Here is a 140,830-nt window from a genome sequence, read left to right on the forward strand (position 1 = left end):
GGGGTCCAGGGTACTTTTGGAAATGTCTGCTTCCTTATATCCCTGAGGACTTTGCGGTGGGGGGTGGTCATTGTTAAAGGTCCTCCCCCACAGCACAGACGCCATGCATTCAGTACTGGGCGCCCAGTTCTGTGGAACTCCCTCCCACATGAGATCAGTCAGGAAACCCCACTCCCTGTTGAACCTGCAATTCTCGATTCTTTTTCTTTCAACGGGCATTTTAAAAAGTTTTCTGATTTTGTGATTAACTATTTTATTTCTATCTATCGTAATGTTACTGTACCTTGCTTGGAAACTGCGACTGTGTACACACCTATCGTTTGTTAAGAGGACTGGGAACTGTACTTTGAAGGGCTAAACAGGGTTCTAGGTGGGCGGAGGAGTGCTTTAAATGCATGGTGTGTTTGTCAGGCTGTTGAGCCGTATTATTCACTTATTTATTCTCATTTATATCCCATCCTTTCTCCCAAAGGAGCCCAAGGCAATGATAAACGGCTGAAAGAAATATAATTCGCATCCAGTCTTATTTTGGGGCAGCAATTCTGTGTAAAACATCTCCTATTGAAATGATCTGGAAAACTTGAAAGTTTCCTTGCTATATTTTATGGCATCTCAAGTCAGTCCCATAAAAAAAAAAATATCGCCCAACTGTTATGTATTCAGTGGTCTGTGTTTGCCTGAGCTTGAGTCTGGGCTAAAGATTCTGAGCTCCTGTGTTCTGATTCGATACATGATACCCAATCACAGAACAGTTCAGGAATTGGGCCTCTGCCATTGGCCCTTAAACTCTGAGTCATGATTCGCAGCTTGGAAGTTTAGACAGCCAATCACGTTGGGAGTGGGAGTGGCCCAGGCCTTCAGAAATATATATAAGCAGTTGCTTTGCCCCTGTTGTCCAGTTCTGTTAATTTGATAAAGGTTATTGCTGTCATCACTGCGCCTTGCCTTGTGACAACCCACCTACACTTCACCAACCATGGCTTTTGGCTTCCCCGCTGCATCCTTTCCTTATGAGACAACACAACTCTTTTGGGTGTTTTTGAAGACATCTTTATTCATCTTTAAACGGAAGCATGTGGCTGATTTCTCTCCCTGTCCCTCTAGGCTCCAAAATCCCTCCTCTCAGTATGGATGGTCCCTCACATGCTCCATGATGGTCTTCAGAGCCAGCCAGGTCTCTTGCGCTGTCGGGATGATCTGGCTGGCGGGCAAGAGGAATCCGTACCGGCCGGTGTCTCTGAGTTCGAGACCAAAGGAGTATTTGATGCCTTGGTCGTAAGTCCAGTCGATGCTGCCTCCACTGGCTTGATCTGGGAGGAAGGAAAATGCTCAGGATGGAACTCTGGTTCTGCACACATTATATGCATTGAAAGCACATTTTGCCCTCTAGATTTTCTGGGTATTGTAGTTTGCTAAGGTTGCTGGGAATTATAACTATTTGAGGAGTAAACTACAGCACCCAGAATTCTTTGAGAAGGCAGAGGGCCTTCTCAGTAGTGGCGCCTACCCTGTGGAACGCCCTCCCACCAGATGTCAAGGAAATAAACAACTATCTGACTTTTAGAAGACATCTGAAGGCAGCCCTGTTTGGGGAAGGTTTTTAATGTTTGATGTTTTATTGTGATTTTAATATTCTGTTGGAAGCCACCTAGAGTGGCTGGGGTAAAGGTAAAGGTAAAGGGGCACCTGACCATCAGGTCCAGTCGTGTCCGACTCTGGGGTTGCGGTGCTCATCTCGCTCTATAGGCCGAGGGAGCCAGCGTTTGTCTGCAGACAGCTTCCGGGTCATGTGGCCAGCAGGACAAAGTTGCTTCTGGTGAACCAGAGCAGCACACGGAAACGCTGTTTACCTTCCCACCGGAGCGGTCCCTATTTATCTACTTGCACTCTGATGTGCTTTCGAACTGCTAGGTGGGCAGGAGCTGGGACCAAGCAATGGGAGCTCACCCCATTGCAGGGATTCGAACCGCCGACCTGATCAGCAAGCCCTAGACTCTGTGGTTTAACCTACAGTGTCACCTGGGTCCCAGAGTGGCTGGGGAGGACCAGCCAGATGGGTGGGGTATAAGTAATAAATTATTATTAGTAGTAGTAGTAGTTCAATTTATACACCGCATTCTATCAAAAGATCTCAGGGCGGTGTACAACATTAGAAACACATTGCAAAACATCAGTGATAAAAACATATAAAAACACAGACAAAAGCATACTGACAGACAGCCGAATAGTAAATTAGTAGATTATTTAATAGCCATAAAATAAAGGCAAAGGACCCCTGACAGTTAAGTCCAGTAGTGGACAACTCTGGGGTTGCGGCGCTCATCTCGCTTTACTAGCCCAAGGGAGTCGACATTTGTCCGCAGACAGTTTTTCCGGGTCATGTGGCCAGCATGACTAAGCCACTTCTAGCGAAACTAGAGCAGTGCATCTAAATGCCATTTACCTTCCCGCCGGAGTGGTACCTATTTACCTACTTGCGCTTTGACGTGCTTTCGAATTGCTAGGTTGGCAGGAGCTGGGACCGAGCAACAGGAGCTCACCCCGTCACGGGGATTCGAACCGCCAACCTTCCGATCGGCAAGCCCTAGGCTCAGTGGTTTAGACCACAGCGCCACCCGCGTCCCTTTTAAGAGCCATAGGCCTGGGTAAAGAGGAATGGTTTTGCCTGGCGTCTAAAGACATGTAATGATGGTCCCAGGTAAGCCTATCTGGGAAGAGCATTCCACAATTGGGGAGCCACCACGCAAAAGGCCCCGTTCTCGTGTGGCCTCCTCTGAAATTCTCTGGGAGGGGGAGCATGGAAGATGTTCCCCCTCCCAGATGGCAAATGCACAGTCTGGGTCAGTTCATATGAGGCGATCCTTAAGGTATCAAGATCCTGGGGCTTTATAGGTCAACACCAGCACTTTCAAATAATGTGCTTCAAAAGTGCTTTAAACACAGAGTGCCTACTGAGCCTAAACCAGCTTTATGGGTTGTAACCAGCTGAAGTTTTCGCGTTCAACTTTTTAAAAAAAATGTATGAAAAATAATGGTATTAAATATAATGGTATTAAATATAATTAATGGTATTAAATTTAATGGTATTAAATATAATTAAATTTACCTTGTCAATTTCTGATAATTTACAAGGGATAAATTCCAATGACATCATTGTTGGGGAAGGGTAATATTTGTCGTTTTTAAAATAATATTTTTATTACGTTTTCAACTTTTACAAATTCTTTTAAAATACAATCAGAACAAATCTCTCATGTTCTTTCATTCCCTTATAAAGTTGCTACGTTACTTATCTTTTATCCATTATAGACGTGAACTCTAAATGATCAAACTACAAATTCTCAACTGTTGCTATACTTCAAAATCCTGCATACATTTTAACATAACCGTAAGGTGTTTTCTTTTTTCCAAATACAGTCATACCTCGGTTTAAGTATGCTTCGGTTTGAGTACTTTCAGTTTAAGTACTCAAGAAGGATCCTGACAAGCTGGAACGTGTCCAGAAGAGGGCAACCAAAATGGTCAAAGGCCTGGAAACGATGCCTTATGAGGAACGGCTTAGGGAGCTGGGTATGTTTAGCCTGGAGAAGAGAAGGTTAAGGGGTGATATGATAGCCATGTTCAAATATATAAAAGGATGTCATATAGAGGAGGGTGAAAGGTTGTTTTCTGCTGCTCCAGAGAAGCGGACACGGAGCAATGGATTCAAACTACAAGAAAGAAGATTCCACCTAAACATTAGGAAGAACTTCCTGACAGTAAGAGCTGTTCGACAGTGGAATTTGCTGCCAAGAAGTGTGGTGGAGTCTCCTTCTTTGGAGGTCTTTAAGCAGAGGCTTGACAGACATATGTCAAGAATGCTTTGATGGTGTTTCCTGCTTGGCAGGGGGTTGGACTGGATAGCCCTTGTGGTCTCTTCTAACTCTATGATTCTATGATTCTAAGTACTCCGCGGACCCGTCTGCAACGGATTAATCCACTTTCCATTACTTTCAGTGGGAAAGTTTGCTTCAGGTTAAGTACAGACTTCCGGAAACCAATTGTGTACTTAAACCGAGGTACCACTGTATTCCACAAAGTATTTTAATTTTTTTTTATATAAATAATTTTTATTAGATTTTCCAATTAAACAACATCAAATCACATTGAAATTATTCCCAATTACACTTTATATTACAAATCCAAATTAATTATACAATTCCTATTAAAGGAAACATTCCAATTATGCCTAATTATACTGAATTTTTCATACTCCCCATGCCTCAGATTCCAGAGCTTCCTACTAATCACTACTGCCATTTGCTTTTAATAATTTCTTCCTTATTCAGCCTCTGATGTAAACCTTCACATATTGTCCCAAAATAATACAGTCCTTTCCTAACAGTCTTTGTTGACATCCTTCAATCTTCTCCAAGCCTCTGAGTTGACAAAGTATTCAATATTTGTCGTGTTAAGATGTCAAATAATATTGCTGAGCATGTAAGCAGAGTATTGTGCGACCGAAAAACTGAAATATTTATCTGAGCTGGTAACGCAACTGCAAAAAAGCAAGGTGGGTGTGACCTCTGTGGCTCCACCCTCTTTTGCCTCTGGTCCCTCCCACCACCGAAAGGTGGCCCTCGAGCTGAAAAGCCGCCCCCATCGTGAGCTGAGGAAGACCTCTGATGACCACAATATCAGGCATATATACTCACAGATAATGTTGCAAATGGGGCCAACTTTATATACGGTGCCGTAGAGAGAAGCAAGCGCATCGGCAGCCTTTTTTCCTAGCGTATCCTAGAAGGAAACCAATAGTCAATCGAGGGAAATCACAAAACAACCTTTGGATCCCTGGAGCGTCTCCTACCAAAGGATGGAGAAAACAAAGCTAGAGGTGTGATTGGTTGGGTTTATTCTGTTCATCGCTTGATGGTAAAACAACAACAACAACAACAACAACAACAACAACAACAACAACAACAACAACAACAACAACAACCTTGCAGCAGTTTGCCAAAGATAAAAACAGGAAAATTGAGAAAGATTTACAGCTCTGCTTAACATACAAAAGTAAGAAAGAATGGGAAAAGCTTATAATTCATTTAGAAGACCACTGTAAGCAGATGAAAACATTAGCAGGGTTTTAATCTCACTTGTAATGTAAGAAAGAGTATGAGCAATATGGATTGGTATAAAATATAGATGCTGAAATAAAATGTGGTTGAAAATGTTGACCATCGGACCCATGGAGGGGATGCGGGGGGGGGGTCTCAAGATTCAGAGTAATATATGGATGTATCTTTGGTTTGGTTATAAATTTATATTTGTAAAATCAAATAAAAGCGATTTCGGGGGGAAAACAAAACAAAAAGTGCAAAGGTAATGTGCTAAAAGAGTTTAAAATCACCTTGACTTTCTACAGATCTATGACAGATTCCTTTGTTAATTGCTTAGAAACGATGGTATTAGCCGGGTAAGTAAAGTATTAAAACGAATGGATTCTTAAAACAAAGAATACGATAAATAAATTGGGACCTAAGAGGAGTCTGGCTGTGCTTATCTCTGAGCTGCGGTTACTGATGAAGGGGTCAGACTGAGTCCAGAATCTTGTTCTCACTGTGGCCAACCAAATACCTATGGAAACCCACAAGCAGGACATGAGTGCAAGGGCAAGACTCTTCTCTGTGGGAATGTTCAGGGTGGCAAGAGAGGATATATTGTTTATTAATATCCTTCCTAACTTGCGCTAGCAAGTTTCTTTACTTAGCAGAGTTTACATTCCCCTTTTTACATGCACAGCAGATAGCTGGTTGCAGGCTCGTGTGAGCCTCTCACTATTATGCAATTGAATCTGTCTCAGATTGAATTGTACGTTCCTGGTAAGTTCGCTTGAATCCCTCTCAAAAGAATAAAGACGCCACAATCTTATTCAAAGTCAACAAGAGACGTTTACTTATATCACAGCACAGTGTGATCCCTGAAGGCAGACTTAGTTACAAATATGTACATGTGGATCTACCCCATATGTTTAGGGAGGCTTTTAATGTTTAATAGTTGCAGGTAGGTAGCCGTGTTGGTCTGAGTCGAAACAAAATAAAAAAAATTCCTTCAGTAGCACCTTAAAGACCAGCTAAGTTTTTATTTTGGTATGAGCTTTTGTGTGCATGCACACTTCTTCAGATACACTGAAACAGAAGCAGTCAGACCCTTATGTATATTCAGAGGGTGGGGGAATGGGTGATGGGCTGATAGGAGTGGTAAACCTGTTGATGACTGTTAATGACTGTTAATGACTGTTAACACTTCAATCTCCCAGGACATTCTGTACAAGATCTCAAAGCAGCTGTTTTATTACAGAAAAATTTCAGAAACAGACTGGAAAGAGAAGTTGCTGAATTGGAACTCATTAGCAAGCTTAAAACCATGGAGCCACCTGGAATGAACAAAGACATAGGATTCTTATCTCATTATACATGATCAAGCTTTCCTTAGCACCTCAGCTCTTGCTCCCCCCCCCCACAAGACCAATTGCAGTCATTAATAGTCGTTAACAGTCATCAACAGGTTTACCACTCCTATCAGCCCATCATCACCCATTCCCATCACCCCCACCCCCACACTCTGAATATACATAAGGGTCTGACTGCTTCTGTTTCAGTGTATCTGAAGAAGCGTGCATGCACACGAAAGCTCATACCAAAATAAAAACTTAGTTGGTCTTTAAGGTGCTACTGAAGGAATGTTTAATAGATTATTTTATTTCATTTTTCTGTTGGAAGCCGCCCAGAGTGGCTGGGGAAACCCAGCCAGATGGGCGGGGTATAAATAATAAATTATTATTATTATTATTATTATTATTATTATTATTATTATTATTATTATATGGGGGAATGATTGGGGGAATGATCCCAGTGCTTCTGCTAGCTGAACAGCTAGCAGGGCAGTCCTAGCTAAAAAGCTGATCAAACGAAGAAGGAAGTCAAAAAAGAGGGAGAGGTGCTGCGTGACTCGTCCTTTTGCTACCTGGACAGGTTAGGTCACACCCAGTGGCAGGAGCAGTTTAGCCTGTACGGAGTCTGCATGTGCGGCATCCCGTACGGAGTGTACATGCGTGGCAGCCCGTACGGTCCCCCGTATGGACGCCGAGAGAGAGAGGCAGCCAGTACGGACTGCGGGCGGGCTTCGGCTGCTCTACAGCTGGGGGAGGCAGGGGCCATCTTGTCAACCCCCCTGAGTGGCACCTGGGGCGGATCGCCCCCTCCGCCCCCCACTTCGTACGCCCCAGGTCATGCCCACCTTCTATCACATGCAAAAGGAGGGATGCTCCAGCCAGGAGGAACAGGAAGTTTCGACTGGCTGGACCAAACATTCCCTCGCATGTCTTCTCTAGCATTACAAGGAATGTTGTACTTGACTGCCTCTCATGGATCATGCCCCACATTCCCGACCTGTGATTCGCAGCAACGGGCATCCAGGGGCACAATTGCCTCCACCAGCGGAAGCACAACACTGCTGTTATGAGAATTTTAAGGTCTAAGATATAAAATAAATGTTCATAAACGCACCAGGCAAACAAATAAATACATAAATTATAAACCACATGCCTAAAACAGTACAGGAAAACCCTCCTAAAGCCATTTTGACTCTTTCAGTGACCTCAGATATTCCTCTGCAGTTTGGATGGAAATGGGAATAGCCGCCCCATTGTCTCTGTGCTCACAAATCCTGCCTTAAGGGCACATGTGGGTGGGCCTGTGACCTGGACTCAGGAGTCAAATATTTATCATCACAAAAGAATGGCCAGGCTCTCCAGCTAAACCCATCAACAGGAATCCTACCGGACAAGATTCTGCTGTAGACAGCCCATTCTGTGATCTACGTATGATGTTGGGTGGTGGTAGTCTTGAGCTACAGGGTGGCTATTTCAAAAGCATATACAGTGGTGCCTCGCAAGACGAATTTAATTCGTTCCGCGTTTCAATTCGTTTTGCGAAAAATTCGTCTTGCGATTCGCGGTTTCCCATAGGAATGCATTGAAATTTCTTCTTTTTTGCCCATAGGAACGCATTAATTAAATTTCAATGCATTCCTATGGGAAACCACGATTCGCAAGATGAATTTTTTCGCAAAATGAATTCGTCTTGCGAGTCACCATCAGATCGCAAGACACATTCGTCTTGTGAAAAATTCGTCTTGCAGGGCATTCGTCTTGCGAGGTACCACTGTATAAGGGCTTGCACACCATTGTCCTGGGTTCCTCTCCTCTCTCCCTGCGTTGGGTGAGCAGGGGACCCTGTTGCAAGTTTAATAAAGATCAGGCTTACTACCTGCAGTATTCTCTGGTTGACCTCTGTTATTTTCTCTTACTGATAGAGAACCTACATAAGGACTCTATACGGGCTATTGGGTACCCCATAAGGGAAAAGGAGCAGTTTTTTCTTAGAACACTGCCATTGCAGCTGGCAGCGTTATCCTCCGTGATTTTCACCTAATTCTTTTTTTTAAAAGCCATCCGAGTCAGTGGCTGTCCTGTGGCAGGGAGTTCCACCTCTGTCTCTGGCTACTAGAGTCATAATTTTTGCCGCTGTCATCAAAGCACCAGCCAGCAGGGGCGTCTCTGCTAGGACAGTCAAGTCCAGGCGGGGGCCTTACCAGTTCTTCGTAATCCTTGATGGCCGTGGTGCAATTGTAGCCGTAGGGGAACATCAGGAGTTGGGAGTAGCTGTGGATGCTGATGAAAGCCTTGAGGTTTCCATGGTTCTTCACGAAATCCACGACGGACCTCACTTCCACCTCGGAGTTGGCGCTGGGGCCGTGGTAGGAGTCGGAGCAGGGGTTGCTGCTGGCTCCAGGTCCTGCCAAGGTGGGAAACCCAAAGAACAAGGTCAAAACGAAAGCTCACCACGAGGCTGGGATTGCAGGGATAGTCCCAGATTTACAAAAAAACCTGTCCCGGTTTCTGATTTGATCCCGGAATGTCCCACTTTTCCTTAGGTAAAGGTAAAGGGACCCCTAACATTAGGTCCAGTCGCAGACGACTCTGGGGTTGCGGTGCTCATCTCGCATTATTGCCCAAGGAAGCCGGCATACAGCTTCCAGGTCACGTGGCCAGCATGACAAAGCCGCTTCTGGCAAACCAGAGCAGCACACGGAAACGCCGTTTACCTTCCCATTGTATTTATTTATCTACTTGCACTTTGATGTGCTTTCGAACTGCTAGGTGGGCAGGAGTTGGGACCGAGCAACGGGAGCTCATCCCATTGCGGGGATTCGAACCACCAACCTTCCGATCGGCAAACCCTAGGCTCTGTGGTTTAGACCACAGCGCCACCCGCGTTCCTTAGGATGTCCCTATTTTCATCGGAGAAATGTTGAAAGGTATGGAGTTATGTGACCTCTGAGCCAAAGAGATAAGTTACTAACTATACAACTTTTGGTGGACATCTGAAGGCAACTGTGTGTGCAGATATGGAAGTTGTTTAATGTTTAATGTTTTATTGTGATTTTATACATGTTGCAAGCCACCCAGAGGGGCAACCCAGTCAGATGAGCGGGGTATAAACAATAAAAATATGGTGATGGTTATGGAATAAGACAGGCATCCCCAAACTGCGGCCCTCCAGATGTTTTGGCCTACAACTCCATGATCCCTAGCTAACAGGACCAGTGGTCAGGGAAGATGGGAATTGTAGTCCAAAACATCTGGAGGGCCGAAGCTTGGGGATGCCTGGAATAAGACGTCCCTATTTTCATCGGAGAAATGTTGGAGGGTATGGGCTGCACTTAAAGCCTCTTCTTGCTCCCATGACAGCTGCCAATGGCCTAGAGATTAGGGCAGAAAGCGACAATTTTAATATGTTTTATATGTACTGTAAGCTGCCCAGAGTGGCTGGGGAAACCCAGCCAGGTGGGGTCTAAATAATAAAATTGCTATTAGTAGTATTAAGGAGGACTAGAAGCTTGGCACTACTGTGGAAAAGGGCTGGGAGCTAAACTGATGGTCTCATAGAGGATAGATAAGCACAGAATCCCTTGGGAATTTTGAAAGGTATTTGCACGTCAGACAGACACCGTCTTCGTGGTCTATTGAAGACTATTTCAATAAACCTTTTAGGAGATATTTCTTTCTGTTTGTATCGGATTAGAAATTGTTTTTAATCTTTGTATGTGGGATTTGTCCTTATTTGTTTTTATAGAGAGATTTTTGCAGCTATTATTATTAACATTTTATTTTTAAACCGTTGGTGTTTTGCCCCGTGCAGTGGCTTCAAGATATTTGATTCATAAATGGAATCAGTTGAAGAAAGCATCACCCCCTGTCTCACGAGCCCAAGATTATTTCCTTCTGCCTACCTCCAAAGCCTGCGTCCCAGTTCCTGTTTGGATCAGCCCCCAAACATAAGCTGCCAGGAATCTTGGAGCGGGTCTTCCTCCACATACGATTCTGAAAGTCAGAAAGAAGAATGGCGCCGTTGGGAAAAAAACAGGAAGAAACCCTCCACAAAATTCACCAGGAGAGCAGTGAGAAAAGTGGATAAGGGACGGCAATGGCTGAATTAAGCTTCCCAGTTTGAATGAGAGGAGAGGATGGTAGGTTTTCAAGGACTCACTTTGGCTTGAGAGAAGACATATCCATCCGGATTCGCAACAGGCATCAGAAAAACATCCATCGCGTTTAACAGGGAAGTTATTGACGGATCGTTCCCATAGTCACTGGCAATCTGGAGAGAGCAGAAGAGGTCACAGGGCTATTTTTGACTCAGCCCGTATATGATTATTATTTGTTAAATTTGTATACTGCCCTTCATTCACACAGATCTCAGGGCAGTTCAGAACATAAAAACCACAATAGAAAACCCACAAAATACCTAGTGAAAAATAAGAACAACAAACCAATAATCACCCCCTCCCACAACACATTTAAAAGGACATCAGATGTCGTTCAGCCCAAGGCCTGGGTGAAGAGGAACGTTTTACCCATCTGCATAAAGATGTATAATGAAGGTGCCAGGTGAACCTCCCTGGGGAGAGCATTCCACAAATGGAGCCACCACAGAAAAGGCCCTGTTTTCGTGTTGCTGCCCTCTGTATATCTCATGGGAGGAGGCACACAAAGTAGGGCCTCAGATAATGACCAGTTCTGTCAGTTCATATGGAGAGCGGTGGTCCTGGAGATACTGTGGCCCTGAAACATTTAAGCCTTTATAGTATGTGCACATACTCCTGTTTACTCTGCACGCAGCACACTCTCCCGGCTGGTGTGGGAAGTGACGCAGACACAGAGTTAGCCACAATCCATATTTATCCTGTCTCTATTGTGTTGTATCTAACCCAAGGGATAGCTCACTCGGTAGAGCATAAGACTCTTAATCTCAGCATCATGAGTTCGAATCCCAAGGGTGAAGGATCCCTGCATAGCAGGGGGCTGGACTAGATGACCCTTGGGTTCCCTTCCAACTTTGCAATTCTTTCATTCTTAGGAAGTGCTTAGATGCGCTTCCCTCCAAACCAGCTTTGAGAAGAGAAAAAACAGTCATGCTGTGTTTTTAGCTGGGAATCTTCTGCACCGACAGATGGCCGGCTTGAGTCAGACCTGAGTTTTGGTGGAACTCCAGGCCAAAAGGGCTGAAGTGGAGCCTCCTTTCAGGAAACAGTTGCAGCCCTTAGGCGAAAAGGGATTAGCCATAGTTCAGTCGGAAAGAACAAGCCAACCTTCTTCACAGTCCAAAGGGCAGTCGCTTGGGTGACCCACTCTCGAGCGTGGATGCCGGCATCGATCCAGATCGCAGGGCGGCTCCTTCCTCCGGTGCTGAACTATTGAACGGAAAGGGATGTTTAAGGGATGTTTACTTGCTGAATCTGCTCCCTGACTTTCCCCCAAAATGTGTGCAGGGCGGCTAACAAGAGACAAATGCAACCATCGAAACAGCTAGCTGGGGGGGGGGGAAGAGAATTGCACCAATTGCAGTTAGCCAATGATGTAGTTAAAAGGTAAAGGAACCCCTGACCGTTAGGTCCAGTCGTGGACGACTCTGGGGTTGCAGCGCTCATCTCACTTTATTGGCCGAGGGAGCCGGCGTACAGCTTCCGGGTCATGTGGCCAGCATGACTAAGCCGCTTCTGGTGAACCAGAACAGCTGCACACGGAAACTCCGTTTACCTTCCCGCTGGAGCGGTACCTATTTATCTACTTGCACTTGATGTGCTTTCAAACTGCTAGGTGGGCAGGAGCAGGGACTGAGCAACGGGAGCTCACCCAGTCGTGGGGATTCGAACTGCCAACCTTCTGATCAACAAACCCTAGGCTCTGTGGTTTAACCCACAGCACCACCCGCATCCCCAATGATGTAGTACAGGCATCCCCAAACTGCGGCCCTCCAGGTGTTTTGGCCTACAACTCCCATGATCCCTAGCTAACAGGACCAGTGGTTGGGGAAGATGGGAATTGTAGTCCAAAACATCTGGAGGGCCGAAGTTTGGGGATGCCTGATGTAGTAGTTAACATGAAATTGACGTGTTTCATCCCTCCTGTCAAAATATCGGAAGATATACAGCAGCCAACCTCAGACCTTGGGAGGCAGTATTCGCGCACAGCCCGCCCCCCCCAGGCGTTTCAATGCGCAGACATGAAGCGTACCTTAAGGACGAAGAGGGGTCGTTTTTCATAAGACTCCCCAATCTGATGTTTGCTCACAAGCTGGGGGTATTCTGCCGCAATATCATCCATAGCCCTGTAAATCTAAAATACAACATCGTTGTGTGTTTTATACCGCCGTTGGAGAAAGGAATGTGTGTGTGTGTGTGTGTGTGTGAGAGAGAGAGAGAGAGAGAGAGAGAGAGAATGTTGTATCTGGGGGAAAGTGTTGGGTGTAAAGCAACAGCACTTGCAGTAAGTATTTTGCCTGTGTTATCTTTCCTGCTGCATGGAACAACGCATGACCGAGACCTTGAATCTGTAAGTAAAGCATGTTTAACTTACTTAGCAGTGTGTGGTCTGTTCCTTGCAAAAGAGGGGAGTGTTGTAACGGGGTAAGAAAGGTCTAACAAACTATATTCCTAACGCTACACCGCTGTGCAACTTTTATGAGTTTAAGAGGGCAACCAAAATGGTCAAAGGCCTGGAAACGATGCCTTATGAGGAACGGCTTACGGGGCTGGGTATGTTTAGCCTGGAGAAGAGAAGGTTAAGGCGTGATATGATAGCCATGTTCAAATATATGAAAGGGTGTCATATGGAGGAGGGAGAAAGATTGTTTTCTGCTGCTCCAGAGAAGCGAACACGGAGCAATGGATTCAAACTACAAGAAAGAAGATTCCACCTAAACATTAGGAAGAACTTCCTGACAGTAAGAGCTGTTCGGCAGTGGAATTTGCTGCCAAGGAGTGTGGTGGAGCCTCCTTCTCTGGAGGTCTTTAAGCAGAGGCTTGACAGGCATATGTCAAGAATGCTTTGATGGTGTTTCCTGCTTGGCAGGGGGTTGGACTGGATGGCCCTTGTGGTCTCTTCCAACTCTATGATTCTATGATTCTACAAAAGTGGCGGGTTAGAGGAGGTGAGCAAATCCTTATCCCGCTTACGGATTCCAAGGGGTGATATGCGGCATAGTTGAAACTGTCGCTGCCACGGTCCCTCCGCTCGTTGAGGTTCATCTCTCGGGCTTCTTCATCCACAATAGCCTAGGGCAAGAACACCTGTCAGGATGGGGAAATCCTTTGTGCGTGTGTTTTCTCTCCCAATAATAATAATAATAATAATAATAATTTATTATTTATACCCCGCCCATCTGGCTAGGTTTCCCCAGCCACTCTGGGCGGCGTCCAACAAAATATTGAAATACAATGGTCTTTTAAACATTAAAAGCTTCCCTAAACATAACCTCATGCCCCACCCAAAATGAAATCTAATATGATTTATTTTTTCAGAAAGTTACAGGATGCAGCGCTCCATGCTGCAACATTACTGCTGCTACTAATTTATTCTTATTTATTAATGGTGCCCAGCCTTGGACATATTACAGCTTTGGACTTCAAAGAGTCTCCAGTTTGGGAGGGATTTTAAAAACTCGGAAGCAGCCCACCCCTCTTTGCTGTATAAAGTATATGGCACTACTTCTCATGAAATATAATGCTGCTAAGGTCAGCTAAGGTCAAATCCACACCATACTTTAAAGCAGGGGTCCCCAAACTACGGCCCCCGGGCCGGATGCGGCCCAATCGGCCTTCCAATCCGGCCCGCGACGACCCCCGCCGCCCGCTGCCGCCGCCCGCTCCCACGGCGCGCGGCGCAGCGGCGATCTGAAAAATCGGCAAAAAATCGCCGAAAATCCTTTGTGCGCATGCGTACGGGCCTCTCCCGACCCGGAAGAGGTCATTTCTGGTGCACTTCCGGGTCGGGGGAGGCCCATACGCATGCGCACAAGCGATTTTCGCCGATTTTTTTCCCGCCCGTGTGCGTGTGCGCATGCGCACGGGCGCGCACTCCCCCGCCCTCCGGCCCGCTGCGCGCGCACTCCCCTGCAGTCCGGCCCACCGCGCGGTCGGCGCGGCGGGCACCGGCCCGCCGCTCGGTAAGTCTGGGGACCCCTGCTTTAAAGCATTCCTAACAGACTTGATAGACATAAGGCTTCACGGTACATTCCCGCCCCCCCCCCCAACCTCTTTTTTTCCTTTTTCTACCTGGACATCCTCAATCAGGACAGAGTACTTGATTTGATGGGACTCCAGGAAGGCTTTGACATCTTGCAGGCAGGCAAAGGGGACTTGGACATCCGCCGGGCGACCAGGATATGAAGGAAAATGCCAGAAATCGAGCTAACAAGCAAGACAAGCAAAAAAAAAAAAGTGAGTTAATGAATTGTCGAAAGAAATGGCATAGGCTCCAATGCCCCTAAAAATGCCGGGACTGTCGCAAAACCTTGAAGCCATCACAGCTTCTCACGGCCACGGAGAGCCCCAAATTCCCATCTTTGTTGAGGTACACTAGCCAGAAATGGCTTAGAATCATAGAATCACAGAGTTGGAAGAGACCACAAGGGCCATCCAGTCCAACCCCCTGCCAAGCAGGAAACACCATCAAAGCATTCCTGACAGATGGCTGTCAAGCCTCCGCTTAAAGACCTCCAAAGAAGGAGGAGGCTTAATGATGGGGAAGCATGGGGGGGGGGGTTGCCTCCTTTGTCGCTACTCCTGGGAGACGGAGAAGGCAGTCAAGTCGAACACAACATGGGAGGGCCATTTGGACCTGCAGGGACTGTGTACCTGCTGATTTCAGATACAGTGCATAGCTGCCAAGTCTCCCGTATTCCCCGGGAAACCCCCGTTTTTCCAGCTGTTCCCAGCCCAAAAAAACGGATTTTTTTGTTTTTCCCCGGTTTATTCTGGCGCGGCGGCCATTTTGGAACTGGGCGGAGCATGCTCAGAAGCGACTTTTGATGCTGCTTTGCCCAGTTCCAAAATGGCTGCAGCGCGACTTCTGGTGCGACGGCCATTTTGGAACAGGGCAGAGCAGCATCGAAAGTAGCTTCTGAGCATGCTCCGCCCAGTTCCAAAATGGCGGCAACGCTACTTCCGGCCTGCTACTTCCGGTCCAGTCCCTTATTTCTCAGGCCGGAACTTGGCAGCTATGTACAGTGGTACCTCGACTTACGAATTTAATCTGTTCCGAATGGACCTTCGTAAGTCGAAAAATTCGTAAGTCGAAGCCAATGGGGGGATTTTAAAAAATCGTAAGTCGAAAAAATCCTATCTAAACCGCATCCAAAATGGCGGATGGAACTCTGTTCATAGCTCGAAACATTCATAGGTCGAGTCATTCGTAAGTCGAGGTACCACTGTATAATTAGGACTCTGAGCAGGAACCGGGTGATCGCTACTTCCATACGCACATCCCTAATTACAGCCTCTCTCTTTGTGTGGAGTTTGTGAATGCCTTGCAGAGGCAGCCTAAGCTTGAAAATTAAGTATAATAAGCAAAAGAAGAAACAGACACTCCTCTGAGGAAGTCACTGCAATTATAGGTGTTATTAGTTGTGAATTTTTAAGGAACTGCAGTTATGCAAAGCGTAGCCTGGGCTTCTGAGCTGAGTTTCCAGGGTGTTCTTTGTCCAGAGGCTCTGTCAGTCTCCAAGCAAGATGACACCCCCAACCATTCACATTCAGGATGGATAATTAGCCAACACCCCCAAGAGGAAAAACCACACACCTGGAGAGGTTCCATAGCTTCAAGCTGCTTCAGGAGGCGGACTTGTTCATCATTGCTTGGCTCCAGCCGGAGAACTTGATCACTAAAAGATTTTAAAAATAGTACTTAGCTCAGCTCTTTGTTGCGCTGCGCTGCACTGCACTGCACTTTTATCGAAGGTAGATTTACCGCACAGGGAAGCCAACGCGACCTTGATGTGAACCTACCAAGTCCGATATTCTCAAAACACGACCTGGACCAAAATGCAGGTCTCCCCCAAAATTTGCTGTTCTCTGAATTTTGTGGTGCTGTTCCCTGACCAGGCAATATGTACAAAAATGTCTGTGTGCCTGTGCTATCGTTCTAGAAAATGAGGTGCCGGAACTCAGCATGAACGCCTCCCTTGAGAGAGCCAGTGTGGTGCAGTGGTTAAGAGTGGTAGACTCGTAATCTGGGGGACCGGGTTCGTTAGCCGCTTTGAGACTCCTTCGGGTAGTGATAAAGCGGGATATCAAATCCAAACTCTTCTTCTTCTTCGTGTTCTCTTATAATGACAATGGCACCCACCTAAGAGGTGCCGGAACTGAGTTCCGGTGAGTTTTGGCTTTAAAAAAAGCCCAGGCGTGTGGTGTACTGAAAAATGTGCGTGGTAGAGAAAATCACACAGACAAACGCATTATATTAAGGAACCTTCGTCTAAACGTGTTGTGTTTTGGGAGAAATGCACGGCAATATGGTGACCGATTTCCATGAGTCCTTCTCAAAAAAAACAGTCACCAACTTGCAAACTGGAATGCTTTCTTTGGTGCTTTTCAAGCAGACAGAGCAGGAGATCCAGAGAGAGAGAGAGAGGGGGGGGACTAGCACTCCTACAGGTGTGCATAACCCCTGTGCCACATTTACAAAGGTCCGTATAGTTAAAGCTATGGTTTTCCCAGTAGTGATGTATGGAAGTGAGAGCTGGACCATAAAGAAGGCTGATCGCCGAAGAATGGATGCTTTTGAATTATGGTGCTGGAGGAGACTCTTGAGAGTCCCATGGACTGCAAGAAGATCAAACCTATCCATTCTGAAGGAAATCAGCCCTGAGTGCTCACTGGAAGGACAGATCCTGAAGCTGAGGCTCCAATACTTTGGCCACCTCACGAGAAGAGAAGACTCCCTGGAGAAGACCCTGATGTTGGGAAAGATGGAGGGCACAAGGAGAAGGGGACGACAGAGGATAAGATGGTTGGACAGTGTTCTCGAAGCTACGGACATGAGTTTGACCAAACTGCGGGAGGCAGTGCAAGACAGGAGTGCCTGGCGTGCTCTGGTCCATGGGGTCACGAAGAGTGGGACACGACTAAACGACTAAACAACAACAAAACTGGTACTCTCCTCTTTACAGCATGAGCTGGGGGTGGGGCGAATCTCCCACACCGCTGTTCGACAATAAATCTGGTTATGCCTGATCTTTGGTGTAAGACTCCTTTTTCTCACAGAGAAACTCGAATCTCTCTGGGGAAGATCCCTGGGTCATTTTTGTCCAACACCCATGTCTGAACTATGGTGGAACCCAGGGAGACAAAATTGTCTACCACCTCAAGTGTGTGTCAGGAGCAATGCCTCGATGCCTCCCACATGTGGTTTTGGGTATCACACAGCAGCACAGAACTCCAAACAAAGGTGCAGGGCCGTCTTACCCATAGGGATGTGGGGCACCCAGGCGCCGGGCTCTCAGGGGCACCAGTTCGAGAGTCCGGGGCCTGAGAGTTGAGTCCAGGGAAGAGCCCGCCCGTTGGTCAGAGTGCCACTCTTTTGCTGCGGGCGGCTCTGCGCCGCGGGTTCAGGGGCGACTGATCCAGCAAGACGCTGAGGCAGCAGGCCAGCTTCGCCCTCCTGCATGCCTGGCACTGGGCAACCTGAGGAGGGGGTGCCGGGCGGATCTTTGCACCCGGGTGCCACATATGCTTAAGACAGCCCTGCAAAAATGCTCTCTCCCAAGAAGAAGAAGAGAAGAGTTTGGATTTGATATCCCGCTTTATCACTACTGGAAGAAGTCTCAAAGCGGCTAACATTCTCCTTTCCCTTCCTCCCCCACAACAACCACTCTGTGAGGTGAGTGGGGCTGAGAGACTTCAGAGAAGTGTGACTAGCCCAAGGTCACCCAGCAGCTGCATGTGGAGGAGCGGAGACGCGAACCCAGTTCCCCAGATTATGAGTCTACCGCTCTTAACCACTACACCACACCAAGCCCACATTCCCAGCATGTTTGCACTCCTGTCTCAGGGACGTGTACGCTGGCTTGGTCACATTAACAGAATGGAGGATGGCAGGATCCCCAAGGATGTCCTCTGGCGTCAGGCACCAGACAAACGTGACATGAAGGCTGGCAGTACCAACTGTGCCGTGTGGAAATCCCTTGCAGGTGGCCACTGTGCCCAGAGACAGTGACTCCATAGCAGTGACCAGAGGAGGAGGAATGACCGCTGGGAGGAGTGCAGAGAGAAGTAACGCCCTGGTGCATCTGCGACAGCACAATCGGATGCCTTCATCTGCCCCGGCTGCAACTAAACATGTCTCTCCTGCATCCTGCAGCCACAGCAGGCGCTGCAACCAGGGGCAGAGGAAGGGGGTGCCGTGGATATGGGCCGCCCCGGGTGTCACCACTGAAGGGGGTGACAAAATGCTGGGCGGCACTCACTGCGGCGCCTGCAGCGCGCCCGAGCCACACATCTCTCCTGGGAGAGACGTGGTTGCTTAGGCGTGCTGCAGGCTCCACGCTGCCCAAATGGTCCGCCCACTGCCTCCCTCTCCCAGCTGTAGGGAGGAGGCAGGCAGACTCCGGAGGCCCTGCGGTGTGCCCTGTCCTCTCCCGGCCCCTGTGGGTGGCTCGCCCCGCCCCAGGCACCCAAGCGGCTTCCTCCGCTGCTGGCTGCAACCTTCCATCAGCTCGACCTCACCCCCAAAGGCCCACTCCTCCAATGTGTCCCAAGACAGACAGATGCCAACAATTCACAACTTATGTCTGAATTGTAATATGGAAAGAGTTGATCTCCGTTATGGCATTGAGCTGTTGTTGTTTTTCGGGGAGGGTGTGTGTGCCCGGTTCGGATTGCCCAACTAGAGTTGATTCCGAGCTTTCATACAACAAACCTGCGCCCCCTCCACTTTTTGCAGCAAGGTGAGTGTCACAGGCGCAATAGCGGCTACTCTAGAGTAAAGACTCCTCACGACGTTGCCTTTTCATGCTTTTATTCAGTGCAAACTATTTACAGTGCAGAGTCAGCACTATGTACATGTTGTCAGTCTTGGTCAGAACCTCCGAATGGAGATTCCCGTGTTTTCCTCCAACAAAGTAGCCTGGGAACATTGAATCTCCGCCCCCGGCGCTTTTTGCGCAATTCCGGGGTCGGCGGGAGCGGTCTTCTGGTCGCGCTTTCCCTGCTTCCCATTTCCTCTCCTGAGCGGAGCAGTGGCTCTGCTACCCTACCTGAGCTGTGCCTTCTACTTCCTGATTCCCCGCTAGAGACATCCCCCTCCCCGCTCACACTGGCGCTGGGAGATGAGCTTGTGCTCAGGATGGGAGGAGGCTGTCTGTAGCTGCTCTCCCTCACAGTGAGTGTTGGGGAAATGCCCCGGAAAGTGTGAGATGACATTTGCTAAGTCATCCCTGTAAACGAATCAGGACGGATGCTTGCTGAACCTAGAAGCAATCTTCCCGAGGGCATAGGAAGGTATTTTGAGGTTGCCCCAAACACAAACATATTCTAAGTAGCAGCTTACCCCAATCTCCAGATCAGCTACAAAACTGCCAGCAGGGGAAGCCTGAGCCCCGGAGTCTGCTGGTATTGCAGTGTTTGAAAAGCACATACCCTCCAACATTCCTCTGATGAAAACTGGGAGGCATATCTTTTGGTGCTGACCAAGTCAGCTGGCTTGCATGGAAGAGTGTGACCAAAAGGTGTGTGTCCCCACTTGCAAGCACCAGAGCCAACGCTGGCTCATCCCAGGACATCGCAGGATCAAATCAGAAGCTGGGATGGCTTCTGTGATTCCAGGAATTTCGGAGGATACGAAAGCAGCAAAGAGAGCGTTCCAGAAACAGTGGGGTCCAAAGGAGAACTCACCCAGCAAATGTTTGCAGTCCCTGGGAAGCCCCAACAAGGGCCGCAAGAAGCAGAAACAGCCTCATGTTTGGAAAGTTGTTCAGAAGCGGAGGAACGACGCTTCGGCGAGGCTGTATTTAAGCTGCGTGTGCTGCCCAAGCCTTTCCAAAGAGGTTGCATGTGTTTAAATTCCCATGTCACGTCTGAAAGGTTCAAGGCACCTAGGCAGATAAGGGAGTGAGTATCTTTTCCCTTGGAAAGTCTTGCTTGCCTTGATGTAATGATATAATTAATGGGTGGACCTTGATCAGCAAGGCTGGGGCGCAGGAGGCAGGAGCCCTCGGGGCACGGTAGTAAACAGCAAAATTGCAGAAGTGTCCAAGCGACTGGATGTGGCCCGGGTATTCCAGAGTCAGCCTATTTAGAGGAAGCCAACTGGGTCAGAGTGCTGGTGTAGCTAACCCAGGCGTGGGCAATCTTTGGCCATCCAAACGTTCCTGAACTACAATGGCCATCATCCCTAGCCACTGGTCATTACTGCTGCAGCTGATGGGAGTTGTAGTTCTGCAACCTCTGGAGGGCCAAAGGTTCCCAGAATGTCCCGCTTCTCCTTAGGACGTCCCTATTTTCACCGGAGGAATGTTGGCGGGTGTGGAGTTATCTGAAGCCGTCTGGAGGCAATCCTGTATAGGGAAGGCTTTTTAAAAAATAATGTTTAATGTTTTAATTATGTTTTTACATATGTTGGAAGCTGCCCAGAGTGGCTGGGGCAACCCAGTAAGAGGTGTGGGGTATAAATAGTAAAATTACCTTTACGGAATGGGACGTCCCTATTTTCATTGGAGAAATGTTGGAGGGTAGGGGTAAGGCTAAATTGGAGGAGGAGGGGGGTTGGCAGCACAATAGCTATGTTCTACATCAGGCATCCCCAAACTTGGCCTTCCAGATGTTTTGGGACTACAGTTCCCATCATCCCTGACCACTGGTCCTGTTAGCTAGGGATGATGGGAGTTGTAGTCCCAAAACATCTGGAGAGCCAAGTTTGGGGATGCCTGTTCTACGTCCACGTCCAGGGGTGATATGCCTTTAAATACCACTTGCTGAGGAGAAAAGTTGTTTTTTTTAAAAAATGATTTTTTCCCCCAGGGAAGTATTTATCGTGCTTTTAATATTTTGTTGGGAGCCGCCCAGAATGGTTGGAGCAGCCCAGTCAGATGAGGCACATATTATTATTGTTATTGTTATTATCATCATTATAATATCCCACGAAGAATTTCAAAACATGCTGGCCGCGCCCATGCAGGGTCGCACATAAGCAACTCCCACTTCACGGGACTGCAGTCTGCAAGTGCTCTTAAATTTATTAGGACTAAAAATAGATTAATTGCATTCAAAAACAAGGTGTCAGGGAATGGTCTGAATCAGAGGATTGGGAAATGCATTCTCAGGCAGATCAGCTCTTCTCTGAAGAGGACCAGGGGAGGGGGAAGATTCTCTCCCCCCCCCTCCAGTTTTGAGCAGTTTCAGGAGCAGAGAGAGACACAGACACTGAGCAGCTTCAACAGGAGTTGCCTAGTTACGAGATAATGGAAAGAGAAACAGAAGGGAGGGAACAGCCAGCGGAGACGGCACTGGAGAGTTTAGGAGACCCTTGCTCCCCAAGAACTAGGAGGTCCGTCCATATTAGACAACAACGAATGCAGAGAGGAGGAGGAACTTCCTGTTGGTGCCCAGGATGTGGCTGGGGGCGGATTTAGAGTAGCCAACTGCCCTCCTTGTGGAGAAATGTGGATTTTTGCTTGCAACCAGATGACTGACTCATAGAGTTGGAAGAGACCACAAGGGCCATCCAGTCCAACCCCCTGCCAAGCAGGAAACACCATCAAAGCATTCTTGACATATGCCTGTCAAGCCTCTGCTTAAAGACCTCCAAAGAAGGAGACTCCACCACACTTCTTGGCAGCAAATTCCACTGTCGAACAGCTCTTACTGTCAGGAAGTTCTTCCTAATGTTTAGGTGGAATCTTCTTTCTTGTAGTTTGAATCCATTACTCCGTGTCCGCTTCTCTGGAGCAGCAGAAAACAACCTTTCACCCTCCTCTATATGACATCATTTTATATATTTGAACATGGCTATCATATCACCCCTTAACCTTCTCTTCTCCAGGCTAAACATACCCAGCTCCCTAAGCCGTTCCTCATAAGGCATTGTTTCCAGGCCTTTGACCATTTTGGTTGCCCTCCTCTGGACACGTTCCAGCTTGTCAGTATCCTTCTTGAACTGTGGTGCCCAGAACTGGACACAGTACTCCAGGTGAGGTCTGACCAGAGCAGAATACAGTGGTACTATTACTTCCCTTGATCTAGATGCTATACTCCTATTGATGCAGCCCAGAATTGCATTGGCTTTTTAAGCTGCTGCATCACACTGTTGACTCATGTCAAGTTTGTGGTCTACCAGGACTCCTAGATCCTTTTCACATGTACTGCTCTCAAGCCAGGTGTCTCCCATCCTGTATTTGTGCCTTTCATTTTTATTTTGCCCAAGTGTAGTACTGAATTAAGAAAGGACTATGAAATAGAAACTGCTCGTTAATTCTTGTCTGTGAAGTTACCAAAGGGAGGGGAGGACTCTCCATGCCCGACAAAATGCGGCTTCTTCCCGATGGCATCATTCAGTCAGGCAAACGGTGTTTCCACAAGCTGGCCGCCTTCCCAGCATGTTGCAAAGAGGAGGATGCTATGTGGTATATATAGGAGCTTTATTGACATGAGTCAGCCCTCAGTCACCTCTCAGAGGTGCGAGCCACCCACCCCACCCTCCTTGCCCAGGCAAACAACCCTTGAAGGAAGCGCGGGCGAAAGCGGGTTGCGTGTGGACATTGTCGCCCTTCCCCGGAAGGGACTCTCCTCGGGATCAGTTGTGCTTCCCTGGAGAACACCATTCTGGGTCAAAGAAGTGCTGGGCCAGCCACTCTCTCGTCCTCTTGGCTTTGCAGCGGGGACACGCTTCCTCTGGCATCCAGGGGACACGCCTGGGGCTCCTCTCCCTCACCACCATCTTCCTCCCTCTCGCACTGGAGGCGCTGCCGTCGGTGTCAGCCGTCTGGCTGCCTTTCCACGAGGACACCTGCGACTCCGAGGAGACCACAGAGTCGCTGTCGCAGAAGCTTTGCTGGCTGACCTTGGAGAGGCGCTCCTTCGTCTCCTTCCTGGGAGGAGGAGAACTGGGGGACGCCTCGTCCTCGGCGGTGTCTCTTTCACACTCTCCCGCAAACAGCTTCCTTAGGCACCCCAGGATACCGCACCCACTGTCTTGACACCTGTCGGTGGGGTCCTGGCAACCTAGCAGGAATCAGGGGAGAGATAGGGATGAGGGAGTTATTTTTGCAGTGGAGAAATAGCAACGCTGCCATCCACTTTAACCTTAGGTCCATAGCTGCCAAGTTCCGGCCTGAGAAATAAGGGCCTGGACCGGAAGTAGCAGACCGGAAGTAGCGCTGCCGCCATTTTGGAACTGGGCGGAGCATGCTCAGAAGCTACTTTTGATGCTGCTCTGCCCTGTTCCAAAATGGCCGCCACACCAGAAGTCACGCTGCAGCCATTTTGGAACTGGGAAAAGCAGCATCAAAAGTCGCTTCTGAGCATTCTACGCCCAGTTCCAAAATGGCCGCCGCGCCAGAATAAACCGGGGGAAACAAAAAAATCTGTTTTTTCGGCTGGGGACAGCCGGAAAAACGGGGGTTTCCCGGGGAATACGGGAGACTTGGCAGCTATGCTTAGGTCAGTGGTTCTCAAAGAGCATCACGACCATGCTGTCATACCCTCCAACATATCTCCAGTGAAAAGAGGGACACCCCAGAGGGGGACCTTCCAAGATCAAATCAGAAACCGGGACAGCTTCTGTAATTCTGGGAAATCGGAACACTTAATAATAATAATAATAATAATAATAATAATAATAATAATAATTTATTTATACCCCGCCCATATGGGCGGCTTCCAACAAAATATTAAAACACAGCAGTCCATCAAGCATTAAAAGCTTCCGTAAACAGGGCTGCCTTCAGATGTCTTCTAAAAGTCTGGTAGTAGTTGTTCTCTTTGACATCTGGTGGGAGGGCGTTCCACAGGGCAGGTGCCACTACCAAGAAGGCCCTCTGCCTAGTTCCCTGTAACTTGGCTTCTTGCAGCGAGGAAACCTTGGAAGGTCTGTGCTGGTGTTAAGTGGGGGGGGGGGCAATTCCCGGGTGAGAGACTACTCAACAGCCCAGCTCGTCGGGGTGAAAGTCCCCCGTGGGTCCATGCGGGCAGTTAAAGAAGGAAGCTCCAGCCAAGTCATTTGGAGCAAAACAGCGGTCAGTAGACCATGATCTTTATTGTTGCGTAATAGGTCCCCACAGGAGTAAGAACCCCGAGCATGGGGCGATATCCTTTTTTAAAACTCCCCTCTTTCCCCCAGAAGACACTTTGAGAGGCATCATTGCCACATCATCACTACATCACTAGCATGTCACAATTGGGGAGGGGTATACAAGGGACAAGTAGATAAATAGGGACCGCTCCGGCGGGAAGGTAAACGGCGTTTCCGTGCGCTGCTCTGGTTCGCCAGAAGCAGCTTTGTCATGCTGTCCACATGACCCGGAAGCTGTCTGCGGACAAACGCCGGCTCCCTCGGCCTATAGAGCGAGATGAGCAACCCCAGAGTTGGACACGACTGGACCTGATGGTCAGGGGGCCCTTTACCTTTATGCAAGGGACACGAGTCTAAACCACTGAGCCTAGGGCTTGCCGATCGGGAGGTCAGCAGTTCGAATCCCCATGACAGGGTGAGCTCCCGTTGTTTGGTCCCAGCTCCTGCCCACCTAGCAGTTCGAAAGCAGGACAAAGTGCAAGTAGATAAAGAGGTACCACTCCAGCGGGAAGGTAAATGGCGTTTCCGTGTGCTGCTTTGGTTTCGCCAGAAGCGGCTTAGTCATGCTAGCCACATGACCTGGAAAAACTGTCTGCGGACAAACACCGGCTCCCTCGACCAATAAAGCGAGATGAGTGCCGCAACCCTAGAGTCGTTTGCGACTGGACTTAACTGTCAGGGGTCCTTTACCTTTTACTTTTTATACAAGGGTTACACAAGTTCAACATGAGGTCACTTTATCAGACACCTTTCCCATCACCTCTTAAGTCCCCATCACCGGAAGAACAATAAAACGCTTGACATATCCTTGCCCTCAGGACTTGTATGGAGATGGGCTTTCAGAACACCTGACTTGCTCAACTGCCTCTGCTCTAAAAGGTAAAGGTAAAGGGGCCCCTGACCATCACGTCCAGTCGTGTCTGACTCTGGGGTTGCGGCGCTCATCTCGCTCTATAGGCCGAGGGAGCCAGCGTTTGTCCGCAGACAGCTTCCGGGTCATGTGGCCAGCATGACTAAGCCGCTTCTGGCAAACCAGAGCAGCACACGGAAACGCCGTTTACCTTCCCGCTATAGCGGTCCCTATTTATCTACTTGCACTTTGATGTGCTTTCGAACTGCTAGGTGGGCAGGAGCTGGGACCAAGCAATGGGAGCTCACCCCATTGCAGGGATTCGAACCGCCGACCTTCTGATCAGCAAGCCCTAGGCTCAGTGGTTTAACCACAGCGCCACCTGACTTGCTCAACTGCCTCTGCTCTACGGATGTCTATTGTTGGGGTGGGGTGCCATGTATTTGCTCTCACATTTGGGGAATTATGGCGGGATGCCCTGTTCCTGCTTCCTGCGTGACTTCCTGCTTCTTGGTTCATGGAGGGAGGTGGAGCCCAAACTCACCTTTCTTTAAGGGTTAAAATGGCATTGGAATGAGGAGAGTCATTTAAATCTACCAAGTTATAAAGCTAGGTATCTTCCCTGAGCTGTCAAGTCGAAAGGATACATCCAGGCATAATATTTGTAACATTGTAACAACTTTAAAGATGTAACACACACACACACCCCTTCCCAAATTGTCATTTCTGTAACACTGGTATGGCAGGAGAGGATGGCAAGCAATATTCAAGGACCAGTAAAGAAACATTTACAGTGGAACCTCGATTTATGAACACCCCGGTTTACGACTTTTTGGTTTACGAACGCCGCGGACCCATCTGGAACGGATTAATTCACTTTCCATTACAGTGGAACCTCGGTTTATGAACACCTCGGTTTATGAATTTTCAGTTTATGAACGCCGCGGACCCATCTGGAATGGATTAATTTACTTTCCATTACTTTCAATGGGAAAGTTCGCTTCAGTTTATGAACAGACTTCCGGAACCAATTACGCCCATGCTTCGGGTTAAGTACGCTTCAGGTTGAGTACTCCGCGGACCCGTCTGGAACGGATTAATCCACTTTCCATTACTTTCAATGGGAAAGTTCGCTTCAGTTTATGATCGCTTCAGTTTATGAACAGACTTCCGGAACCAATTGTGTTCATAAACCGAGGTACCACTGTATATATTTCAGTGTAGTATAGTACAGTTTAGTATCTATCTATCTATCTATCTATCTATCTATCTATCTATCTATCTATCTATCTATCATCTATATCTAATTTGCAGAATATGGATAGGCATCTTTTCTAAGTGAGAGCAAGGTCATCAAGTGATCACGAGGGAGATCCTAATTGTGTTTTCCAATGTATTTCTTATCAATTAAAAATCTCGTGTGGCGCGAGCAAATTTTTGTTCGGAAGGTGCAGCCTGGAGAAAAAAGTTTGAGAAACGCTGCCTTAGCTGATTAACGGTGTTAGGCTGCTGGCAATTCATCCACGGATCACATTTGCGTAAGTTTTTGTAAGGGGGGGGGGAAGAGAATCTGAAGGAAGAAGCACGTTTTCAGAACTCCTCTGAGCCCACCTCTTTGCTCCGCCCACTTTTCCTTCTGGCCCTGCCCATCGCTGGCATGTGGCATTCGGAAGCTTGCCCAGAAGAGAATGCGGCCCTCAGGCTGGAAGGGAAAAGGTTCCCAACCCCTGTTTTAGTAATTCAGGACCAATAGGCCAGCGGAGTAAAAACGGTCGGGTTCCAGCTTGACGGCAGCAGGCCAGCGGCTGGAGGTCAGGGCTGGAAATTGGGCTGGAAAGACAGGAAGCAGCAGCAATGAAATGGGCACCGGCAGTGAACTGCCTAGCTCCTAAGCCTTTCTCTGCCAGAAGCGGAAGCAGGAGGGAGTGAGCACAGAAAAATTATCAAACATTAGGAAGAACTTCCTGACAGTAAGAGCTGTTCGGCAGTGGAATTTGCTACCAAGGAGTGTGGTGGAGTCTCCTTCTTTGGAGGTCTTTAAGCAGAGGCTTGACAGGCATATGTCAAGAATGCTTTGATGGTGTTTCCTGCTCGGCAGGGGGTTGGACTGGATGGCCCTTGTGGTCTCTTCCAACTCTACGATTCTATGATTCTATGATTCTAATAAAGCTTCGACCAGGAGGGAAAAATCTGCACTAATCTATTGAAAATATAATCTGTCCCCCACCTAATAACAGTTAATGAATCATCTGTTTAATTAGGGTTGCCATACATACGGAATTTCCAGAATATCTGGCAGCAGTGTCTGGGCGCAGATTAAGGGGAAGTGATCTACTCATTGGATTGACAGAAGTTGTTGAACTTTTTATGGGGAGGATCGACCAGGATCGACCAGGGATATCGCGATCGACCGGTTGGACATCCCTGCCCTAAAATACAGTAACTCAAAAACGTCAAACAACATTGGCCTAAACTAAATAAAAAAAATCTAGAATTTTGGCAAAAAAAATTAAAAACAAATGGAACAGCTTTGCCAAAAAAAGTTCAACAACTTTTCTGTCTGGATATGGCAACGGTAGTTTAATCCAATCTAATCCATCTATTAAATAGATCACTGTTTTGTACTTAATCCCTTGCCTATTATAAAGTCACTGGGTGAGCGACACTCTCTCAGCCATTGCCTCACAATTTGATATATTCTTGTTTAGTATATTTCTTAAAATTTACACACCATTTGATGGTAAAAAAACAACAACCCTCAAAGCAGTTTACAAAAGAACAAAGCAATAATGGGTTAAAAGAATTATTTTGAACATTCAAAATAGGATTCTGTGATTCCAGTTGTCTCCCCCAAAGCAAACAACACATTATTTTAAAACTTCCAGTTACTCCTTGACTTTTGCTTAATAATAAATGCTCCTCTCTTTTTTTGCAGCAAATGAATACAATTTTACCTTTTGTATATCTAACCTTCTTGCATGGCTGTATTCCACCACCGCATTTCGGGACAATCTGTTCTCGGAAAATATGGGAAAGAATTCCATTTAGAACCCAATGCATATGATTCATAATTCCTGAGCTGGTGCTAAATTCACATGCACACTAACCCATTTGTAGCACAAATATGCTGCTTTTCTTAACCTGGAACCGTTCGTGCTTGTCCTCAAAGTGCTGCTTTCAGTCTAGAGTCATTCCAGATCCTACCATTCCCAAAGGATTAGGCTTTACCACCCCCTTACCTAGCCCCCTCACAGCTTGCTTCCAATCCCAAATCCCTTTTAAAGGAAGGTGGCAGGTGCTTCAGGAAGCGGTTTGGCATCGTCCTGGAGTTGTAACAAACAAGGTTGCTTAAGGTCGCTGCAAACGGCAGCTTTGTGAAGGGAAAGGTACCATTGTCCATTCCCAGCAACCTTTGGGATAAGGCATCTCCCATTCTTCAGCCCGGTCACTGAGGTCCAGCTCTGAGGGTCTTCTGCTAGTTCCCTCACTGTGAGAAGTGAAGTTACAGGGGACCAGGCAGAGGGCCTTCTTGGTAGTGGCACCAGATGTCAAGGAGATAAAGAAGGCAGCTCTGTATCGGGAGGGTTTTAATGTTTGGCATTTTTATATGTGCTGGAAGCCAGCCAGAGTGGCTGGGGAAACCCAGCCAGATGTGCGGGGTGTAAAAAATAAAATTATGATGATTATGATTATGTGCTTTATATGTGCAATGAATAGATGCTTTGAATGTTCAGTTTCATACGCTGGCTCTTATGGGATCTGCTCTCCGTATGTGTTGGTAAGTGTGTGTATTTCGGCATTATGTTTCCATTGTTCGTGCCAGCCTCCGCCAACCTGAGGCCCTCCAGGTATTTTGGGGTACAGCTCCAAGCAGACTCAGCCAGCACATGTGGTGTTTTTTTATCATTAGCTGGTTTGGAATCTGTTGAAGCTGTTTTTTTAAAAAAAGGAAAGCAAAATTACGCACAGTGTCCACATTGCGCATAAGGCAGAGTGGGGACCCAAGGGCCACATTCCTTCTGAAGGGCCACATCCTGGTTGTGGGCAGAGCCGGGCGATGGGGGGGGGGCAAAGCAGGCAGAGCAATGGCTGAGAATTTTTCCTTTCTACCCTGGCCTCCGTTTCAACCACACAAACATCAGAGGCTTCCAGTCATTCTCTGTGCAGGCAAGCAAAAGGCACAATCACACTTTAAGGCTGCGTTTCTGCTGAGTGGGAGGGGAGTCCCAAAGGGCAGATGGAGAGATGTGGAGGGCCGCATGCCATCCCCAGGCCTGAAATCCCCCACCATAGTATGTGGAACTCACTGCTACAAGATGTGGTGACCGCCACTGGCTTGGACGGCTTTAAAATGGGATTACACATATCAATAATGGAGGATAGTTCTGTCAATGGTTCCTAAATTATGCCAGCCAGGTGGCTGAATCCTGACAAGTACTGTTCTTGGGGGACAGGGGGCGGGCTGGTGTGGAGGACTCCCTGGTCCTGAATGGGGTAACTGTGCCCCTGAAGGACCAGGTGCGCAGCCTGGGAGTCATTTTGGACTCACAGCTGTCCATGGAGGCGCAGGTCAACTCTGTGTCCAGGGCAGCTGTTTATCAGCTCCATCTGGTACGCAGACTGAGACCCTACCTGCCCAAGGACTGTCTCATCAGAGTGGTGCATGCTCTAGTTATCTCTCGCTTGGACTACTGCAATGTGCTCTACGTGGGGCTACCTTTGAAGGTGACCCGGAAACTACAACTAATCCAGAATGCGGCAGCTAGACTGGGGACTGGGAGCGGCCGTCGAGACCACATAACACCGGTCTTGAAAGACCTACATTGGCTCCCAGTACGTTTCTGAGCACAATTCAAAGTGTTGGTGCTGACCTTTAAAGCCCTAAACGGCCTCAGCCCAGTATACCCGAAGGAGCGTCTCCACACCCATCGTTCTGCCCAGACACTGAGGTCCAGCTCTGAGGGCCTTCTGGTGGTTCCCTCACTGCGAGAAGCAAAGCTACAGGAAACCAGGCAGAGGGCCTTCTCGGTGGTGGCACCCGCCCTGTGGAACGCCCTCCCATCAGATGTCAAAGAGATAAATAACTACCTGACATTTAGAAGACATCAGGGAAGTTTATAATGTGTGACATTTTAATGTATTTTAAATTTTTGTTGGAAGCCGCCCAGAGTGGCTGGGGAAACCCAGCCAGATGGGCGGGGTACAAATAAATTATTATTATTATTATTATTATTATTATTATTATTATTATTATTATTTCCAGACCAAACGCTGCCACCAAAGTGCAGCTCAGGATCCTGGTTGCAGGGCAGCAACAATTCGAGCGCCGGTGGTGACGAGACACCCTTCTAGACATCCAGCTGGCCACTGTTGGAAGCCAAATGCTCGACAAGACAGCACTTTGGGCTCCCCTTCTGTCCTCCGACTGCACGCAAGAGGAATACGGCTAATAAAAGACGATTACCCAGTCTGCACCGATATAGATGATCCTTATAGCAGCCACAGCCAGGCAGTAATAAAGCAGGATCTCTCCCAGACCCCAGCAGATGTCGTCTTCCTCCGGCACCTCCTCGTCGCACTCGAATTCCTCCAGGGAGCCGGTTTCCACGGGGTCTCTTGTACGTGAATAAATCCACCACAGAAAGGGGAAAGGGAATGCCATGGACCATGGGCAGGACAAAATGTCAGGTGGGGGAGTGAGGAGGCTGAAGAGGCAGCAGCAACAACAACAGCATGGTACCCTGGCAACTGATTGTTGACAAGACAGAACCTTTTTCTCGCATCATTCTCAGAACCGTGGCAATAGGAAATGGAAGAAGGATGTGCCCACTAGGGTGATGACTTTTTCATTTTTCTCCCTCTCAAAAATTATTTCCTGTAGCACAAATGGATGAGCTTTTGCCTATTAATGACTAAAATGAGATATATTCCATTGAAATATTTTTTTTAAAAAGGTTACAGACAAACCGTTTTTAATTTTTTTGTATGCCGTTTTACCATTTCGTAAAATTGTATTCACAATTCTATATATATTTCGTATCAAATTTGGACACAACGCCACATTCCACAATGGGGAGTGTTCTTAGTAACATAGGGTATACAAATGTCACACCTGCGCAAGGTAAAAGCCCCTTTTTGGGACCTCAAAACTCAGCCAGCAGACCCTGCCGGGCATGCTAGGAAAAGAAGCTACAGGAGAGGTAGCAAAGCATCGTCCTCTAGCGGCGTCTATACTGTTACTGCAGCTAAAAAAAAAGCTTCCTTCTGTGTTTGATGACCCTATATAATGTTGTATATATGTGACTCTAAAGCTTGGGTTCAATTTTATATCTGCTTACAGTGACTTCAAAAATGGTCAAAAAACTGATAAATAATTTTTTTTAAATCATTTTGTGCGTGAGGTGTTTTTTTTTAAATCAAATCTCTTTGAAAGTAAGATTTTATCTAATCTTTAATGAAAGCTCATCAAATTATGATACAGGGAAATGAGGTTGTAAAAAAAGTCATCACCCACTGCCCACTGCCCAGAGCAACTCTCACCCTGTAGAACGCCCTCCCATCAGATGTCAAAGAGATAAATAACTACCTGACATTTAGAAGACATCCGAAGGCATCAGGGAAGTTTTTAATGTGTGACATTTTAATGTATTTTAATTTTTTGTTGGAAGCCACCCAGAGTGGCTGGGGAAACCCAGCCAGATGGGCGGGGTACAAAAATAAATTGCTGTAGACCCTTCGCATCCTGGTCATCACTTGTTTGATTTACTCCCATCCGGACGTCGGTACAGGACTCTATATACAAAAATGTCTAGGCACAGGAATAGCTTTTTTCTTTGTGCCATCAAATTGTTGAATCTGTAGTTGTGGGCGTTTTTTTTTCTTTACATTGCAATGTAGTCGAAGCGAAATTCCAAGTATGGTTGATACTTGGCCAATAAATTATTCTATTCTATTCTATTCTAAACAGCTGTACAAGCCTTTGGGAGGTAGAGACACAAGAGGGCATCAGAGGAATCATAGAATCATAGAATCATAGAGTTGGAAGAGACCACAAGGGCCATCCAGTCCAACCCCCTGCTGAGCAGGAAACACCATCAAAGCATTGTTGACAGATGGCTGTCAAGCCTCCGCTTAAAGACCTCCAAAGAAGGAGACTCCACCACACTCCTTGGCAGCAAATTCCACTGCCGAACAGCTCTTACTGTCAGGAAGTTCTTCCTAATCTTTAGGTGGAATCGTCTTTCTTGTAGTTTGAATCCATTGCTCCGTCTCCGCTTCTCTGGAGCAGCAGAAAACAATCTTTCACCCTCATCCATATGACATCCTTTAATATATTTGAACATGGCTATCATATCACCCCTTAACCTTCTCTTCTCCAGGCATATCCAGCTCCCTAAACCGTTCCTCATAAGGCATCGTTTCCAGGCCTTTGACCATTTTGGTTGCCCTCTTCTGGACACGTTCCAGCTTGTCAGTATCCTTCTTGAACTGCGGTGCCCAGAACTGGACACAGTACTCCAGGTGAGGTCTGAGCAGAGCAGAATACAGTGGTACTATTACTTCCCTTGATCTACAATAGATGCTATGCTCCTATAGCAGGGAAGGAAAGAGGGGCAGAGGCCAGTGTTGCATGCGGCACTCCTGACCTTCATTCAAGGCACCTCAGGGTGCACCCCAGTTTGCCATGCCACACTGGTTGAAAACCATCAAGCTACAGGAAAAGAAAAACTTGTTGCCACCAGGCTCCCACCTGAAATCACTCAAAGGCCATGCTTTTTGGGGGGGGGGGGTACGCATACCCCTAAACATTTTGTGAATCTATGTTTGGCCTCATTGAGGAATTTCAATATGAGTAGGAAAATGAAGAGTACTGTACCCCTAAACATTTTTAAGGGGGGCGGGAAACACTGTTCAAAGGTTACAGGTAGGTAGCCGTGCTGGTCTGACGCACTTCAGTGTATCTGAAGTGTGCATCTTCACTTCTTCAGTGTATCTGAAGAAGTGTGCATGCACACGAAAGCTCATACCTATGACAAGCTTAGTTGGTCTCAAAGGTGCTACTGGAAGGATTTTTTATTTTGTTTTGACTGTTCAAAGGTATCCGTGATCTCCAGAACACCCTAGACCAGTGGTTCTCCAAGGGAGAGGATGGCAAGTGTGGAGCGAAGATTCGAGGACAATCAAAAGAAACCTTTAAACATTTCAGTGTAGCATGGTATAGTACTGTATCAAAACATTTTTATTTTTATTTTCAGAATAGGGATAGGTATCTTTTCAAAAGGACAGCAAGAGCATCGAGTGATACTGAGTTGGTATACATACTTAAGGCACATATGTAAGAGGCATGTTTATAATCATATTTTGGGAATGCCCCGTGTTCTAATCGAGCTGCCTTGTTTTATACTCTCTGAATGTCCCATATTATAAAGTACAGAAGTTGTGTTCTGTGTTGCACTGTTTCTGTTTGTTTCCCAATGTTTTTCGGAACACTAAGATGACGAAAAGTGCTTCATTGTTTTTAATGATTCTTTCAGTTGTTCCCATTTTTTTCCTGTAAGCCGCTTGGGTCCTTATAGGGGTATAAATATGTGATAATAATACAGGTATAATGCGTCATCTGTTTCTCCCGCCAAAACTTGAAAGGGACCGGCCGGCTTAATAGCGGGAGGGGAGGGGCCACGTTGTGACGAGAATTGGGATGCGACCCAATCGGAGCCGAGCGCGAGAGCAACCACCAACCGTCGCCTTCACCTTTCCGTCACCCCGGCGACAGCTCCCGCCTCTGCCGTCTTCTCCCACCTCCAATTGGTGCGAGCCAATCCCCTTCTTCTCGTCAGAGGGTTGTTTTTTTGAAAAAGGAGCCCGCCTCGCTGCGCATGCGCGCTTTAAAAAAAGAAGCAGCGCGAGGAGCCGCCGGGGTGAGTGAAGACGAGCGCGGGGAAACTGAGGTAGGCGAGGCGGTTGGTCTGCCTTTGAATTGGGGGTGGGGGGGGTGAGTGGGGCGCATGCGCTGCCTGGGGCCCCGTCCCCACTTTACTGTTGGGCCCCAGAGGCGGGGACGGTTAACCCTGTGGCCCTAGAGGCTGCCGGACTTCAACTCACATGAGCCTCAGCAAGCACAGCCAGTCGCCAGGCATGATGGGAGTTGTAGTCCAGCAGCGCCTGAAGGGCCTCAGGCTGCCCCTGCTATAGAGGGAGCGCGTGGGGCGCCCCATTTCTCGCTGTGGGGCAAAGCAGCCGCTGCCCGGGTCACAGCCGGTATCAGGATCACTCCCTGGCACCTCCTTGTAGCTGGACCAGGAAGTGTGGGCCCTGCTCGCCCCCTGGCATTATGAGGCAGTTTGGGCTAATAAGGCTTAGGCCATAGCTGCCAAGTTTTCACTTTTCTTGCGAGGAAGCCTATTCAGCATAAGTGAAAATCCCTGTAAAAAAGGGATAACTTGGCAGCTATGGCTTAAGCTGCCTGAGGGACCGTGCTCCCCTCATGGGAACCTGCCCAGGGGAGGCCCCGGTCTCAAATCCGCCACCCTCCCAGGCACATTCAGTGGGGACGCGGAACAGGGCCTTCTCGGTGGTAGCTTCTCCCAGGCAACTGTGGAACTCCCTGCCAAGAGAAGCCAGCCTGGCTCCCTCCATATTGTCCCTCCGCTGGCAGGTGGAGGAGATCTTCCTGTTCCAACGTTCTTTTGGGAACCGACTGTTTTAACGAGGGGGCTGGCTGCATTGTATTTTTATTGTAATTATTTGAATCATGGAATTCTAGAGTTGGAAGGGACCCCGGGGGTCATCTAGTCCAACCCCCTGCAATGCAGGAATAGGCAGCTGTCCCATATGAGGACTGAACTTGCAACCTTGATGCTATCAGCACCATGCTGTAACCAACTCAGCTATGTTTTAATAGAACTTGTGTATGTGTTTAATTGTATTTTAATTATTGACACCCCCCATGTTTTTAGCTGTTCTTATCTGTAAATTTCTTTGAGGGGGGGAGGCAGAGTATAAATAACTATATAATGATCACAATAATAATAGTTAAGAGTGCATGATTTGCATGGAACTGTGCCCCAAGATTCCAGTTGAAAGCATCTTTCTGTCTTTTAAAACTCTTCTAGTTTTAAATTGCTTGTATATTTTACTGTTCCATGGTGTTTCAATGCTTTTTCCCTTCTGTAAAGCAACTAATAATAATAATAATAATAATACTTAATGTGTTCATTAGCTGCCCAATAACTTAATGTTGTTGTTGTTGTTTATTAAATTTGCATACCACCCTTCTTCTAAAGATCACACAGCGGTGTGGTGTTCAACAGAAACAAAATTTAATCCATGAATGCGTTTCTGTATTATTATTAATAATAATAATAATTTATTTATACCCTGCCCATCTGGCTGGGTTCCCCCAGCCACTCTGGGCGGCTTCCAACAAAATATTAAAATACAGAAATCCATCAAACATTAAAAGCTTCCCTAAACAGGGCTGCCTTGAGATGCCTTCTAAAGGTCTGGTAATTGTTGTTCTCTTTGACCTCTGGTGGGAGGGCATTCCACAGGGTGGGCGCCACTACCGAGAAGGCCCTCTGCCTGGTTCCCTGTAACTTGGCTTCTCGTAGCGAGGGAACCGCCAGAAGGCCCTCGGAGCTGGACCTCAGTGTCTGGGCAGAACGATGGGGGGTGGAGACGCTCCTTCAGGTATACTGGACTGAGGCCGTTTGTGGCATTAAGACAATTGGGATAAGACAAAGGGACAAAATTAACACTGGGTGCAGAGCAGAGACCCTTGTAATGTTGGTGGAAAAATTGCTTTGCAGCTATGAGGCCCAAAGGAAAGTCACTGGTGGGCTAAGGCCCTTTTAAGTCCCTGGCGACAAACATTTGAGGTGCACCTATAATGCTTGCTTATTGTGAAAAGGAGCTTCAGATGTAGTTCAGTGTGTTCCCTTTACTACCGTACTTATTTATACATACAGCGTCATCAGTCCGTCTGCAAGTGTAATAGCTGTGATTTCTGCATTGTGATGCAGCAGCTAAAAAAGCCAATGCAATTCTGGGCTGCATCAATAGGAGTATAGCATCTAGATCTAGGGAAGTAATAGTACCACTGTATTCTGCTCTGGTCAGACCTCACCTGGAGTACTGTGTCCAGTTCTGGGCACCACAGTTCAAGAAGGATACTGACAAGCTGGAACGTGTCCAGAGGAGGGCAACCAAAATGGCCAAAGGCCTGGAATCTATGCCTTGTGAGGAACGGCTTAGGGAGCTGGGTATGTTTAGCCTGGAGAAGAGAAGGTTAAGGGGTGATATGATAGCCATGTTGAAATATATGAAAGGATGTCATATGGAGGAGGGAGAAAGGTTGTTTTCTGCTGCTCCAGAGAAGCAGACACGGAGCAATGGATTCAAACTACAAGAAAGAAGATTCCACCTTAGGAAGAACTTCCTGACAGTAAGAGCTATTCGGCAGTGGAATTTGCTGCCAAGGAGTGTGGTGGAGTCTTCTTTGGAGGTCTTTAAGCAGAGGTTTGACAGGCATATGTCAAGAATGCTTTGATGGTGTTTCCTGCTTGGCAGGGGGTTGGACTGGATGGCCCTTGTGGTCTCTTCCAACTCTATGATTTTATGATTCATTGCAAGGGGTTGGAGTAAATGACCTTTGGAGGTCCTTTCCAACTCCACAATTCTATGAAAGGAATTTCTGCTTGTATGGTGGGACTTCCCCTTCCTCTCCCAGCAGCCCCTATGTCCCCCCCCATCTGCTGTAGAAGGCTGAGAGACCATCTTGAGAAGATTTCGAGGGAAGGGGGGGGACATCTGGTCGCATAGCATTGGGTATTGCCTGGAGTAAACAGGAGAAGGTGCACTTGAATTAGCACTGGAAGATAAATTTCTTTGAACATTTAAGTAAATGTTCTCATATAACTAACTGTTCTCCTGTTCTTTCCAGACAATGAAGGGGGAACAAGGTCCCGCTGCTTCCCTCATTGACAGAACCATCGAGATGAGGAAAGAAACTGAAGCAAAGAAAGTGGTCTTGGCATGGGGGCTTCTGAACTTGTCCATGGCTGGCATGATTTATACTGAAATGTAAGAGAGGCCAACACCCCAACTTCATTTTGCATCTTCACTGATGGTGTCTTGTGGCCCATAGTCATCACTGAGCTGAACGTTCACCGCTTCTTCCATGAATTCATTGTTCATCATCCCATGAATTCATCGAGGATTTCACATCACTTTCTCTTGGTGGCGGCAGCAGCCATACAGGGGGTGGCTGCTGTATTTGGCTGTTTTGAAAAGGACGGAGAGAATGTTCGTGGAAGTGCTTTCTGATGCTCTAAAATGCTATTAAATTTCAAAGGGGTTATAAATGAGTAAATGTGTCTGCTCTTGCTTTGGCAGATGACTGTTGGGTGGAAGACACAAATCTCTCATTGCCCAGATTTGGAGGAGAGAATTTGGGGTGTCACTGTGAGCTGCTGGAAATCCAGCTGTAAAGTTCATCCTGGGGGGAAATTGTTGTCTCTCCATTGTATCTTCATCATGGGAAGTTGGACACTGCAGGGACAAATTGAGCTATTAATTGTGAATCACTGAAAAGTAGTTGATGTTTCTATGCTGTGGGGCTATGAATAACCTTTGTCTCCCTCTCACCCCCCCCCCTGCCCCCAGGTCTGGAAAACTAATCAGTTCCTATTATAACATTTCATGCTGGGTACTATGGTATGTTGGTAAGTATTTTGAAACTCCAGAACAATTTAGAAGTTGGTTGAATGGACTGGGGATGTCTCTGCATTTATGCCTTTAGGGCAGGGGTAGGCAGCCTAAGGCCCATGGGCCCCAAGCGGTCCACGGGGGTCGTTTAACCGGCCCTGGAGCCGCCCCCGAACCGAGCTGCCCGCTCGACGAGTCCCCACACGCTGCACTAAACCAGGGCGGGGCGGGGCCTCGCTTCCGCAGCGCCAGAAATCGCATCTGCGCAGACGGTAGAAATCGTGGGCATGGGCGCAATCCGGCCCACGGAAGGATCTCTGCTGGAGTGAACCAGCTCAGGTGAGGTAAACCTCACTGACCCCTGCTTTAGGGAGAGAAAAAGGAAGTGAGGATATGATCCTCTGGGTTTCGTTTTTTTCATAGAATTGTAGAGTTTGAAGGGTCCCCCAAGGGTCATCTAGCCCAACCCTCGACAGTGTTGTCATCACAGCTAAAGAATCTCTGGCAGGTGGCCATTCAACCTTTGTTTGAAAGCCTCGTAAGGAAGGAGAGTCCCCCACCTTCCGAAGAAGTCCGTTTTTCTTAATGTTTGCCGAGATCTTTCTTGTAATTTGAGTCCACTGGTTCTTTTTTGATTGTGCAAATATTTTGATAATCCCGATTACCTGATGAAACCAGCATCTTTCGTATGATAAAATCAATGAGTGGCTGGATGTGTAAATTGTGACCAGTCTCATGCCGTTCACAAACTCTTATTGTAATATTCTGTTTTGTTCTAGAACTTGCATTTGCATCTTTGTTCAGCCTTAATGCCTTATTTGACTTCTGGAGGTATTTTAAATATACTATGGCCCCAACCAGCATGGTTATGAGTCCTGGACAGCAGACCCTCCTGGGGTTGCAGAATGCAGGTAGGAATAGAGAGTAATAATACTGTAATAATCTGCAATTCAAGTAACTCATTCAAAACATTTGGAGCACCCATGCAAATACTGACACAGTGGAAGTGGTGTGCAGTTGATATTTTCAATGGGGAAAGGCATGTATTTCCCAGATCATCTTGCTGATGAGGGCAAGTGGAAGGCAGTAGGGTGGGAATACCTGATCTTACATGTGGCTGTGCTTGGGGTGCCGCCAGCAGCTGATTGTCGCCTGCCAAGCTTTCTCTGCAACGCACACCACGAAGAGCAGAAAATTTAAAAAGCAAATAAAATGGCAGAGTTCCTTGACATACATACGATCCTGTAGGATGTGCAGAAACTTTCTTTTCTTTTTTATTAGGTTTTATAAATAAGAATAATGTTATACAAATAAATATACCAAGTTTTCTCATGTTATTTGTATATCACAAAAATAGCAGAATAAATGTGGAAAAAATATACAACATATATTTCATTATTAATGGTGAGTTTGTAAGTTCTTGGTTTATGAATTGGTTAAAACAATTAGGAAGAAGAAGAAGAAAGGGAAGAGGGGGAGTGGTGAGTGGGGTGGGGTGGTTATGCTTCTATTATTCTACTTAGTGTGTGTGAGGGGTTGTCAGTGTTACTTGTATGGGTTCTCTTAGTATTCACTTCTTGTATTTCCTTGGTGGTGAGAGAGGTTGGGTGTGGTTTAGGGTGTGGTTGGTTGGCTGTAGTGACAATTGTATTTGTGTGTGAGTGTGTATTTTTGGTTACAGGTTAATATTTTTGAATCAGGTTAGCCAGATTGATTTGTATGCTGTTGGGGGATTCTTGTTGTTGTCCTGTTGGGCTGTGTAAGTGATAAAGGTGCAGAAACTTTCTAAAGCTTAAAAATACTGTATATATATATTTTAAAAAATTAAATTTCAGCTGTCCAGACTACGCCACCCCGTGAGCTGATGCCAAAGAAAACTCCTCCTTCGACGCCTTCTCCTCCCATCCAGGGGCAGAGTGTGCTGAGCTACAGCCCTTCCCGCTCACCTAGTGCCAGCCCAAAATTTGCCTCCAGCTGCATGTCTGGCTACAGCCCTCAGCTCCAGGCTCTGTCGGGCAGCAGCTCTGGTTCTTACAGTGCTGCTATGAGCTACTCCTCAGGCAGCTGCTACAGTAAGGTACAGAGCTTTCTCATTATTCTTTTCTCCTATAATACTCTTGTTCTTGTTTAGTCGTGTCCGACTCTTCGTGACCCCATGGACCAGAGCACACCAGGCACTCCTGTCTTCTACTGCCTCCCGCAGTATGGTCAGACTCATGTTGGTGGCTTCAAGAACACTGTCCAACCTTCTCATCCTCTGTCGTGCCCTTCTCCTTGTGCCCTCCATCTTTCCCAACATCAGGGCCTTTTCCAGGGAGGTGGCCAAAGTATTTGAGCCTCAACTTCAGGATCTGTCCTTCCAGTGAGCACTCAGGGCTGATTTCCTTCAGAATGAATCATAGAATCATAGAGTTGGAAGAGACCACAAGGGCCGTCCAGTCCAACCCCCTGCCAAGCAGGAAACACCACCAAAGCATTCTTGACATATGCCTGTCAAGAATGAATAGGTTTGATCTTCTTGCAGTCCATGGGACTCTCAAGAGTCTCCTCCAGCACCATAATTCAAAAGCATCAATCCTTTGGTGATCAGCCTTCTTTATGGTCCAGCTCTCACTTCCATACATCACTACTGGGGAAACCATAGCTTTACCTATATGGACCTTTGTCAGCAAGGTAATGTCTCTGCTTTTTAAGATGTTGTCTAGGTTTGTCATTGCTTTTCTCCCAAGAAGCAGGCGTCTTTTAATTTCGTGACTGCTGTCACCATCTGCAGTGATCATGTAGCCCAAGAAAGTAAAATCTCTCACTGCCTCCATTTCTTCCCCTTCTGTTTGCCAGGAGGTGATGGGACCAGTGACCATGATCTTGTTTTTTTTTTTTTTGAGGTTGAGCTCCAGACCATATACATTCATGTTTCAATTATTTTGCTGCATTTATATTTTTCCTCTAAGCAGCTCAAGGTGAAGAGCATGGCTCTCCCCACACCTCATTTAAATCCTCACAACAAGCAGGCAAGCGCGGAGCTTGTCTGAGGCCCGGGGCGGGAGTCTTGTTTTGGCTGTTAAGCTGGGAGGCACTGAGCATTCTTGGCATGATAGTGTAAGTCCAGCAGGCCCCTGGTGGGGGCCCCCATCTTGGCTCAGCCCCCCGTGACCCAGGGCAAGTGTACCTAGCTGCCCCGTCCCCTGCATGGGCCTGACAACAACCCTGTAAGGTGGCTTAAAGTGAGAAGCAGCGACTGGCCTAAGGTCACCCAGTGTGTTTCATGGCTGAGTGGGGATTTGAACTCTGGTCTCTTCCAGGTCCTAGGTCAGCACTAACCACTACACCACACTGTCTCTCCCCATGTTACAGTTGTGGATAAGGCGGCTGAGGCTGGAAGTGTGGGTGTGTTCACTGATGAGGTCTGTGTTTAGGACTTGCACCTCCTCCCCTTGACCGCTTCCCTGCTCCAACACGGCTTTGATTTCAACTGATATGAACTTATTCTGTTGCAATGCAGAGGTGGCATCCTTTCCAGATTTCCCCCCTTTTGTACCCCATTCTCTTTTGGCCAAGTGCCAGAGGCATAAACAAAAGTTAGTGGGTTGTTGTTGTTTTTTTTAAAAAAAATCTTTGCAGCTCTCTGATGGAAAATAAATGGGGAGAGACCACTCATCCACTTGTTGGGATTCCCAGTACAGTCTCTACTCCACTTGGTTTTGCCTAGGTCCCCCCTTTTAGCCCTTCTCCAAGCACTTCACCATACCCCACCAGCATCGGCCCATTGGATAGCAGTGGAATGAGGTCGCGGTATCGTTCTTCGCCAACTGTATACAATTCCCCTACTGGCAAGGAAGACTATATGACGGACCTCAGGTCTCTGGACAACTTCCTTCGAAGCGAGGAGGAGAAGCAGCACAGAGTTCAGCTGGGTAAGCAATTCTGTTCCACGTAAATAATGTCTTCCTCCCCACCTGATGGAGTATTCGCATGTGCCCAAAGCCAGCCAGTTTCCACAATTTATTTTGCATGCTTGTGGTTGGATAATTACAGGGAGCACACGGGTGGCACTGTGTTCTAAACCACGGAGCCTCTTGGGCTTGCCGATCAGAAGGTCGGCGGTTCGAATCCCTGCGACAGGGTGAGCTCCCGTTGCTCTGTCCCAGCTCCTGCCAACCTAGCAGTTCAAAAGCACGCCAGTGCAAGTAGATAAATAGGTACTGCTGCAGTGGGAAGGTAAAAACGGCATTTCCGTGCGCTCTGGTTTCTGTCATGGTGCCCCATTGCTCCATAAGTGGTTTAGTCATGCTGGCCACATGACCCGGAAAGCTGTCTGTCTGTGGACAAACGGCGGCTCCCTCGGCCTGAAAGTGAGATGAGCGCCGCAACCCCATAGTCGCCTTGGACTGGACTTAACCGTCCAGGGGTCCTTTACCTTTACCTTTTACAGGGAGCACAGATTCCAGTTCTCCTTCTAGCAGCCCAACCTTTTGGAACTACAGCCGGTCCATGGCAGACTATGCCCAGATGCTCAGGAAATTCCAGTACCAACCTGCCTGCAGGTCCCAAGCCCCTTCGGCCCACAAAGATGAAGCTGAGTTGAGTTCCAAGCAGGTCGCTGAAGAGGTAAATGGAAAATTGGCATCGGGGGGGGGGGCAGTAGGGGATTGCTTCCTTCTGAATGGCGTCTCCAGAGCATCAGTCTTCAACCTTTTCACATCCAGACCCACATTTAATCCAAACATGCGTTTGGGGACCTCCCCCCATATATTTTTATGGTGGTAGTGCTACTCACCGTAGTTCAGGTCCCAACCCACCAGCTGAACACCAGTGCTCTAGAGCCATTACACTTTAGTGGCAAATCACTACAAGTGCATGTACTTAATAGTGAAACCCCACTGGGACTGGAAGACTGAATTCAGAGTAAAATTGCATTGGAGCGTGCATTTGGGAGGAGGAATAGTTGTTTACTATTAGATTCTAATGGATTATTGATACTGCTTTGTTTGATACGAGTTGTTTATTTTAAAGCTATTGTGACTTTTTTGTATTTGATCTGATTGTTATTATTGTTTGATGATTTATTTTGTTTGTAAATGGGCAGGGTAGATAAAATAAAAAAGTTTATAGGACCTGCGACTTTATAACTTGCTTACTATGTTTCAAGAAGATAGGAGGATTTAAATAATAATCATACAATGTCTGGACTGAGTTAACATACTGAGACCATCTTGTTTTCTCTTTCAGGTTTGGGCAAGAGTGTCTATGAGTAGGCAACTGCTGGATCACATGGACTCCTGGACTGCTAAATTCAGAAATGTGAGTTCTGCTGCTGGCCTTTGAAATCAAACGGGTGGCTTCTTGTTTGATTTGGGGGTAAATAGTCAAGTTAAGCTAAGCAGGGATGGCTGGCAGATTGCTCTGTGGGACAAACTGAAATTGCTTGAAAGCCCAAGACGCAGTTCAACTTACCTTTCTTTCTTTCTTTCTTTCTGCCACTTAGTGGATCAATGAAACAATTTTAGTGCCCCTCGTTCAGGAGATTGAGTCTGTGAGCACTCAGATGCGGAGAATGGGGTGTCCAGAGTTGCAAATTGGAGGTACGTTGACTTGCATAAAGCTTGTGGTCACCTGTTGAAGGTGAAATAGGGAAAATAGCCCAGTATTTTTACTTCTCGGTAATATCTGGGAACACCCTTTTGGATGTCATATTTGTTTATATTTAGAGGCAGAGTCGGGTCAGGTTGTTGTGATCTACTAGGACACTGTACAGCTAAATTTGCATGTTTGTGGGTAGCAGAACATTAACCTTGTAGATTAAGTAAAAGGAAGTTAGCAGCCCTTATCCCGACTTATCTTAGAACTTTGGGGGCTTTTCCTGTCTGGTGGGCTTATGGGCTTTTGTTTTTGCAGATGCCAGTATCAGCAGTCTGAAGCAAGCAGCCCTGGTTAAAGCTCCACTTATTCCCACACTGAACACAATAGTGCAGTACCTGGACCTTACACCAAACCAGGAATATTTGGTTGAAAGGATCAAAGGTAAAGAGTCAAGGTGTCGGTGTGCATTTTGGGGCTTTTTTTACGCTAGGTATAAAACAGAAGTTGAAGGGAACAGCCCTCTTTTAGAACTGCCTCTTTCAATCATTGAATGGTACTGAAGCTCCAGGAATGGAATCTCTTTTGTTAAACCTTCCTCCAGTTCTGCCCCCGAATAACGTACTGTACAATTCTGCCAACCCACAGAGCTTTCTCAAGGAGGCTGCATGAGCTCTTTCCGGTGGAATCGGGGCGGAGATTTCAAAGCACGGAAATGGGATACTGATTTGCCCACAGACTCCGCAGTAAGTCTTGTGTGTTGTCTGCTCTGAATATGTTCCATTAAGGTTCCGTGGCTCAGCAACAGCGGTAAGAATTAGATGGGAGCATAGATTGCAGTACAGTACTCAGAAGCAGGGGGTAATATCTCGCTCATTTTACCCATTTAGTCCTCTTGTGCTTAAACGAGGTTACATGAAACATACCACATTTGTACGAACCTTTCTGTTTGGATCTGAGCTGATTGCTAAGTTGCCTGTACAGTGGTACCTCGGTTTATGAACACAATTGGTTCTAGAAGTCTGTTCATAAACTGAAGCGTTCATAAACTGAAGCGAACTTTCCCATTGAAAGTAATGGAAAGTGGATTAATCCGTTCCAGACGGTCCGCGGAGTAACCGTTCATAAACTGAAGCGAACTTTTCCATTGAAAGTAATGGAAAGTGGATTAATCCGTTCCAGACGGGTCCGCGAAGTACTTAAACTGAAGCGTTCATAAACTGAAGCATGGGTGTAATTGGTTCTGGAAGTCTGTTCATAAACTGAAGCGTTCATAAACTGAAACGAACTTTCCCATTAAAAGTAATGGAAAATGAATTAATCCGTTCCAGATGGGTCCGCGGCGTTCATAAACTGAAAATTCATAAACCGAGGTGTTCATAAACCGAGGTTCCACTGTATTGGACTGACCTTGAAAATTTTAAACTAGTTCGACACTTTCTAGAAACACTAGAATAAAATCGATTCAAAGTGACACAAACACAGTAAGTTGTTAGCAGACATTAAGGAGTTTGTTTGGTTCTGTCCCAGCTTGGTTGAATGTGGATTGCATTTCGCTCCACCTCCTTTAGTGCATCCCAGCAAGCTCTGAGAGAGAGAGAGAGAGAGAGAGACAGAGAGACAGAGAGACAGAGAGAGAGAGGGGCACTTAATTGCTTAGTATACTTTTGCTGCTATTTAAGTATTTGCTAGTAGTAAGGGTCATATTCATGTCACTCTTTGTTCAGTTGCCTGGGAACAGGGTTTTGTTTTGTATTAAGAAGAAGAGTGAATTTATGGCTTATTCTGGGGATAGTTTCTTGCCAATGATTTCTTTCTCTTTCTTCAGATTATCATGCACGTGTTCTGCACATACCTTGACTCCAGGCTCCCACCTCACCCAAAATATCCCGATGGCAAAACATTTACCTCCCAACATTTCATCCAAATGCCCGATAAGCCAGGTAATGGGGCTCTTCTAGCATTTTATGAACTGGGTGGGGTGGTGTTTTACCCTCACTCGTTGGTGATGGTTGACCGTGAGAGCAGAGGAAGCTCCACACAAGCCAAGCAGGGAAGCCTCCGTGTACATGAAGCTCTGTATGCATATTGGAGCCTCATAAAAACTTTTGAGGATGCCTTTAGATACATCCAGCAGTATCCCACAAGCTGTGGGTTGAGTCGCATTATCTTACTTTATATAAACAAACACACAAGGTTGTATCCAGTGGTGATGCTCAGCTGACAGTAAGGCCTCCATCAGTGGACTGGGGAGAGAAGGAATTTCCAGCCATTCTTCCCCCCACCCTCCCTGCAGCCCCGCCCCCATCTGCTCCTGAGGTTTTGCAGAGTTGTTTCGGGGGGGGGGGGGGGCGAAGGGGAAATGGCTGGATATTGTTTCCCTCCCTGTACCACTTGTCATCAGCCAAATAACTCCGTTTATCAAGGCAAAATATGAACTTGTTGTTCACAGACGTCTCCAACGAGAACTTGTTTTGCATCTACCAGAGTAGCGTCAACCCTCCCCACTATGAACTTATTTACCAGCGGCAAGTCTACAGTCTACCAAAGGTAGGGATGCAGCAACTCACCGTTGATGCCTCCAGGACTGTGGAGCAGCAGCACAGAAGAATTTGGGTGGCGTTCCAAAACTGCTAGGGAGGCGTCCAGTGGGTGGGGATATGAGCCGTCTGCTGTACAGGATATTTCCGTGGCATTGGTCTCCACGCACCTGTTGAGCCGTCGCCTGTCTTCCTCACAGCATGGTGTGATGAACCTGGGGCTGGGAGAAGGGAGCAAAGTTCTGGTCGTCTCCATTAACGAGGCTTTGCCAGTCACCCTTCATTATAAATGACAATACCTGCAACAAAATGTTGTGGTATGGAGTAACTGCTGTTCCGGATTCCCTTTGCTAAGTTACTACATGACATTTCCCGCTCCCCTCCTGAATTTTCTGTTTCCCCTAATTGTCAACCAGCATTCTGCGGTCCCCGAGTTTGCTTAGTTGTAATTGGTCTGCTTTCAGCTTTTTGGCGTTTCGGAGGCAGTTTTCCCCTGAAGATTTTTTGGTTACTTCTGCAGCCCTCGGGGCTTCCCTGAGGGAACCTGCTGACCCCTCCCTCTTGGGTGTGGATGGTGCAGCCTCAACTGCATAAGGGTCTGCATTCCTGGGAATGAGCTCACATTTAATGTATAGGATACTTAGGAAGCTTCAGGAGGGAAAAAAAACAGTCCACGCTTCAGCTGTCCAAAAGTATAGCTGCTTTTGGGTCTGGGAGATTCTCGGGATGCTGTATTGTGCACTAGATTCTCAGTTGACCCAACCAGGTGTGTGCATAGTGGTCTTACAGAGGTGCAAGCAATATACTGAGGGCGACAGCCCCTCATACTTAGTCTAAGTCTTTGTCACGTGACTCCCCCTCCTGTTCACTCAGACCCCTTTTGCCTTTCAATTTAGGGCAGAAACAACTTGTTCCACACCTTGCTAATGTTCCTGTACATCATAAAGACGAAAGAATCTGGGATGCTTGGGTAGGTATGGCATTCTGCGTATTCCTGAACCCAAGACTGGGCTGGGAATGTCCACTGAATAACTTCCTCTTGGTCAGTGTGGACAATACCAAGATAGATGGACCCAATAGTCTGGCAGCAATGGCATACGGGCAGCTTCCTCTGTCCCTAAACAAGGAGAAGTGATCTGCTCCCTTCCCAGAAGAGAGCTTATCACATCACATTGAGGGGGGGGGAGTGGTAGAAGAGAACAGATACTAGCCAATAGGGTGTGGAGGGATGGCAGGTGGAAATATTTAGCAAGAAGGACTGAAAATGAGCTCCAGTGGTCCCCATTTATTATTATTATTGCCGGTGTGCGCATGTAATAATAATAATAATAATAATAATAATAATTATTATTATTATTATTATTTATACCCCGCCCATCTGGCCGGGTCTCCCCAGCCACTCAGGGCGGCTTCCAACAGAAGAATAAAACACAATAATCTATTAAACATTAAAAGCCTCCCTAAACAGGGCCGCCTTCAGATGTCTTCTAAAAGTCTGGTAGTTGTTTTCCTCTTTGACATCTGTTGGGAGGGCGTTCCACAGGGCAGGCGCCACCACCGAGAAGGCCCTCTGCCTAGTTCCCTGCAACTTGGCTTCTCGCATCGAGGGAACCGCCAGAAGGCCCTCGGTGCTGGACCTCAGTGTCCGGGCAGAATGATGGAGGTGGAGACGCTCCTCCAGGTATACTGGACCAAGGCCATTTAGGGGTATTGGGGTGGAGGCTTGACGAACAAAACTCCCTAATGAGGGACTTAGGCTGTGGCCACATGTGGAAGTAGGAGAATGAAGCCCAGTTAATCAAATAAGCACGGACATTAGAATTGGCTTCCGTGTATCAATAGCAATATTTCTATAGAGAGTCCTGAATGTGGTTATTGGAGGGATTTAACCCTGCTCCTGACGCACCAACTTCAAATGGGACTTTTAACATTTTAAATTTCCTATTTAATTATGAATGGTATAACCTACATATCTTGATATGAAATGCATCAACTATTTTTGCAGGCGGGTCAATCTTGGCTTATCTGGTGTGAACGTTCTGTGGATTTTTGGAGACTAGCTGCCAGTCCCTGTCGCTGGACATGTGGGGATAAACACACCGGCTTGTTTTGGGAAGAGAACTCGGCAGCTTGCTGAACTTACTGCCTTGAACGCATGGTTTGGATATATAAAGCAAGACTTTGGTTTTTTAAAAAACTGTATTTGAGATAATAACGAAAAACTTTCAGCATCAAAACCAAATGGTTTCTGTGAATGACTTCACTTGAGGATCACAGTGGGAAAGTTACGTCGTTTCTAGATGGACTGAATTACCTTTTTGGATATCATTCTATTGAATGCGACTGCTGCTTTTAGATGATAACAGGAGGGCTGTTTGCCACACTCCATCTGCCTCTGGAGATTCATATAAGCATGGCACCAAGTTGATAATGCATTGCTGAATTGGGTCCAAACTATTCAAGTGAGGCTGTGCATTCTTGGAGGCTGCTTCCATTTTGCCACGTCAGAAAAAAGGTCACCTCAATGTATCTTCAGTACCAGGCCCCAAACCACAGAAATACAACAAACCAGGTTTCTTTTGAGTCTTGGTTACAAAGGCATGTGCCTTTCATCTCTAGCACACGGGTGACTTTGTATGATCTATGTTGCCTTTTTCTTTCTTTTTTGAAGTGACAGCACTCCAGCTCCTCTACCAACAGCACAAAACAGCAGGCGAATTTCATTTTGACCGTGCAGCCTTTTCTCAGGGCCCTTGGGAGATGTAGTATTTTGGGTTGAGGGGTTCAAATTTCATGTTCCTACGGAACGGTGCGAAGTGAGCTGCATCTAAAGCAGGCATCCCCAAACTGCGGCCCTCCAGATGTTTTGGCCTACAACTCCCATGATCCCTAGCTAACAGGACCAGTGGTCGGGGAAGATGGGAATTGTAGTCCAAAACATCTGGAGGGCCGAAGTTTGGGGATGCCTGATCTAAAGCGTGGGGGTTTCCAATAGTTCATGGCATGGAGGGTTGTGCTCCTGCCTTTCTTTCCCAACGCAATCCGATAAGCAGAGAGCTACAAGAGTGGAACATCACACTGCCATTCCAGCAAAACTGCCCCATGAGTCCTATTGCCAAATAAACCAGTACAGTGGTACCTCTACTTTTGAGCACCTCTGGTTATGTATCTTTCGGGATACACATTTTTCCGGGTTTCGCCACGTGCGCATGTGCAGAACAGGCACCTCCAGTTGCAAAAACATTGGGATCCGACCGGAGCTCTGGAACGGATCCTGTCCGCAACCGGAGGTACCACTGTAGTTTATTTTTCCTCCTAGGTTAAGACTGTGTGGTGGGCGGGAGAAGGATTGGCATGGATTGGACGTCGCAGGTCTTTGTATAATCTGGTATATATATATATATGTATTTTAATGAACTAATTCTGCTTCCAGTCACATCACTGGCGCCTTTCCAGTCTGCAAACACCTTGGCTGATGGTTTTGGAAAGGAAGTAGTGGCTGGAACAATGGTTGCACCTTTTTAAAATTAGGCTTCCCCTGCGAAAAGCTTCCCAACCTTAGCATGTACATATCGGTGACCAAGCATTTGACAAACAAAGCTATTTCGGAAAACTGCACCCTCTTTTAAAGAATAGGGTGTTCCAAAACAAACCCTCTCGGCATAAAATATAATTCATTTGCCTTGCAACCATAGCATGCAGGACAATTTGTAGGTCCAATTTAATTAATTTACCACTAGAAGTCTGCAGCCCTGCATCTCTTAATTCAGTTCTGTGAAGCCCTAACCCTCAACATATCGACAGATCTTGTTGTGACCCAGAGCAGCATATTTTGTAAGCAAAGTTTCCTTTGTTGCCTTGACAAAGTGTGTTTGTACTGGATTTTGCAGGAGTGAACAGGCTGGTGAGATGACGGGGTGACTTCTTCCGCTTCCATAGCCACTGGTCTTAAGACCTATTGCTGTGACAGCAGCTTGTGTGTTACATCTAATCCTAGTCATGCTTTCCTCAGGGAGCCGAGACCTTTCTTGACACCTGTCTTGGTGCTGCCATTAAAACGTCTGTTTCGATTTGTCTCTGTGTGACTCTTTTCTGGGTCCTTTCTCTTCCCTCTTTTTTGCCTGTCCTCTCACATCACAAAACCTGTGGTCCTTTGGATACCGTTGTACTACAATTCCCATCATCACACTGACCGCTGGCAGTGCTGGCCAGAGCAGATGGCAGCTGCCTCCCAGGAATCCCATTCCTACCTTACACCTTTAGCTTCTAAGGCAGCCATTCTATTTAAGGCATCAAGAGAATCCTTTCGCAGCCTTCAGCTAGCTAGCTATCAGTCTCCCATAGTTCTGTCTTTCTGCATAATTCCGTGTTACTAAGCAGTTTATGTCTATTGCACAACCATTAAAAACGCAAGAGCCCTGTGGGATCAAAGGCTCATCTAGCTGGTGGTCATCACTGCCTCTTTTGGGAATAGATTCGGATAGGTAGCTGTCAGGGTTTGTTGCGACTACTCTTGAGTAACAACCGTCCACATGCTTGTCTTTCAGACATTTTTATTGGTGCACATTATTTACAGTGTAACGGATTGCTCATTTCATGTCTACCCGCTCGAGTCAGATTCCTGCACTAAACTCTTCCGCGTTTTCGACCAGCGTAAAAGCCTCGGAACTGAGAAGCGCCTCCCTTTCCTTCTCTTTCGCAGTTCCGGCGTCGGAGGTACTGGTCTTCTGTCTGCCCTACTCCTGTCCACTCTTTCCGCCTGTCTGTCTTCCTGCCTATGGAGCAGGGGCTTCTCCGTTTCCTGGCCCACCCCTTCAGACCCCTCGCTCTCATGACTGCTTGGAGACGGGCTGCTTCTGATGGGGGGGGGGTTCTCTGTAATCCCTCCCCCTTACAGTAGCTGTGTTGGTCTGATGCTGTCGAAATATATTAAAAAATTAAAAAAAATCTCCAGTAGCACCTTAGAGACCAACTAAGTTTGTTCTTGCTATAAGCTTTCGTGTGCTACTGGACAATTTTTTTTATTTTCTTGTGGGAATATACTCCTGATGCCTACGCAAAGTGGCTAGATGCAGGGTTGACGGGACAACTATCTGCTCTGTTTTACTGTACTCTGAGAAGACTGTTAACTTAAGCCTCCTCAAGCACAGCCTGTCCAGATCGTAAAGGCAGGCAGTAGCCCAACATGATATGCCCACCAGTTGAGTAGGCAGCTGGGTTTGGCAAGGGCCTCTGTGGTTCTTGGTCCCTCCTGGTGGCTGCCCAGTTTATATATATATATATATATATATATATATATATATATATATATATATAAGTATGAGTAATAATTGCAGGATGGAAATCCTATGTAAAGTGCAGCCTTTCTTGGTGTAATTTGCCAGCCTCAATCTTGAACCCCTGACTGGGCTGACTGACCCTTAAGAGAAAAATGTGCTCCTCTTCTCCGGCTTAAAACAAATACTGTGTTCCCTCTGCCTTTTCCAGCTGAATGCCTTACCTGCTGCCTTTTTTTAAGGCTGCTACCTGCCCCCCCACCTTTTGAAAAATCATCCAGGCTTCCTCTTTGGCAACTGCAGAGAAAAACGACCAGTCTGGCTGCTAGAGTCCTTTGTCTCACTGTTTTGGTATCCTGGTACAGATTTGTACAGGGTTGTCACAGAACAGTAAGCCCTTGAGAGCTCGGCTCCTGGCAGATGCAGTCTTGCCGGCTATACAGAAGATGGAATTATGTCACTGGTGAGCTCTTGGAACGTATTCTATTATGATGATTTTTGCACATCAACTTAAGATTTAGAACATGTTAGCAACATCCAAAATGGGAGATACCAGTAAGTGTATGAGTTGTCGTTCTTGCCTTATATTTGGGCAAATACGGAAATTTGGAAACTACAGAAGCAGAAAACGCATTAAGGCCGAAAATGTCTGTATAGCAGGGCCCACGTACTAGTAGATTTATTGGTGGCCTCAGTACATCATGAGTTTGTACAGAGTGGGGAGGTCTTTGGTTCATTGATCGTGTCTGTACAAGATTTTTGGTGACCACTGCTACCAGCCAGATCCATTTTGATTGCCCAGGCGTGAGATTCCACCTAATAGGAATCTAGCTCAGTAAGAGATTCGCACCAGTCAAAGTGTAGTGATACTTCATTTCCCTAAATTAATGTGAGCTCAAAACCTGAACTAGCAGAAGACCTGTGGGTTATGCCAACACAGCAGAGATGCCCTCAAAGTGACAATATTGACAACGTAAACTTTTATTTGCTCATATGGTTTTGACTAACTTTCATTGCTTATTACTCTTTTTTTAAAATGTATTTATTGAGATTTTTTTAACAAACAAAAAAACATACAAAAATACAAAACACATAAAATGCAAAATGCAAAAACAAAAAATTCTAAGTAAAATTTAAAAAATCCTTTTATTTTACTTCGCCCCAGACCAACACGGCTACCTACCTGTAACCAAAATATTCTAACATAACCCTTATTTCTAATCTAATTACTTCCTCATTCCACCTCCTTCTGCGTTCCTTTACAGATCATCCTTAGTAATCTCTAAATCTTATATAAACTCTAAATTTTATTTAATATTACCTTATTTCTCTATCTTTTATATCTTACCAGTTTACACTCTATATCTTTCCTTTTAATTCAGTTATAACTATAGTAACATCGTTCCTAGGTATTTCATCTCCCGTTATCCCAAGTAAGAAAGCTTCCGGTTTCTTAACAACGGTGTTTTTCTTGCCCTGTGTATGAATGTCCAACAGATATCGGGGTTCAATTTGTGGGTTAAGAGAAGCACTTGTTTTATACCCCAAAAGGAACTGCTGGTGGAACCAGAGGATATGGGTCTCCTCAGTTTGTGGGGAACCTGAAAGCTTGCTAGATATTTTCTGACACCTCAGCCAGCCCTAATTAAAGAGAACACTACTCTGCTGCGGTTTTTGAACTCTTAATTTTATGCATTCCCTAAAGCCGAAATGGTTTTCCCAGTAGTGATGTATGGAAGTGAGAGCTGGACCATAAAGAAGGCTGATCGCCGAAGAATGGATGCTTTTGAATTATGGTGCTGGAGGAGACTCTTGAGAGTCCCATGGACTGCAAGAAGATCAAACCTATCCATTCTGAAGGAAATCAGCCCTGAGTGCTCACTGGAAGGACAGATCCTGAAGCTGAGGCTCCAATACTTTGGCCACCTCATGAGAAGAGAAGACTCCCTGGAAAAGACCCTGATGTTGGGAAAGATGGAGGGCACTATGAGAAGGGGACGACAGAGGACGAGATGGTTGGACAGTGTTCTCGAAGCTACGAACACGAGTTTGACCAAGCTGCGGGAGGCAGTGGAAGACAGGAGTGCCTGGCGTGCTCTGGTCCATGGGGTCACAAAGAGTCGGACACGACTAAACGACTAAACAACAACAAAGCCGAAATGTGCCCCAGCCCTATGGAAGTGTGGGGTGACTTGATAACATGGATTTTGTCCACAGTTCTAGCTTCAGCCAAAGGGGTCGTCATCGTTTACAGTATAAAACAACACACAATGCCCTACTAAAAACCCAGCTGAAAAGTCACTCCCCATTTTGAAGTTTAGCATTAGCAAGCAGAAGCATGTTCACAGCGGAAAATTTTCTTGCAACGCTTGCAGGGTCTCTGGGTGTCTCTGTAGGAAGTATAAAAGAGAGCCTTGTAGAGACTTAACGGATTTAAAAGGAGATAAGCTTTAGTTGATTAGTCCGCATTTCATCAGCTGCATGAAATGTTATCCCTGAAGCACAGATACACATACATCTATTTTTAAAACCACATGGTGGACAGTGGTATGAAATGGGTGAGGTGCCGTCTGTGACAATGCCAGGTCAGTAGTGACCATTGAGAATAACTGGGTGATAAAAAAATTCCTTCAGTAGCACCTTAAAGACCAACTAAGTTTTTATTTTGGTATGAGCTTTCGTGTGCATGCACACTTCATCAGATACATGCAGCCTTCCTAGCTTTGCAGCCCTAATTGCGCCTATAGCAGGAGAAAAAATCGCAGTCTGGAGAGAGGGAGTCCTAAATGGCTATAGCATCAAACTTGCTGATACACTTGATTGCATGCTGGAGTCTCCATTTGTGGAAGAATTGTGACTTTCGACAAGCAGAACGTTCCGGCTTGCTCTCCTGACATCATTGCTACACAGAACTATAAACCCCCACCAACAGTTGAAGGTATAAAGCGAGAACATAAATAGCTGGTTCCCTTACCCACTACAGCATATCTTGCCAGACCTAATCAGATTCAATAAATCATTTGCCGTCAATTGGATTTGCACTACTGGCTAATCAGTTCAGAATTATCTCTTTGCTACAAACCTAGCACAGGCCTAGTTCTTGAAAGTAACTACAGTATTGCAGCTTCAATTGGGAGATACCTCTTTGCAGAAGTAAACAACAAAATACCACAGCATTGACAAAGATCATTTCTGGTGAACAAAAAAACCCACCCCAATTCATCTGTTACGAAATGAAACGGAACCCCTATTATATATCACAGCGGGGGTTGGAGAATAAGGATGAAAATATAAATGTCAGCGCACCCTTGGAATTGAAACAGGCTTGGAAGCAGCATGATCCCAAACATGTCTGCTCAAAAATAAGTCCCATCAAGTTAAATGGGATTGTATCGTATCCGCTGTAGAAGGAGCAGTTTGGGATCTGCTTGTAGATCTCTGGGTAATCTGCAGAAGGGCAGCAGTTGTCTCTGAATTGTTTAGCAACTGCTACCATTTAAGAATTCCCACTACCTCCCTAACTTTGGTTGTAGTGGGGGAAATGCTTGGGGTGAAAACCAGGAGTTGGGGGGAGGGGGTTTGTAAGAAAATAGTTGTGAGCAGTAAGGGGCGCGCTGTGGGTTAAACCACAGAGCCTAGGGCTTCCCGATCAGAAGGTTGGCAGTTCGAATCCCCGCGACGGGGTGAGCTCCCGTTGCTCGGTCCCAGCTCCTGCCAACCTAGCAGTTCGAAAGCACGCCAAAATGCAAGTAGATAAATAGGTACCGCTCCGGCGGGAAGGTAAACGCCGTTTCCGTGCGCTGCTCTGGTTTGCCAGAAGCGGCTTTGTCATGCTGGCCACATGACCTGGAAGCTGTACGCCGGCTCCCTCGGCCAATAACGCAAGATGAGCGCCGCAACCCCAGAGTCGGTCATGACTGGACCTAATGGTCAGGGGTCCCTTTACCTTTACCTTAATTGCGAGCAGACCAACTCTGCGCTACAAAGATGTCTGCCAAGGTGACATGAAGATTGACTACATCAACCCTGCCATGTGGGAATCCCTTGCAGATGACCTTGGGAAGACAGGCGACCTAATGCCAGTGTACTGGAAGAAGCAAAGATCACCAGTGTTGAAGCAATGATTCTTCAACATCAACTTCGTTGGCCTGGTCATGTTGTGCGGATGCCTGATTATCGTCTTCCAAAGCAACTTCTCTATTCCGAACTTAAAAATGGAAAGCGTAATGCTGGTGGTCAGCAAAAGAGGGTCAAAGACTCTCTCAAGGCAAATCTTAAAAATGTAGTATAAACACCGACAACTGGGAAACACTGGCCTGCGAGCGCTCCAGTTGGAGAACAGCCTTTACCAAAGGTGTCATGGGCTTTGAAGACACTCGAACTCGGGACGCAAGGGAGAAACGTGCTAAGAGGAAGGCACGTTTGGCAAACCGTCACCATCAACTCCTGCCCGGAAACCAATGATCCCACTGTGGAAGGACGTGTGGATCCAGAATTAGGCTCCACAGTCACTAACTGAGCTTGGGCTGAGCTTGGGGATAAGAGGCCCCCTGCTCCATGCTGTATGCCCATCTGCCTGAGCCACTTTTTTTGCACCCGGCTATTGTTGGGGAATCTTGGGGAGCTGGTAAAAGAAACGCCCAAAAGTAGACCCTGTAATCCTGAAGTCTGCACACCCCTGAGCCTACAGGAAGGAAACCTTGCTTGTGCCATTGTTCCTATTTCATGCCATGCAGAATGCTGCCCTTCCTTAGACCAGCCATATTGCTCAGGAAATTCATAAATAACCGCCAATAACAGAAATGGGCTTGGGATATCAGACCAGGACTACAGAGAAGGAATGGGGATATATTATTATTATTATTATTATTATTATTATTATTATTATTACCTATTAAATTTATATACGTAGTGCCAATTAACTGAAGATCTCAGGGCAGTTTACAAGATAAAAATACAGGATAAAATCTGCATACACTTGTATCTCTGCAGTGTTCTGTGCTGAAGCATGAAGCTCAAGTTCAATCCTAAAATAGGCAGAAGGAATCAACCCAAGGACCATGTTAAATTGTGGGTAAACTACTGGGGTGGGTAGGAGTAAGAGGTGAAGAAGTGGGCACCTTTTTACTTTGCACAATAAGTTGCATTCTAGCCACCAAAAAATCGAAACGAATTTTTATTTCATTGCAGTTCTGTCATGGATAGCTCAGTTGGTTAGATCATCGTGCTGATAATGCCAAGGTTGCAGGTTCGATCCTAATATGGGACAGCTGCAGGGGGTTGGACTAGATGACCCTCCGGGTCCCTTCCAACTCTGAGATTCTATGATCCTACCTTTTTTCTCCCAGGAGCTCAAGGTGGGGTACATGGTTCTCCCCACTCCTCATTTAGCCCCCACAATGACCCTCACGCCTCTCCATCCTTCATTCAGGCAAGCAAGAGAAGCTATATCACAGTTTGAGGCTTCTTTCTAGCCTGCCTAAAGCACTTGATAAGGGGGCTGAGCACTGCCAGCGAGGGGTGTGGCCTGAGAGAGAGGGTGTGGCCTAGGGGAAGGTCCCAAGGGCCACCAAGGGAGGCCTAGAGGGCCGCCTGTGGCCTCCCTGCCTGAGGTTCCTCACCAGGTGATAAACAACAGTGTTTATTTTTCTGTTTATTATTTTCTGGGGAAACCCAGCCAGATGGGCGGGGTATAAATAATAAATTATTATTATTATATATTATTATTTATGGCCATGTGCAGAATGCATTCCACTCCTCACTAGGACAGAGTTAATTCTTGCCTTTCGTTAACCTGATTATAGATTACTTAATTTCTATACCGCTTATTATACAGTATTAAAAATATCTCTAAGCGGTGCATATCTCTAAGCGGTGCACAGAGAACTGAAGCAACAACTGGCAACTTAAAACATTGCAAAAAAAAAATTAATAATACAGTGTTACGTGTAAAAACCTTAGTTTTTGGGACCTTTCAGGGTAACCCTCACCCCAAAACAACTGCGCCCTAAAAGTGCCCACATACGCACGCCTGCTGCGTTTGGTCCCATTCACACGTTCCCCGTACACGGGTCCCTTGAAACGGACCCGCGCGCATGCAACCCACCGCGCCTCGCTCTTTTGCAGCAGCGACTCCCTCCTCCGAGGGAAGCTTCGCCTTCGGCCAGGTCGCGGCGGCGGAGGAGCTCGCTCCCGCGCGCAAGAGCCGCCCTGAGGACTGGCGCCTTTAAAAAGCAAAGCGCGCGCCCCGGAAAGCGCACGCTTTGCGCAGCGAGAGAGGAGAGGCGGCGCTCGCTGCCCCACCGCGCCGCCTGCCTGCCTGCCTTGCTGCCCCTCCCGACCCCACGACCCCCAGCCCCACCTCCTCCTTGCGCGCTTGCCCTTCCAGCCCCCCGGCCCAGACCCACCCCCGGCACGTGCTGGACTCGCCCGGGGAGGCGGAGCGGGAGAGGCGTCCGCGGTCAGTTGCGCAGGAGAGCGGCGGAGCGCAGCGTTGGAGGCGGCGGCCCCGGCCCCGGCTTGCGCGGCGATGTCGGTAGACGCGGATCACGCGCGGAGGCGGAGGCACACGCACGACAACTGCGGTGAGGGCGAAACGGGGGGTCGCTTATCTTCCGTGGGGAAGGGGGCAAAGTAGGGAGTGCGCAGGAGCATCTCTCCTAGAGGAGGAGGAGGAACAGCTCTCCAGATTTCCATGGGCTTTTGGGGGAGGTTTTTTTCTTTCCAGCCCCACCCGGGGATCGAATCCGCGATCTTCGGTATGTTGCACACTGCTGGAGCGATGGCCCTCGAGTCGCTGAGCTACGGATAGTATAAAATTGGAAGGGACCCCGAGGGTCGTCTAGTCCAGCCTCCTGCAACGCAGGAATCTTTTGCCCAAGGTGGGGCTCGAACCCACAACCCTGAGATTAATATTGTGCACGTGTGTACGTCTATATTGCTGGCTTAGGTTTTGCATTGCACCTTGAGAAGGTGTTTACCTTTAAAGGTGGTATAAAAGTTTTTTAAAAGTCTTCTTCTTCTTCTTTGGCGATCCCTCGTAGCCGAGTAAGATTGTCTTCCATAAACACAGTCTTAACAGTGAGTCCGTAAGTGACTGTGGAGGCCAATTCTGGACCCACACGTCCTTCCACAGTGGGGACATTGGTTTCTGGGTGGGAGTTGATCCCAGTGTGGATTTGCAAAGCGTGCCTTCTTCCTCTTAGCACGATTCTCCCTTGCGCCCTGAGTTCGAGTGTCTTCAAAGCCCATGACACCTTTGGTAAAGGCTGTTCTCCAACTGGAGCGCTCGCAGGCCAGTGCTTCACAGTTGTCAGTGTTTATACTACACTTTTAAAGATTTGCCTTGAGACAGTCTTTAAACCTCTTTTGTTGACCACCAGCATTACGATTTCCATTATTAAGTTCGGAATGGACTAGTGTAATAATTCTAGATGCTGCTTTTAAAATAAATTCGCATCATGAAGCTAGAACGAACGGACTCTCCTTCCTTGGTGGTTTTAAAGCAGAGTTTGGATGGTCACCTGTCATGGATGCTTTAGCCGAGATTCCTGCATTGCAGGGGGTTGGACTAGATGACCCTTGGGTCCCTTCCAATTCTATGATTCTATGATAAGCTACCCTTTGCCAACTGTCATCCCAAAACTCTCCCGATGCGCTCATCAAGCTAGAAACCTGGAGGCTTTAAGGCCCAAAACAGAAAAAATGCTGCCTTTTAGTTAGGCCACTGGCTCCATCTAGCTCCATATCGCCAACACTGACCTGCAGCTGTGTCTCTCCAGGGTTTCAGACACGAGTTTTTTTCTCAGCCCTACCTAGAGATCCTGGGGATTGAACCTGGGGCCTTCTGACCCCCATTCCCCTCGGAGGGATGTCGTAGAGAAGCGGCTGACATTCAGAATTTGCACAATAGGACCCATTTCTCCCCCTTGAGCTAGGAAATACTGTCAAGAACAGAACATAGGAAGGGCGCTTTCCAGCCACGTAAGACTCGTGGCTCTGTTTCAGAATCATAGAGTTGGAAGGGATCCTGAGGATCATCTATTCCAACCCCCTATGCAATAATAATAATAATAATAATAATAATAATATACAGTGGTACCTCTACTTACGAATTTAATGTGTTCTGAACACACATTTGTAAGTCGGGAAAAAATTGTAAGTCGAATCCCATAGGAATGCATTTGGAGGAAAGATTTGTAAGTAGAAGCAACCCTATCTAAAAAACCCTATCTAAAAATTCTTAGAAAAAATCCTATCTAAACCGCATCCAAGATGGCGGACGGAGCTCCATTCGTAAGTAGAAACATTCGTAAGTAGAGTTATTCATAAGTAGAGGTACCACTGTATTTTTTTATACCCCGCCTATCTGGCTGGGTTTCCCCACCCACTCTGGGCAGCTTCCAACAAAATATTAAAACATGATAAAACACCAAACATTAAAAACTTTGCTGTCCCTTACGGGGATCAAGCCTGCTTCCTTGGCCACGCTCGAATCCACTGAGAAAAAGTAAACCTTCGCCTCCTTCCTTCTCAAAGCCTTTTTAGTTAATGACTGACAAGGGAAGCTGGCGGCGCGAGCTCAAATCCAAGATGGCTGCTGTTGTGCTAAGGCTGTGCACTACGAGGCCGAAGACCTGCCCCCATGGTCCTAGCATAGGCTTCCTCAACCAACATGGAGTGATGGGAGTGGTAGTCCGGAAATCTAGAGGGCACCAGGTTGGCGAAGGCTGTCCAGGCATGACTGACTGGGTGCTCTCGTTTCGATTCGTGGGTTACAGCGTTGGCTTGCCTTGGGATCCTGCTCCTCTTCACGATCCTGGTTTTATTCAGGATCTTCCGCAGGCAGTCTTCTGGAGTGGTTTAAAATCCAGCCACAGTGTTGCCTCGACTTACGAATTTAATCCGTTCCGAAGGCACCTTCGTAAGTCGAAAAATCCGTAAGTCGAAAAACGCCATTGGAAACGCGATTTCCCATAGGAATGCATTAAAACGGAAAAATTCGTAAGTCGAAGCAACCCTATCTAAAAATTCGTAAGTCGGGAAATCCCTATCTAAAACCGCCGCGGTTTTCCCCCGGATGTCGAGACATTCGTAAGCGCGCGGCCATTACCCCCATTCGTAAGTCAAAAAAAATCGGTTGTCGAGTAGTTCATAAGTCGAGGTACCGCTGTATATAAATGAGGGCGGATCAGCAATTTGGCCTGCGCATTCACGAACCCTTTATGCAGTGCCGGATTTACATATAAACTAAACAAGCTATAGCTTAGGGCCCCACTCTCTTGGGGGCCCCCCAAAAAAGTTAAAGGAAAAAAACCTGGATGTACATTTCCAAAATATAAGATAAAAAACAAATAAAACCTACATAGAGCAACAGTGTTTTGTGTTGTGTATGGACCGATTAGGTCCATAAATTACCATATATCATATATTCCACACCAAAAGCAGCGGCCATTGGTTGTTGACAAAGGGCAGCTGGACATATAACGGGCCCCATTACCTTCAGTAGCTTAGGGCCTCATTAAACCGAAATCCGGCCCTGCCTTTATCCCATCTTAAAATGGGGCATGCAAGTGTCAAACTATGCTTATCCCTGGGTTGTGCCGGAGAGCGAGGGTCCTCTTAAAGCATTTTGTACAAAGTCCCACCTGCCTCTCTTTCTGTCCGTAGTGGTCCGGATTGGAGGGTAATTAAGATTTCAGATTTGAAATGCTGTAAAGATGAGATCACCCTGTTGCCCACCGATCCAGCCAATCGCCCTGAATTCTTGGGGATTAGCGGACCTTGGGATTTCAAAGAGGGTGAGATAAATTGATGGAGGATAAAGCTATCGGTGTGGCTACTAACCGCAGGCGGTACGGCTCTGGAAAATACCATTTGCTGGGAATTCCTAGTGGGGAGAGAGTGAGCTGTTGCGGTCAGATCCTGCTAGGGGCCTTCCCATTGAGGCATCTTGTTGGCCGCTGTGAGAACAGGGTGCTGGGCTAGACAGGCCTGATCCAGGTTGTAGCATTCTTCTTCTGTTCTTATTTAAACAGAGCATCTATGAGGCTTAGCTCGGTCAATAGAACACGAGGCTCTTAACTTGCGGGTCGTGGGTTCGGATCCCACATTGAGCAAAAGAATCCTGCATCGCAGGGGTTGGTCTAGATGACCCTCGTGGTCCCATCTACCGTTCTGTGGTTCTGTATCCTGCTTCTAGAAGCCAGACACTGCAGGGAATTAAGGGAGAAGTTGCCCAAGCATCTTGGAGCCCAAAGCACTTGTTTTTTCCCCATCTTCCAGAGTTGCCAGATAAAACCAGGTTTTATCTTGGTAGCCTTTAACCCTAAATTGGTCCATTGTCTTGTCTCCTCCTGTACCTCCATAAAAAGGAAATTCTGGGTCACGGCCTTGGTGGATAAGATTGTGTTTGCGTTACGATTGCGTGGGGTTCTGCACGTCTCTGCTTCTCCCCCCTCTCCAGTCAAACCGTCACCTTGCAGGGGAAGCAAGTTCCCACCTATTTTCAGCTGAAACTACAAATCATTGGGACTGATAGGGCAGAAAACCCGGAGGCTGACAGTAGGGGGCGCTAAAGCCAATGGCACCATCTGTGTCGTGCATTTAAAGCAGCACCCTATCACTTTAAACATCCATGGCTCTCCTGCCAAGCATCCTGGGAACTGTAGTTTTCTGAGAGTGGTTAGGAGAATCTATTTTCTCCCCAGCAGAGCTAAGATTTCCAGAGTGCTTTCACAACCAATCCCACTTCCCAGGGCGCTCTGGGAATTGTAGTTCTTCTACGAAGGGAGTAGGGGTCTTGTGGTAATGCTTGGCAGCTTTTTAACAAACTACAGCTCCCAGGATTCCTTGGGGGAAGCCATGGACGTGATGGGATGATGCTTTCAATGTATGGTTCAGATGGGGCCTTAGTTGTGCAGACCAGGAACAAGACCTTCCAGGTCCCACATGGCCGATGGCCAGGGATGCTGGGAGCTGTAGTGCAACAACTTCTGGAGGGTGCCAGGTTGGGAAAGGCTGCTCTAGGCTTCAGGGCAGGGAGCTAATGCATGGGTAGGCAAACTAAGGCCCAGGGGCCGGATTCTCAATCCAGCCCACGGACGGTCTAGGAACCAGCATGTTTTAGAATATGTGCTTTTATTTAAAACTAGCCGGCCCTGCATGCGTTGCTGTGCGTTAGTCTGCCAAATGGAGGGTAATAGCCCCCCTTCAGGTCCCTCTGAGTCTCAAGAGTCCCCCTGTTTTACAGGATCTCGTGGCGGAGGCGGGGTTTGTGGGTGTGGGCTAGACTCCATGGGGAGGGAGGAGGAGGTGGAGGAGGAGCTGTGGGAATAACGCCACTGGAGGGCGCTGTTTTAGTTTGTGGAAAAGCAGGGTTTTACCTGCGCAGGTATGAGAGGTGAGCAATCCGAGGTTGTGCAAACACTCGGGTAGTGGCATGGACCGTTGTGTCCAAATTCCAGGACAATCGGTCAAGCGGTTTCGGAGAATAGGGGAGCCCACAGTTTCACCTTTTTTACATTTATATATATATATATATATATATATATATATATATATATATATATACAGTGGTACCTCGGTTTAAGAACAGTCCTGTTTACGAACTATTCGGTTTACGAACTACGCAAAAATGGAAGTAGTGTTCCGTTTTGGAAACTTTACCTTGGTCTACGAACGGAAACCAAACGGTGGGTGGCCTCATTAGGGAAAGCGCACCTCGGTTTAAGAATGGATTCGGTTTAAGAACGGACTTCAGGAACGGATTATGTTCGTAAACCGAGGTACCACTGTGTATATATATATATATATATATATATATATATATATATATATATATATATATATACATCTCTGGGTTATTTGCGGGGCATAGGAATTTGTTCATTTCCTCCCCCAAAATCTAGTCCGGCCCCCCCACAAGGTCTGAGGGACAGTGGACCGGCCCCCAGCTGAAAAAGTTTGCTGACCCCTGAGCTAATGCATCGGGTCGTTTGGTTTCCCTGGGGGGGCGGGAGGGGGGCGATGGTTCCCTCTCTCCTCCCTCCTTCCTTTGTTGGAGGATGTGCAACCCAAGACGTCTTAAGGCTCCGAGACAGTTTAGCGGCCCTTAATCTCTCAATGGTGTCTAATTGATTGCCTTGGTGCGCATCATGTGAGCCCCCCCCCCAATGGGCTGCGCATAATTCTCCTCGCCATCATCTGATGCTTGCGCCGGTCCCTTGGTGTCAGGTGGCAAGTTCGCCGGCTTTCTGCGGGGCTGTGTCACGCGGGAGAGTTGGTCAGGTCGGGGCAGCGCGTCTAACAAATTCCTCCTCGGCACAGTCCCTCTGATTTCACAGCGCCGCAAGCGTTTTGCTTGCTACAAGACTTACAACAGCCTTGTGTGGTAGGCCGGCGTGGTGTCTGGCAAGTTGCAGAGTGCTGGAACCACATCTGTTAAAGCTGAATGTGGGCAGATTCAGGACAGGTGGGTGAAAGTGCTTCTTTACGCAGTGCCTTGTTAACCTAAAAGGGGATTAGGCAGTTCATGGAGGCTAATGGCCAGGATGGCTCTGATCTGCCTCCACGGTTGGAGGCGGCAACGCTGCTAAGTACCAGTTGCTAGATGCCACAGGAAGGAGAGAGAGGTCTCTCTTTATTTTATTTTTGAATAGATTTTATTAAAATATGGGGAAAGGAATACAAAGGTCATTCTCAAAGACCTTTATATCGAAACTAAAAACCTAATCTAAATAAAAACACAAAGCAAAGAGAGAGAGAGAGGAAAGAGGGAGAGAAAAGATAAAGGGGAAAGGAAGAAAGAGGAAGGAAGGAAGGAAGGAAGGAAGGAAGGAAGGAAGGAAGGAAGGAAAATAAAAAACAGAAAAAGAAGACTTCCAATTCTTCATGATAATAATAATAATAATAATAATAATAATAATAATAATAATAATAATACCCCAGATCATCTGCTAGTTGTCTATAAAATTTATTCAACACATCCAAATTAACATTACTTTCTTTAAGCCAACATTATCTTCAATCCTCAACCCTAAGAAGATTCCACCTAAACATTAGGAAGAACTTCCTGACAGTAAGAGCTGTTTGACAGTGGAATTTGCTGCCAAGGAGTGTGGTGGAGTCTCCTCCTTTGGAGGTCTTTAAGCAGAGGCTTGACAGCCATCTGTCAGGAATGCTTTGATGGTGTTTCCTGCTTGGCAGGGGGTTGGACTGTATGGCCCTTGTGGTCTCTTCCAACTCTACGATTCTATGATTCTATGAAGCCGAAATATCACAAGTTTGTGCAAAAAATAAGGGAATTTCCCAGTTTTTAGTCAATGTCGACAATGACTTTTCTCTGATTAAACACGTCGGCTTCGCCGTCTCAGCTCAAGCCAGTAATTGTAACAAGCATTGGAGGGGAGAGGGCTCTCGTGGTCGAATCCTGCTTGCGGGTTTCCCACAGGCATCGGCTTGGCCACTGCGAGAACAAGATGCTAGACTAGTTGGGTCATGGGCCGGATCCAGCAGGCTCTTCTCGGGTGCTTGTGTAACAGAGTGTCTGAGACAGCGACTGAGAGCGCTTGTTTGAGTTAAGGGTTTCAGGTAAGGTTTGAAGCAGCGAGTTATCCTACACGGCTACAACCGCTGGCAGCGTTCGAAAACTGCCGGGTGCCAGGCACATTTTGCACCTGGCTATCGGCCACTTGCGACCAAGTGAAGATGCCCAGGTGCCAGGATGGCGCCTGAAGTCTCCGCTATCTGGAGGCGCATGCCTGGGGATCCTTTGATCCGGACTGTTTTCACACACTGGCAACACATCCTGTTGTCGAATTCTATCCCGCATAATCAGAATGAATTTCAGGAACCAAAAAAGCCCAAAAATGGCAACCAAGCATTGCGTTTGGGTGACTGTAACCCTGGCTGGGACGCAGGTGGCGCTGTGGGTTAAACCACAGAGCCTAGGGCTTGCCGATCAGAGGGTCGGCGGTTCGAATCCCTGCGATGGGGTGAGCTCCCGTTGCTCTGTCCCAGCTCCTGCCAACCTAGCAGTTCGAAAGCACATCAAAGTGCAAGTAGATAAATAGGAACCGCTACAGCGGGAAGGTAAACGGCGTTTCCGTGCACTGCTCTGGTTTCACCAGAAGCAGCTTAGTCATGCTGGCCACATGACCCAGAAGCTGTACGCATTGCAAGAAGCCAAGAAACCAGGCAGAGGGCCTTCTCGGTGGTGGCGCCTGCCCATCAGATGTCAAAAAGGAAAACAGCTACCAGATTTTTAGAAGACATCTGAAGGCAGCCCTGTTTAGGGAGGCTTTTAATGTTTAAGAAATTAGTGTATTTTAATGTTTCTGTTGGGCGGGGTATAAATAATAAAGTATTATTATGATGATGATGATTATATTTCTCTTATCTTCTTCTTCTTTGGCGATCCCTCGTAGCCGAGTAAGATAGTCTTCCATAAACACAGTCTTAATAGTGAGTCCGTAAGTGACTGTGGAGGCCAATTCTGGACCCACACGTCCTTCCACAGTGGGGACATTGGTTTCCGGGCAGGAGTTGATCACGGTGTGGATTTGCCAAGCGTGCCTTCCTCTTAGCACGTTTCTCCCTTGCGTCCTGAGATCGAGTGTCTTCAAAGCCCATGACACCTTTGGTAAAGGCTGTTCTCCAATTGGAGCGCTCGCAGGCCAGTGTTTCCCAATTGTTGGTGTTTACACTACATTTTTAAATATTTGCCTTGAGACAGTCCTTGAACCTCTTTTGTTGACCACCAGCATTACGCTTTCCATTTTTACGTTCAGAATAGAGTAGTTGCTTTGGAAGACGATCATCAGGCATCCACACAACATGACCAGTCCAACGAAGTTGATGTTGAAGAATCATTGCTTCAACACTGGTGATCTTTGCTTCTTCCAGTACACTGGCATTAGTTCGCCTGTTTTCCCAAGGTCATCTGCAAGGGATTCCCACATGGCATTTGCAAGGGATTCCCAAAACATTTTTGGAGACACCATTGATGGAATCTTTTGAATAGTTGGAGATGGTGTTCAGGCCCGGCTCTAGGTGCAGTCCCGGTGGCGCAGGGCCGGGGGGGGGGGGGAGCGCTGCACGGCGAAGCCACGCTGCGAGGGCGGAGGCGCCGGAGCGATCTCAGCGCCAGGGCGCCCGACCTGCTCGAGACGGCCCTGATAGCGTTTATAAGTGGTCCGTGTTTCACAAGCATACAGTATGGTTGATAGTACAATCGTTTTGTAAATGAGCATTTTGGTTTCCCTGTGAATGTATCTCTCTTATATCTGGTGCCCAAACGGTATTTCTTGTAAGGACAGGGCCAGTCCTTCGTTGCAGCCTGGGAAACTGCGATTTCACAAGGCTCCCTGTTCTTGTGTACGCACAGCGGTACAGAGGAACATCTGTGGAGCTATTCTGATCCCTTTGGAAGCAGCTTGAGGAATGTTCTGTACATAGCAGAGTGGTGTCAAATTCCTAGGGCCTCACCGTGTTTTTTTATTCCCCCCCCCCAAGAGTTGTGGGCCACTTTCAAGGCTGGCGGAGTTACCGTATTTGTCCGTGTATAAGACTAGGTTCCCCCCACCCTTAAAAATAATGTCAAAAATGTGGGGGCGTCTTATACACGGAGGCCACCCCCACCCCAATTTTCTTAAACTGGACTCCCCCAAAATATACAGGTGAAAATTAGAATATCGTCGAGAAGTGCATTTATTTCAGTAATGCGACTTTTTATTTTTTATTTTTCTTTTAATTTTTACAAATGCTTACAATAATACAAAAATAAACATCGCTATTACATTTCATTAATTACATTCCATTCGTAATTGACCCGCCTAAGGACAAATAATTACAATTACAGCAAATAAATACTTGACATGTCTTGCTTTCCAAGTCATGCATCTATCTCATATATTGGTTTCACATTTTAAGTTGCACTACTACTATTACTACTAATTTATTTATACCCCACCCATCTGGCTGGGTTTCCCCAGCCACTCTGGGCGGCTTCCAACAGAAATATTAAAATACGCTAATTTCTTAAAGATTAAAAGCTTCCCTAAACAGGGCTGCCTTCAGATGTCCTCTAAAAGTCTGGTAGTTGTTTTTCTCTTTGACATCTGGTGGGAGGGCGTTCCACAGGGCAGTTGCCACTACCGAGAAGGCCCTCTGCCTGGTTCCCTGTAGCTTTGCTTCTCGCAGCGAGGGAACCGCCAGAAGGCCCTCGGCACCTCAATGTCCGGGCAGAATGATGGGGGTGGAGACGCTCCTTCAGGTATACTGGACCGAGGCCGTTTGGGGCTTTAAAGGTCAGCACCAACACTTTGAATTGTGCTTGGAAATGTACTGGGAGCCAATGTAGATCTTCCAAGACCGGTGTTATGTGGTCTCGGCGGCCGCTCCCAGTCACCAGTCTAGCTGCCGCATTCTGGCATTTACTGAAATAAATGCACTTTTCGACGATATTCTAATTTTCCGAGTTTCACCTGTAATGTCAAAAATGTGGGGGCGTCTTATACACGGAGGCCAAACCCCCCCTTTTCTTAAACCGGAGTCCCCCAAAATAGGGGGCGTCTTATACATGGGGGGCGTCTTATAGATGGAAAAATACAATAACTTCCAGTGTTTATCTGACAGCCATTCTGTCTCCCCTTCCAGACTTCCCCAAAGAGATGGAGCCAAAGGCCGACCCACATCGGAGGGGATCTCTCTGTGACCGGCACTGCGCTGCCGTCAACAACACGCAGGGGGATGTGGGGGACCTCCATTCGGGGTCCCACCAGCTCATGCATGGCATCCTCACCCCCAGGATACTGCCAGGTAAGGTGGGAAGAAACAGGGAGCTTCCATGGTAAACCACCCCGCTAAAGGCGGTATATAAATTTAATAAACGAAGTAACGCGGCAAGAGGGGAAACGGCGTGGCTGTTTGCCTGCAATTCCACCAACACCCATTGGGGGGCAGGCAAGGGAAAGGATCAGTTCACACCTGGCAGGTGTTACCTTGGGGGGGAGGGGTTCCCAGCTCCCCTCCTGGCTTGGGGGGGTCTTCTAAGGGCCCCCTCAGTTGCCCAGGCTATTGGGTCCTCCTCCTTGTGAAGCAGGGATAAAAAACAATGATTTTTTTAAAAAAACAAAAAGATAGGGTTTTTGAGATTTAAATTGGATTTTTTATTTAAATTGGATTTTTTTTAATTTAAATTGGGTTTTTAAAATAAGATGCTTTCAGAGGGAGAATCTTTCTAAAGATAGTTTTCTCTTTAAGTTACATTATAGTCCAAAGGCTATTCATCAGGAAAAAATGATTTGTTTCAAATTTTTCATGTGTGTCAGGTTGTTGTTTTTTTTAAAAAAATTAATAATAATTGGTTAAACCACATCAGTTAAGAAACATGGATACATATGCTATAATGCTGGGGTTTTTTTTAGCTAAATAAATTGTTTAAATTGTTATTAAGGAAACAATTATTTTTCTCCTTCCAATCAAGTACAGCAGGAAAGTTGCCCAAATGTAAACAGTTAACTTATTAGACCTCACAATAATTTCATAATTAGGTACCTGCTTTTGTATTTCTAATAGTATAACCAAATCAGTAATTTTTGACAAAATTGTAAAAACTAATCTGAAAATTTATTATTCCAAAAATGAAATCTTCGTCTGGTTGTAAATATTAAGATTATACCAGCAAAAACAAGTCTTTCAGTAAAAAAAATAATCATTTAAATCAAGTCTTACTGACTAGTGATTTAAATTGTGATTTAAATCAAATCCACCTGGATTTCCCCACCACCACCAAAATGACCCCTGAATTTTTGAATTTTATTGATATTGATGCTGCATTTTATGTTGTATTTTATACTGTTTTATGCTGTTCTTAAATCACATTTTAAAAATGTTTTATATTTGCTGTTAGCCACCCTGAGTCCGGTTTTTAAACTTGGAAGGGCGTTGTATAAAATAATAATAATAATAATAATAATAATAATAATAATAATAATAATAATAATTTTATTATTATTTATTATGTTGTGAAACAAGAACGGACCCTGTTTGATTTGGCTTTTTACAACAGGGATGGCCAACCCTGGACAAGGGACCGTATCCTGCTCTCCAGAAAGGTTCCTCCTGCTCCCCCAGACCCCCCCACCCCTAAAATGTGTGCTTTTTAATTTTCCCTGTTCCCTGAATGGCAAATATACCCCTCACATGTCCTGATGCCTCTCCCGCTTTCTTCCTCGCTCCCTAGTGTTTTCGAACCCTTCCTGCTGCCCCCACCACTCTGAGGAAGTGGCGACGTGCGATGGCTGCCTGGTGAAGACCACCCTCACCGCAGAGAACGAGGTGGAGGCTCACAAACTCTCCAACAATTACAAGGTGCGCTCCGGGCAGGGAGAGGAGGGTGGGCGGTGGCAAGGGGCAGAGAGGAACCGAGTCGATGTGCCTGTTGTTGTTGTTTAGTCATTTAGTCATGTCCGACTCTTTGTGACCCCACGGACCAGAGCACGCCAGGCACTCCTGTCTTCCACTGCCTCCTGCAGTTTGGTCAAACTCATGTTCGTAGCTTCAAGAACACTGTCCAACCATCTCGTCCTCTATCATCCCCTTCTCCTAGTGCCCTCAATCTTTCCCAGCACCAGGGTCTTTTCCAGGGAGTCTTCTCTTCTCATGAGGTGGCCAAAGTATTGGAGCCTCAGCTTCAGGATCTGTCCTTCCAGTCCTTCAGGGCTGATTTCCTTCAGAATGGATCTTCTTGCAGTCCATGGGACTCTCAAGAGCAGGCATCCCCAGACTTCGGCCCTCCAGATGTTTTGACCTACAAATCCCATGATCCCTAGCTAACAGGGCCAGTGGTCGGGGAAGATGGGAATTGTAGTCCAAAACATCTGGAGGGCCGAAGTCTGGGGATGCCTGCTCAAGAGTCTCCTCCAGCACCATAATTCAAAAGCATCAATTCTTCGGCGATCAGCCTTCTTTATGGTCCAGCTCTCACTTCCATACATCACTACTGGGAAAACCATAGCTTTAACTATACGCACCTTTGTAGGCAAGGTGATGTCTCTGCTTTTTAAGATGCTGTCTAGGTTTGTCATTGCTTTTCTCCCAAGAAGCAGGCGTCTTTTAATTTCGTGACTGCCATCTAGGGCCGGCACAACCGCGAGGCGAGTTCAGGCGGTTGCCTCCGGCGGCAGATCAAGTGTCCGAGGACCGCGCTGCCCCCCCTCTAGCCTCCTTTTTCTCCCTTTGTTGCCTTCAGCTTGCATGGGGGGGGGGGCTGCAGAAAAAGAGGAGAAAGTGGCGGGGCGGTGGCATCTTTTGTTTTGCCTCCAGCGGCCAAATGTCCTTGCTGCCATCCAGCAGGCCCTTCTTATTCATTTATTTCTCAAAATAAAGAGCACACCCCACAGTGGTCTTACTGCTGTTTGTTTTTGCTTTTAACTTCTTTTCAGTCTTTTACGCTGTTTGTAAACAACAGTGATATATTTCTGTGATATGGTGGTACATAAACTTTTTTTTATAAATAAATGAGTTTTTTTGGGGGGGGAAGCAGGCTAGTTTCCCTCGCTTGCCTCATATCTTGGGTTCTACAAATGCTAGAAACATAACTCTTTATTTGAAAACAACAACAACAACAACAACAACAACAACAACCACAACAACAACAATTTATTATTTATACCCCGCCCATCTGGCTGGGTTTCCCCAGCCACTCTGGGCGGCTTACAACAGAAAAATGAAATAAAACAATTAAACATTAAAAGCCTCCCTAAACAGGGCTGCCTTCAGGTGTCTTCTAAAAATCTGGTAGCTGTTTTTCTCTTTGACATCTGATGGGAGGGCGTTCCACAGGACAGGCGCCACCACCGAGAAGGCCCTCTGCCTGGTTCCCTGCAACTTGGCTTCTCGCAACGAGGGAACCGCCAGAAGGCCCTCGGCGCTGGACCTCAGTGTCCGGGCAGAACGATGGGAGTGGAGACGCTCCTTCAGGTATACTGGACCGAGGCCATTTAGGGCTTTAAAGGTCAGCACCAACACTTTGAACTGTGCTCGGAAACGTACTGGGAGCCAATGTAGATCTTTCAAGACCGGTGTTATGTGGTCTCGGTGGCCGCTCCCATTCACTAGTCTAGCTGCCGCATTCTGGATTAGTTGTAGTTTCCGGGTCACCTTCAAAGGTAGCCCCGCATAGAGCACATTGCCGTAGTCCAAGCGAAAGATAACCAGAGCATGCACCACTCTGGCGAGACAGTCTGCAGGCAGGTAGGGCCTCAGCCTGCTTACCAGATGGAGCTGATAGACAGCTGCCCTGGACACAGAATTGACCTGTGCCTCCATGAACACAATAAAGCTGTGGTTCTCGAGATCACGATTCATCAACCCGGGGGCAACATCTTCCTTTGCCTTCCTGCAGGCGTTCATGGGAACATCACTTTCAAACAGCCACGGCTTCCCCGCTCAAGAGTCCCAGAAACTGTAGTTTGAGAACCTGGAACCTGTCTCCTAGAACTATGGTTCCCAGAAAGGGCTTGATGATGCAACGCAGCTTTAAGTAGCTTTAACCGGCGCCCCTGTAACAGACAACCTCTTTCTCTCTCCTGCAGTTTGGCTTTAAGAAATGGAAGAGTCATGTGACAGCCAGGCCCTGGGAAGACCGCTCGGAGATCGTGAAGGAGCTGTACTCTGACCTGAACATAATAAAAAGCCCTGCAGGTAAAAATTAGAAATAAAAACCCAGTTAGTTTCCTGCTGCTGTTCTTGCCCAACAATCACATGGACATAATAGTGATGACTTGGTTAGTGGGGTAGAAGTGGCAGGATCATTAGGTGGGAGTGACCATGCTCTTCTGGAGTTTATTATCCAGCGGAAAGGAGCAACCAAGCATACTAAGGTCCAAATTCTAGACTTTAAGAAAGCCGACTTCAGAAAACTTAGGGAAACGCTGGGTGAAATCCCATGGACAGTAATACTAAAAGGGAAGGGAGTTCATGATGGTTGGGAGTTTGTTAAAAGGGAGATATTAAAAGCACAACTTCAGGCAATACCAATGAGACGGAAACATGGAAGGTGCCTAAAGAAGCCAGGCTGGCTATCTAAAGAACTTTTGACTGAGTTAAGATTTAAAAGGGATATGTACAAAAAATGGAAAAGGGGGGAAATCTCCAGAGAGGAATTCAAACATATAGCCAGCACGTGTAGAGACAAAGTCAGAAAAGCTAAAGCACAGAATGAACTCAGGCTCGCCAGAGAGGTTAAAAGCAACAAAAAGGGCTTTTATGGGTATGTCCGTAGCAAAAGGAAAAACAAGGAAACAGTGGGGTCACTCAGAGGAGAAGATGGTGAAATGCAAACAGGGGACAGAGAAAGGGCAGAACTCCTCAATGCCTTCTTTGCCTCAGTCTTCTCCAAGAAAGAAAAAAACGCCTGACCTGAAGAATATGGAGCAGATGATTCAGCAGGGGAAACACAGCCCAGAATAAGTAAGGAGGTAGTACAAGGATACTTGGCTAGTTTAGATGTATTCAAGTCTCCAGGGCCAGATGAACTACATCCAAGAGTATTAAAAGAACTGGCAGAGGTGATTTCAGAACCACTGGCAATAATCTTTGAAAATTCCTGGAGAACAGGCGAAGTTCCAGCAGACTGGAGGAGGGCAAATGTTGTCCCTATTTTCAAAAAGGGGAAAAGAGAGGACCCAAACAATTACCGCCCAGTCAGCCTGACATCAATACCAGGAAAGATTCTAGAGCAGATCATTAAGCAAACAGTCTGTGAGCACCTAGAAAGAAACTCTGTGATCACTAAAAGTCAGCATGGGTTCCTGAAAAATAAGTCATGTCAGACTAATCTGATCTCATTTTTTGACAGAATTACAAGCCTGGTAGATGAAGGGAACGCTGTGGATGTAGCCTATCTTGATTTCAGCAAGGCCTTTGACAAAGTGCCCCATGGTATTCTTGTAAAGAAGCTGGTAAAATGTGGGCTAGACAATGCTACCATTCAGTGGATTTGTAGCTGGCTTACTGACCGAACCCAAAGGGTGCTCATCAATGGCTCCTCCTCATCCTGGAGAGTAGTGACTAGTGGGGTGCCACAGGGTTCTGTCTTGGGCCCAGTCTTGTTCAACATCTTTATCAATGACTTGGATGATGGGCTTGAGGGAATCCTGAGCAAGTTTGCAGATGACACCAAATTGGGAGGGGTGGCTAACACCCCAGAGGACAGGATCACACTTCAGAATGACCTTAACAGATTAGACAACTGGGCCAAAGCAAACAAGATGAATTTTAACAAGGAGAAATGTAAAGTACTACACTTGGGCAAAAAAAATGAAAGGCACAAATACAGGATGGGAGACACCTGGCTTGAGAGCAGTACATGTGAAAAGGATCTAGGAGTTTTGGTTGACCACAAACTTGACATGAGTCAGCAGTGTGATGCAGCAGCTAAAAAAGCCAATGCAATTCTGGGCTGCATCAATAGGAGTATAGCATCTAGATCAAGGGAAGTAATAGTACCACTGTATTCTGCTCTGGTCAGACCTCACCTGGAGTATTGTGTCCAGTTCTGGGCACCACAGTTCAAGAAGGATACTGATAAGCTGGAACGTGTCCAGAAGAGGGCAACCAAAATGGTTAAAGGCCTGGAAATGATGCCTTATGAGGAACGGCTTAGGGAGCTGGGTATGTTTAGCCTGGAGAAGAGAAGGTTAAGGGGTGATATGATAACCATGTTCAAATATATAAAAGGATGTCATATAGAGGAGGGAGAACGGTTGTTTTCTGCTGCTCCAGAGAAGCGGACACGGAGGGGCTTGTTTTTTTAAGAGGTCAATCCTCCTGCATCTTGCTGAAGGACAGAGCTGTTTCATAAAACTTTTCATAGAATCATAGAACCATAGAATCATAGAGTTGGAAGAGACCACAAGGGCCATCCAGTCCAACCCCCTGCCAAGCAGGAAACACCATCAAAGCATTCCTGACAGATGGCTGTCAAGCCTCTGCTTAAAGACCTCCAAAGAAGGAGACTCTACCACACTCCTTGGCAGCAAATTCCACTGCCGAACAGCTCTTACTGTCAGGAAGTTCTTCCTAATGTTTAGGTGGAATTTTCTTTCTTGTAGTTTGAATCCGTTGCTCCTTGTCCGCTTCTCTGGAGCAGCAGAAAACAACCTTTCTCCCTCCTCTATATGACATCCTTTTATATATTTGAACATGGTTATCATATCACCCCTTAACCTTCTCTTCTCCAACCTTCTTTTACCCCACCTTCCTCCATTAAACGCCCCCAATAAAAAAAGTGGGGAAAGTGCATATAGAACTCTGTTGAAAGATCTCAAATACTAGTAGAATTGTGAAGGTACAACCATAATAACAATAACAATAACTTATTATTATTATTATTATTATTTATACACCGCTCATCTGGCTGGGTTTCCCCAGCCACTCTGGGTGGCTTCCAGCAAAATATTAAAATACAATAATTCATCAAATAGGGACCCAGGTGGCGCTGTGGGTTAAACCACAGAGTCTAGGGCTTGCTGATCAGAAGGTCGGTGGTTTGAATCCCTGCAACGGGGTGAGCTCCTGTTGCTCGGTCCCAGCTCCTGCCAACCTAGCAGTTCGAAAGCACATCAAAGTGCAAGTAGATAAATAGGAACCGCTCCGGCGGGAAGGTAAACGGCGTTTCCGTGCGCTGCTCCGGTTCGCCAGAAGCAGCTTTGTCATACTGGCCACATGACCCGGAAGCTGTCTGCGGACAAACGCCGGCTCCCTCAGCCTATAGAGTGAGATGAGCACCGCAATCCCAGAGTCGAACATGACTGGACCTGATGGTTAGGGGCCCCTTTACCTTTACCTTAATTCATCAAATATTAAAAGCTTCCCTAAACAGGCCCATCTTCAAATGTCTTCTAAAAGTCAGATAGTTGTTTATTTCCTTGACATCCGACAGGAGGGTGTTCCACAGGGCGGGCGCCACCACCGAGAAGGCCCTCTGCCTGGTTCCCTGCAACCTTGCTACTTGCAGGGAGGGAACTGCCAGAAGGCCCTCAGAGCTGGACCTCAGTGTCCGGGCTGAACGATGAGGGTGGAGACGCTTCTTCAGGTATATTGGGCCGAGCCCGTTCAGGGCTTTAAAGGTCAGCACCAACACTTTGAAGTGTGCTCGGAAACCTACTGGGAGACAATGTAGGTCTTTCAGGACCGGTGTTATATGGTCTCGGTGGCCACTCCCAGTCCCCTGTCTAGCTGCCGCATTCTGGATTAATTGCCGATTCCGAGTCACCTTCAAAGGTAGACCCACGTAGAGCGCATTGCAGTAGTCCAAGTGGGAGATGAGCAGAGCATGCACCACTCTGGCAAGACAGTCTGCGGGCAGGGAGGGTCTCATCCTGTGCACCAGATGGAGCTGGTAGACAGCTGCCCTGTAGTGGAGTCAAGAAGATTGTAAAATTAAAACGAGGGGAAAGTTAACAGTGGAAGGTTATCGTTTCCAGTGGTTTTCTCATTTACAACTAACGGAGAGATTTAAAATAAAAAAAAATCCCTTCCAGTAGCACCTTAGAGACCAACTAAGTTTGTTATTGGGATGAGCTTTCGTGTGCATGCACACTTCTTCAGAGAGATCAAAGTCGGATAGAAAGACTTTTTGTTTAAGGTCCTCTCCTCTCTCCTGGGTGTCCTTGAGGCCTTAACCTCCAAAGTTCTCTGTGTCTGGAGGAAGGGGACGTGGGAAATCCGAGTCTGGAATAGACTTTGTGTGTTTTTCAAAAAAGGATTCTTCTACCTAGGCTCTATGCTGACCTGTGGAAATCTTTTCTACCTGCTCTGTTTCGGATGGTGGCTGTCCTTGCTGTACGTCCTGGTCTCCATCCTGATGTTCCTCACCCTCCTGGGGGTGCCCTACGGTGAGTTCAGGCGACGTAAAATTGCAGAATTGGAAGGGACCCCCCAGGGTCATCTAGTCCAACCCCGGGAACCTCAAGAGCGTACGAAAAAGCAGTTGTGGCTGTGCTCATGTTTCTGGGCGGAAGCGGGGAGGGAGGAACTGAAGAGACAAAAGCAATGGAAGATTCAGGTCAGGTATGTTTGTAAGAACTCGGTTGTTTAGTGTGGCAGGACTTGGACTTTGGAACTCCCTGCCTATTGATACAAAGCAGGCACATAGGTAGGATGTTGATGTATGCTTTAACAAACCTGTTTGAATATTTTAACATTTTGGCCAATAATTGTACAGTGGTACTTCTAGTTGCGGACACGATTCGTCCTGAAAAGTCCGCAACTAGAGTGGTGCTTCTGCGCAAGCGCGGAGTGCGATAGAGCGTTTCTGCGCATGTGCGCAACACGCAGAACGCTTCTGCATGTGCGCGCAGGGCGAAACCCGGAAGTATACCCTTTCAGATTTGCCGTGTTCGCCCGCCGAAAAGATGCAACTTGAACCTAGTGCAACACGAGGCATGACTGTATTCTTTAATTCTCTTTCTAAACCACTTTGAGGGTTTTTTTATTTTTTTAAAAAATAGCAATCAAGAAGTGCATACATTTTATGAAATAGGTAATTTTTTTTAAAAAAAGGAAATTGCCCCAGAAAGCCAGCGCTCATGTGACTAGCGGCCTAATTTTCGCCTTAGTGGCTGGGAATAGTCAGGCTAACCTCATGCCATGTGGCTGATTTTCTTGCTGCGAGGAAAAGCCTGAGACTTGCATACACCACGGCCATTATCCCAGATGGGATCTTGCCAGTGGCGGCCAGTGGCTGTTGGGAGTCGTAGTATGGAAGGCAGAGCACCTGGTCAGGGACAGATCTCCTGTGAAACAAATGAAGCTGAACTGTCTGGTCGACCCAATTTGAATCACACGACTCAAACAGATTAATTTTGGGTGGTATAAATTCCCACAATCCCGGAGTTTGAGATTGTCGGAATATTTTGCAAAATGTGCTTCGCGTAGTATCTATTCTCTCTTCTTTTTTATAAAGCATTTTATTGAATTTTCCAAATAAACACATTTAAGACATTAAACAAAACAAACATTCAAAAACAAATACAACACACACAACTATCTTTTTAACAATTCTTTCCAAATTTCTCCTTCTCAATGCTCTGCCGAGCTTGACTTCCCTCCCTCCCGTCATTTAGTTTTCTATTCAGCTCTTATCTCACAGTTCCTTTGTTCCATCCATATAAAGTCAATTCGTAGGATTTATTTCAGTCCTGCAAGTATCTTTAAACTTCTACAGTTCTTTTCCATATAGTCCACAAATTTACTCCAGTCTTTTTGGAACCTTGTTTCCCCCTGGTTCCGGATCCTGCTAGTCAGTCTCGCTAGTTCCGCATAGTCTATCATTTTTGTCTGCCACTCTTCAATTGTCGGTAAGTCCTAAGTTTCCCATTTTTGGGCTAACAAAGTCCTAGCCGCGGTTGTCGCATATAAAAATATTATATAGTCCTCCTTTGCAATCTCTTGTCCAATAATTCCTAATAAAAATGCCTCTGGTTTTTTTGGGAAAAGTATACTTAAGAATCTTTTTCAGTTCATTATATATCATTTCCCAAAATCTTTTAACTTTTTCGCATTTCCACCACATATGATAAAAATCTCCTTCCTTCTCATTACACTTCCAGCACATCTTATTACTCATCCTATACATTTTAGCTAACTTTGCTGGTGTTAAATACCATCTATACATCATCTTCCAAACATTCTCTTTCAGGGCGGTACATGCAGTAAACTTCAGTGTTTGATTCCATAATTTCAACCACGCATCATACTCACCACGTAGCATCTATTCTCATAGGTGTTTCAGCTGAAAGATTCTATTGACTGTGGCCTTTTCTCGGTTTCATTTCATCCTCCTGGGATGCCCCCTGCATGTCTAGAAAATTCCCCTCATTTTCATCCCACCCCCATACCCCAAAAACTATAAATCACAGGACATTTGTATTCAACCCAGTGACTTCGGCATGTGAGATGATCCAGTACAGTCATTTTAATCAAAATCTGTGATGTAGTTGTTTAATTTTTTGGAAAAATAAATGTGCTGATCTCTTGTGGGACAAATCCAGTGAAGAAGGGCAAAGGGTTACCCAATACCCAGACCTCGTTGCTGGTTGAGAAGGGGTGGCCATGACAGTTTGAGCTCCAGCCCCCCCAAACTTAGATCTGTCACTGTGCCTGGCAGTGGGCGGGGCCAGAGCCAATAATAGGCGGGGCCAGCAAATTCTGATTTTTGCCGCTGCCCTCTTCCTCGACGAGTTCTGCAAGGGGCAACCAGAATAGGAAGATGGCAACCAGAACCAGTGGGGGCGCTGGTCGAAGGCAGAGGACCAAGGTTGGCGATCTTGCCGCAGCCTACAGAAAGGGGCAGCTCAATGCTTTGCCCCATCCCATCCACTTTCTTTGCTCCCGAACCTCACCTGTCCTCCTTCCTTCCGCAGGTAAGCTGTGCTGGAAACTTGCGGGATATTTCCTCTGGCCATTTGGGAAAGTCATTCAAAAGGTAGGAGACCCGAACAGAAGCTGATATTTGCAGAACTGCGACTTCTGGCGTTTTTGAGAGGTGCCTTGCTAGTAATGGCGGCTAAGGAAGCAGCGTGTCTTTAGGGCAGAGAGAGGGAAGAGGGAGGGCAGTGGCTTGCGAGGTGAAACCCGCCTGCTTCTCTGGGGTGGGGTATTTATTTCGGTCCTCCCCTTACGGCCACTTCTGGAAAGAATATGCAGGCTGAAACGCAGCCGGCCTTTGAAATGTTCACTTCTCCGAATTCTGTACTGCTGTTTTAAAAATTGCTTATCATGTGAAGATGGCAGTACAAAAATACATGAGAGTGGGGTGGGGTGGGGGAGAATTGCTTGCAAAAATATGTTTATTAGAAGGAATGCGCAAGGATAATAAATGTTTGTGAGAACTCTGCCACCTCCACCACAGACCGCCTCAGATGCGGTTTTAAAACCTATACAGCCGTACCTTGGGAGTCGAACGGAATCCGTTCCGGAAGTCCATTCGACTTCCAAATGGTTCGGAAACCAAAGCGTGGCTTCTGATTGGCCGCAGGAAGCTCCTGCAGCCAATCGGAAGCCCTGTCGGACGTTCGGCTTCCGGAAACCGGAACGCTCACTTCTGGCTTTGCGGCGTTTGGGAGCCAAAGCGATCGAGAACTAAGCCGTTTGAAAACAAAGGTACGACTGTGTTTAGTTTTGTTGTGCATTGGCAAATCGCCTTAAATCTAATGTGAAAGGTGATTCATAATCTATTGTTGTTGTTATTTTATTATTGTAATATTTTGTACACATTTTTGCAAACCATTTCCCTCGGTAAAAATAATGTCTTGGGCATTGATTTGGGAAGTGCCCGTTCCCTCCCCTGACTTCTTTCTCAACTCCTGCATCTCGCAGACGAAAACTTACCGTCGGAACTGCAGCATGAAGTTCAGCAAATTCGACGCCATTGCGGAAGTGAACGAGGTGAAGGAGACGACTCCCCTCGTCGCCCGCCAGGAGTCGGCTTGTGAGGACAGTGCGCCGCACTGGGTAAGGTGGGGTGCTGTCTTCCTAGAATCATAGAATTGTAGAGTTGGAAGGGACTCCCCAAGGGCCATCTAGTCCAGCCCCCTGCAATGCAGGAATCTCAGCTCAAGAATCCTTAAAGGAGGGGGGGCAGACTCTCTCCCACCCCACCCCCCCACTGGAGGTGGGAGGTTGGAGAAAACGAGCGAGGTCCCAACTAAAGAAAAATGGCAACTTAAGCTCGCAGACTTAACATGTAGAACAAGAAGAACATATGTTTAGAGAAGATTGGAAAATGTTTATTGCAGGCACCCCCAAACTGCGGCCCTCCAGATGTTTTTGCCTACAACTCCCATGATCCCTAGCTAACAGGACCAGTGATGGGGGGAAGATGGGAATTGTAGTCCAAAACATCTGGAGGGCCGAAGTTTGGGGATGCCTGGTTTATTGAATATATGGGGGGGGATTGTGTACACTTGAAAACGTTGGCCATATTAAGATAAATTCAACAGTGTAAATAAGTTTTGATGGATGTAATACAGTGGCCCCTCGACTTACGAATTACTCAACATCCGAAGTTTGCAACTTATGAACGGGACAAATGGCCGCACGCTTACGAATTTTTCTACATCCGAATGGAAACGGTTGGCGGCGGCTTTAAATACAGTTTCCTCGACTTACGAATTTTAAATGCGGTTTCCTCGACTTACGAATTTTTTCGAATATTTTTTTCCTATGGGAAACCGCTTTTCGACTTACGAACTTTTCGACCTAGGAATGTGCATTCGGAACGGATTAAGTTCGTAAGTCGAGGGACGACTGTAATGGAATACTGAATGGTTTAGTTGACCGAAAATATACATGGATTTGATATATGTAAAATGAACCGTGGAAAGAAGAGAAGGGAAGTCATTGATATTTTAAGGATGTTTAGGTGAGTATTCTAAATTGCAAAACAGAAAATTTAATGGAATTATATTTAAAAAAATAAAACAGAGGTTGGGTGCCCATCTGCCAAGGAGTCTTTAGCTGTGATTCCTGTCATGCGGGAGGGCTGGATTAGATGACACTTGGGGTTCCCTTCCACCTCTACAGCTCTGTGGTTCCGCCCCTGTGTGTTTCTGTTCTGCCGTGGGGAAACTGCTCTCCTCCCTCCCTGATCCGCCCCATTGCCCATCTCTCCAACAGCGGCGTCCCAGCACCTATGTCTGGCTTCTTTTGGGCTACCCACTCCTCTCTCTCGCCCACGGGCTGATCTGCTTCGTCTGCTGGCTCCTCGTCTTCATCATCCCCATCGCCAAGATGAACGGCCGCACCGTCACCAGGGTCCTCCTCCTCCCCCCGGAGCAGGTCCACGTCCAGCGGCTGCGGAAGGTAAAGTTGTTGGCCGGGTAGGGGCCGCTGACTTTGCAGGGGCCCCATGGAGAAAGGCTTGTGGCTTTTTAGCATCAAGTCAAGCAAGGGATAGGGATGCAGGTGGCGCTGTGGGTTAAACCACAGAGTCTAGGGCTTGCCGATCAGAAGGTCGGCGGTTCGAATCCCTGCGACGGGGTGAGCTCCCGTTGTTCGGTCCCAGCTCCTGCCCACCTAGCAGTTCGAAAGCACGTCAAAGTGCAAGTGGATAAATAGGTACCACTCCGGCAGGAAGGTAAACGGCGCTGCTCTGGTTCGACAGAAGCGGCCTAGTCATGCTGGCCACATGACCCGGAAGCTGTCTGCGGACAAACGCCGGCTCCCTCGACCTATAGAGCAAGAATGAGTGCTGCAACCCCAGAGTCGTCTGTGACCGGACCTAACGGTCAGGGGTACCTTTACCTTTACAAGCAAGAGATGGCACAGGTAGAACTTCAGAGAATTTTCTGTGGCATGGATAAACAAAGATACTTCGTCACACAGTTTGTTGTTAAGCTGTGGAACTCCTTGCCACAGGAGGCAGGGATGGCCACCAGCTTGGATGGCTTTAAAAGAGGGTCAGACAAATTCACAGAGGAGGAGAGGGCTATCGACGGCTCCAAGCCAGGACGGCTCTGCAATGCTTCTCAATCCCAGTTGCAGGAAACCCCAGGAGGGGAGAGTTGCTCTTGTGCTTGGATCCTGCTTGTAGGTTTCCCTTTGGAAACCGGGTCGTCCCTGCGAGAACAGGATGCTGGGCTGGATGGGCTATTGGCCTGATCCACCTGCCTTTTTGTGTGTGTGTGTGCTTATGTTGTAACGGGATGTGGGTGGTGCTGTGGGTTACACCACAGGGCCTAGGGCTTGCCAATCAGAAGGTCGGCGGTTCGAATCCCCGCGACGGGGTGAGCTCCCGTTGTTCAGTCCCTGCTCCTGCCAACCTAGCAGTTCAAAAGCACGTCAAAGTGCAAGTAGATAAATAGGTGCCACTCTGGCGGGAAGGTAAACGGCGTTTCCGTGCACTGCTCTGGTTCGCCAGAAGTGGCTTAGTCGTGCTGGCCACATGACCTGGGAGTTGTACGCCGGCTCCCTCGCTAGAAAAGTGAGATGAGCGCCGCAACCCCAGAGTCATCCGCGACTGGACCTAATGGTCAGGGGTCCCTTTACCTTTTATGTTGTAACACGCAATTCACACACTCGCTACCCCTGAACTGAAGCTTTAGCACAGGGTTCAGCAAAGATTTTGTGGCTTAGGCCGGTTCACGGTCCCGCAGACACCGCGGTGGGCCGGAGTGCGTGCGCACTTGTGCAAACGCTATTTCCGGTGCGGAGGAGGCATGCACAGCTTCCTATTGGCTGCAGGAGCTTCCTGCAGCCAATGGGAAGCCGGTCAGCGTCGCGGAAGGCGGTCCCCGCTCTGCTCCATGCCGGTTTAGCATGGGAGCCGACCGACCGAGCGGGCGGCTGGGGTCCTTGAGCGGGCGGCGGGGATCCATGGACCGGTTAAATGACCCCCATGGGCTGCTTGTAGCCCATGGGCCGTAGGTTGCCGACCCCTCTTTTAGCAGCATTTTGCATTGACTGGCATCAACTGATAGTCTCTTGGTTCTGCCGCCTGCAGACAGAAGTTCCCCTCGACGCTGAAGTGGTCCTTTGCTGCTACCGGGCTGTGAATGCTTATTACTACAAATACGCCGTGGATGGGATCAATGTCTTTGCCGTCAGTATCCTTTCGGTGTTGTTGCTTTGGGTTTTGCCCCCTTGGGAGCAGGGTTTGTGCGAGAGTTTGGATCTGGGTCTTTCATCCGTGGCCAGATGTCTCTTGGCAGAGTGAGATCTCTTGAACGCAGTGACGCCTCTCCTTATTTTATAAACCTCGATCGCATCGCATTTTTTGGGGGGGGGGAATTGAGAAGAGCGAATTGGTTAAGCAAAACAGATGGGTTTTCTGCGCGGAGTTGCTTCTGCAGATGTAGCGAGGGCTGAGGAGCAAAACCCGGGCAGAGCTAGAACACAGCTCCTTGACCGTCCTGAAAAACCTCCTTGCCCATCTTTAAACAAAGAGGTGGTGCACTCTGCAGGTGCTTACGAGAACTCTTGACTTTGTAAAGGGTCCTATACGGGTTTACCAAGACAACAGGTCATGTCCGTCTTTGCTTACTTCTGAGGGATAATAATAATACTAATACTATTAATAATAATAATAATAATAAAATTTTATTTATACCCCGCCCTCCCCAGTCAAAAACCAGGCTCAGGGCGGCTCACACCAACAAAACCACAATAAAACCTAAAAAAAATTAATTAAAATACAGATTAAAATACAGTCTTAAAATTTAAAATGCAGCCTCATTTCAAGTAGTCCATAAATCCAGGCCATGAGGGAGGCAAACACAGGGGTCAGGCTAAGTCCAACCCAAAGGCCAGGCCGAACAGCTCTGTCTTGCAGGCCCTGCGGAAAGATGACAAATCCCGCAGGGCCCTGGTCTCCTGGGAAAGAGCGTTCCACCAAGTTGGGGCCAATACTGAAAAGGATGTAAGCAAAGAACAAAGTCTTGCTGTTAAAATTACAACGTGCAAGAGAGTGTATCCGGAAAGGACTCATTCAGGTGTCCTACGTGCCAGGAAAAGAAATTCCTGCAGATCTCTTGTCAAGAGTTGTTGACAGGGAACAACTTCAGGTTTATGTACCGTACAGCGGTTGCAGTTCGGCTAAAATACTGCAGCAGCGGGTTCCATGGAATGGGGGAGGATGTTGGGAATTCCATTCCTCCCGGACGCTGAGTTGTGGGGAGGCCCCAGGCCTCGGCGTTGTCACCCAACACTAGAAACCTGTTTTGGGGTTAAAGCAGGAGCGTTGATACTGAGAGTGTCGGAACTCTGGCTCCGCTGTCTAATTCAACGCTTGCACACTGCAGCTCGGCCTTAGCCGGTCGTTGTATTCCTAGCACCTCCGTGGCTCCATCTGCCCAGAAGGAATAGGAGGCTGTTTCTCAGCAAAAACTCCTGCATGGTTGATGCTGCTCAAAAGAAAATACGCACGTGTGTTTTTCCTTTCAATACCTCTCGTCAGATCTGCTCCCTCTGGTTATTGTGACTCTAGTTCTGGGCTACGCGGATAAGCACAACCATTATACCAGCTCTGAGGTTAAATTCACACTGGCTCTGCTCTCCATCATGCCTCTGTCCTACTACATAGGCATGGCAATTGCCAGGTAAGAGGCTTTAAGAAAGAATTAACCATGAGATCTAGGATCATGGAATCGTACAAGGTGTGGTCGGAAAGTTCAGTGAATGGCCACAGAAATCGGACAGCGAGAAACATTCGAACGTACAACCTTACAGGCCTTCAAAGTAGACCCCCTCTGACGCAACGAACCGTTGACAATGTTTATAGAACTGCTGGAAACTTCTGGAAAAGTCCTCATTTTGTACTGCTTTTAGTTTCCTCGTCACAGCAGCTTGGATGTGTGAAATAAGAGATCTTTATTGTCATTGTCCCCTTGCGGGAACAACGAAATTACTCGGTTGCTACATCCACTCAGATAAAGCATTTCGCATAGTCCAAAATTACAAAACCTAATTAAAAACAGTAAATATAATACTAAATAACAAGTCAAATAAGATGACTTCAAAGTCCAGGCTTCACATTTAAGGCCAAAATCGCTCTAGAGAAGAAACTGTTCCTGAGACGACTCGTTCTTGCCTGCATTGTTCTATATCTCCGTCCCGATGGCAGGAGCTGAAAGAAATGGTGACCAGGGTGCGTTGGATCCCTTGATATGTCTAGTGCTTTTCTATGGCACCTGGTGGTGTAAATTTGTTCTAAGGTGGTGAGTGAGCAGCCAATAATGCTCTCTGCTGTTTTAATAATTCTACACAGCCCTGCTCTGTCCTGGGAAGTACAGCTTCCGTACCACACACATAAACCGTACATGAGCACGCTCTGTATGGCACAGTGATAGAAGGCAAGCAGCAGCTTTTGTGGAAGATGGTTTTTCCTTAAAATTCTAAAAAAATACAGTCTCTGCTGTGCCTTCTTCACAAGCCCCCTTGTATTAGCACTCCAGGACAGATCCTCCTGTAACTCAATGCCTAGAAATCTAAACGTTGTTACCCTCTCCACACAAATGCCGTCAATCAAAAGTGGCTGGACCTCGTTCCTCTGTCTCCTAAAGTCCACCACAAGCTCCTTTGTTTTCTTTGTATTTATGAGCAAGTTATTAACTCTGCACCACTCTGTCAGCCGCTCCACCTCATCTCTATAGTCCGTTTCACCCTCCTTATCAGAGATGAGCCCGATCACGGTTGTGTCATCTGCAAATTTGACAACCCTATTTCTAGGGTGGGCAGCGAGACAATCATACGTATAAAGAGTATAAAGGAGCGGACTAAGCACGCATCCTTGCGGTGTTCCTGTGTTAGTCCTAAGCATGTCAGACATATAAGGGCCCAACCGGACCCTCTGGGAGCGATCTGAAAGAAAGTCCAGTATCCACCCACAGAGTGATAGCGGGAGCCCCAGATTTCCCAATTTATTTATCAGACGTCGCGGTAGAATGGTATTAAATGCCAAGCTGAAATCTACAAAAAGCAGTCTGGCATAGCTCCCCCGCTGCTGCTCCAAATGTGCAAGAACAGCTTGGAGGGCAATCGCCACGGCATCCTCTCTTGATCTTTTTGTTTTGTAGGCAAATTGGAATGTGTCCAATCCCTCTGGTAGGCAGGCAATGACATACAATGGTACCTCTACTTACGAATTTAATGCGTTCCGAACACACATTTGTAAGTCGAAAAAAATTGAAAGTCGAATCCCATAGGAATGCATTGGGAGAAAATATTCGTAAGTCGAAGCAACCCTATCTAAAAATTCGTAAGTACAGTGGTACCTCGCTAGACAAAATTAATTCGTTCTACGGGTCTTTTCTTATAGCAAAAAATTCGTCTAGCAAATCCCATAGGAATGCACTGAAATTTTTTCGACTTTTTTTTGCCCATAGGAACGCATTAATTGAATTTCAATGCATTCCTATGGGAAACCGCAATTTGCTAGACGAATTTTTCGTAAAACGCATTCGTCTAGCGAGGCAAGCTCCGCTCGAAAAATCCTTTCGTTAAGCGGAAATTTCGTTAAGCAGGGCATTCGTTAAGCGAGGCACCACTGTAGAAAAAAATCCTATCTAAACCGCATCCAAGATGGCGGACGGAGCTCCATTCGTAAGTAGAAACATTCGTAAGTAGAGTTATTCGTAAGTAGAGGTACCACTGTAATTTCGTTGGGAAATCTGTGCCCTTTCAGGGCAGATTTCAGTTTTGGAAAAAGAAAGAAATCCAGTGGGGCCAGACCGGGAGAATATGGAGGGTGGGACAGCTCAGTAACCTCAGTAACAATTTCACATGGAATGCAAATCTTCCGCCATCATTCGGACGGACAAACGCCGATCCCTCATCAATAGCTCACAATTTTGTCTCGACATTTGCCACCGGTCTACTTGCCGCTGGTCTGCCAGATCGAGGGTCACCTTCGATGGTTTGCTGCCCTTCACAAAAATGCTTAAACCATTCACACACTGTCTTTTGAGTTACAGCTTCATCTTGGTACACAATTATTTCGTTGGTTTCCGATTGTATGTTCAAATATTTCTCGCTGTCCGATTTCTGTGACCATTCACCGAACTTTCCGGTCACACCTTGTAGAATGCCTGAGTTGGAAGGGACCCCAAAGCTCTTCTGATGATGCCGAGGGCCGGCAACTTCACCTTGTGGACCTTCTCTGTTTCTCCTGCAGCATCTCAGCCCAGAGCAACTTTGCGGTGGGGGCCGTGGTCAACGCCACATTCGGCTCCATCACGGAGCTCACGTTCTACATCACGGCCCTCATCAAAGGCGCCCGGGAAAAGAACAAGTGCTACGAGGAAATCGTCAAGTCCGCCTTGACGGGGACCCTCCTGGGCTGCGTCCTTTTCATCCCGGTGAGTCCAGCCCTCGAGTGCCCATCCTGACCCTTGAAATAAACACCTACTTGACTGAAATATACTCGGAGTCGAGAGCGAATTCCATGCTCTTTACTCAGCTTGTAGTAGCAAAAGAAGAATGGCTCTTTCTTCAAAACGTCTGCTATATATACATTATTTACACAATGGGCCTTGCCTGATTGCCTACTTCAGGGCTGCTCCTGCAGGCCAATCAGGTTGTGGATTCACTTCCGCCAGAAGCCTGATTGGTTGGGATTGAGAACCTCAAGTATACCTGAAAGAGCGTCTCCACCCCCATCGTTCTGCCTGGACACTGAGGTCCAGCTCTGAGGGCCTTCTGGCGGTTCCCTTACTGCGAGAAGTGAGGTTACAGGGAACCAGGCAGAGGGCCTTCTCGGTGGTGGCGCCCACCCTGTGGAATGCCCTCCCATCAGATGTCAAGGAAATAAACAACTACCTGACATTTAGAAAACATCTGAAGGCAGCCCTGTTTAGGGAAGTTTTAATGTGTGACATTTTAATGTATTTTAATCTTTGTTGGAAGCTGCCCAGAGTGGCTGGGGAAACCCAGCCAGATGGACGAGGTACAAATAATATATTATTATTATTATTATTATTATTATTATTATTATTATTATTATTATCTGGGCCAGCTATCCATGTTGGTCCCACATGAGCCGATAAAAGGGCCAAATGTAACTTACAGGGTCCCATAGGGGGGGGTCAAACTGGGCCCCGACCAAAGGCCAATCTTGCAGGCCCCGTGGAAGGATGTCAAGTCCCTAGGGCCCTGGTCTCCTACGATAGAGTGTTCCACCAGACTGGGGCCAAAGCCGAAAAGGCCTTGGTCCTGGTTGAGGCCAGTTTAACCTCTTTGAGGCCCCTGACCTCCAAGATATTCTTATTTGCAAACCGTAAGGTCCTCCGCGGGGCACACCAGGGATGTCTTAAACATTCTTTTCATTTCATTGTAAATCATTCCCCAATAACGTTTCGTTATTTTGCAATCCCGCCACATATGATGAAACTTGCCCTCCTTCTCTTTGCATTTCCAACACTTCTCCTATACATTTCTGCCATTTTTACAGGGGTAGTGTACCATCTATCGGGGGTGGGCAGTTTGGAGAATGCTGAGATAGGCCTTCCTTCCTGCTTGCTCGCTGCCTCTTCCAAAGCCAGGCTGGCGAACGCAGGGATCAAGCCACTCTGCTTCTCTCTCTTTCTCCTTCAAGGGGCTGTGCATGGTGATCGGAGGCATTCGGCACCAAGAGCAGAGATTCAACAGCAGGTCAGCCGGGGTCAGCTCTGCCCTCCTCTTCCTCTCCGTAGGAGGTAAGTTGTGGAGGTAGGTAGGTAGGAGGGAGCCGTTGATAGCCTCACCCAACTTCCAATCATTTATTGCGTTTGACTAAAAGCCACTACAGGGACCCAAGTGGCACTGTGGGTTAAACCACAGAGTCTAGGGCTTGCTGATCAGAAGGTCGGCGGTTCGAATCCCTGTGACGGGGTGAGCTCCCGTTGCTCGGTCCCAGCTCCTGCCCACCTAGCAGTTCAAAAGCACATCAAAGTGCAAGTAGATAAATAGGGACCGCTCCGGCGGGAAGGTAAACGGCGTTTCCGTGCGCTGCTCTGGTTTGCCAGAAGTGGCTTTGTCATGCTGGCCACATGACCCGGAAGCTGTCTGCGGACAAACGCTGGCTCCCTCGGCCTATAGAGCGAGATGAGCGCCGCAACCCCAGAGTTGGACACGACTGGACCTGATGGTCAGGGGCCCCTTTACCTTTACCTTTAAAAGCCACTACAGATTAGTTTTTACAGTTCCAGCAAGTCAATTAAACCCTGATGAAGGAAAACCAGAGCTATACACCTAATTTAAAGGTAAAGGGACCCCTGACCGTTAGGTCCAGTCGCAGACAACTCTGGGGTTGCGCGCTCATCTTGCTTTACTGGCCCGAGGGAGCCGGCGTACAGCATCCAGGTCATATGGCCAGCATGATTAAGCCGCTTTTGGCGAATCAGAGCAGCACATGGAAACGCCATTTACCTTCTCACCGGAGCAGTTCCTATTTATCTACTTGCACTTTGACATGCTTTGGGACTGCTAGGTTGGCAGGAGCAGGGACCGAGCAATGGGAGCTCACCCCGTTGTGGGGATTCGAACCGCTGACCTTCTGATCGACAAGCCCTAGGCTCTGTGGATTAACCCACAGCGCCACCCGCATACCGCATACTGTACACCCATTTACAAGAAGTCAAATTAATGAATCGACCGCAAAGTCTGCGGCTTTGTCTTTTATATAGCTAGCAGGAATGCTTTGAGGGGCTTTAGCAAATGGGGCTGTTTTGAATGCAACAAGCAAGACGCAGTCAGATAATAGCCAACATATTTTCAAATAGCCAACATATTTTCACTTCAGGGTTCTGCCAGCATCTGTTCCAATAAATCTCTTTCTGGGGTTTTGATAAGAGCTGACAATAGAGCATATAACAGGGGAGGTCTTCTCCCTCACCTACAAATACAAAGCCTTAAATGCCTTGGAACATTTCTGTATCTTCCATCTAAGACTGATATAGGCATTGGTTACAGGTAGGTAGCCGTGTTGGTCTGGATCGAAGTAAAATAAAAAAATTCCTTCAGTAGCACCTTAAAGACCAACTAAGTTTTTATTTTGGTATGAGCTTTCGTGTGCATGCACACTTCTTCAGATAGGTACTTCTTAATAGGTACTTCAGATAGATACTTCATAGGTATTAGTACTTAATAGGTATTAGTCATAGGTATTAGTACTTAATAGGTACTTCAGATAGATACTTCTTATCTGAAGAAGTGTGCATGCACACGAAAGCTCATACCAAAATAAAAACTTAGTTGGTCTTTAAGGTGCTACTGAAGGAATTTTGATATAGGCATTGTTTGAAAACGGAGAGCAGTTCCCAGGGAGGCAAAGGTCAATGACTGCAAATTTTGTGCTCCTGGTGTGGCTAGGTAAAGGGGCCCCTGACCATCAGGTCCAGTCGTGTCCGACTCTGGGGTTGCGGCGCTCATCTCGCTCTATAGGCCGAGGGAGCCGGCGTTTGTCCGCAGACAGCTTCCAGGTCATGTTGCCAGCATGACAAAGCTGCTTCTGGCGAACCGGAGCAGCACACGGAAACGCCGTTTACCTTCCCGCCGGAGCGGTCCCTATTTATCTACTTGCACTTTGAGGCGCTTTCGAACTGCTAGGTGGGCAGGAGCTGGGACCGAGCAATGGGAACTCACCCTGTCGCGGGGATTCGAACCGCCGACCTTCTGATCAGCAAGCCCTAGACTCTGTGGTTTAACCCACAGCACCACCTGGGTCCCATGCCCTGGTGTGGCTAGATTTTAGCAAATAGGACCAATGGGGGAATTTTGAGATATAGATTAGAGACAAATCATCCTTGTTATCCTGTTTATAAATCCAACCCCTGAGTGGTCTGGTAATACCAGGGAATACAAAAATATCTGGTGTCAGGTTTTTTTGAGGCTAGCAGGTCTAACTTGCCCCAACCCAAGCTTCTTCCTTTGTTCCTCCAGGCAGAGTCTAGGCATATGGTCCTGCTTTTCCAGGAGGGAAAAGCAGCCAGAATTGCCTTAACCCTCCACGATAAGCCTGAACATCCATATTAAGATGTGCTAAAAAATGATCCTGTTAAAACAACACAGTACAGGGATACCTTGGTTCTCAAACAACTTGGAACCCAAACACTGCAAACCCAGAAGTAAGTGTTCCTGTTTGCAAACTTTTTTTGGAAGCCAAACGTGCTCCGTTTTGAGTGACGCTTTTGATTTGAGTGCCATACTTCCATTTTCAGTGTTACGCTGAGGTCTGTCTGTTTTTGCTATTTATTTCATGTTTTTGTTTTCGTAGCTCTTTTTGTTTTGTTTTTGTGACTGCGTGGAGCCCAGTTCAGCTACTGATTGATTTATTGATTGATTGATTGTGTGTGTGACTGCAGTTCATTGTTTATCGCTTTCATTTTATGGTTCAGTGGTCTCGTTAGATAGTAAAATCCATGGTCAATTGCTGTTTTAGGGGTTGTTTTTAAAAATCTGGAACGGGTTAATCCGTTTTGCATTACTTTCTGTGGAAAAGCGCGCCCTGGTTTTGGAACGCTTTGGTAACGGAACGGACTTCCGGAACGGATTAAGTTTGAGAACCAAGGTACCACTGTAATGAAAATGGGGAAACTCGGGTCAAGGGAAAGATGAGGGCTGGACAGATCCTGGGAGGCGATGGGGGCTGATCTCTCTCTTTTTAAAAAAAAAAAAATTAAATAAACTTTATTGAAATTCAAATTAAAACAAGCACACACATAAACACATACACACACACACTTGAAATGATAATAATAGCATACAAAATCATATATAATATAAAATAATGATGAAATAATAACAATACTGATAATAAGAATTTAACTTGGAAATTAAATTCATACATTCAACTTAAATCCATCTCATCTCGCTCTCCTTTCCCCCCCCAGGTGTGTTCGCTCCAACCCTCTTCTCCAAAATCTACGGGAGGCTGGTCTGCGGGGAATGCCAGAACGTCACCGAAGAGCCACCGGGCCACTACGTCTGCCAGAGCTGCCACTTTGACTTGGTGAGCAGCAGCTTCTGGGCCCCACGTGGGGCTGGGATTTCACCAACCAGTCCCAGCTGCGTTGGCTATGAAGCAGGCATAACCTCTTCGCTGCCCTGCAGTGGAACTCAGCGGCGAAAACCAGCCCAGATGCATTCTGAGTTGCTGGTTTCTTCAGACACCGCAGGGGATTTTGGCTTCTTAGGGTTCCGAGTTGTTGATGACTAAACTTCTGTACCGCTTAAAGCCAAAATAATTCACCGAGCTGTTTACAAGGCATAAAAGCAGCTGCTTTTATGATCAATTTACATTTCTGTATCACCCTTCATCAAGAGACCTCAGGGCAGTTTACAGCTTAAATCGCAAAACAGGTAATATAAGAGCAAAAGGGGGGCAGGAATAAAATCATAGAATCATAGAATCATAGAATCATAGAGTTGGAAGAGACCACAAGGGCTATCCAGTCCAACCCCCTGCCAAGCAGGAAACACCATCAAAGCATTCTTGACATATGCCTGTCAAGCCTCTGCTTAAAGACCTCCAAAGAAGGAGACTCCACCACACTCCTTGGTAGCAAATTCCACTGTCGAACAGCTCTTACTGTCAGGAAGTTATTCCTAATGTTTAGGTGGAATCTTCTTTCTTGAAGTTTGAATCCATTGCTCCGTGTCCGCTTTTCTGGAGCAGCAGAAAACAACCTTTCACCCTCCTCTATATGACATCCTTTTATATATTTGAACATGGCTATCATATCACCCCTTAACCTTCTCTTCTCCAGGCTAAACATACCCAGCTCCCTAAGCCATTCCTCATAAGGCATCGTTTCCAGGCCTTTGACCATTTTGGTTGCCCTCTTCTGGACACGTTCCAGCTTGTCAGTATCCTTCTTGAACTGTGGTGCCCAGAACTGGACACAGTACTCCAGGTGAGGTCTGACCAGAGCAGAATACAGAAATTGTGCAAGGGTTATAATGTAAATACTCCAATTAAATTATTATAAGTATTTATTCAATAAAATTATTAGTTGCTTTTTTCCCCTTTTTTTTGCAACAGCAACTAAAAAGCAGCTTCGTGACTTACAATAAAAGAACAACATATATTAAAACAACCCATCCACTCTAAAAGGTTGTAGATGGGTCAATCAGCCTTGTTAAAGAGGAAGCTTTCTGCCTAGCGCCTAAAGATATGTAAATGAAGGCGCCAGGCAAGCATCCCACAAACAGGGAGCCAATGCAGAAAAGGCCCTGTCCTTGTTTTGTCCCACGAAGATGATCTCAGGGTCTGGTTCGGTTCATACGGAGGTGCTGGAGTCCTAAAGCTTTATAGGTCAAACCCAGCTCTTTGAATTGGGCCCAGAAACTAATCGGAAGCCTGTTGAGCAGTTGAGCCAGGATTAGTGTTATGTGTTAAAGACAGTCTTGCCTCAGTGAGCAAACTGGCTGCCAAATTACACTTGGGCAAAAAAATAAAAAATGAAAGGCACAAATACACCTAGCTTGAGAGCAGTACATGTGAAAAGGATCTAGGAGTCTTGGTAGCCCACAAACTTGACACGAGTCAACAGTGTGATGCAGCAGCTCAAAAAGCCAATGCAATTCTGGGCTGCATCAATAGGAGTATAGCATCTAGATCAAGGGAAGTAATACGGTAGTACCACTGTATTCTGCTTTGGTCAGACCTCACCTGGAGTACTGTGTCCAGTTCTGGGCACCACAGTTCAAGAAGGATACTGACAAGCTGGAGTGTGTCCAGAAGAGGGCAACCAAAATGGTCAAAGGCCTGGAAACGATGCCTTATGAGGAACGGCTTAGGGAGCTGGGTATGTTTAGCTTGGAGAAGAGAAGGTTAAGGGGTGATATGATAGCCATGTTCAAATATATAAAAGGATGTCATATAGAGGAGGGAGAAAGGTTGTTTTCTGCTGCTCCAGAGGACACGGAGCAATGGATTCAAACTACAAGAAAGAAGATTCCACCTAAACATTAGGAAGAACTTCCTGACAGTAAGAGCTGTTTGACAGTGGGATTTGCTACCAAGGAGTGTGGTGGAGTCTCCTTCTGTGGAGGTCTTTAAGCAGAGGCTTGACAGCCATCTGTCAGGAATGCTTTGATGGTGTTTCCTGCTTGGCAGGGGGTTGGACTGGATGGCCCTTGTGGTCTCTTCCAACTCTTATGATTCTATGAAATTCTGCACTGGCTAAAGTTTCCAAACCATCTTCAAAGGCAGCCCCACATATAACAATGTTTGCAAATGGACAACGTCTGGCACTGCGGGGTCTGATAATTCTATTATCTCTTTGTAGATGGAGAACAATGGGACCCTTTACTACAGCCATGTTGAGTAAGTACCTCATCACCCGCCCTTTTTATTTGCCTGTCCTGTAACTGCTTCTGGTCATGGGAAGCCTCCGCTGGCTGGAGCTGTTGTGAGCCATAAAATCTCATTCCGTCATGTGCAGAGGCACATAACATGCTCTCTGTCTTCCTCATCCCTGTCTGTGGCAGATCGATTTTTCTAAAGCAGCCCCACGCACGAGTCGTTCATCATCTGATCTGATCACCAGTTCCCTGATAGCTTCTGAAAACAAAAACGGAAAAACTCTGCATGAGGCTTTGGGAAGCGACTCCTGCGACTCAAAGGATAAACCTGTTTATTGAGTGTTTATCCTGATTCGCTTGCACAAGGCTTACGGGGAGGTTAAATTATATCTGGTCTTTAATGAGCTTTTTCTCTGATTTGTTTGTGGGGAGGTTCAGTGATGATGAGCATTCATTTGCATTTGGTTTTTCCCATTAATCATTTAATAACTCCACACTTTTTTTGGTATAATTTTTTTTTAATTTTCCAAATCTTAACAATTATATAATACCATTACATGACAACCATTATATCATTTGCTCTGCCGAGCTTATAATAATAATAATAATAATAATAATAATAATAATAATAATTTATTATTTATACCCCGCCCATCTGGCCGGGTTCCCCCAGCCACTCTGGGGGAATACCAACAAAATACTAAAATACAGAAATCCATCAAACATTAAAAGCTTCCCTAAACAGGGCTGCCTTAAGATGCCTTCTAAAGGTCTGGTAGCTGTTTTTCTCTTCAACATCTGTTGGGAGGGCATTCCACAGGGCAGGCGCCACCACCGAGAAGGCCCTCTGCCTGGTTCCCTGCAACTTGGCTTCTCGCAACGAGGGAACCGCCAGAAGGCCCTCGGTGCTGGACTTTGGTGTCTGGGCAGAATGATGGAGGTGGAGACGCTCCTTCAGGTATACTGGACCAAGACCATTTAGGGCTTTAAAGGTCAGCACCAACACTTTGAATTCTGGGCGGCTCAACTCCCCTCCGTCCTTTTTCTGGTTTCCTTCTGTTACATTTTATTTTGCACATTTATAACATCTCCATCCTACATTTAACTCATCTTAACATTCACTTAAATAGAATGTCAGTTTCGCCAATTCCGCAAAGTCCATCATCTTTGTCTGCCACTCTTCTTTCGTCCGTACTTCTTCTTGTTTCCATTTTGGGGCTAAAAGGTTTCTTGCTGCTGTTGTCGCATACGTAAACAATCTTTTTCTCTCCCCTTGGTATCTCTTCGCCCACTATACCCAGTAAAAAGGCTTCTGGTTTTTTTAACAAAAGTGTTTTTAAACATTTTCTTTAACTCATTATACATCATTTCCCAGAAAGCCTTTACCTCTTTACAGGTCTACCACATATGGTCATACCTGCCAAGTTGCTGTCAGAGAAATAAGGGACCGGGCCGGAAATAGCAGATCGGAAGTCGCACTGCAGCCATTTTGGAACTGGGCAGAGCAGCATCAAAAGTCGCTTCTGAGCATGCTCCGCCCAGTTCCAAAACGGCCGCCGCGCCAGAATAAACTGGGGAAAAACAAAAAAATCCGTTTTTTCAGCTAGGAACAGCTGGAAAAACGGGGATTTCCCGGGGAAAACGGGAGACTTGGCAGCTATGCATATGGTAAAAGATACCTTCCTTTTCTTTACATTTCCAACACTCGATAGATCTTGTGTTATACATTTTAGCAAGTTTTGATGGTGTAAAATACTACCTGTACATCATTTTCATCACATTTTCTTTAAGTGCACTGCAGGCATAGATCAGCTTCTCTACGCTCATCTCTGCCTCTTAAGGTTTGGTCCTGGGGCTGCCCTGGCAGGCGGGCCAGGCGTAAAGGGTAGGAAACCCCCCTCCTGCAAATTTTAACCCTTTGTGTGTGGCAGGCCCTTAGTGTATACGGTGTCCCTGTTGCTCCCTGCGGCCTACATCATCGGCCTGCTCTTCACCCTGAAGACTCACTCGCACATCTACGACATCCACGTCAGCGACTGCCACAGTAAGTAGCTTCCTGAGCTTTGCTCTTGGCAGGTGGGGAATAATAATAATAATTTTTTATTTATACCCCACCCACCTGGGCTGGGTTTCCCCAGCCCCTCTGAGAGGCTTCCAACAAGATATTAAAATACAATAATTCATCAAATATTGAAAGCTTCCGTAAACAGGGCTGCCTTCAGATGTCTTCTAAAAGTCAGATAGTTGTTTATTTCCTTGACATCTGATGGGAGGGCGTTCCACAGGGCGGGCACCACCACCGAGAAGGCCCTCTACCTGGTTCCCTGTAACCTCACTTCTCTCGCAGGAAGGGAACAGCCAGAAGGCCCTCGGTGCTGGACCTCAGTGTGGGCAGAACGATGGGGGTGGAGACGCTCTTTCAGGTATACTGGACTGAGGCCATTTAGGGCTTTCAAGGTCAGCACCAACACTTTGAATTGTGCTCGGAAATGTACTGGGAGCCAATGTAGGTCTTTCAAGACCGGTGTTATATGGTCTTGGCGGCCACTCCCAGTCACTAGTCTAGCTGCCGCATTCTGGATTAGTTGTAGTTTCCGGGTCACCTTCAAAGGTAGCCCCACAGAGAGCGCGTTGCAGTAGTCCAAGCAAGAGATAACCAGAGCATGCACCACTCTGGCGAGACAGTCCGCGGGCAGGTAGGGTCTCAGCCTGCGTACCAGATGGAGCTGGTAGACAGCTGCCCTGGTTACAGAATTGACCTGCGCCTCCACAGACAGCCAAGGAATAAACCCTCCACAAATCTTTGAATTGTGCCCGGAAACATACTGGAAGCCAGTGTAGATCTTTCAGGACAAGTGTTATATGGTCTCGGTGGCCGCTCCCAGTCACCAGTCTAGCTGCTGCATTCTGGATTAGTTGTAGTTTCCGGGTCACCTTCAAAGGTAGCCCCACGGAGAGCGCGTTGCAGTAGGAAGTGGGCCTCTCTTAATGCCTCGAGGTGGGTCGTGCGCCACTGTGTTGAAGTCCCAGAGCTCTGTATACAGTTCTTCACAGTGCAGAGTTAATCTGCGGAACTTGCTGCAGCAGGAAGCAGGGATGGCCCCCGTCTTGGAAAAGATCAGACAAAACTGTGGCAAAAGCTTTCTTTGGTGGCCTTTTAGAAGTGGGTTGGATGCCAGGCAAGTCCTACTTCTCCCAGGCCTTTGGCCAATTAAACAATCTATAGGCTATTAAACTGAATTGGGTGGCGTGTTGTTTTCGTTTGTTACTATGGTTGTGTGTGTGTATGTGTATGGTAAAGGTAAAGGTTAAGGGATGCGGGTGGCGCTGTGGTCTAAACCACTGAGCCTCTTGGGCTTGCTGATCTGAAGGTTGGCGGTTCGAATCCCTGCAACGGGGTGAGCTCTCGTTGCTTTGTCCCAGCTCCTGCCAACCTAGCAGTTTGAAAGCACATCAAAGTGCAAGTAGATAAATAGGTGCTGCTTTGGCGGGAATGTAAACGGCGTTTCCGTGTGCTCTGGCACTCGTCACGGTCCTCCGTGTGCCAGTAGCGGTTTAGTCCTGCTGGCCACATGACCCGGAAAACTGTCTGTGGATAAATGCCAGCTCCCTTGGCCTGAAAGCGAGATGAGGGCTGCTACCCCAGTCGCCTTTGAGTGGACTTAACCATCCAGGGGTCCTTTACCTTTTTACCTATATATATTTGCGCAAACCGCCCTGTAATCTTTGGCTGAAGCCTGCATAGAAATTTAATAAATAACAAATAAATACCCCTTGCAGTTTAAGGGTGAATTCTGTACGCAATGGAGATGTAAAAGATTTGGATCATCACCACCAGGAGGAAATGATTAATAATATGGAAGTCCAGGAGATTCCTTGGAATCTTGTTCTTAGGATTTATGTTGAGAAACCAAATAAATATTTTTTTAAAAAAACAAATAAAATAATTATAGTTACCTGCAAAAAAAGAAATTTAACAAATGACAACAATGGTAACGTTGCTGGACGTTTTGCTGCGCTTTTTTATATTCTGTTGGAAGCCGCCCAGAGTGGCTGGGGCAACGCGGTTGGAGGGGCGGAGTGCAAGTAATAAATTATTATCGTTATCAACTCCTGACTCCCACCCTCCCTGGCTGCTGCTTCCACGCCACTCGCTTACGAATGCACGTGTCTCTCCGGTTTTCTAGTGCCCGGCCACCACCACAGCGCTGTGGTCCACTGGTCTCGCTGGAGGGCTTTGCTCATCTTGCTGGTCGCCACTCTGGGCATGTCTGCCTGCGCCGACCTGGCCACGGAGCACATCAGCCCCATCTTGAATAACTCGGCAGTGTCTCAGGTAAGGAGGAGGCAGGGCCAGGGGTGGCACAGGTGGGGGCCGCAGTGGGGCGGTGCCATCCTTGGCGTGAAGGCCTGAGCTCCTTTTCCATGTCCCCCGCCCCGTCTAAGGAGGTGATTCGCTACCAGGGCCTTTTCGGTGGTGGCGCCCCAACCGTGGCTCGAGGCTCTCCTGGCCGTCGCAGGAGCATCTCTTAAGCCTTTCTGTTCTCCCAAGCCTTTCAATATGATTTTTAGTTTTTTAGGATTAGAAACGGTGCTGTCGTTGGGCCGTCAGCATTGTTTTATGGGTCTTTAAGTATATGATCACAGACCATTGCAAATAACACAAACCTGGGAAACTAAAAAAACAACAACAAAACAAAACAAAAACATGGGACCCAGGTGGCGCTGTGGTTAAACCACTGAGCCTAGGGCTTGCTGATCAGAAGGTCGGCGGTTCGAATCCCTGTGATGGGGTGAGCTCCCATTGCTCGGTCCCAGCTCCTGCCAACCTAGCAGTTCGAAAGCACGTCAAAATGCAAGTAGATAAATAGGAACTGCTACAGTGGGAAGGTAAACGGCGTTTCCATGTGCTGCTCTGGTTTGCCAGAAGCGGCTTTGTCATGCTGGCCACATGACCTGGAAGCTGTACGCCGGCTCCCTCGGCCAATAATGCGAGATGAGCGCGCAACCCCAGAGTCGGTCACGACTGGACCTAATGGTCAGGGGTCCCTTTACCTTTACCTTTAAGTATATGATCAGTCTTCGAACGATATATCAGTAACGCAAGGAGGCGTTATTTTTTTTTATAAAGTATTTCTGCATAGCCTTATGGCATTCTCTAAATTGCCAGCTTCCCACACTTTCTGCTCCTTTGGTCTGGGTTTTCTCTGAACCAGGTTAACTCCAAAAAGGAGAGGGGTGCGAGAAAATTAACAATAATGACAATATTATTATTATTATTATTATTATTATTATTATTATTATTATTATTACAGTGGAATTTCGGTTGTCAGATCTGTTCTGGAAGATCGTTCGACTTCACACTGAAGGGTGTGAGAAAATTAATAATAATAATAATAATAATATTATTATTATTATTATTATTACAGTGGAATTTCGGTTGTCAGATCTGTTCTGGAAGATCGTTCGACTTCCAAAACGTTTGACTTCCGAGGCACGTTTGACTTCCAAGGCACGTTTGAAAACGGAAGCAATTACTTCCGGGTTTTTGGCATCCGGGTTCCGAATAGTTCGGCTTCCCAGATGCTAGAAAACCGTGGTTCCACTGTAATAATAATTTATATGCCACCTGTCTGACTGGGTTTCCCCAGCCACTCTGGGCGACTCGCAACAAATCCAGGCTGGAGGGGAAAGTCAGTGATTTGGAGGAGAACGTCACGAAGTGTCGACTATCTACACTAAACGACGGCGTGGGTGAACCCTATTTTAGTCGCGTTGTGTGTATATATATTGAAGCTCTGCACTGCTCGGAGCAAGCAGCTTATAAATCGGCTAAAGAACCAAATAACCACGGCCACCTCTCCTTCCCTCAGCACTTCATTGGCGTGACCATCCTTGCCATGGTGCCAGAGCTCCCCGAGATCGTCAACGGGATCCAGTTTGCCCTGCAGAACAACCTCAGCCTGAGGTGGGTCCGCGGAAGCCTAGCCTGGAGGGCTTCCCAAGAAATATTCCTTAAATGGCGCTTGCCATCCTCCTATGTCCCATCTCTTTAGACTGGGTGCACGTCACAGCGGATGTGAAGAAGGGAAACCGTTTTTCAGCCCAATATATATAAATCTCAAGTTTACAGCAATAAAAGCATGCCACAAAGACCATTTAAAAGGTTAAAAAGAGACACCAGTTAACCCAGGCATAGAGGTGAAACTCGGGAAATTAGAATATCGTCGAAAAGTGCATTTATTTCAGTAACGCAACTTAAAAGGTGAAACCGATAATATGAGATAGATGCATGACATGCAAAGCAAGATATTTATTTGTTGTAATTATTTGTCGTTAGGCGGGTCAATTATAGATGGAATGTAATTAATGAAATGTAATAGCGATGTTTATTTTGGTATTATCGTAACTATTTGTTTTATTACTGTGGAATTTCCAAAAGAAAGCATTTGTAGAAATTAAAAGAAAAATAAAAAATAATAAGTTGCATTACTGAAATAAATGTACTTTTCGGCAATATTCTAATTTTCCGAGTTTCACCTGTAGACAAACTCGGCCCTCCAGATGTTTTGGGACTACAATTCCCATCATCCCTGACCACTGGTCCTGTTAGCTAGGGATCATGGGAGTTGTAGTCCCAAAACATCTGGAGGGCCGAGTTTGCCTATGCCTGAATTAACCATTTTGGAAGGATGTCGTTGTCTTGAGTAGGCTCCCTTTCAAGGAGGCATTTAAAAGCTGGCGCCTGCCGAATCTCCAGTGGCATACAGTTCCACAGGACTGTGCCGACGAAATCAGTTTTTCATTGTCGAATGAGCTTTTGCCAACTTGGGTGTGTGTTTGTGTGTGTGTGTGACCAACAACACTCCTGCAGATGATCTCAGCAACCGAGCTAGGATAGGATAAGGGTTCAGGCGATTCCCAAGGTACCCTGGAACCGTGTGGGGATTTGTGCGACATAAACATGACCGACAGCCCGTGCTGTATTGTAGCAGATGCCCTTCCCATCCTGTCAGAGAGGGACCTTTGGACCTCTATGCCACAGGAGGCAATTTCTAACCGGGTAGCAATAAACAGCAAGGCGGAAGGCGGTGGGGGTCCTTAATGTATCCGGGGAGGGGATTTTTTGACAGCTGCATTCTCCTCCCCTCCCCTCCTTCTGTCTCTTTCTCTCTTCTAGCATTGAGATTGGGAACTGCATCGCGGTCCAGGTCTGCATGCTGCAAATACCCATCCTGGTGCTTTTCACAGTCTTCTATGTAAGTCATGGGCTCCCCTAAAACCTTGTGTCATGATATCATAGCGTTGAAAGGGACCCCAAAGCAGGGCCGGATTTAGGTTTGATGAGGCCCTAAGCTACTGAATGGAATGGGGCCCTTTCTATGTCCAGCTGTCCTTTGTCAACAACAAATTGCTGCTGGTTTTTTGTCTTGAATATATGCTATATGGTAACTTATGGGCCTAGTACAGGCATCCCCAAACTTCGGCCCCCCAGATGTTTTGGACTACAATTCCCATCATCCCTGACCACTGGTCCTCTTAGCTAGGGATCATTGGGAGTTGTAGGCCAAAACATCTGGAGGGCCGCAGTTTGGGGATGCCTGGCCTAGTAGGTATCTCAAGCCATTTGCACATGTTGCCCTGCAATACTACTACTACTACTACTACTACTACTACTAATAATAATAATAATAATTTATTTATACCCCACCCATCTGGCTGGGTTTCCCCAGCCACTGATTCCCCAGCAATCAGTCTATGCAGAATGTAGGCACCCTATATATATAGAAAGGAGCAAACCAGTGATATTTTAGGGAGCAGGCTAGCAGGCGGGACCCATGACTTGCATCATAGGAGTCTACGCAACACAAAACACTGTTGCTGTATGTAGGTTTTATTTTATCTGTTTTTTTATTTTTTATTTTCTTCTTCTTCTTTCTAGCCCACGGACTTCATCCTGGTCTTCAGTGACCTTCACGTCTATGCAAGCATGTTCAGCGTGGTCCTGATGAATTACATCTTTATGGACGGCAAGTGCGACTACTTCCAAGGTAAAGTTGGCTTTCGAGTTGCGAGTTCCAGTGCTGCCGGAAGACCACCACCTCTGAGCTAACTTGGGCTGTGTACTTGCTGTAACCTTTAAAGGACATTCAAGACTTAATCTCCACCCCACCCCAATCTCAGGGTGCTGGGAATCGTAGCTATGCAGGAAATAAACTGCTGTTCCCAGAATTATGGGAGGAAGATGTGCTTTAAATGCCCGGCACGCTCACATCCTGAGTCAGCTAAGGAGGATTTAAGCCAGGGGTCAGCAAGGCTTACCGGGCATGGGCCGGATCACTCCCGCAGAGATTGTCCGGGGGCAGGCTGGCACAGCGCGATGCTGGAAATTGCATCTGCACATGCCCAGACGCTGATAATCACGCCTGCGCAGAAGCGATTTTTGGCATCTGGGCATGTGCAGAAGCCATTTCTGGAGAAAAAAATGGCACAGCCCAAATGATATGAATCAGAACCACCAGTGATTTCTGGACCGTCCGTGGGCCAGATCCAGAACCCATTCGGGCCGGAACTGCCCTGCGGGCCTTAGGTTGCCGACCTCTGATTTAAGCAACCTAAGGGCGTCTTCACATCAGCAGCTTAAAACGCAGCAAAGTCATTTCAAGCCAGTTTTGCATCGAGTTTTTCGCCTCCCAAGTGCAGGCAGGGATGTATTTGCCAATGTGCAGGACCTTTTGGGTTTCCCCTGCCCATGAACCTGTCACCTGCGCAGGTGTGCTCATCTGCGCTGCGGCCGTCTCAAATGTTCACACAGTACAAAGTGAATATGGCTTAAGATTTCTAGTTGGATTGAAGCTGGTTGGGGGGGGCGTGGGGGCGTTGAATGCATCCAACAGCAGGATTTGTTCAGAAGCGGCACGGTCAGTATAGATTGTGAGTCGTGCATTGTGTGTGCGGCATTTTAAAAAATCTAGCAGTGAGAGCACACTGGATGCAGAATAAGCGTTGTTAAATTTATTGCCTGCCCTTCAGCAGCAGATCCTAGAAGGTGCAATCCAGAATTAAAAACAGTTAAAACCACCTTGGGCTACATATTGGCTTATAGAAAATACAGTCGCACCTTGGTTTTCGAACAGCCTAGTTCTCGGACGTTTTGGCTCCCGAATGCCGCAAACCCGGAAGTGAGTGTTCCAGCTTGCGAACTATTTTGGGAAGCCGAACACCCAACGGGGCTTCCAGTTGGCTGCAGGAGCTCCCTGCAGCCCATCAGAAGCTGCGCTTTGGTTTCTGAATGTTTTGGAAGTCGAACGGACTTCCGGAACGGATTCCGTTCGACTTCCGAGTGACGACCGTAGAATAGTTGGATGTCAATGTGAATACTTTGAACAAGTTACGATATTTAGCTGGCAGAGAATCAGAAGTCGTTTTTATCTTTTTCTATTTCTCTTCCTCTCTTTGGATTAGATTTTTAAAATATTTACTTTATTCTGGTGTATTATAAAAAAGACATACCTTGCATTGGGTATGGGCTTTTGATAAGTATCAGTAAGAAGAAAAAAAGTAAAGAAAACCCAAGGTGAGCCAAGTTTGTCTCCCAGTGAACTGGGGCAGCCTTCAAATTGCCAAAAAAAAAGATGTCTCGTGCAAACGATGGCTTGGACCTGCCAACCTTTCCATGCTGACCTGCTCTCTCCCCCCGCAGGCACCGTGCTGGTGATGGTTTATTTCATCCTCCTCGCAGTGTACTACTTCGCCCCTTCTCCCGCCGGGTGCTGATGCCTTGGGACTGCGCTGGGCCCCATCTCCCCCTCTCTTTGGAAGGTTCCCAACTCCCGCCGAGGAATGTGCCTTTCGCTCAGGGACTGTAAAAACCGCGGCCACCATGGAAGGTCTCCCAGTGCCGTCTTGTCAAGGTGGGGAGGAAAGCCTCTCTCTCCGATTCCTGCCAGCCTAAAGCTTGTTCCCCAACACGTTGGTGTTTTTAAATTGAAGAGGCTGCGCTTGGGAACTGCAGAAGGATGTTGTTGGAAGTCGGATGGATGGATGGATGGGAGCAAGCAGGCCCGGTGAGCTTAAGCAGCTCCTTGCTCCTTTCCGCGCTCCAAAAAAAACTGTCCAGGATTCCCGACAACTCCAACGCCTGCCGTTTTCTCGAAGGCTCTCGCTGCATTTGTGACTTTCTGGGGTTGCGTTTGCTCACAACGGCTAGCTACCTCGTGTCCCGGTTGGCGGTGGTAGAGGTGGTGAACGCAGGGTGCTTCCAAGCAAAGCTGCCACTGGCCTCGACTCCAAGCACAATAAAGGAAACCTCTTCTGAACGTGTCTCCCATTTGGCCCTTGGACTTCTTTTCAGTAGCCCTGAGTCGCCGTCTGTTGTCTCAAGAGGGAGGGTGTGTAGTCATGAAATACCTTTTTTTCCCTCGGCTGGTCCACCCGACCTCTGAGAGGAAAAAAGTTGGAGGGGGGGTTTGGAGGGGGAAGTGTTTTGTGAATGACCACGGAAAGTCTAGTGCAGTTTCCCAAACTTAATACAGAAGCAACCGCTGGGCAGCCGCTTTGTTCATCAATCTCGTCCGCCGTGACTTGACACTGGCTGCAGGATTTCGGACATTCGCAGCCCTAACTGCATATGGGAGGGTTTTTGGTTTTTTTACCATATTGGCCCGAATATAAGCCACACTTCCCCCCCAAAAAAATTCCAACCATGAAAAGTCAGAAGTGCGGCTTAACTTCACGACCTTACAAAAATTGGCTTTTATGATATCACTGCTGAAACGGACATACAGTAAAATGGAACGGGTGTGCCTGCAGAATTTTAAGGGAGCGGCTTATATTCGAGAATTGTCTTTTTCTCCCCCCCCCCGAATTTTAAGGGTGCAGCTTAATTGCAGGTGCGGCTTATGTTCGGGCCAATACGGTATGTTTTATTTATATCCCTCTTTCCTCCCCAAGGAGCCCAATGTAGCAAACGGATATGCAATGTAACAACAGAAAACAAAGCGAAAACATTTTGAAATGGATTAAAGCATTCTAGAAGCTGTTAAAAGAGCATTATCTCATCCAACAATCTCAGGGTTACCAGGAAATGTATTTTTCAGTGACCCAATTGCTTGGCTAAACAGGAATGTGTTCCTGTTAGTAATGATGGGAGACAGGCACGCCTCTCTGGACCCGAATAACGACTGGCTTACGTTACTTGTTAGCGGTTCCCGACGGGGGTCTGCAGACCCCCTGGGGGGTCTGCGTAACCCACCCAGGAGGCCTGGGGCACATATCACCAGCTGTCCCATACTTCACATTTTGGGGGGCTGTGCTCCCACAAAGGTCACATGACTTGTGTCGGAGTGCAGCCCAGAAGACATGCATCCCATTTTTGTGCAGGGACATGTTGGAGGGTACGGTGGCAGCGTTTGTAAGACAAAAACTGCCACAGAGGTATCAAATGTTTTCAAAAGTAGGGGATCTACGGCTTGGCTTTTGAAAAATAGGGGGTCTGCAGTATTCAAGAGCATATATTCATCAGAATTCCACCTGTGGGCCCTGCCAGGAAGGTAAGACAGCAAAATAAAATAAAAGCACATGTTCCCTGCCAGTGGGTTAGACTTCCTCTATCCCGGATTTCTCTCTCTCTCTCTGTGCACCTGAGGAAGCACAGATTGAAAGCCATGCTGCTTCTCACCTGAGCTTGCATCCTACATGTCTAAACGACATGGGAACACAGCCAGTTGATAAGAGGCAGTAGAGTCATGGGATAACTCCCTGCCCCTTCAGGCAGGAAGGGGTTCCACACTTGAATACTCCAGCATAAAGAACGCAAGCCTTCATGTAAGAAACAGTATGGCAAAGGTATGTGCTATTTGCCTAGAGTTGCCTTGATCACATGATTCAAACATGATCACATGATTCAAACATGTCAGGCAGGGTTTGGAAAACCAGCGGCTATCCAGACATTGTTGGAATCTACCGTGTTTCTCCAAAAAAATAAGCCATACCCCGAAAATATGCCATACTCCAAAAATAAGCCATACCCCCAAAATAAGCCATAGTGATAGACAGTTTAACCTTGTAGGTTAAACTGTACCATACTTAATAAAAAAACAAGACATCCCCTGAAAATAAGCCACTGTGTGTTTTTTTGAGGAAAAATAAATATAATACGGTGTCTTATTTTTGGAGAAACACGGTATCTCTCATAAATCCTAGGCAGCATGATCAAGAATGATGGGAACCATTATCCAGCTATTACGCTGTTGTTTTCATTATTTACTTGCTTTTGCCCTGTATTTTATTCTCTGAACCACTCTGAGATCTTATGATGGGAGGACAGGATATAAATTTAATAAATAGATAACAGAGCCCCGCACCTCTCAGTAACGCATGATACAGGCATGATTCTGATGCTTCCATGAACCAGGCCTCGGATGTGCTTCAAGACGAGGCAACACAAGCCACAGGAGGGGTGAATGACTTCAGATATGCAAGAGACACACAGAAGACCGGAAGGCAGAGGGACATGTGCATAGGGACTGAGCTCACCTGCTTAACAAACCATGGCTTGGTGCCATGCGCTCAAGGAAAGGGGAGCTTCCACACCAGCTCATAGACCCCTTGCATTCCACAATACAGGCCTTGATAATCCTGGTCAAGCAGGAAGCCAGTCTGCCTCAGTGTCCCAACAGCCAAGAATGGCTTGCATTTGCTAACCTAGAACTGAAAACCATGGTTTGGCGGGAACAGCAAACCATGGTCCCGGCTACTCAAATGTTGAGACAAAATTAAAGCTTGCTGCTAAATCAGAATTGGAAATCCTGGATTATGATGAGGGGGAGCAGGGAATGAGAGCCATGGTTCTGCACCATCCAACCATGGTTTGATGTTACATGGGAATACCGTACAGCATTGAGCTCCTATCCACTTCCAAAGAAAGCTGTGATACTCCCACCAGAATTTTTAAAAAGACAACTTGACAAGGACTACCAACAATATTTCATGTACAGTTTTTTTTTAAAAAAAAACAGAAATTAAAATTAAAAAGCCAGTTTCTCAGGCTAGGTATGATGCTTGGTTTGACGGCTGTTTTGGTATACATTCTACAGGACATTTCCGCAGCCATTTGGAACACGAACAGTTAAGACACAGACATGGTTTCCTTTTCCAGCATTATTTTTCAAAAGGCAAATACTGTCCACAGCAAAATGTCAAGCATTTTGCCTATGCTAAAGAAGAAGAAAAGAAAGACGGCAGTGACAACATGGCATTTCCTGCAAATGAAGGGCCAGTTAATAAGATTTTTTTGTTTTGGAGGAAAAAGACAGGCCATAGAATGGGGTTTTAAAACAAACCAATTCGCAGGGGGTGGAAGCAGGAACTGGGGAGGCCAGCAGAGGCCAGCCCCCTATCTACGTAAGAAGAACTAGCAGATAATAACAGCTATTGCACGGAGCATGAATTTCCCAATCCACCTTACACACTCTCTCATGCACACAAACACACACACACACTTGCAACAGGAGAGAGAGAAAAAAATAGCATCCACTTATTCACAGTTCTCTTTCTCCATTATCTCCTTCATTGTCAGGCATAACAGAAATGGTACTTGGGCGACGCTCTTATCTCTTTCCTGCCACCATTCACGATAAACTCTTGTGCTGAAGCCAGCCAGCCACATGGAAGAAAACCAGTCTTGGACTGGGCAGTTCAATATGAAAAGGCAATAAATGACACACATTTCAAAAAGTCACAACACCAACGCGCCAGTTTTTCCAAACTTTAGCATCTGTAAGAAGACAGCCCAGAGAAAGCCAGCTCGCATTTAGGCCTTTTCTTTTTTTACAGAGGCAAGGGATGTGGCAAGAGCTACTGCGATGGGTTCCCGAGTGAGCAGCCAGCCTTTTTCCCTTTCGAAACTGCTGCAGGTTACGGCCATCTTACAGAACAGTAACTAGGAGAGACTCAGTCACGCTGTCCGCCTTGCCTTCCTGCGACTACAAAGCATGCAGCAAATGCAGTACAAATCAGCTGAGCGACAGCATCTTTTGTTCATGATGTATTTATAGGTATCCATAAATTAAAAACAAAAAAAGCTTGACTTCCATAAACTTTAAAATAAAAATTCACAAGGGGGGGGGGAAGGCATCTGATGTATATTTGCCGAGTAAGGCTTTGGAGTCGGGCGTCCCATCTCCTAGCAGCATTCCTCTGCAGTGCTCATAAATAGAGAAAATGAGAGGGAGAAAGAGGGGGGGGGGAGAGAAAAGAGAGGGGCGAGAGGAGCCGCTTTTTTAAAAGTAGTGTTTGAAGAGCAGGTGCTTCTCATTTCAAGCGCTCGATGAGTCCCTGTGTGAGTCCAAGGTGCAAAAGCTGTGATCTGGTGAGGTTTGCTAAGTGGGGGAAAAACCCCAGAAGCTTCTCCCAAGACAGTTCCAAGAGGCTGGGCACTACCAGCCACATCTTAAAGAGAGAGCCAGTCCGTTTGTTCCTTTGGATGTCCACCACGCCTCCATGGACGTACATGCAGCCGGCCTGTATGGAAACGGGGGGGGGGGAGGAGGAAGATCACTGCTGGGTTTTCCTTTAAGCAGAAAGGCAAGCAACCTGGATCACCTGCGAAGGAGAGATGCCGTCCGGCCCCGAACATCTGTGGTCAGCTTGACAGTGAGGCGGCATTCCGTTTGCAATCCCAGGAAGCAGAGGACAGTGGGTGCTACAAGCTTGCCAGCCAGGCTGCCCAGTGCTTAATGACCTCAAGATCCTCACGGGCAACTTGTTTTTTGCCCGGACACTGCCCGGGCCTGGACACTGCCCGGACACTGAGGTCCAGTGCTGGCGGTTCCCTCGCTACGAGAAGCTAAGTTACAGGGAACCAGGCAGAGGGCCTTCTCGGTAGTGGCGCCCACCCTGTGGAATGCCCTCCCACCAGAGGTCAAAGAGAATAACAATTACCAGACCTTTAGAAGGCATCTTAAGGCAGCCCTGTTTAGGGAAGCTTTTAATGTTTGATGGATTTCTGTATTTTAATGTTTTGTTGGAAGCCGCCCAGAGTGACTGGGGGAACCCGGCCAGATGGGCGGGGTATAAATAACAAATTATTATTATTATATTATTATTTTTTGTCCTGGGCAACAGCTGATGGGCCTGACGTGCTTGCAGAGAGCCAAACTGCAGAGAAAGGCCCTTTGCCCCCACCCTCCGCTCCTCTTCCTCAGCATGAGTAGCACTGAGGGCATGAGGCAGAGCAGGGGTGGAGAACCTCCAACCCGCAGGGCATCCAATTTCCCATCAAGCGAACGCCCACCTTCCCACCCATCGGCTGGCATCGCTGGTTTAATCCTGCAGTGCCTGAGCCTTTCTGTTCCCAGCAGCAGGAGTTCCATCTCCAGCATCAGAAGGCGGCTGTTCTACGGCCATTACCCCCACCCCCCACTACGGCCTGTTTGAAATCTCTCCCTCAGCTGGTTAATTCAACCCCCCCCACCTTCTTGCTGGCCATTTCTGTGACACGTAGGACCTCGCAGAGAAGCGGACGCTGGCAGCCGCTTACCGGAGTCACAGCAGCACAGTGGAAATAAACTGGCTCTGGCATCACGGCCGGGAGTTTCACCCACTGGAAGGTCTGCAAGCTCAGTTTCCAGATGTCTCCCAGGATCACTTCTCCGTTGTATCCTCCGCAGACAAAGACATCTGAATTGACAAATGGCACAGGGGCTTAGGCATTTGTTCACCCACCATGAAGGGGAACACAAGGAGGGTTTGCTCAGTTCTTCAACTGGTGCGGAGAGAAACTGCAGTTTCCCCAACAGTTTCTCTCGCCAGACTCTTCCTCCGAGATTAATATGCTCCCCAGCCTTTACCTTTTCAAGGAAATACCGTACTTTTCCGTCTATAAGACGCCCCCGTGTATAGGACTACCCCTATTTTGGGGGATTCAAATGAAAGAAAACGGGGGGAGATAGCGCAGAGTTGTTGAGCTTTTTTTTGCAGAGGGTTGCCAAAAACCGCTCACCCGCACGCGTCGCAAAGTCCGCCTCCCGTCTGTCCCATTGCTTGCAGACGCTGCCAATCGCCCACCCAACTGCCGGAGTGTCAGCCAATCAACACCATCCATTGATGCAGCAACCAATAACACGCACAATAGCTGCTGACAGTCACAGCAGCAAACAATCAAACGTCCACCCTATGCCCTACCCATGTATAAGACGACCCCCACTTTTTAGCATGATTTTAAAAGGAAAAAAAACATAAGTCTTATACACGGAAAAGTACAGTAACTTTTAATCTTGCCTGGGAACCTAGGAACAGTACCCACCCCCACCCCCCAACATATATTTAGGTGCCAGGCAAAACAGTTTCTCTTCAACAAGGTGTCTGGCTGAGAAACATCCTGTGGCTTTTTAAATGTGTTTGTGGGAGGAGTTTGTTTCCATTTGTGATTTATTGTGTATCTTGCATTCTTATTTTGTACTTTTCTGTTGTGAAACGCCCTGGAATCTTCAGATGAAGGGCAGTATACAAATAACCCAGTGTACACAGTGAGGAACGCCCGGGTTCAACTCTCCACTCAATCATTATAGCCTACCTTAGAGGGCTGTTGAGAGGATGAATTTGGGGAGGGGGGGGTTGTAGTATGTATGCTTTCCTGAGCTCTTTGGGCTCAAGTAGTAGTTAAATAACTAAGTAATAAGCAAAAGCATTTTGAATTTTCCCACACCCATCCACTTCCTTCCTGCCTGCCCATTCACCACTCCAGTAGCACCCAATTTATGGAACACTCTTGAAACTGCCAGACAAAGAAGTTTTTGTTTTTTCATGCATTTGGGAACCACCAACAATATATTGTAATGTTAAATCCATTTTTAACCAAGTTTATGTGATTTTATTATTTTTCACTTTGGTTGTAAATGGCACTGGGATACTCTTTTTTCTTTTTACGTGGGAAGTGACATGGACATTTGACAAACCAGAGTCCCAACTTCTGCTGTTAGAATGTTTCTGAACATGCTGAGGCACCGCAGCACCTCAAAGATGGACTGTTGTGTGCATACAGAAGTGGGCTCAAACACTTCATCCCAGTTGGGATTTCATATGCCACAAAACAGGAGCCTCTGCGACTGAACATGCCGAAGCAAGCCAGTGATTCTTACCATTTTTTATCTGTACACAACTGTGACATCTCCTGGCCGCCGGGAAATCTGTGAAACGAAAACCTGAGGGTGAGAGAGTGAAACTGAAGAGAAGACTTGTTCAGTAAAGGCGGGTTTCTCATTATTGGGAAGGGGGCAGCCAGTCTGAAAAGGGGCTTAACATGAATTGCAAAGAATTCTTCTTGTGCCTGGCTGCAAAGCACTCATAAGATCGTTCAATACCAACTGACCTTTAGCCATCCTTTAGTTTAATCCATGTGAAGTCAAAACAGGGAGGATACTGCCTACTCCTAAAGCATATTTTAGCTTGTGTGTGGATAAAGATGAAAAGCCCAAGAACAAAAAAATAGTCCAGTAGCACCTTGGAGACCAACTAAGTTTGTTCTAGGTATAAGCTTTCGTGTGCATGCACACTTCTTCAGATAAACACTTCAGTGTGTTATCTTCAGTGTGCATCTGAAGAAGTGTGCATGCACACAAAAGCTTATACCTAGAACAAACTTAGTTGGTCTCTAAGGTGCTACTGGACTATTTTTATTTTTATTTTGACTGCGTCAGACCAACATGGCTACCTATCTGAAGCCTAAGAACAGTTTGTGTTCGCTTAACAAGCGCACTGGAACGCCCATTGAAGAGCGGGTTGTGAGAGCAAACCAATAAAAATGACCAGGGGAAACTAATCTGAACTGAAGTATGTTGAAAAACCACCTGGCGCAGGGAGGCATCAGATCAAGGAAGGTTACAAGATCCTAACCATGGGGGTTGATTAGAGCCCAAGTCAAGTGGAATCACTAAATCTGAGCTCTACATGAATATGTGCATATAATTTGTGTGCATTTAAGTGCTTGGCTAAATAAATAATTAGGGGACAGGCACCTGGGAGGAAAGTCACTGGCAATCCCACCCACCACGGAACCCGGAGTGTTTTGACTATATGCGATTTTGGTTTTAGGCACGATCTCTGGAACATAACCCCTCTTGAAAGTTTACTGTACGTTTTAAAATGTGTTTCTGAGATGTCAGATTTCCACAAGGCACCAGAATCCAAAGAGGAATATCTAATTATTAAAAATAATAATCTGGAACCAGCTACTATACATGAGACCTGGAATTATGCAACAATTTTGGTGTGTATTTCAGATCCATCTATGGGTTTGTTGTTGTTTAGTCGTGTCCGACTCTTCGTGACCCCATGGACCAGAGCACACCAGGCACTCCTGTCTTCCACTGCCTCCCGCAGTTTGGTCAAACTTGGATTTTTAACAAAGAGGAAAGTACAAAGATTTTGAGAAGACGTTCTTGTTTGCAAACTTCTTTTGAATCTCTCCCTGGGTCCTATTCCCCCTACACCACACCTACATTTTATTTTTTCAACCCCTGCCAATATATGCTATTTTTCAAACGCCTACCTTTTTTCTTATGAGGCTTTGTTGCAATTTCTTCCCAAGTGTTTGTTTCAAGGTTGTAGGCATGGATCTTAAGCAACAGAAATAATAAAATTAGATATATATATTTATTTAATGACAGAAATGGAACAAGGCAAGGGCTGAACTCAAGGCCTCTGCCAGCAAGTTCACCCAACAAGCCCACTCCATCACCCCACAAGAGACATCCAGGTTAAATAGCTAAGCGTTGGAAATTGGGTGAGAGGCTGACACTTGACTCATGGTATACTGTACAGGGGTTTGGATTATTGGGTTTGCAGAAAAATCCCCATGTCATCTGCCTGCTGCTGAAGCCATTATAACTCTGTGCACCTTGGCAACCTGTCAAACGGCTCTTACTGTCAGAAAGTTCTTCCTGATGTTTTAAGTCAAAATTTGCTTTCTTGTAACTTGGAAGTAATTGGCCTTCCACTATATTTGGTTCAGGAGCACTGTCTTATTGATAGTTCCTGCATCTCTCAGTCTGCTTGCCACCTCCAGTGAAGTGTTTCAGCCCATTTAAGCCGGGCTCCAGCTGCTTCTCCCACCAGATCGCTAGGGCAGGGCTCCTTCAGGCTGGCAAGGCTCCCTTTCATGGAGGAGGTGTCTCTCCAAGGCTCTGCTCTGCTCTCCACAGTTGGAGGCAGCAATGCTTCTGAATGCTGGTTGCTGGAAAACGCAGGCGAAGTGAATGCTCTTGTGCTCGGACCCTGCTTTGTGGGCTTCCCATTGGGGCTTTTGGTTGGCTGTAGGATGCTGGACTAGATGGGCCAATGGCCTGATCTAGCAGGCTTTTCTTATGCCAATGAAATCAACAGGAACTATGCAAAATAGTGGCTATGTATGTCAAAGGGTACAGGATAAATTCATCCCAGGTTGTGCCTTATTAGAGATCCAGGTGACACATATTATTATTCCTAGTGTGCAAATCTTTGCAACTTTGTCTTTGTGGCACTCTGGTGGACGTTTCCCCCTTGAAGAGCAATGTTCTGAAATGGGAAAAAGGGTGACCTGCCCCACAATCAATCAGAGCAGTGACTGGAACCCAGTTCTCCCAAACCAAACCCAATTCCATTCACTAGATCACTCACCAATCTGCATACAGTGGTACCTCTACTTACGAATAACTCTACTTACGAATGGAGCTCCATCTGCCATCTTGGATGCGGTTTAGATAGGATTTTTTTCTACTTACGAATTTTTAGATAGGGTTGCTTTGACTTACAATTTTTTTCTCCCAATCCATTCCTATGGGATTCGACTTACAATTTTTTCGACTTAAGAATGTGCGTTCGGAACGCATTAAATTCGTAAGTAGAGGTACCACGGTATGTGCCAAATACCCAAGACCCCAACATTCTGCTATTAAAATTCACCAGCTCTGGTCATGGGCTTACTTTCTGATCTCACTAGCGAGAAATCAAACTACAGTAATAAAAAATATTTTGGCGGTTGATCCTATTACCTTGTCTAAGGAATAGGCTGTCCAAGAAGTTCCTCCTCCTAAGATGTAAATCCTCTGCCCGTCATGTGCAATTTCATGTCTGTATCTGGAAAGACAAAGTCAACATTATTTGTAGATTCATCTGCCTGCTCATTCATGTATATATATTATTTTTAAATGCAAGTTTCTAGCCCCTATGGTGCATTCAGTTTTCTCAGTCTGTCAGCCCAGAATGCCATGCTAGAATTTTCACAGCAAATGTTTCCAAATTTAGGCATCCCAACTAAACCACACAAGCCCTACCAATATTTGGAGGGCAAGGGGAGGTGCAGAAGAAACCACCAAATTTTTTGAATTGGAATTGACACTTTAATAAGAACGTGTCTTTCAAGAGACTTTCATTTTGAATGAGGAAGACTTGAGGCTGGTCACCTTGCAGCCAGTTTTACGCAGTCGGCGCCACTGAGCAAGAGGCCAGGCTCACCTTTCCTCCGGCATGTCACAGTGCATGTTGTTTGGCTTCAGCTGGGTCCACTCCCTGGTGTTCAGGTCCAGCTTGTGCAGGTCTGTGCTGTAAATGTATCCTGTCGTGCCTCCGAATACGTACAAGGAGCCATTAATGATCGCCATCGCCTGGTAAGGGAGAAGAGGAAAGAGCTGCAGGGGAACTGAAGGGGCACCATAGTAAGGCAGCCAAAAGGCAGGTATCCTCTGAAGAGCATCCATCCCCCCCTTCCCTGGATCTCCTTTGTCACACCACTTTCAAGGGAGCAGAGCCAGGAGTGACAGCATGCCACGGACAGCACTTGGTATTGCCAGGGCAATTAAATCTGCCTGTAAGTCTGATCTCGTTTTCGTGAACTGATTTGAGCTTATGGTTGAAATGTGGTACTGAAACATTGCAATATGTACAGACAGAGGGTGGGGTAAGGGAATGGCCTCTAGCCTTGGATGTATGGAAGATGGTTGTGGTACCTATAATCGAAAAACACTCTGTACATGCTCCAGCATATTCTATTTTTCTCTTTTATAGGACTAAGCCATGAATACCTCGCGCTCAAATTAAATTCTCCTCTCTGACTTCATACTATGCAATTCCCTATAGATACTCCAGTAAAGTGGTACCTCTACTGACGAATAACTCTACTTACGAATGTTTCTACTTACGAATGGAGCTCCGTCCGCCATCTTGGATGCGGTTTAGATAGGATTTTTTCTACTTACGAATTTTTAGATAGGGTTGCTTCGATTTTTTTCTCCCAATGCATTCCTATGGGATTCGACTTACAAATTTTTTCGACTTACAAATGTGCATTCAGAACGCATTAAATTCATAAGTAGAGGTACCACTGTATACTTCCTGCTCAAGGACCTTGAAAACTGCTCCCCATTTTTAGACCTGAGGAGCTAAGTGAGACCTGAATTAAGAGCGCAAGCCTCTTAGCAATACGGAACCACTCTCTGTCCTTCAAGGGTCTAATAAATAACAATAATAATAATAATAATAATAATAATAATAATAATAACATCCTGACCATCTGAATAGGGTTGCCCCAGCCATTCTGGGCGGCTCCCAACAAAATATTAAAAACACAATAAAACATCAACCATTAAAAACTTCCCTGCACAGTAGAATAGGGGCTGCAGCAGATGACCCCTCCATACCTGTCCATAGATTCGGTTGGGCTTCTTCCCTCGACAGTTGAAGAGGGCCCAGCGCTTGTACTTGACGTTGCAGACATGGACATCATTGCCGTTGCTCTCGCCAAAAGGGATCCCAGTGCCGCCAAAGACCAAGAGGTTATTCCCATGCAACACAACTGGCAGAAAACAAGAATGCAGAACAGAACCTTTGACATGCAGATTTGGCATCCCTCAACTGCACCTTGGAACAATCGTTTTCTCTGCTGAGCTGCTCACCAGTAACCAAAAGTCTAGCGAAGGGAATGGAGAGAGCCTTCTTGCCAGTGACACAGAACTAGCAAGTTAGTGCTGGGTAAATGGGGCCTGTGCAGGTGGAGTGTGAGCAGGATACGGGCTCATGTCCAAGTGGTATGAATGGGCATGAAAATGAACTGAGAAAGCATACTAAAGGAACCCGAAAAACTTATACTGCTTCCCAGTCAAGCACCCACACAGCAGCAAAGGGCAGTAAAAGTCACTGAGACTTCCCTGCAGACCTGAATTTCACAACAGAAAGCGGACTGCACTAATGGAAAAAAAACCTGCCTGCAGAGCTGTGGATGAATCATGCAAAGTGCATCCACCATAAAGACTTTCCGGGGGTGGGGTGGGGGGAGAAGGGTAGAGAAAGGACAGAGCTCCAGCATTCAGCATCCCCAGCTGTAGCAGTTCCTAAAGAAAAGGGATGGGAGAAAGCCCCACAAAAACAATCCCATGGGGTGATGGTGGTGGTAGTGCCACACCTCTTAAGCCTCTTGGTAGCTACAACTGTGTAGCATGAATTTATCCACAGTGCAGATCTGGCCAGCAACAATATGAAGTCAAGTCCTTCTTGGCATCTAAGTTTGGACTTTTATAAGACCCTATTTTAAGTACCCAGGTGTACTTAAAGGTGTACTTAAGTACCTATTTTAGGGACCCAGGTGGCGCTGTGGTTAAACCACTGAGCCTAGGGCTTGCTGATCAGAAGGTTGGCGGTTCGAATCCCTGTGACGGGGTGAGCTCCCGTTGCTTGGTCCCAGCTCCTGCCAACCTAGCAGTTCGAAAGCACAGCAAAGTGCAAGTAGATAAATAGGGACCGCTCCAGCGGGAAGGTAAACGGTGTTTCCGTGTGCTGCTCTGGTTTGCCAGGAGTGGCTTTGTCATGCTGGCCACATGACCTGGAAGCTATACGCCGGCTCCCTCGGCCAATAATGCGAGATGAGCGTGCAACCCCAGAGTCGGTCACGACTGGACCTAATGGTCAGGGGCCCCTTTACCTTTACCTTTTATTTTAAGTACAGGAGTTACAAAATAGCTCAGGTGCCTCACTCTAATCTTACTCAATTACTGGCCTTATACAGATGGGACAGATTATTATTATTATTGTTATTAATTATTAAATTTGTATACCACCCTTCATCCGTAGATCTCAAGACGGTTCACAACATGAATGCTATTAGGGCGAAGTGTTACATTTATGCTTTACTACCGAAATAATTCATTCTCCTCCACTCACGTGACATAGATGCTAACTCTCGAGGCATGTAGCCCTCTGTGCCCATTTGATGCCAGGTGCCAGTAGCAAAGTTGTATCGCCAAAGCTCCCTGAACAGTGGGTAGTCTTCATTCTCTGGCCCTCCGGACTCATCATAGTCAGGATTGTATCCGCCGAACACATACAAGTTGGCATTGTCTGCCACACAACGGTGGCCGCTTCTGGCTGGCGGGACTCTGTGGCCTAAATCAGAGAGACAAAAGGTTTTCATAAACTAAGACAGAACAGAATATGTTTTGCAAGGCTGGGTGAAACAACATAGAAAGATGACAGAGGAGGGAGAGAGGTGGGCATCACAATGGATAAAGTCTCAACACCAAGAAGGGAAGTTGCTCCAGTTCCATCTTGGACAAATTCCCGAGAACCCGTTTTCATTGGCAGGCATGGAAGCAGGTAAGTCATGAAAGGTGTGTGCAAACAGTTTGTGTAAAAAGCTACACAAGGAGATGTGTTGTGGATGGTTACAGTTGATCTTCCCAACATTTCTGGCTTTCCATCATATTAGCTTGTGGGCTTCTCGTATGTATCTGGTTGGCCACTGTGAGAACAGGATCCTGGATGGGACGGATTATTAGCTTGATCCAGGAGGCTATTATGAACTCTCAACATTATCTTCAGTCCCTCCTAGAAGTTGGTTTACCAAAAGTTGGTGGTAGAGGTCGTCTGTTCAACATTTTTTTTTCCATCTGGGGTTCTATTTCGGCCCTTATGCTGTTTACCATCTACATGAAAATGCTGGGAGAGGCCATCTGCACATATAAGGTACAGTGCCATCGGTACAGAAATAACACCACCTCTCCTCGATTTTCATCCCAATTTCAGAAATGCTGCAGAGGCGCTGAATTAATGCCTGAGCTTGATAAGCGACTGCATCATACGAGTTAACAAACTAAAGGTTAACCTTGATGGAACTGGAGCCCTTTTTCAGACTGCCTCCTCGCCCAGTCCGATGAACCCTGTGGCAGGGGGACAAGATCACACCAGCTGGCCTGCTTCACGCTCTCCATGCACTTCCTAGACATGCATCCAGCAGTAACATGAAATGGGATTGAAGTACCTTGTTTGGATGTGGTTCAGCTACATGCACATAAACCAGTATGCATTTAGGCGCCCTTTCACATTAACAACAACAAAAATGAGTGGCCTCGCTAACAAAGAACAAAGACCTAGATGTGCTGCTGGTCAAGAGGAACATTGACCCAGGGATGGAGGCACAGCCTGGTTTCAATAAGGTCTGTGGTGTGAGTGTGCTCCTAGATAGCCAGTGCAGGTGATAACTGACCAAGAAGTAGCGCTTTTGCACATCTTAAACTAACACGCCAACTGCAACCAAACCTAAAGAGAGCAGATCCAGCTGTGGTTATGTACGCCCTTGTTACACCTGGACTTGCATTACAGTAAAGAGGCGGTGATATTTGGAATAGCAGGACTCTAAGCGTGTTCAGTTGATGCAGGAAGCAGGAGTCAGAGCTCTGACCAGCACCAAGTTCCTGAAACATGTTGCTCCACTGCCATACCACCTGCACCGAATTTCTGATTTCTTTCCAGACCCAACCCAAAGTGCTGAGTACCATTTTCAAAGCACTGTGTGGCTTAGAACTCTGATACTTAAAAGACTGTCTCCTCCAAGGTGAGTTCACCCGTCCACTCAGGTGATACTGACAGACTGCTCTGGGCATTCCACCATCAGAAGACTGGTTGGTGGTGGCACATGAGGGAAACACATTCTCTGTGGCACACACATTATGGGACTTCCTATCCTGGCTGTGTTTGAACAGCAGCTGAAAAACTGGTGATATCAGCAAGCTGGTCAATGTACAACCCATTTTATTTATCTTTCTTTGCATTCCCCCCCCCCTATATACCGCACCTGATTCTTTTAAAAGTTTCAGTTATGCTTTTGACAGTTAATGTAAGCAGGAAACAGGAAGTATATAAACATTTTAGTAACTGAAAGTGCAACTCTATGCATTCTTGGGGGTAAATACCAGTGCACACCATAGGATTTATATCCAATAACCACGCACGGGATCTAGCAGCACGTTTTCAATGTAATGAACTTAGTGCTGTTTTAAGGGTCAGAATTAGTCAGGAAAGGCGGGAAAGGTGCCAGAAGCTTGTGTGGCATATTGGCTAAAGCTCACCTCTGTCAGGAACTAATTAGAGGGCCTTAAGCAAGCTGCCTGACCTCGCATTTCACCCCATACCAGCAAACCTGATTTGCCAAGCTACCTTGCAGGGCTGCTGTTCAGGATTGGCCAATGCGCTGTACACAAACTGCAACATACAGTGGTACCTTGGTTCTCAAACCAAAGCGTTCCAAAACCAAGGCGTGCTTTCCCATAGAAAGTAATGCAAAACGGATTAATCCACTCCAGACTTTTAAAAACAACCACTGAAACAGCAATTTAACATGGATTTTACTATCTAACGAGACCACTGATCCATAAAATGAAAGCAATAAATGGTGTACTGCAGTCACACAATCAGGAGCTGAACTGGGTTCCACACAGTCACAAAAACAAAAAGAGCCGCAAAAACGAAAACGCAAAATAAATAGCAGAAACAGACAGACCTCAGCATAACACTCAAAACCAGGCACAGGCAACCTTGGCTCTCCAGGTGTTTTGGAACTACAACTCCCATGATCCCTAGCTAACAGGGCCAATGGTCAGGGATCATGGGAGCTGTAGTCCCAAAACATCTGGCGAGCCAAGGTTGCCTATGCCTGCTCAAAACGGAAGCGCGACACTCAAAACGGAGGGTGTTCGGCTTCCGAAAAAAGTTCGTGAACCGGAACACTTACTTCCGAGTTTGCAGTGTTTGGGTTCCAAGTTGTTTGAGTACCAAGGTGCCACTATATACCCACACGAAGCTCACCCCAAGGCAGCGACAGCAGCACCAGGCGACCTTGCAGGGCTGCTGTTCGGGATTTTCACACGGCGCTCCCTGCACAGTGCACGCGCGGGGCGAATGTCACCTGAGGCTCCCTAAACGCCCCTCTGAAAGGCCCTCGAGCGAATCAGACCAACGTGGCCCCAGCCCAGCGAGCTGCTTCCAACTGCGGCCAGCCGGAAGCCCCCAATCAAGCACAAACAGCACACGACATTCAGATTCACCATATATATATATTTATATACATATTGGGGGGGGGGCAACGGGGCTCTCGCTGTGGCGGCGGCGCAGGCGCTCCCTCCTCCCCTCCCCGCACTCACCGCCTCGGCCCGGGCCCGGCGGGAGCCTGACGAAACGGTTGAGGAGCCCCCCGCGCGGGGCTTGAGCCGCGGGCCCGTTCCCGCCTCCGGCGCCCCGCTGCCGGTTGCCGTCCCAGCCCTCTCCGTTCCCCGCCGACATGTTGGCCCTCCTTCCTCTTCTCGGCCCCCTCACAGTCGAGCCCACCGCAGCCGCCCAAACGGAGCGCGACGTGAGGGGCTGGAGGAGGGGCTTGTGCGTGCCTGCGCGAGGAGGAAGGGGGGGAAACAAGAGTTTCCCGCTACCATAGCCAATAGGCGCCGGCCTTGCAAAGCGCCGGCCAATCGGAGGCGCGGTTGTTGGGTCTGCTTGGAGGAGGAGAGGCGAAAGGGGTGGGGGACGTCATCATGGAAAGGAGGGGGAGGCGGAGGCAGTCAGGCCAGAGCAATCGCTCGCAAGGTTAAGGCCCTTCAGCACAGAACGGGGAAGAGAGGGGGGGAAGGCAGGAGCAATCGAAATAGGAAATAGCGGGTGGACAGGCGGAAAAGACGGTTCTTCTTCGCCAGGAACCTTGGGAGTTGTAGTTCCGCGAGGGGGGTCGCCGGGCGCTCGCGCGAAAACTACAGTTCCCATGAGTTTTGTCCTCACAACAACCCTGTGAGGTTTCAGGCTAGGCTGGCTGGACAGAGAGTGTCTGCGCTCAAGCTCAGCCAATGAAACTCATGGCCAAGTGACGACTTGAACCTGGGAGTCCCCTGCTTAGTTTCACACTCTAACCACTACGCTACACTGCCTTGCAGCACAGGAAGGTGCCTTTTCTGACAGTAAGAGCTGTCCGAAAGTGGAACGGTCTCCCTCTGGAGGTGGTGGACTCTTCTTCCTCGGAGGTTTTTAAGCAGAGGTTGGATGGCCACCTGTCATGGATGCTTTAGCTGAGATTCCTGCATTTAAGGGGGTTGAGATAGATGACCCTCGGGAGTGCCTTCCAACTCTACGATTCAATGACAGGCTGCGCTGGGGCTGATGGGAGTTCCCTGTGTCCCATCAAACCCCGTTTTTTTTATCCTGCTGTGCTTTCTCGGCGGAGGGTAGCTGCTAACCAGGGGAGAAGGCGATTGCTGCCGTCCTTTGCTTGCCCATTCCACTCCCTTCGAGACCAACCTTGTGCAGAAGTCCCAGCAAAGGAAGAATGGATACAAAAACTTATGGAATATGCAGAAATGACGAAACTTACCGGAAGAATAAGAAATCAAGATAAACTTTTTATGAAAGGATAGAAATGGTTTACTGTATTGAATAATTGTAAACAGATAAAAACATTACCAGGATTATTGTACTAACGTGCAATTTTATAAGAGTATATATCCCCCCCTTCACTGCGTTTAGCGCAATTTAAAGTAAATGAATAAATGAGCAAGTTGAGTTAATTTGGATATGCAGAAGATACTAAAAATAAATTTAAGGGACCGCAGAAAAGAGGGGGAAGGAAGTCGAATTTTTGAAATGTTAAAATGATTGTAAAATTAGTGAAATGTATAAACCTGAAACGCATAAATAAAAAAGAGAGAGAGAGAGAGATCAGCCTTGTGGGTAGCGATGGGTGCGGAACCGAATTTCCCCGGACCCAATGTTGCCTTGCCACCTTGGTGAGGAGGCGCGGCGGAAGGTTTATACCAAGGGACCAAGATGGCGGCGCCCAGCGCTACGGCTGCTGCTGCTGCCCCGGAGAACGAGGATGACGATTCGGGGGGCAAGACGAAGTCGCCGGCTATCACGCCGCAGAAGATACGGGAGCTGATAGATGAGGGGATCGCTCCGGAAGAAAGCAGCCCGGAAGGGTGAGCGGGGAGGTGTGGAGGGGAGAGTAGCAGCCGACGCCTAAAACCGACCATCATATCCGCACGTAGAAAGGGCCTTCGCGGCATCCGCGGAGGTTTTCGCCTTCCCCTCGGTGTTGCTGCAGGCCAGATGGCGACGGGCAAGCAGGATCCTAGGCCTGAGGAGAAGGAAGGGGCTTGGGTCTGGGATTGCACAGGATATAGAAATCTGGATTTGTTCAATCCTGCCTCCTTTCCTCCGTGGTTCTCTCCTTCTTCCTCCCCATTTTTATCCTTGCAGCAATTCTATGAGGCGGGGCTAAAGGTGAACTGTCCTGTGGGAAGAACTGCCCTGCTTAACCAAAAGATAAAGAGGAACATCCCGGGCATTATTCTGTTTCCAGCTGCCAGCCTAGGGGGTGCACCCAAAGCAGGGCAGGTGTCCCCTATTTTCTGCTCCCAGGACAGCTGTGGACTTAACATGTGGATGATATGCTTTTGTTTGTATCAGGGGTGGGGAACCTTTTTCAGCCTGAGGGTAGCATTTCCTTCTAGGCCAGGTGTGCTGGCGTGGATGCTTCTTGTCACCACTTGTCACCAAAGCAGCAGCTGCCTGTAAGAAGCAGTGTCACAAACTGCTACGATGCTAGGACTGGAACCCGGACCCTCACCTCAGTTCCCAACTGCTTCCTACTTCTGCTCATGCTAATATACACTATTGTCATAAGTGTGAGGAAATAAATAGGAATAATTTTTTTAAAAAAAAAAAAAACCCTGTGCATGACCATATTAATCGTGTGCCATTTGGTATGTTTGTATGGAAATGGAAAGATATTCTTGAGTACTGACTGTGAATAATGAGTGGTTTTAACACATCTGATCCTGTGCTTTGCACTGTCATTGAGGGACAGTGGTACCTTGGTTTGCATACGTTTTGGATTACATCAACCCTAGAAGTGCGTGTCCCAGTTTGCAACCTTTTTTTGGATTACGAACAAATTTTTTTTGGAGGCCCCATTGACGAAAGCGCGCCTTGGGTTACATGTTTTGGTTTACAAACGGACCTCCGGAACGGATTATGGTTGTAAACCAAGGTACCACTGTTCAGTGGGCCAAGATTGCTGGTCTTCAACTGTTCAATTGTAGAAACTTTATTTTGGTCTGGGTGGAGACATATTTGAGCTGATGAAAGACAGGAGTGAAATCGGTTCTTGCTGCCACTATGAACAGAAAATTGTCTTACTTTATTACCTCTTCCCTGCATTTCAGAAAGGATTCGTCTGTTTTCACTGAAGTAGCAAATGGATCTCCCCAGATCGACGAGCTGCCTTTTGAGGCCACCAGTAAAGAAGCCTACTTCAGCAGAGTGGAAACATTTACCATATCCTTTCCCCCTTGTTTCTGAGACAACTACAGGTGAAACTCGGAAAATTAGAATATTGTCGATAAGTGCATTTATTTCAGTAATGCAACTTAAAAGGTGAAACCCATATATGAGATAGATGCATGACATGCAAAGCAAGATATGTCAAGCCTTTATTTGTTGTAATTGTAATTATTTGTCATTAGGCGGGTCAATTATAAATGGAATGTAATTAATGAAATGTAATAGCGATGTTTATTTTTGTATTATTGTAACTATTTGTTTTATTACTGTGGAATTTCCAAAAGAAAGCATTTGTAAAAATTAAAAGAAAAATTAAAATAATAAGTTGCATTACTGAAATAAATGCACTTTTCGACAATATTCTAATTTCCCAAGTTTCACCTGTACTGTATATCGAGCAACTCCCCAGTAGTCCAATATCAGCCACTGGGAATTTCCCCATTTTGTAATTTGGAAACTGCCAAATAGTGGGGATTCATAAGAAGTCAAAATTGGGCATGTTCTGTGGGTTAGGTGAGTGAAGAGAGAAGACCATTCAGCAGTAGGGTGAGAATTGGGCTCAGAAAGGCAGAGCCAGGGCTGGAAAACATACTTCTAATGGAGAAGTGCTGGCATTTCATATTCATAGATGGAACTAGGATGGGTCCCACCTGAAAAAAAATAGCTGATGTAGATTGGTTCTTCTGACTTGCAGACAATCGGGGCCTGGAGGTGCTTTAGACAGCTGAGAAAGCTGGACAAAGTTTTAAATTCCATGGTAGGCCCTTGGAAGATGAAACCTTTATCCTAAGCATAAGAAGTTGAGCTCCTTAACGCAAGCACTCCCTCAAGTGGGCAGGCAAACCCCATGAGCTGTCTCCTCTGATTTGTGCCAAGTATGGATGGACCAACATCGAGTGTGATATGTTGAAGTGTGCCAGCTGCCAGGCCTACCTCTGTGCCAGTCTACAGCCTGGCCTTCGACTTCAGCAAGTGTAAGTTCTGTGGAGCCTCCAATCCTGACAGGGCCCTGTCTGTTAAAAATCCAAATGCAACCCTATGTAATAATTAGCACAATTCTGTGATATTCTTGGGAAAAGTGTGGAATGTGGACAGCTGTGGAAAAAAGGCAAATTCAATGCTAGAGAGATCATTAGGAAACGAATTGCGGGGGCGGGGCACACATTGCTTCCATGATGAGGGACACGAGTGCTTCTGAATTCCAGTTGCTGGAAACTGCATGGAGAGTCCTAACAGCATCTGGTTGGCTGCTCTGAGAACAGGATGCTGGATTAGATGTGCCATCGACCTGATCCAGCGTGCTCTTCTTATTTTAAAGAACACCCATCCGTCTTAAACAGCATGGTCAATGATCAGAGATGACTGTGCAACAACATCTGGAAGTCCAAAGGTTCTCAGCCTGTGATTTATAGCATTATTTTTAACCCTGCACCTCTCATTCTGCTCTACCCTGTTGGAACGGCTTCAGCTAGGTAATAGCGAGTCCCTAGTGAGTTCATGATGTGGGCAAGATTTGAATTGGGGGACTTCCGAGTTCACAGCTCAGTCTCTTAGCCACCACCTTGCAATGATGGCACTGAGTGAGTGTGGCCTTGGTCAGCCCCTCGGAGACAGTCGCATGTCAGAGCAGGTTATCAGCATAAAGAGCATTTGAACAAAACAAGGAGCCTGATGTGAGCTGTAATCTGAAACAGTTGGGGAGGTGCCAGGCTCGGGACATCTATTGAATGGGCATGGTTACTTTGTCACTTAACTGGTTTGAAGGGATTTTTCAAGGTGGCTCCTTTCCTCGGGAGGCCTGGCATTCAGGAGGTATGTTTGCCTTCCAGACAAAGAGAGGTGCGTGGAGCTGAGGAAGGCTTTGTCAGCGGCTCACGAGAAGTTCTGCTTCTGGCCTGACAGCCCCTGCCCAGGTAAAAGCAGTGAGAAGCTCTGTTGATGGTGGAAAAAAGGAGCGAGATGCTAACAGGCGAAAACGTGTTTATTCTCCCAGGCATTTGGACCATCAATAATGGTCTGCATTTGGGGGAATGCTTTTTTGGTGTTCTGTCTTAAGCTGGTAGTTTGGTTATTTTATCTTTTGGGGTAATCTCTGTGGATGAACACTTCGGTGTGTACATGTGTGTGTGTGTGCGTGCGATGTTTTAAAGGATCTTTTATTGTACAGCGTTTTGTGCTGGGGTTCCGTTCCTGGGCCCCATGCACATCGGCGGGGCACACATAAGCCCACCCGTTCTGCCCTCTTCCGGGTCCAAAAGGGCCCGTGCATCAGCAGTTGCGTGACAATTGGGACACACGCAAAATAGCTGCTGCCTGTCAATTGCCCTTGTCAGTCGCTTTGTGATTTCTTCTGGCTGTGTAAAGTCATGCATAAATTTGGGAGTGGGGGACCTCAGGCCTCATGGCTGAATGTGACCCTCCATACCTCTCTATTTTGCCCTTGGGATTTCTCCCCAGGCCTCACCTCTCCCCTGTCCTTGTTCCACCCCTTCCTCAAGTGTTTTTGTCTGATTGGAAAGTGTGTGTGTGTGTGTGTGTGTGTGTGTGTGTGTGTGTGTGTGTAGAAACCTCTGTTTTTGTATGACTGGAATAACCAGGTGGGTCCAGGGAATAATCAGTACTTCACTGGAGGAGTGGGACGTACCATCCACTTTCAATGAGCAAAGAAAGATCTAAAAGCAAAGAGGTTATTCCCAGCCCAGCTACCTGAGATGTTTAAATAGGAGAGGCCCGGGACTGAACTTCAGCCCTTCTGTGTGCAGATCAGGAGCGCTGTCACTAGGCTATGGATAATTGCTCCCAAAGTTAGAAGTTTGTGTTGCTGCCCAGCATGGTGGGGGTGTGGGAGGGTGGGATTTGAACCTATGCCTCTGCTTGCACAAGTTGAGGGCATTTGCTAATTTTGTAGGGGTGACTGGGACACATTATTGTGTTCCCTGCAGGACCTGGCGGTCTTGTGAAAATTCTAGTTTTAAGAGAAAGTATGTGCGGCATGACTGAAAGCTTGAAAGGGAGCCAAAGGGATATGGCCAAAGAAGATTTCCCCATGCCTCTCGAGCATGCTGGAAGAGGTCATGAGAGGAGAAGGGCGGCATCTGATCTGAAAGTTGATTAAATGAGTGGCCACTTGCAAGCATTTTTGTTGACTGCTCTGCCTGCCCCGCTGTTTGTTGGCCAACTGTTCTTAGACTGCTATTTCGTTCTGCCTTTTGATTAGATCGCTTTTCTGTCTTGCTGGTCGACGAGCCCCTTGCCCTTTTCAGTGACTTCCTGGAGCGCTTTCAGAGCCTCTGCCAGTTAGACCTTCAGCTGCCCACTCTGAAACCAGAAGATCTCAAAAGTATGGTAAGAGTCCTCAAGCCACCTGTGACCCAGGTGAGCCAAGCGGAGGGGAGATTCCATGGGGTAAAGGACTTGAGCATCAATCTGAATTTCTAAATGAGGGACACTTGACCTGTAACTCACCAGCTGGAGGTGATTTAACAAAATTCGAACTTGCAACCTGCAAAAAGGAGCCAAGACGTAGCCATGCCTTGAATGTCTGAGTTCATTCCAGGAAGCATGATTAGCAATATTAAAATCTCACTGAGGATCTGAAGGGGCCTTTCCCCTTTCCACCGAGTAGCTAAACAAGCCATGGTGTTTGGATTAGAGGCAAGGCAGAAAGAGGACTTGTGGTTTGGCTTGAGCCCCAGCACCTCTTCCTTCTACATGTAAAAAAATTGCCTTCTGGGGAAGCGCCATGTGCCCTGATCAAAGGCGGATATAGGGGAGCGTAACTCGTTTGGTGAGGGGGCACCAGATTTTGCCATCGCGCAGGGCGCCACTGACATTTGAGGCGCCAAGGTCCGCCACTGCCCTGCAGGCACACGTTCATTGGTGATGCTGTACAGTATGGGGCTGCTGGGAGTTGGTCTGCAACATTTGGGAGACAGCAGGTTGGGAAAGGCAAATGGGGTTTCCTGGGACTCTTTGCCAAGTCAGCTGGGGCCAAGTAGGGCTCTGGGAGCGAGTCCTGATGGAGGGAACCCAAGTTCTCGATCCCTCGTCCCTCCCAAAGTGGTGGAGGGTGAGCTTAGGTTATCAGAGATCCCCACATTGATTTGTTGCTGTTGCTTTCTGCATCCTATTGCGATTGCTTGCAACGAAACCTTCATGGCTTCTGTTTCCCTTCACTTGCTTTAAAGCAGAGAGATGCGGAACTGGAGGGCAGCAGCTTCCCCATCCCTAGGCTAAAGGGGTTATATCCAACGTACAGTAGCGCCAAGGAACACGTTCCATTAGTGCAAGGATTTCCACCTATGCAATGAAGCTTGCACACCTACTAAATCTGGGGTGTCGTCTAACCCTCTGTAGCAGATTTGGGAAGAGTGCAGGTTGCAGGGGAGTTCCATGTGTGAATGGGAAAAACTTGCACTTGGGTGTTTGTCGGATGCCACCCAAGGTCTCAAAATCTTATGGAACACTGAAAGCTGCCTTCTACCAGGTTAGACTCTTTGTTCGCCCATCCTTGTATTTTCCACCTGGAGGGAGAGAGGGTGCCCTTGGGGGTTAAAGGAGAGTGAAGGCTCTCCTGACGCAACCTCTTTCCCATGAATGCCTGTTGGCATTTTCTCTTTCTTCCTTTCTGGAGCTCCAGCATGAAACTGGAGAGATCTCTGCTTCCCCAGTTCACTTTGGGAAGAATGGGAGCTTTTCAGGTACAGAATCCCAAGTTTTCTAGGTAACCAAACGGAGAAGAAAGGCAGCTAGCTGCCTGTAGGGAGTGAGTTGACATGGTTCGCTTGGCTTCCCAGGGCTTGACAGAAGAGAAGATCAGCCACGTCCTGCAGCTGATCGAGGAGGAAGCCGACTGCAAAACAGACAGTGAGAAGACGCCAGTCAAACGTGCCTCGGACCTTCAGGTCCACGTCCCGGCCTGCATCTTGGCCCTCTGTGGATGGACTAGTAGGTATGTAGGCAACCGGAATCATGGAATTGTAGAATTGGAAGGGGACCGAGAGAATCAACTAACCCGACCGCCCGCAGTGCAGGAAGCACAGCTAAATAAATGCCTAACCTCTGTTTGTTGTTGTTTAGTCGTGTCCGACTCTTCGTGACCCCATGGACCAGAGCACGCCAGGCACTCCTGTCTTCCACTGCCTCCCGCAGTTTGGTCAAACTCATGTTCGTAGCTTCAAGAACACTGTCCAACCATCTCGTACTCTGTTGTCCCCTTCTCCTAGTGCCCTCCATCTTTCCCAACATCAAGGTCTTTTCCAGGGAATCTTCTCTTCTCATGAGGTGGCCAAAGTATTGGAGCCTCAGCTTCAGGATCTGTCCTTCCAGTGAGCACTCAGGGCTGATTTCCTTCAGAATGGATAGGTTTGATCTTCTTGCAGTCCATGGGACTCTCAAGAGTCTCCTCCAGCACCATAATTCAAAAGCATCAATTCTTCGGCGATCAGCCTTCTTTATGGTCCAGCTCTCACTTCCATACATCACTACTGGGAAAACCATAGCTTTAACTATACGGACCTTTGTCGGCAAGGTGATGTCTCTGCTTTTTAAGATGCTGTCTAGGTTTGTCATTGCTTTTCTGTTTAAAAACCTCCAATGAAGGGGAGCCCAGCACCTTCCAGTGACCTTCCACTGTCCAACAGCTCTTACCACCAGAAGGTTCTCCCTGGTGGTTAGTCGGGATTCATTTTCTTGCCACTTGAATCCAGCAGAAAACAAGCTTCCTCCACCCTCCACGTGACAACCCTTCAGATATATGAAGATGACTCTCATACCATCTCTTGAGTCTTCTCTTCCGCAGGCTAAACATACCCAGTCGAAAGCTATCAGGCACATTCAGACATTCCCACGTTCCACTCGCGTGTCCCCTGCTCCTTCTGTACTAGGCAAGTTGTACCGCAGCTGCCCTTGTCATCAGCATCTGCCCCAGGGACGGAGAACCTGTGGCTCTCTGGATGTTGCTGGGCTCCCAAACATCTGGAGGGCACTAGCTTGGGAAAGGTGAGCCCAGAGGGACTTGGAAACCCCAAGGCTTTGCAAATAGGGCTAAGTTGATGTGTTGGTATGGATCACATTTCCTTTATCCCCTGATTTTAATTTTTTTGTATTAATTTTTGTGTCTCCCCTCAGCCCTTCCTCTGGATCCATCCATCTCCCCTTGATCACCTGCTGCCGCTGCATGAGGAAGGTGGGCCTGTGGGGATTCCACCAGATTGAGTCGGCCATCTCTGAGATGGAGCCTCCCCCCAGCCTCACCAGCACTCCTCTCCCTTTTTTGGACGGGCGCACGGACAGAGTCCCCGCGGTGCCCACGTCCCCACGCCGGATGATGACGCGTAGCCAGGACACGAGCTTCCCTCTGGGCTCTGAGCAGGTCAGTCTTGTGGGGGCCAAGTTACAGGTCTAAGGGGCTTCCTTTCACATTGGGGCAGGGGCTCCTATTTATAATCCCTGCCTTACTTGCATTTGCAAGGTAAAGGTAAAGGGACCCCTGACCATTAGGTCCAGTCGTGACCGACTCTGGGGTTGCGCGCTCATCTCGCATTATTGGCCGAGGGAGCCGGCGTACAGCTTCCAGGTCATGTGGCCAGCATGACAAAGCCGCTTCTGGCAAACCAGAGCAGCACACGGAAACGCCGTTTACCTTCCCGCTGTAGCGGTTCCTACTTGCAAATCTACTTGCATTTTGACGTGCTTTCGAACTGCTAGGTTGGCAGGAGCTGAGACCAAGCAACGGGAGCTCACCCCGTCACAGGGATTCGAACCGCCGACCTTCTGATCAGCAAGCCCTAGGCTCAGTGGTTTAACCACAGCGCCACCTGGGTCCTCTTTAGAATCCCTGCCCTACTTGCATTTGTACTACCAGCAAAAAATCTTTATTTGCATTCTTGGACTCTGTTTAGATTTTCTGGATCGCCTCCTGAGACTTTGAGAGCGTAAGGGTGTGTTTACCCTGTCGTAGAGTTGGAAGGGACTACAGTGGTACCTTGGTTTGCAACCATAATCCGTTCCAGAGGTCCATTTGTAAACCAAAACAGATTGTAACCCAAGGCCCGCTTTCGCTAATGGGGCCTCCAAAAAAAAAAAGGGTTGTAATCCAAAAACAGGTTGCAAACCAGGACATGCACTTCCGTGTTTGTAATCCGAAACGTATGGAAACCAAGGTATCGCTGTACAAGGGTTGTCCAGTTGAACCCGCTGCCACGCAGGAAACACAGCTGAAATATTCCTAACACATGGCCACCTGGCCTCTGTTTAAAAACCTCCAGTGAAGAAGAGTCCGCTACCTTTAACAAAAGAATGCTGCATGCTGAAGTAACCCATAAAGGATCTGTATAAATTAGGCAAGATGGGCATATTCTGCCAGTATGGGCTTATTTCTGCTGCTCTCATCTTTTCATTTCCCTTACTGCAAATCTGCTGACCCTGTGTCTTTTTTTAACTTTGTCTTCGTCTGTTATCTCTATCTTCATTGCCTCTGTCTTCATTGCCTCTGTCTTCATCTCTCTCTGTCATTCTGTGTAGGAGTGGGATGAAGGGAGAATAGTTCCTGCCCCTCTGGGACCCCTTCTGAGTCCCACTCCTTGCTGTAATGCAGGGGGACGGCACACCCAGCTAATGCCTCCTCCCCTTGCCCTCCTTCCCTTGCGCAGCACGAGAAGAGCCCGTCCCCCGTGATCAGCCGCATGCGCAGCTGGGACAGCTCCAGCTCCAGCGAACGAGCCGAGGCAGAAGCAGCGAGCCCCACCACCCGCAGCCGTCCCGTCACCCGCAGCATGGGGCAAAGCGATGGCAGCCTGGAGGTGTCCTGCAGCCCTCACCGGAGGACCAAGCGGGCGCGACTGTGCTCCACCAGCAGCTCGGTGAGTGCTTGGCAGGGGGAATGGAGAAGGAGGAAGAAGAATAAGAATAAGCCAACCTTTCAAGAGACAGAAGATTTCAGGAAGGGGAAAACATAAACTAGAACAGGGATCAGCAAACGTTTTCAGCAGACCTTTTGTCCCTCAGACCTTGTTGGGGGGCGGATTATATTTTGGAAAGAATGAAAAAATGAATTCCTATGCCCCACAAATAACCCAAGATGCATTTTAAATAAAAGCACACATTCTGCTCATGTAAAAACACGCAAATTACCGGACTGTCCATGGGCTGGATTTAGAAGGCGATTGGGCCGGATCCGGCCCCCGGGCCTTAGTTTGCCCACCCATAACCTAGAATTTTAGAATTGGAAGGGACCCCAAGGGTCATCTAGTCCAACCCCCTGCAATGCAGGAATCACAGCTAACCTGACTTCTAGGACCTGGGTTCCAGGGCAGAAAGTCCGCCATTGATTTTTATTATTGTTAAGAAGATTTGTCCATCGTTTTACAAAATGCCTCAACGCTGCTTGCAAAACACTGAAACGCAGAGCAACTTACCCAGCATTTAAAATCCGTAATGCACAAGAACACATAAGGATTTTTTTTAAAAAAAATGTTCATCTGTCAGCAAAAATGAAAAGGATGAATCTTGCCCACTAAAAGGTGGACACCAAAGCAGACCAGAATCCATGCCGCGTTATTTAATTAAGCACCAAAAGCCTGTGTCTTTGCAGGAAGGCCCTATGTAGCTCAGACGCAGAACACCTGCTTTGCATGCAGAAGGTCCCAGGTCCAATCCCCGATGGCTTCTCAGCTAAGGCTGGGAGAGACTCCCTCTCTGAAACCCTGGAGAGCTGCTGCCATTCAGTGTTGACACTACTGAGCTAAAAGGACTAGTTGGTCTGACTCGGTATACAGCAGGCTGCCTGAGTTCCTATGTCTTATACCAGGGTACACAGTGCACATTTATGAGTTTTACTGCTTATTCGTTTATTTTCTTCCTTGCATTTCTATCCCGCCTTCTTCTCCAAGGAGCTCGAGGTGACGTGAATGGTTCTCGCCCCCTCCTCATTTAGTCCCCACAACAACCCTGTGAGGCAGGTTAGGCTGAGAGGCGGTGGCTGACCCCCAAGGTCACCCAGGGCATTTCAAAGCTGAGCGAGGATCTGGACCCTGGTCTCCTGTGTCCTAGTCCGATGCACTAACCACTGCACCACATTTATGTAGTGCGTAAGACTGGCAAAATTCCTCCGAGAAGGTGGCTGGAGGGCATTGGTCCTTGAGAGGCTTTGCTTCTTGCCGGGATATCGAAAACTAAAGCGGGCAGAAAGTTGTATGGGGTTTTTTCTTCTCCGCCATGGCTTTGAACACCTGCTTTCTCTTGTCCCCTTCCCATTTAAACTCCCGACTCCTGCTCAAAATGCCCTGAATACAGAACTGGAGAATTCGAGAGATACATAGCCGCCCCGGCACCTTACCTCTCCTATCTCTTGTCAAAAAACACAAGAAGGGCTTTTACATTTGCCAGAAGCGCAGCATTGCTCACGCCTGTGCTGGAGGGGCTTTACAAAAAAATCCCATACGCCCAAAGACTCTGCGTATGCCCATTAGGGGAAGTAGGAAGCCCTGAGCATTTGTTCTTCAGATGCTCCCTATATGAAGAAGCTCGAAGGGAGATCCTGGATCCCATACTGGTGAGCTTAGCAAGCCTCCCGGAAAAGCAATTATACAACCTGCTCTTGCTGGGCAAAGACCTGAAAACAACCAGGGCGGTCGCCAGATTCTGTGCCCAAATATGCAGACACAGACTTTCTTCCCAGCCCGTCTGATTTCTCCCCTCAATGGCACCCCGAGCGAGCTAGGCCCAGCTTTCTGCAGCCACTATTTTAAGGGTTAAACTTTTAGCACTGTTATATAATTAATCATTTTCTTTTAAATCTTGTTCAAAGCGACTTTTATACGTTATGCTCCCGGAAACTGTTTTTTTCCAAAGGGATCCGTTTTATTTTTATTTTATTTTTATTTTATTTTACTTCTAAGAGCTGGTCCTCGACCGTAATAATAAATAAATAAATAAAATAAAACTCCCGACTCCTCTCTCTCTCTCTCTCTCTCTCTCTCTCTCTCTCTCTCTCTCTCTCTCAGGATTCATCTATCCGCAGCTTCTTTGACCCCATTTCCCAGCACCGTGATTGGTGCCCGTGGGTCAACGTGATGAAGGATCCTATGAGCTCTGGAGGGACCCAACAGGAGGGGAAGGAAGACCTCGGCTGGCAGGTCACCCTGAAGGCTCTCCTGGCTTCTAGGCAGTCCGACAGGCCTGTGGATGTGGAGTCAGAGGTGAGAGCCTGCCGCCCAGTGCCCGTGGCGTGCTAGGCACTGTACAGAACAAGGAAAGCCCTTTTTTGCACAGCGCATGGTTAACCTGTGGAACTCCCTAACACAGGACACGGGGAAGGAGAGAGGGCTATCGATGGCTGCAAGCCATTGGTGCGGCCATTCAGTTCTTCTGAAATGGAGTTGCTGGAAGCCACCGGAGGGGAGAGAGCTCTGTGGGATTTCCGACAATAGGCATCTGCTTGGCCCCTGTGAGAACAGGATGCAGGACTAGATGGGCCACAGCCCTGTTTGTTGTCGTTTAGTCATGTCCGACTCTTCGTGACCCCATGGGCCAGAGCACGCCAGGCACTCCTGTCTTGCACTGCCTCCCGCAGTTTGGTCATACTCATGTTCGTAGCTTCGAGAACACTGTCCAACCATCTCGTCCTCCGTCGTCTCCTTCTCCTAGTGCCCTCAATCTTTCCCAACATCAGGGTCTTTTCCAGGGAGTCTTCTCTTCTCATGAGGTGGCCAAAGTCTTGGAGCCTCAGCTTCACGATCTGTCCTTCCAGTGAGCACTCAGGGCTGATTTCCTTCAGAATGGATAGGTTTGATCTTCTTGCAGTCCATGGGACTCTCAAGAGTCTCCTCCAGCACCATAATTCAAAAGCATCAATTCTTCAGTGATCAGCCTTCTTTATGGTCCACCTCTCACTTCCATACATCACTACTGGGAAAACCATAGCTTTAACTATACGGACCTTTGTAGGCAAGGTGATGTCTCTGCTTTTTAAGATGCTGTCTAGGTTTGTCATTGCTTTTCTCCCAAGAAGCAGGCGTCTTTTAATCTCGTGACTGCTGTCACCATCTGCAGTGATCAAGGAGCCCAAGAAAGTAAAATCTCTCACTGCCTCCAACAGTCAAACTGTTAGGGAAGCTTTTAATACTGGATGAATCATTGTATTTTAATATTCTGCTGGAAGCCGCCCAGAGTGGCTGGGGAAATCCAGCCAGATGGGCGGGGTATAAATAATATATTATTATTATTATTATTATTATTATTATTAGCCGGATCCAGCAGGCTCTTCTTACGAAGTACATGTGTGGCTGTAGGATGTCCCACCCTTCCTCAAACCTGGGGGCCTTCGGAGGTGTTGGACTACAACTCCCAGCAGCCCTTGCTAGCACTAGCTGGTGTGCCCATTCCCAGTGTAAGGCACATGTGTCTGAATAGCCCATAAAAGACCCTGGTGGGTCTTGTTGGCTTGATGCAAGGAATCCAAAGCAGCCCTAAAAGGCAGGCAGGCAGGCAGGCAGGCAGGCAGGCAGGCACACACACACACACACACACACACACACACTTCTGCTTGATGGCATCCAGCAGGGGACAGAGTGTTTCCCTTCCTTTTCTGGGGCTCCCCAAATATTGGGGAAGTTCCCTGATCCCGGATGAGCTTATAATGTTGTCGTCGACCCCCCCAGCTAGAATGCACAGGAATGCAAATGAAATAAAATCAGGAAATACCTGGTATATATGGTCAGCATTTATCCATCATTACTAGGAATTATAAAATGTAAAAAAGAAGAAAAAGGAATACCGTTGTTCTCTGAAAACAGCTTCTTACATACAGAGGTTCCTCATGTGCTTGGGTAGTGCACTCTGTACATTTATTTTATTTCTTAATTGTGGCATTTCTATCCTGTCTTTTCTGTCAAGGAGCTCAAGGTGGCATGAAGGGTTCTCCTGCTCCTCATTTAATCCCCACAACAACCCTGTGAGGTAGGGTTAGGCTGAGAGGCGGTGACTGGCCCAAGGCCACCCAGTGAGCTTCATGCCCATGCCTTTGATTTCTGAGGCCCATCACCCCGAATTAAATTTATGCACTGCACCTCGTAATCTTTTCCACCCCTGTAGAGCCCCATCAACCCCAGGAGGGGTCAGTATCTACCTCTCTGGGTAACCCAGGGGACCAGCTCTATTGTGGAACTGCTCTGACCATTGAGGTGTTCACCCAGAATCTGTCCTCCTGGAACTTCAGACTGTGAGATCTGGTCCTTTGCCCTGTGAGGCAGCAGAGAGCAAAGTCTTTGCCCCGTTCTTTCTGCAGGGATTTGAAGGTGGTTCCATGTGTCCATCTGTCCCCAACACACCTCAGTCTTCTGGCAAAATGTAGTCCGTTTCTACATCCTTCCCTCCTTTGAGTTCTTCCCCACGCCCCTGCCAATCTTTATTATCTTCTGAACCCATTCAAAGTTGTCTACAAGAGCCTTGGACTACAACTCCCAGGTGTGCTGGTTGGGACTGCCGGAAGCTGTATTTTCTGCTTGCGAGATGGAACGAACCCCCAAATACCCCCTGCTCACCATTCTGGGGGGTTCTCTTGACCCCCCCCAAGATCTAATTTGGGGGGGTAGGGGAAAGCCTCATTGCCCCAGGGCTTTTGCTGACAGGGTTTGTTCAGGCAAATCCCACCTGTGGAAACTACTAGTAATGCAGCCTGAAAGTGCATTAGCCTTTTTTGCTGTAGCATCACACTGCTGCCTCCAGAGGTTTCCGAGCACAATTCAAAGTGTTGGTGCTGACCTTTAAAGCCCTAAATGGCCTCGGTCCAGTATACCTGAAGGAGCGTCTCCACCTCCATCGTTCTGCCCGGACACTGAGGTCCAGCACCGAGGGCCTTCTGGCGGTTCCCTCGTTGCGAGAAGCCAAGTTGCAGGGAACTAGGCAGAGGGCCTTCTCGGTGGTGGCGCCTGCCCTGTGGAACGCCCTCCCAACAGATGTCAAAGAGGAAAACAACTACCAGACTTTTAGGAGACATCTGAAGGCAGCCCTGTTCAGGGAGGCTTTTAATGTTTAATAGATTACTGTGTTTTATTCTTCTGTTGGAAGCCGCCCAGAGTGGCTGGGGAGACCCGGCCAGATGGGCGGGGTATAAATAATAAATTATTATTATTATTACACGTTTTTGCCTGCATTCATGTGAATGCTTAAGTTTCTCTCTCCCTCTTGTTACAGAACCTCTCTGTGAAATCCCGCAAGGTGTTCCGGATTTTCCGGCAATGGGAAGCTCCCTGTTCCTCCTGAGAACCTCTAGCCTTTGACAGCATCGTGGAAAGGAACCTGCTAAGCATAGTGGATGAAATTCTCTCTCTCTCTCTCTCTTTGTTGTTAATGGAAGAAGACTATTATTTGCACTGGAGTAATCCTCAAGGGCAGCAACCAGTTAACAATGGGAAGAAGACGCGTCAATAGCAGCCACGGGGAGCCATCTTTTTCTATGCCTTCTAAGGGTTTATATGATGGTTTCCTGAATCCTTTGCACTGGTTCCCAACTGCCTGTGGTGATTCTCCATCTCAGGTGGAGCTGAGTTTCCCTGATGCGGCCCTGGCTTAAATCGAACTGGCTCCACCTGTGAAAGAAGGTGGGTGACATGGCCCACTTCGCATGTGGCAGATTTGGGTACGTCTCTCAGCTACAGAATTAAATTGGTTTTGCAGTTGAGGCTCACTGCCCTCCTGCTGCAAGGGATCCTGGGAACTGTAGTTCTGCAAGGGGCCTAGGGCTATCTGACAAACCACTCTCAGCCCCTGCACAAAAACTACAGCTCCCTGCCAATCTTTTGGGTTTTGGGGCGGGGGGGGGGGGGAGCCATGCTATTTAAACGACTTTGAAACCAGTTTAAGTTTGCAACGTAGATGTGGCACTCGTGTTGAGATTTGTATCCAGGCTGAGGTCTGGAGAACTTTGACATTAATAAAACATTTTGCTGTCTTTTTTATTATCATATCTTCGCTTAGATTTCCATTTCCATGTGAGACTGCCAGGAGCCACAAGCGTTCTGTACCAAATAGCTTTTTTTTGTTCCTTATCAAATCAGCCTAAATTGCACAATCTGGACGGCCAAAGAATTGACTTTGAGTGGGATGCATTTTTGAAGATCTGCTTGGCTCCATGGGCCAGATTTTTATCTCCCTCAAACAGCTGACCCAGAAGGCGTTGGTTCTGCCACCAAAGCCTGGTTTCTCTTGTCAACACAGAGTCACCAGGCTCCCGATTGTGCATTGGCAGCCGTGTCGCCTACACCTGATATCCCCAAAGCCCTGAGCAACTTGGATCCAGGATACCTGAGCTCTTCTACCTGAGCCTGATCACTGAGATCATTCGGAGGAGTGTTCTTTGTTGCTCACCTGTGTTACAGAGGCCTGACTGGCTTCAACAGGAAGTTGGGGATTTAGTCTTGCCGATTATAGAATTGGACGGTTGGAAGGGATCACCAAGGGTCATCTAGTCCATCCCCTGGCAATGCAGGAATAACAGCTAAAGAATCCCTGAGGGGTGGCTATCAAACCTCTGCTTCAAAGCTCACAAGGAAGCCTGGTAATAACAAACATAAGCAAGACCTCTAACAAATACGCAAAAAAAAATTTGTGTGTGTAACTGGGTTGCAGAATCCTGTTTTGAATTTCCAGGGTGCTGATTTTTAATTTCCTTCTCCTTACACAAAGTGCAGGATCTGCCTCTCGCTGTCTCAACTGCATTCATCTCCATGTGCTTCCCAGTTTGACACTCGGCTGTCTCGTTCCTTGCTTTTAAAAATTCCAGATTTTCTGAAAACCTGAATCCTGGTGACAAAATTCACCGTGAAGATTGACGGCATTTGGTGCTCGACTTGCCTGATACTGTATTGCAGCCGTTGCTTGGCACTCCTTGACACACAGTGCAGAAGGGTAAAGGCATCTTTCAGCGGGAGAGCCATCTGCTTTACATGCAGAAACGCCCCACATTCAACCCCCAATGGCATCTCCAGGTAGGGATAGGATTGCCTAAAACACCAGAGTCTGTTGCTGCAAATCAAGAGGAGACAATACTGAGCTAGATGGAGCCTGCTGGATCTGGCCAATGGCCCATCTAGTCCAGCATCCTGTTCTCACAGTGGCCAGCCAGATGCCTGTGGGATACTCTCAAGCAGGATTCGAACACAAGAGCAACTCCCCTCCTGTGGTTTGCAGCAACTGGGAGAAGCATTGCTCAGCCATCAATAGCAGTCTCCTCCGTGAATGTGCCCATTAAATCCATCCAAGTTGCTAGCCATTGCTGCCACCTTGTGGGAGGGAGTTCCGCAGTTTAACGATGCACTGTGTGATGATCTGCCCCGAAGAGTCTGCTTCAATGGATGTCCACGAGTTCATTGGATGTTATGAGAAACGGAGGAAAATTTTCCTCTATCCTCTTTCTCTGTGCCATGCCTCATTTTACACACTTCTATCCTGTTGCTCTCCTTTCCTCTAAACTAAAAATCACCAAATGTTGTTCTATCCCCTTGATCATTTTGCTTCCCCTTTAACCCGACGGCTGTAGAGCAATCGATCAGTGCATGTGGCTATGAACCAGAAGGTTGGTACCGTAGTTCAAGCCCACTGAAAGATGGCTGCGGGCAGGATTCCTGCACTGCAGGGGGTTGGACTACATGACTCTTAGGGATCCCATCCAGTTCTACAATTCTATGATTCCTGAACCTTCTCCAACTCTACAATATCCTTTTCGAGGTGAGGCAACCAGAAATTTAAACAGTATTCCTAATGGGTTAGACTTGATGCAAGGCAGATTTTAATGTCCTATAGGAGAGGTATAAAAGGGACCCAGGTGGCGCTGTGGGTTAAACCACAGAGCCTAGGGCTTGCTGATCAGAAGGTCGGCGGTTCGAATCCCTGCGACGGGGTGAGCTCCCGTTGCTTGGTCCCAGCTCCTGCTAACCTAGCAGTTCGAAAGCACATCAAAGTGCAAGTAGATAAATAGGAACCGCTACAGCGGGAAGGTAAACGGTGTTTCCGTGTGCTGCTCTGGTTTGCCAGAAGCGGCTTTGTCATGCTGGCCACATGACCTGGAAGCTGTACGCCGGCTCCCTCGGCCAATAATGCGAGATGAGCGCGCAACCCCAGAGTCGGTCACAACTGGACCTAATGGTCAGGGGTCCCTTTACCTTTACCTTTTAGGAGAGGTATAGCAGGTATATAAAAGCAGAACAGAATGGAAATCTATCCTCTGTTGTTGTTTTTTATTGTAGTTTAAATCGGTGTCTAAAACAGTCTGGTGCCCTCCAGATGTTTTGGACTGCAACTCCCATCTGCCTCTGGAGGGCACCAGGTTGGGGAGTGCTGGCCTGATCTGCTGGCCGGGAGCAGAGAGCGCGAGCGTTCGCTGGAAAAACCAGCTGGACGCAAGGTATGTGGGGGGGGGGGGGGACTTTGCTGCTCTGCTATCTTAAGCAGTCCATGCCATAGCTGGGCTGGCTGCATTTTGGTAGATAGTATGTTGGGAGGGGCTTAGTGTGGGGGTTTTCGGTGAATGCACAGTTGTCAAGGAAAAGCAGCTGTTTGGTTTCCAGACCTCAGCCGCTTTCATAAGACGCTGCTGGTGACGTTGCAAGGTTTATCAGTCCTCTCAAACATCTGCTGAGGAACGCTCCCCGTCATTTGTTGACGGGAAGTTGACTGGGAAGTACCAGGCGCTTAGCTCTGAATGCTGGCAAAAAAAAAAAAAGCAGGCTGGGGAAGGATCCAGTAGCTGAGGGGTGTGTGTGTTTATTTCTATGCATTTAGTACTCAGATGGGCAGCCTGTGGTTG

General features: G+C 47.2%; 6 protein-coding genes across 11 annotated transcripts; 3 read left to right on the forward strand and 3 right to left on the reverse strand.

Moving 5' to 3' along the window:
• Positions 1-1,019: 1,019 nt before the first annotated feature.
• Positions 1,020-20,431, reverse strand: CPA2 (carboxypeptidase A2). Its single transcript, XM_035128430.3, has 11 exons — positions 20,275-20,431; positions 16,184-16,265; positions 14,659-14,793; positions 13,561-13,659; positions 12,620-12,721; positions 11,695-11,796; positions 10,593-10,703; positions 10,336-10,426; positions 8,635-8,837; positions 4,695-4,779; positions 1,020-1,310 (listed from the first exon to the last, which is right to left on the reverse strand). Exons 1-11 carry the CDS (start codon positions 20,337-20,339, stop codon positions 1,123-1,125), a joined length of 1,263 nt encoding a protein of 420 aa, XP_034984321.3. The 5' UTR covers positions 20,340-20,431; the 3' UTR covers positions 1,020-1,122.
• A 2,574-nt stretch (positions 20,432-23,005) lies between these two features.
• Positions 23,006-31,267, reverse strand: SSMEM1 (serine rich single-pass membrane protein 1). 3 transcript variants are annotated; one of them, XM_088676476.1, is made up of 3 exons: positions 30,982-31,267; positions 28,488-28,529; positions 23,006-23,598 (listed from the first exon to the last, which is right to left on the reverse strand). In XM_088676476.1, the coding sequence occupies exons 1-3, from the start codon at positions 31,184-31,186 to the stop codon at positions 23,171-23,173; spliced, it is 675 nt and encodes a 224-aa protein (XP_088532602.1). In that variant the 5' UTR covers positions 31,187-31,267; the 3' UTR covers positions 23,006-23,170. The 3 variants fall into 3 exon arrangements, with proteins under 3 accessions (XP_088532602.1, XP_060135425.1, XP_088532603.1); XM_060279442.2 differs by having other exon boundaries at positions 28,472-28,529; positions 30,982-31,261; XM_088676477.1 differs by lacking the exon at positions 28,488-28,529 and having other exon boundaries at positions 30,982-31,266.
• A 3,040-nt stretch (positions 31,268-34,307) lies between these two features.
• On the forward strand, positions 34,308-50,409 carry TMEM209 (transmembrane protein 209). 2 transcript variants are annotated; one of them, XM_035128434.3, is made up of 15 exons: positions 34,308-34,465; positions 37,459-37,598; positions 38,181-38,239; positions 39,002-39,133; positions 40,058-40,299; positions 41,932-42,136; positions 42,655-42,830; positions 43,452-43,523; positions 43,708-43,804; positions 44,118-44,243; positions 44,448-44,545; positions 45,628-45,742; positions 46,252-46,349; positions 47,236-47,309; positions 48,345-50,409. In XM_035128434.3, the coding sequence occupies exons 1-15, from the start codon at positions 34,394-34,396 to the stop codon at positions 48,397-48,399; spliced, it is 1,761 nt and encodes a 586-aa protein (XP_034984325.3). In that variant the 5' UTR covers positions 34,308-34,393; the 3' UTR covers positions 48,400-50,409. The 2 variants fall into 2 exon arrangements, with proteins under 2 accessions (XP_034984325.3, XP_060135224.2); XM_060279241.2 differs by having other exon boundaries at positions 34,344-34,435.
• A 7,477-nt stretch (positions 50,410-57,886) lies between these two features.
• Positions 57,887-104,724, forward strand: LOC118091535 (uncharacterized). 2 transcript variants are annotated; one of them, XM_060279760.2, is made up of 20 exons: positions 57,887-58,199; positions 68,272-68,433; positions 69,860-69,987; positions 72,213-72,321; positions 76,401-76,517; positions 79,047-79,108; positions 80,002-80,136; positions 81,301-81,486; positions 83,126-83,228; positions 84,578-84,719; positions 87,293-87,476; positions 88,712-88,811; positions 91,986-92,104; positions 94,386-94,423; positions 96,333-96,445; positions 98,589-98,737; positions 100,275-100,369; positions 101,582-101,660; positions 102,344-102,452; positions 104,105-104,724. In XM_060279760.2, exons 1-20 carry the CDS (start codon positions 58,145-58,147, stop codon positions 104,176-104,178), a joined length of 2,259 nt encoding a protein of 752 aa, XP_060135743.2. In that variant the 5' UTR covers positions 57,887-58,144; the 3' UTR covers positions 104,179-104,724. The 2 variants fall into 2 exon arrangements, with proteins under 2 accessions (XP_060135743.2, XP_088532604.1); XM_088676478.1 differs by lacking the exon at positions 68,272-68,433 and having other exon boundaries at positions 58,009-58,199.
• Positions 104,725-107,387: 2,663 nt separating this feature from the next.
• On the reverse strand, positions 107,388-121,146 carry KLHDC10 (kelch domain containing 10). 2 transcript variants are annotated; one of them, XM_035128301.3, is made up of 9 exons: positions 120,846-121,146; positions 117,592-117,813; positions 116,076-116,230; positions 114,895-115,043; positions 114,432-114,516; positions 112,952-113,018; positions 111,543-111,590; positions 109,943-110,082; positions 107,388-108,924 (listed from the first exon to the last, which is right to left on the reverse strand). In XM_035128301.3, exons 1-9 carry the CDS (start codon positions 120,982-120,984, stop codon positions 108,715-108,717), a joined length of 1,215 nt encoding a protein of 404 aa, XP_034984192.1. In that variant the 5' UTR covers positions 120,985-121,146; the 3' UTR covers positions 107,388-108,714. The 2 variants fall into 2 exon arrangements, with proteins under 2 accessions (XP_034984192.1, XP_034984191.1); XM_035128300.3 differs by having other exon boundaries at positions 111,543-111,605; positions 120,846-121,096.
• A 1,346-nt stretch (positions 121,147-122,492) lies between these two features.
• On the forward strand, positions 122,493-137,992 carry ZC3HC1 (zinc finger C3HC-type containing 1). The gene is given in 11 exon segments (XM_060279242.2): positions 122,493-122,660; positions 123,909-124,019; positions 124,848-124,977; positions 124,979-125,000; positions 125,856-125,939; positions 127,244-127,371; positions 128,823-128,977; positions 130,156-130,399; positions 131,679-131,888; positions 134,031-134,225; positions 137,221-137,992. Coding segments are annotated over 11 exon segments (1,500 nt in total). The 5' UTR covers positions 122,493-122,508; the 3' UTR covers positions 137,290-137,992.
• The last annotated feature ends 2,838 nt before the right edge of the window (positions 137,993-140,830 follow it).

This window comes from Zootoca vivipara, chromosome 9 (assembly GCF_965207765.1).
Source record: "Zootoca vivipara chromosome 9, rZooViv2.hap1.1, whole genome shotgun sequence".
NCBI classification, from domain to species: Eukaryota; Metazoa; Chordata; class Lepidosauria; order Squamata; family Lacertidae; genus Zootoca; species Zootoca vivipara.

Bases quoted from the DNA above. Each gene is read 5' to 3' on its own strand.
- SSMEM1 (XM_060279442.2), bottom strand. From the start codon at position 31,179: ATGGCATTCCCTTTCCCCTTTCTGTGGTGGATTTATTCACGTACAAGA. The intron at 28,530-30,981 runs GTAATCGTCTTT...TTCCGAGAACAG, and splicing joins TCTATATCGGTGCAGACTGG to ATTGTCCCGAAATGCGGTGG. The intron at 23,599-28,471 runs GTAAAATTGTAT...GATTCCTGCTAG, and splicing joins GAAGGTTAGATATACAAAAG to GTTGCCAGGACCCCACCGAC.
- KLHDC10 (XM_035128300.3), bottom strand. From the start codon at position 120,984: ATGTCGGCGGGGAACGGAGAGGGCTGGGACGGCAACCGGCAGCGGGGC. The intron at 117,814-120,845 runs GTGAGTGCGGGG...TCTCTGATTTAG, and splicing joins GCCGGGCCCGGGCCGAGGCG to GCCACAGAGTCCCGCCAGCC. The intron at 111,606-112,951 runs GTAGGCGTTTGA...TCTCACCCTCAG, and splicing joins AAAGCCTCATAAGAAAAAAG to GTTTTCGTTTCACAGATTTC.
- LOC118091535 (XM_060279760.2), top strand. From the start codon at position 58,145: ATGTCGGTAGACGCGGATCACGCGCGGAGGCGGAGGCACACGCACGAC. The intron at 83,229-84,577 runs GTATCCTTTCGG...ACCTCTCGTCAG, and splicing joins GATCAATGTCTTTGCCGTCA to ATCTGCTCCCTCTGGTTATT. The intron at 94,424-96,332 runs GTAAGTACCTCA...TGTGTGTGGCAG, and splicing joins CTTTACTACAGCCATGTTGA to GCCCTTAGTGTATACGGTGT.
- CPA2 (XM_035128430.3), bottom strand. From the start codon at position 20,339: ATGAGGCTGTTTCTGCTTCTTGCGGCCCTTGTTGGGGCTTCCCAGGGA. The intron at 11,797-12,619 runs GTACGCTTCATG...TCCGTTCAATAG, and splicing joins GACCCCTCTTCGTCCTTAAG to TTCAGCACCGGAGGAAGGAG. The intron at 10,427-10,592 runs GTGAGTCCTTGA...TCTGACTTTCAG, and splicing joins ATGTCTTCTCTCAAGCCAAA to AATCGTATGTGGAGGAAGAC.
- TMEM209 (XM_035128434.3), top strand. From the start codon at position 34,394: ATGCGCGCTTTAAAAAAAGAAGCAGCGCGAGGAGCCGCCGGGGTGAGT. The intron at 42,831-43,451 runs GTAAATGGAAAA...TTTCTCTTTCAG, and splicing joins CCAAGCAGGTCGCTGAAGAG to GTTTGGGCAAGAGTGTCTAT. The intron at 44,244-44,447 runs GTAAAGAGTCAA...GCCAACCCACAG, and splicing joins TTTGGTTGAAAGGATCAAAG to AGCTTTCTCAAGGAGGCTGC.